The 141349-nt window shown below is 46.5% G+C and overlaps 1 protein-coding gene and 2 long non-coding RNA genes across 6 annotated transcripts; all 3 read left to right on the top strand.

The window, feature by feature from the left end:
• The first annotated feature begins 34081 nt into the window (after positions 1 to 34081).
• Positions 34082 to 37498, top strand: LOC147571924 (uncharacterized). The gene is made up of 3 exons (XR_015246642.1): positions 34082 to 34206; positions 34635 to 34798; positions 35150 to 37498. It is a non-coding gene; the product is annotated as an uncharacterized LOC147571924 (long non-coding RNA).
• Positions 37499 to 47445: 9947 nt separating this feature from the next.
• LOC147571923 (uncharacterized) lies at positions 47446 to 48701 on the top strand. The gene is made up of 2 exons (XR_015246585.1): positions 47446 to 48291; positions 48430 to 48701. It is a non-coding gene; the product is annotated as an uncharacterized LOC147571923 (long non-coding RNA).
• Positions 48702 to 51476: 2775 nt separating this feature from the next.
• BAALC (BAALC binder of MAP3K1 and KLF4) lies at positions 51477 to 141121 on the top strand. 4 transcript variants are annotated; one of them, XM_086695743.1, is made up of 3 exons: positions 51477 to 51745; positions 123695 to 123861; positions 140148 to 141121. In XM_086695743.1, exons 1-3 carry the CDS (start codon positions 51586 to 51588, stop codon positions 140154 to 140156), a joined length of 336 nt encoding a protein of 111 aa, XP_086551869.1. In that variant the 5' UTR covers positions 51477 to 51585; the 3' UTR covers positions 140157 to 141121. The 4 variants fall into 4 exon arrangements, with proteins under 4 accessions (XP_086551869.1, XP_086551870.1, XP_086551868.1 ...); XM_086695744.1 differs by lacking the exon at positions 140148 to 141121 and adding an exon at positions 132739 to 133651; XM_086695742.1 differs by lacking the exon at positions 140148 to 141121 and adding an exon at positions 129972 to 130448.
• The last annotated feature ends 228 nt before the right edge of the window (positions 141122 to 141349 follow it).

The raw sequence follows: 141349 nt of genomic DNA, 5'->3' as shown, positions 1-141349 counted from the left end.
CTCTACTGGGTCCTGTAGGAGTGAGCCAGACATATTTCTTCACCTTCACCCCAAAAGGTCACGATATAGAAAAGGCAATTAAGTGTAGTTCATGAGATAGTAAACTGCGCTGGTGTTTGGCAGGAACTTGGGAGCCCAGACGTTTTCGTTGGTGACGGGTCATGATGTGTCTAGCTGTTGTATGCTAATTTCAGCAGCTCAGGTAATTCGACCTGGAAGGTTTTCCTACCTGCTAAAGTTGTTCTTAGGCAGACACCATGTGGTCTGGATGGAACAAACTCCCATGCAGCTTTTTAAATAAGGACATACCAAGTAATACCTTTCAAGTAATACTTTGTGCATCACAAATACTCAGCAAATGTAAACTTTCCTTTGTTCTCACTTCAAAATTAAATAGTCCCAGATGTTGGAAATAAGATAAGAAATTGATCTAGATAGGAGGTTATTCTCCTTTATTCTCTTTAGGCACCCTCCCCCCCCCTTTTTTTTAAAGAAATAACAAATGCACTAGGTTAAAAACCATACATACACATATTATAGAATAGCCTATAATGAAAGCCTTGCTCTGTAGAAAAAAAAAATGGTTGTTTTTATCTATTAGCATCAGTAAAAGATGGTTTCTACTAGAAGATCTGTAACAATATTAAGTACATTGAAAACTGTGGTAACTTAGTTGTCTGTAAATTGAAGTTTAACCGTTTCAGTAAAGTAAACTTGTTTAGGGTCTTTATTTTTCTAGCCTAGATAGCTTTAGATTAATATGAATGTAATTCTGGCCTTTTTAGAAAATATAACCCACCAGAACTATTTTATTTACCAGCAGATTCACCCTTAGAACAGATTTTCATCCGGGCCCCGTGACTTGGAGAAAAAGGGAACAAGGTAACGCCATGGAACTGATCGGCAGTAGGGGATAGCTCGTGGGATGGTTAGCTAGAGAAGAAAGTGAAACTGGTGAGAAACGACAACGTACTTCGCACCAAGAATGGTCAAGATAATGCAAGAAGATGAAAGTTTAAAATGAAGCAGTAGTGAGCAAACACAAACAGATTTCCTGACAGTTTGCCTAATAGTGAAATTGATTAGCTCCGCAATGGTTGTTACTTGGGGAATTTAATAAGAATGCAGATTCGTTGCCATACTCCACAGAGATGTGGTAAGTCTTGCATAGGTCCGAAGAATAATCTACATTTTTTAAAATTTTTTTAATTTTTATTTATTTATTTACTTTAATGTTTATTTATTTTTGAGACAGAGAGAGACAGAGCATGAACGGGGGAGGGTCAGAGAGAGGGAGACACAGAATCTGAAACTGGCTCCAGGCTCTGAGCTGGCAGCACAGAGCCCGACATGGGGCTCGAGCTCATGGACCGTGAGATCATGACCTGAGCCGAAGTCGGCCGCTTAACCGACTGAGCCACCCAGGCGCCCCGAATAATCTACATTTTTAACAAACACCCAAGAGACTCGGATGCTGGTGATCAGCCAGCTAAGTGAGACCACCTTTGGAAGACCTTTCCTCTGAACCCCCAGATAGGGTTGTTGATTTAGGATTTGGGAGCATGTTGGAGTCTCGTTCAAATAGTGATTCTTCTCTCTTTCTCACAGACAATACTCAATAGGATCATTAAGGATAAATCAGCTTTGCTACTCTGCCACCTAAAGAAGCATTCTACATTATTATTAATCAGCAGAACCAGAAAGTTCTGCCTCCACAGAAACTGATGAATGCAGGTGTCTTCTACCCTGGCAAGGCCATAGAATATCAAATTGAAATTGCAAAAATAACCTAAAGTGACCAGAATCACATTTCTATCCTTTATATGAAAACCCACTTTGGGAATGATTTATCACTGCTTATAAGAGTGTAAAAGAACAACCAAAACAGATTTTCAGAGAGTGGTTTGTATGAGGAAACAAGAGGATATTAAGAAAAAAGTGAAAACAGTTGGGTGCAGCAAAGATAATTGTTGATTTCAGACTGAAAAAGGAAAAACTGTATATATTTGAACTTCAAAATATTTTTTTTTAACCAGAGGGTGAACAGAAACTATCCAGAATATCAAATCCAGAGAGCAGCTTTGATGTATTTTGCTGTTTCCTAGGTATGTGGATGACCTCTTTGGATGGTTCTGTGACAAATCATTCTTAAATTACCTTTTATCACCACCACAACTTGCCAGATCTTAACTATCTTGGTACATAGTTGGGTTGATTCTCAGAGTAGGTACAGGTCAGTCCAGTTTTTAATGTGAGAAGCAGAAAGTCACTTTTTTTTGTTTTTTGTTTTAAAGAAATTGTGACTACACAGGTACTATATTTCACCACAAGAGGGCGCTCTGGTGCCATCTAGAAGCAAACAGGTAGTTTAACCCCCAACTCCCCTTCATGGTTTGTTTACGAAACATACAGTCAATTTAGAGAAGCCCGCAAAAACTAGGTAATGTTCTGATTTGGAATATTTTGTTACAAGCATTTATTCATATAAAGGTCTCAGAAAATTCTAGACAACTTGTATTCATTTTGTGACTTAATCCAACCTGTGTGTGTGTGTGTGTGTGTGTATGAGGCGCTTTGTGTATAGAACCAGTGTTTAGAACCCAAATACCTTGAGGTGACTAGTGCCAGCCAGTGACAGTTTTCACCAAAGATAAAATGCAAAAAGTAAGGATATATACAACCTGTCTGTCCACCTGTGTGCACATATGTTCATTTATTCAGCAGACAGCTTTCTAGCACATACCGTCAATCAGGTATTGTTTTAGGTACCAGGGATGTGATGCTGGGCAGGAAAAAGGCACTGAGACTGACAACCCCAGATTAGAAAAAGTATTGTAATTTCTGATCTGTGAAATCAAAAGTCTGAAAACATACTTGAGGATATCTATCCATAAAAGTCAACCTATCAACCTATATAATATCAGTCAGTGAGTGAAGAATAGACTTTTTTTTTTTTTTTTTTTTTTTTGCCTCCAAATATGACCACACAGTTAATCTGGTTTAGCACTGTCCACAAAAAATTTCTATGATGAATGACATTCTGTGTCTGTACCACCCAGGCTGGTAGCCTCCCCCATATGAGCTGTAGTCCACTTGAAATGTGGCTGGTGTGAGTGAGGAAGTGTATTTTTTTTTTAATTTTTTTTTTTAACATTTATTTATTTTTGAGACAGAGAGAGACAGAGCATAAACAGGGGAGGGGCAGAGAGAGAGGGAGACACAGAATCCGAAACAGGCTCCAGGCTCTGAGCTGTCAGCACAGAGCCCGACGCGGGGCTCGAACTCACGGACCGTGAGATCGTGACCTGAGCCGACGTCGGACACTTAACCGACCAAGCCACCCAGGTGCCCCGAGGAAGTGTATTTTTAATCTTACTTGGTTAATGTAAATAGCTACCTGTGGCTAGTGGCTCCTGCATCAGCCAGCACAGGCCCAGTTAGTCAGGCTCAGGTAGTGAGCCATTTTGCCTTTTAGTTTCCAGTGTGTCCCATGTCCTTTGGCTTTTCTTTTTTTGTTCCAATAACTGGCAGAGCCAGCCTAGCTTCTATTCACTCTTATTTCCAGACTTAATTTCCCTGCCAGCTTGAGAAACAAGGAAGGGATTGCTTTCTGAGTCATTGTTGATGTGCCTCAGATGGCTACACACACAGCTTTCACTTTGATCACAAAAGACAACTACGTGTACTTTGTGCCTGTGTGTGCATGAGGGTAAACGGTTGCAATATTGAAAGACCAAAAGCTGTTTCTGATGGGAAATATTGAATCAGCAGAATTGGAAACACAGCTGTGTGGTTCTAATGGGGACCTACTTTCTTCTGTCAGTCAGTGCTCACTTAGCACTCATTGTGTGCAGGGCATGCGCTATGCCAGGCTCTGTAGGGAGACCTCAAGGAGATGCTCAGCATAGGTTCTTGAAACCTGTCTCTTATTTGTCTCTGTTGATTGTCTTTAGGAATTTAAGAAGTTCGTAAAACAGTGAAGCGGTCCAGGTCTCTAGCAAGAAGAGGGACAGTGTACAGGGAAAGAGGTGAGTTATATACGAGAGGACAGTACCTGTCTGCGGGTTGTTTTCATCAGCGGTATGGTGGCCTGGGTCTTGCCTGGTTCCTGAGCCCAGTGGCACTATTTGCAGGACAGCTGGCCAAGGGAGGACAGAGTGCAGTCGGAAAGCAAGCCCCTCCCTCCAGCCCCGTGCTCCCACCTCTGCGGCCAGGCACTCAGGCATTCTGGAGGTTCTCTCCCCATGCCCCCTAGTCTCCAGCCCTTCCTTCCCCCAGTCTGTTTTGACAGCCTCCTAACTGGCTTTTTTGTCCCCTCTCCGCTCACCTTCACATCACCCTAGAGGACTGTCCGGTCACTGCTCACAAATCCTGATCACAACGGGACTCACAAAGCCCCCTTTTGCATATTGGATTCTTTTCCTTCTTTTTAATTTAGCCTTTCTGTGTGTTTTTGAAAGCGGGGTATTGCTTTAGGTTTGTCTTGAATTTTGTCTGGAGTTTCTTTGACGAGGGAATTTAGACCATGGGTGTTTGTTACGAATACTCTGGTGGTATATTCTCTCCTGGCCACATCTGCCGGGGCTGGGTCCGGGTGTGGTCCTGGGCAGCCTGCCACCCTGGGGCTGACTCCATTTCTTCATCTGTAGAAGAGGGATAATTATGATAACACTGTAGGATTATTGTGAGCATTTAAACCTCATGGTATGTTCAGAGTTTTGGCAAAGTACATGGATAGAGGAGGGGGTTCAACGTGCTAACAGCCATTTGGTTGTTAGTATTCTTTTTTATACTAGTTGGTTTTCGTTTCTTTTTTGGTCCTCCTCCAGCTTACGCGAATTGAAATTCGTTTCCCTTTAGGTACATCTATTTAGAAGGCAAATTCCTTCATTAAAAACCCACCAGGATCATGTGACTGGCAATTCCAAGGTTTATATACCCAGGAGAATTGAAAACCTGGATCCACACAGAGGCTTGTACACAAAAGTTTAGAGCAGCATTATTTATTGTAGCCAAAAAGTGGAAACAACCCAGGTGGCCATGATGAATGAATGGATAAACAAAATATGATATGTCCACACTAGGGAATATTATACTCAGCCATAAAAAGGAACAAAGTCCCGATCAATGCCACAAACACATTGGCTGAACCTTGAGGACATTGCGCTGAGTGAAAGGAGCCAGACCCCGAAGGTCACATACTGTCTGATTCCTGTACATGAAATGTAGTGAGTCAAGCACACTTCCTGGTTCATCCAGGGGATGGGCAAATGGAGTGTACCCTATGCCAGGAAGTGTGTCCGACTCTGCAGCCAAGAGCTCTGCACCTTGTCACTCTTTTGAAAAGTGTTTTGCAAACATACTTCATGCTGTCCTGCAAATGTCCGTGAAGATCCAGGCAGAATTTAACCATTCATAAGCTTATTGATGTTTTTTTGTTTTTGTTTTTTTTTTGCAACTGCCCTGATTTCTTCAAGATCATGGTTATCACGTGTTTGTAAAGTAAGTTGGCATTTTCAGTCACATTCGATACATAACTGGCTAACGCTGTATCTGATTTAGTCACAGAGTAGTCCTTTGATAAGAGCCAACATACGACAACGGGACTTTTGGGGGATGGAAGGGACACTCTGGTTTCTTCCTCATTTTTCTGATATGTCTGAATTTCTCGCTTCCACACTCCTTAGAGGGGAAAGTTGTCTTTTTGCTTCAGACTGCCAGCCTTCTGCTGGGAGACAAGAGGCCATGATCCCCACTCACTAACTTAATACAGGAAGTGAAAAGTATCACGCAAATTGCTGCCGCTCTAATTTCTGTCTTGCCTCTGCCTCTTAAGTCATTGGAGGCATCCATTTGGCTCTGCTGTAACGGACCCCTAACGTTCTTTCAGGAGAAATACTAGAGCTTTGGAGAGACACGAACCCTGGGGTGTATGAATGGACTGCTTGAGAAGTGTTAGTGTCGGTTCTGGAATGGGGCCTGTGTCATAGGTACTTATGCTGAAAGGAAGTGTCAAATTTTCCATAGTCCGAGCTTTCCAGAATCTAGTTGGCTGCTTGCCTCTGAGTCAGAAATTCTTTTCTAAAATAAATGATTTGGAACGCTCTTATCTTTACACGCAGACATAGCGCTTCAGTTCCTCCTGCCTGGGAAAGTTAGATCTGCAGCTGAAATCCGGTACATGGTGTTGTCCTGGTTTAATCAGCCTCCAGAAACTCATTAAATCCCACACTAACTTTGTAAGGAAACAGCAGCGTGTATTAGACTCCTCTTTTGTTCTCCGCTTCGATGCCATTGTTTATTTTTTTTGCCTTTTTTTGTTTCATAGTCTTACCTCCTATTCTTCTTAATTTTGTTTGGTCAAAGGCTTTCTTTTAACATTCGGGTTCCATTTTGACTGTTTCACCTTGGTAGTAATTCTGCTTATTCTTTCTTCCTTTTTTCTTTTTTTTTTTTTTTTTTTAATTTTAATGTTATTATTTATTTTTGAGACAGAGAGAACGAGCATGAGCAGGGGAGGGACAGAGACAGAAAGGGAGACACAGAATCTGGAGCAGGCACCAGGTTCTGAGCTTTTAGCACAGAGACCGATGTGGTGCTTGAACTCACAAACTGCAAGATCATGACCTGAGCCGAAGTTGGACGCTTAACGGACTGAACCACCAAAGTGCCCCTCTTCCTTTTTTCTTTCTTCATTTAAGAACCCCTTTCCAGTGAGCGTGCTTTTCTCCTGTGGGGATTGCAGTTGAAAAGAAAACCTAGTTGCCTGGAAATTCATGTCACTAGCCATTGCATGACCTTTCTTAAGTTGAGTGAATGAATGATAAAATCATAAAATACTTAGTGTATTCATCAGGGTCTCCAGAGAAACACAACCAGTATGATACACATGTGATCCTTGAACAACGTGGGAGTTAGAGGCCCCCCCTTCACCCCGTCCCATGCCGTCGAAAATCCGGGTATAACTTCTGATTCTCCAAGCACATAACTAAATTAAATCCCATAACTTAACTTCTGGTCTACTGCTGACCAGAAGCCTTGCTGATAATATCAACAGTTGATTAACACTTATGTTGTATGTCATATGTATTATATACTGTATTCTTTACAATGAAGCAAGTTAGAGAAAGTGGTACTAAGAAAATTGTAAGGAAGAGAAAATGCATTTATAATACTGTACTATAAAAAAATCTGTGTGTAAGTAGACCCATACGGTTCAAATCTGTGTTGTTCAAGGGTCAGCTGTGTGTGTGTGTGTGTGTGTGCGCGCGCGCGAGCGAGCACAAAAAGGACTTCTTATAATGAATTGGCTCATAGGATTATGGAGGCTGGAAAGTACAAAATCTCCAGAGTCAGTGCCCCAGTTTGAGTCCAGAGGCCAATACTGCTGTAGAACCAGTAAGAGCTGATGTCCTAGCTTGAAGGCCATGAGGCAGGAGAATTGGCTCACGTGGGGGAGGTCAGCCTTTTGTTCCATTCAGGCCTTCAACTGATTAGGTGAGACCCATCCACATTAGGGAGAGCTATCTGCTTTACTCAAGTCCACCAATTTAAAAATTTTTTTAATGTTTATTTTTGAGACAGAGGGAGACAGAGTGCGAGTGGTGGAGGGACAGAGAGAAAGGGAAACACAGAATCCGAAGCAGGCTCCAGGCTCTGAGCTCTCGGCACAGAACCCATCACAGGGCTCGAACCCACGAACCGCGAGGTCATGACCTGAGCCGAAGTTGGACGCTTAAGCAACTGAGCCACCCAGGCGCCCCCAAGTCCACCAATTTAAATGCTAATCTCATCCAGAAACACCCTCACAGAAACACCCAGAATAATGTTAGACCACCTACCTGGGCACCTGGTGGCCCCATCAAATTGACACTAAAATTAACCATCACAGGCAGCTGTTGCTTTCTCAGTAGCCTGGAGTTGGAGTTGTGTGCTGTTTGATTTGAACAGGAGCTGAACCCAGAGAAAAGGGACTGAAACCTCAGTTCGGAGCTATGACATTATTTTGCAGGTTTTACGCCCCTCTGCTCTGCTCTTCTGGTCATGGACCCTCTTACCACGTTTTGTATGTGCTCTTTTCCTTGATCATTGGTCAATGGCTTCTCATTCACCATAGGAATTGCTCCAGATGTCCTAATTTTTTAAGATCTTTCCCTAACTCCTGACCCTTTGCTTTCTGCTTGAGATCTGGCCTCTTCTTTCGTAGACGGGAGAAACTGAGACTTGAACAGGTCTGTTACCTGGCCTGAGGTCACACGGCTATTGGATGGTCAAACTGGGATTTAATTTGGAGCAATTGGGCTTGTCAGTCCTGGGAGCCTCTTGGGAGCCAGGCACCAAGCCAAGCGCTAAATGCTCTCGTTTTCCCGATGTCTCTAACCTTGATGCCTGTGTCCTTCCCATTTCTGGAAGGGCTGCAACCAGTATTTCCCTGACCCTCCACACGCAACACTGCACTGATCTTAGCATCCAGTACCTGCCCTTGGTGCACAGGCCTCTGGCACTTGGCTCCTATAATTTTCTTTCCTGCTTATTTTCCCCATTTATATTTGTGGTATGTAAACCTAATTCTGTTCTTTCATCCTAAAAGCTCTCCCTTGACCCTGTGTCCCTCTTGAGCTGCTCCTGATCCCTTCTTTTCCTTTTATTCCCCAGTCTTTATTTTTAACTCCAAATAACTAACTCCTTAGCCTGCTGAGACCCAAGCTGCTGCTATCTGCCCATCCACTGAAACTATTCTTGGCAAAGCCACGGAGAGCATCCTGTTCAGTCACATGTAGCGGCCGCCCTGCTTGACTCCGTCGCATCTGTCACTGCTGACCATTCCTTCCCCCAGGAACTCTCGTTCCTCCTGGTTCTTGCATGGCACTCTCCGTCTTCTGTGCAGCTGTTCCACTGTGGTCCTCACACTGTGCGGACTGTGCGACTGTGCGTGAACATCGCCCCGAGGGCTTGCTGGCCCCACCCTAGGACTGCCGATTCAGCAGGTCCAGGGTGGGCCCAAGGGTTTTGCCTCTAACTGGACTCCGTTGATGCCGCTGCCACTCCAGAGACCACACTCTTGATGCTGACATTGCAGTTTTTCCAGAATGTTCTCTCATTGTGAGTTCTCCTTAGTGTCATCCTGTCTATCTCATGGATTCTGGTGTCATTTATTTTCTGAAACTCAGTCTCTCATTTCCACATCTCTCTAGTCTGGCAGGGAGATGTCCTTGGGGATTATCTTCAGTGGCATTTGGGCTGTGACAGTTCTGTGCTGAGTGGGGCAGTCCTGTGTCTTGCAGGATATTTGGTCCCACCCAAGCACTGGAACAACCAAGACACCCCCCACTTCCCCATCCCCCCGCTCCCGCACATTTCCAAATGCCCCCGGGGGTGTGGTGCCATCCCAGCTGAGAAGCACTGGACTCCCCCATCCTGCACCTCCTGTATCCTAGCACACACCCCATCAATCAAGCAGAGAACTCTCCCTTCTCCCTCAACCTCCCTCCCTTTTAATTAGTCACCAATTCCATCCATTTAGTTCTAAAACAGCTCTTAATCCTTGATTTTAAGTACTTCTGTAGTTAAAAGCGCAGGTTTTAACATCCGGCTGCTTGGCAGGAGTTCAATTAAAATCCTCATTGGGCCATTTAGTAGCTGTGTGACGTTAGGCAAGCTAACTAACCTCTCTGAGTCTCAGCGTCTTCATAAAGAGAAGATAAGAATTCCTTCACAGGGTTATTGCGAGGATTAGCAGTGAGGTCCAAGCACTTTTCCCTGACACAGACGGGCACTCAGCAAATAACGGCCGTCCCTAGGGGCCTGATGGTTTCTGCCTTAGATCACTGCAGCTGCCCCCTGCCAGCCTCCAATCTCTGTGCCCCAATCCTTGCCCCTTGCTTTTTAAAACACAGCCTGGCCCAGCCACTCTCTGCTTAGGAATCTTCATGGATCCCTGTCGCACATACAGTTAAACTCCTTAGTGTGGCCTATAAGGCTCTTTTGATTCCAACCCAGTTTTCCAGCCTTAACTCTTGTCTTCCTGTCAACCTGCTTCCTCTGCTCACCACCAACCCCCAGCTTGCCCTCTCTCTCTCTCTCTCTCTCTCAAAGATTCACTGTCCCTACCCCCTCACATCTCCATGTTTCTCCTTTGCTCAGAAAGTGCCTGCTCCTTCCAGGCCAGCTCAAATGCCTTTCTCTTTCTCTTTCTCTTTCTCTTTCTCTTTCTCTTTCTCTTTCTCTTTCTCTTTCTCTTTCTCCTTCTCCTTCTCCTCCTCCTCCTCCTCCTCCTCCTCCTCCTCCTCCTCCTCCTCCTTCTTCTCCTTCTCTCTGGAATCTTTCCCCTGCACCTCCTTCCGTCTTTGTTCCCACTGTGAGATGCGTGTCTCTCTTCTGGTGTGTGTTTTGTCTACCTGATTTCCAGTTTCTCCTTCACTTGCTGAGCGTGATGTGGTGGAAAGGGCACGGGCTTTTTCCCATGACACCTTTTCCCTCGGGCTGCATGGTGACTCAGCCACCCCCGAGGGGGAGCACGTTGGCACACGCCCCGCTGTGGATGAGTAGTGTTTGGGTTCCCCTATGTGCCTCACGGACTCGGATGAGATCATATCATTAAGGCACCTGATAGAGTTCTCAGTGGGGAACAGTTGGGCAGAATGCCACTGGGGGCTCTCCACTTCCCTTCCCCTTCCCCTCTGAGCATTACTCGCCAGCACCATTCCGATTGTTCCAGTGTTCTGTTGCTGCCTCAACCAGTTACCACAAACTCAGTAGCTTGGATGACACGTTTCCTATCCTACGGTCTGATAGGTCAGCACTTTGCCCCTGATCTCACTTGGTAAAATCAACGTGTTGGCAGGTTCCTTCCTAGAGCCTCCAGGGGAAGACCCGTCTCGTCACTCAGTTTGTGTTGTTGGCAGAATTCACTTCATAAGGTTGTAAGACTGAGGTTCCCGTTTTCTTACTGGCTTATTGGCTGGAGGCCATGCTTAGCGAGTAGCCATCTGTCGCTGGTCCTTGCGCGGAGCTCCCTAGAGCTTAGAGCCAGCCACAGGGCATCAAATCTTCTCACTTGGCCACCTCTCAACACCCGTTTCTGCTCCTTCCGTGTGATTGTAACGGGCTCACCTGGATAATCCAGGATAATTTCCCCATCTCCAGGTCCATAACCTTAATCACATCCATAAAGTCCCTTTTGCCATGTGAGGTAATACATTCACAGGTTCCAGGGACCACAGCGTAGACATCTTGAGGGGCCCTTATTCTGTATGCTGCACCTATCCTCTCTCTGAACTCTGAAATATCACAAATGTTTTTCCCTTTCTTGATGATCCTGTGGTCATTTTCTTCCAAAGAATCCTTTGTCTCTGCAATAGCAGGCACCTCTTCTTGGGCATGGTGAGCAACGTGGTTATTGGTTGTTTTTGGCAGCCCAGAACTGGTCCTCCTCCCCTGAGTGATGGTACCCTGATCCTCCAGCCCCTGTTCTCAGGGTAAGTGGGGTGGTGCTGAATCAGTCGGCCAGCTCGGTGATGGGCCATGACCACACAGCTTAAGAGTGATTGGGCCAGGAATGGGGACCCGACAGACATCAGGCTACTGAGACATTGACCGGGGACTTTTCCTGGAACTGTTGGACAAGAGGCCTTTCTCCTTTCAGTGGGACAGACTGCTGGATAGAATGGCAGCCCGGAGATGGAGGTGGCTTTCTTGACCTCACCAGGCTAAGAAAGAGCCTGCCAGAGAATGAGGCCAACCTGAAAAATCAAAGCAGACCTAAAAAATGGAGACCAATAGATTTGTGCTGACCTAGTTTGAGCCCCTGGATTTAGAATTTTCTGAAGCCTGATGTGCACCTGAACTTTTAAGTTATAATGTAGCAATAAATTCCCTTCCTTGCCTTAGCGGGGTCAGGTTGGGTTTGTGATGACCGTGTGTCGTGACTGGGGCAGTGAGTGAAGGTGGAATCACAGGGTTTATATGTTCCGATAATGTAGCTCTGTCTTCTGGGTCTTCATGGAGATTTTGTTGAAAGACCTTATACTACTTGTGGGACCTGTTATTGTTTCTCTGGAATTTATGTGAAGGTCAACTGCTCCCACAAATTCGTGGAAGAAGCTCTCTTTAGTTACACATCTAGTGTCAGTGGCTGCTTATTCGTTTAAAAAATTGTAAGTAGTCCTGTGCCTATATAGCTGCAGTAGGAAGGCATGTCTGCTTCTAGGGAGATGTTGGCAAGACCCTGAATACTTGCACCCATGAGGCCAGCCAGGCTTTGAGGGGCTATAACACCCAGCCAGGGAAGGAAGGAGCCCTGTCTGCTCTGCTCCCCTCTGGCCTGTCCCTGAGGCAGTCTGCTCAACAGACGCAGCGCTCACAGCCAGACCTAGAAGGCCACTCAAGCACTAACACATGCGTACGTCCAGGAATCCCCCAGTATTTGAGGAAAACCCAACATGCTGAACGGGGAGGCACTAAACCCAGCAAATGAAAAAAATAACATGGAAGAAAACATGAATCTGACAAGTGGAGTAAGGCTTTTTGAAAAAATAATACGAAGATTCATGTTTATAGACAAAAAGCTAGGTATCTTGGGTATGGTTAAACACTAAAAGGTGTTGGTTGGTTTCTAAGAAATGATTTACCTCAATCTAATTTAGCATTTTAATAAATCCTCCAAGGGGAAGGAAAAAAAAATGAGGTTAGAGTGGGAGAGAGCCAAAGCATAAGAGACTCTTAAAAACTGAGAACAAACTGAGGGGTGATGGGGGGTGGGGGGGGTTAGGTGATGGGTATTGAAGAGGGCATCTTTTGGGATGAGCGCTGGGTGTTGTATGGAAACCAATTTGACAATAAATTTCATATATTAAAAAAATAAATAAAAATAAAATAAATCCTCCAAAAGCATGTTAATATAATGTGCCTAGCATAGTAGTTTGCACACACATGAAATAGATATTAGCTATTCTAATGAGAAAAAAAGCAAGTTGAAGAACAGTATTATAATATGTGACTATATTATTAAAACAGAAAGCAAAACTCCACCTTTTTATATAGACCTATATAGTAAATGCTTAGGAAAGGCCTGGAAAGAGTTACTGCTGGAGAGGCTCAGGGTGGGGAGTGAGGAATGGTCTGCAAAGATTTTTACTTTATTTTTTATTATTTTTAAAAACTATTTTTGAGAGAGAGAGAGCGTGCGAGCCAGGAAGCGGGGGAGAAAGAAGGAAACACAGAATCTGAAACAGGCTCCAGGCTCCAAGCTGTCAGCAGAGGGCCCGACGCGGGGCTCGAACCCACAAACCACGAGATCATGACCTGAGCCAAAGTTGGATGCTTAAACCGATTGAGCCACCCAGGGGCCCCACAAAGATTTTTACTTTAGCTGTATGTTGTGCAAATTTTACAGTGAGACTGTATTCAAGCCCAGTATTATTTTAATTAACACAGATTTTTTTTCTTTTCTGGAGGGAGGGGGCTTAAGTAGAGGAAGAAGTAATAAAATCCCACAAAAGCCTGCTATTATAGTCTGGTCTGTAACATGGGGATTTGTTTTATTCCCTCAGCCCTGGTATTATACGTGACTTTTAAAATATCCTTTGTATTAATCCTTGTTAATTTAAAATCACCATTTAATCCAGTGTTTTTAAGCTGTGGGCCAGGATTCATCCAAGGGTGGTGAACCCCAGGTAGAGGGTTTCCATCAGCACTTTCTTAAAAAAAAAAAAAAAAAAAAAAAAAAAAAAAAAGGGAAAGAAAGAAAATAGGAGACAACAGAGCAGAACAGAATCGAATAAAATAAAACTGTGTGCTTCAGAAGCTTTAAGGTTAAATACTGTTTTGTGAAGCTTTGTCACGTGAAATGTATTTCTCGCTGTGGCCTGTGGCCTCAAACGTTTGAAAAATCACTAATCTAACCCATTTTCTTCCTGGGAGGCTGCTAAACAAACCTGAATATTTTTTTTCCCCTTTGGTGTGTTTGCGGAGTATGTTGTCGTGAATTATTAAACACTAAAGAAAAAGAGAAGCAGGCACGGCAGATTCATTCTTGCCATTTTCTCACTAAGTTCAGTTTTTGGAAGAGCAGAACCGAGAGCAGTTGTAAGTGACAGAGAAACGCAGTCTGCTCCTTCTAAGTGCTCATTAGCACTGGTAAAGAGCCTTTCCAAGTGAGGTTCAAGAGGCTTCTGGGTTCCAAATCGCAGCATTCCTTTGTAACTTAACGAGGAAACTGACCAGCAGCTAAAGAACTGCTCTGTCAGCCTGGATTTCCTGTTACCAAACATCAAAAAGAGACATTTAGAATCATGAGTATTTCAGATTTGTCAATAAAGGATCAAGAAGTCCTATCACACACGGAAGAATTTGGAAGGTGAATTTTCTGAAGTCACGGGTCTAGGATAGATACACAATTTGTCTTTGCTGTGCAACAGTATAGTTATATTTGTTCTTATAAACCTAACACATGGTATTAAGCACACACACAGAATATGTTTAATAAGAGAAATTTCTGAACTCAACGCACATGACCTACATTTATACATGGAGACTTAACTATCCCCTCTCGCTTCTTTCCCTGATCCCAACCAGCTCATTTTACTCATTCTCTTTTGGAGCTAAGGTAGCTCTTTTTTTTTTTTTTTTTTTTTAAGTTTTATTTATTTATTTGTTTTTTTGAGAGAGGGAGTGCATGTGGGTGAGGGGCAGGGAGAGAGAGGGAGGGAGAGAGAATCCCAAGCAGGTTCTGCACCATCAGTGCAGAGCCTATATGAGTTCATGGGGCTCGAACCCATGAACTGTGAGATCATGACCTGAGCCAAAGTCACACTTAACCGACTGAGCCACCCGGGCACCCCGAGGTAGCCTTTGATGCATCCACTGCACTGTGTGACTTATAACTGGGGTGTGGGAGAGCCTCAGTGTGAGGGAGGGAACAAGATCTTGCTCCAATCTGTCGAAAGCCAAATTAATTCAGTTATCTTTCCTATCTGTTTTCTAAAAAGAGAAGATCTTAAATAATTCATGATCCCACATAACTGTGTTATTTTTATAACACATTACTCTGCGTGTGTGTGTGTGTGTGTGTGCACGTGTGTGCATGTGTGTGCACCCACATGTGGTGTAATACAATAATTTTTAATGTCCTGTTTGGTATTCTGTTTTCACTTACCTATTGCATTCTTACTTAGTGTGCCTAATTATCTACTATTGATTTTGCTGCAAATGTTTGGGGTATTTCCCTTTAATAGAAAAGGAAATAGGGGCGCCTGGGTGGCGCAGTCGGTTAAGCGTCCGACTTCAGCCAGGTCACGATCTCGCGGTCCGTGAGTTCGAGCCCCGCGTCGGGCTCTGGGCTGATGGCTCAGAGCCTGGAGCCTGTTTCCGATTCTGTGTCTCCCTCTCTCTCTGCCCCTCCCCCGTTCATGCTCTGTCTCTCCCTGTCCCAAAAATAAATAAACATGGAAAAAAAAAAAAATTAAAAAAAAAAAAAAAAAAAAAAGAAAAGGAAATAGAGCTAGATATAGATGATCATGTTATTTGTTTCTATTTTTACTCAACGAAGCAGTGCTTCTGCTGTTTGGCTTTAAGAAGCGGTGAGTCCTAAATAGAAAAACAGCAGCCAGTCTTGCCTTATTTACTACTGAAAGAAGTCCCACCTGCCAGCATGCTCAGACCCAAGTTCTGTTTCCAATCCATATTATTCCTTGGAATATTCCACTTAGACTGGTGATTGGAAAAACTGTGGGTTTGAATTCACACTTCTCATGGTATTTTGCTAGTGACCATTCTGAGAGCAGGGCCTGGCGTGGCTAAAAGCCTTCGTGTTCTAATATAATGGGGGGGGGGTGGCTAGGGAGTGCCCTTGTGTCTTGGCTTGAAGGGGTAGCAAGGAGTCGAATCCCAAGCAAACCCTCCAGTTAGCCCTGCCTATGTACAATGTCAAATATTTCCTTCCCCCAATGTCATCACCTCGAGGTGTCTAGGGACCTCCTCTCCTTGAAGAGGCTTTATGTGTGTTTGGAACATTAAAATGTAAGTCGGGAACAGACTGACTCCCGGGCACAGGCAGGTGCCCCCTGTCTAATGGTGGGTGGAAGATGGTTAATGGATGATGGGCATCCTGGTATTAGAGAGACAGGGTTGTGGATACACTGTTGGTTGTCTCTCAGCGTAGTCCAGATTCCTTTTCCTTTCATACCCTGTTAGAAGGGCTCACCACCCACAGTAGAGACTAAATATGTCAGATATTTCTGGCCTCCACTATAGCTAGGGGATGGTATATGACCCAGTCTAACCAATGAGACGTAAAGGAAATCTGCTGAAGAGCATGTAGGAAAGATTTTCCTCCCTACTAAAAAGAAATATGCACAAGAGCTCTTCTTCCCTGTCTCCTTTCATTATGTGTTTGGATGCAGTTGCATGAGGGTGTGATGCTTGGAGCTGTGGCAGCCATCTTGCATCAATGAGATGAGAAGCCCAGAAAAAACCCAGTCCTCTGAGATAGCAGAAGAGAGAGCCTGGGTTCTTAATGACAAATTTGCATTTTAAAAACTTGGGAAAATAATATTTCATCAAAACCATACATTTATTATTAGGGGTGCCTGGGTGGCTTAGTCGGTGAACGTCTGACTCTTGATTTCAGCTTGGGTCATGATCTCACGGTGTATGAGATCAGGCCCCTTGTTGGGCTCTGCGCCGACAGAGTAGTAGGACCTGCTTGGGATTCTCTCTCTCCCTCTGTCTCTCTGCCCCCTTCCCCATGCACGTGCTCTCTCTCTCTCAAAATAAATAACTTTAAAAGTAAAAACTTAAAAAAACTACCCATCGATCATCAGTTATTTTAAAAGTGCACCACATTCACTTGACATCTCCAGCACCTTCCACTCTCTGGGCAGTGATATGGCTGCTCTGTTACCCACAGGAGTTTCCCTTTGGGTGAGTCTCCCCCCTCCCTCTCAGAGGAGCAGATTTAACGGAGCCCTGGTGCTTTTCTCCCTTGGCATTTGTCTCCTTGGGCCTTTCTCTTGGGCATGTGGGCGGCAGCTGCGGGCTCCGACTGAGGAGACGGGCGCTTATCCTGGGGAATCACTTCGGTTTTATAGCACCCAGAGCGGCTCGAGCATTTCTTTACCCGTTAGCTGTTATTGACCCATCGTGGAGTCTCTGAAGTTTTGACCTGGTGTGAAATCCTCGAACTGACAGGGCCTCTGAAGCACAGCTCGTTTCTGCCCTTATCATGAAACACTTCTGCCTTCAAACTGTGTTGGCAGATGGACAAAGGGTTTTATGATTCCGCCACACTCTCTCAGCTTGGTTACTGGTATGGTGCTCTGGTTAGAAGTGCCCACCGGTTGCTCACCAACTACATGCTGAATCTGGATATTCCTGAAGGGAGGTCTGAGTGTGCCGAGCAAGTATATCATTCATTCTTTTCCTAAGTGGACATTTATTGAGTGCCTGCCGTGTGTAGTCGCAGGATATGCAGGAGATACAAAGCAAAAGAAAAAATTCCAGCCCTGGAGAAGTTCATGGGTTTGTTTCTTTAGCAGTAGTGGAAGGATTCAAAATGTCATTTGCTCTCCAGCTCAGGGGTCCCTCTTGGACCTTTCTTGTGGACCGAGGATCTTTATGTCCTGCTGGGGCCAGAGGATGTGAAGGCAGCTGCCTAGGCTAGAGATGCTGGTGATGATCTAGAAACCTGAGTGGGGCCCAGAGAAGGTAAGTGCAGCCCCAGAGCCACCTGGTGGGTGGTCTGCTGATGGTGTTGGGGAAGGAGACCAGCCATTGCAGGGGTGGGGAGCGTTTGGGGATGCCCGAATTCCAAAACAGAAGAAAGGCTGAATTTCTGTGAAACAGGAACATCTCAGAGGAGATGGGGAGGGAGGGGTTCCAAGTTGGCAGACTTTCCAGAGAAGAGAAAGCTCTCTTTTTTCCTCCACCTCTCACCTGGCATTCTTCCTCACCCCAGGACCTGGAGGGAGTTCAGACTCTTTCCATTCTGGGGCCTAAGGACAGAACTGAAGAGTTAATATAAGTAGCGTGCTGAGAACGATGCCTGGCACAGAGCGAGGGCTATTTAAGTGTCTGTCTTTTGTTGTTATGCTGCTATTTTCGTTCCCAAATGATCAGACAGATGGACCTGGACCTTCCATTGGAAAAGCCATTCACTAGCGGTGGTCTGAATTCTGTGCAGACAACTTGTGGGCAGAGGGCCCATCTCTACACCCCGCCCCCCAGCCCTTACTGATGTCATGTGGCTAAATCCCTCTGCTGCCTGTTTTAGGAGGCTGGGGGAAGCTCCCAGACCCCATCCCTTCCTCAGAGCTGGGCCAAGTGGGGGCAATGAGGTGTCTGCCATGAGCAGTTCTGGTTGGCATCCATGTAGCAAAGAACCCCAAAGACACCTCAAGGTCCAGAGGTGCAGTGAAAGGAGGCTTGACTGTGCGAGGAGGTGAGGAGGGTGGAGAGGGGCTCTGGAGTATTCGAGAAGCATCGAGGGGTGCCTGGGTGGCTCGGTCGGTTAAGTGTCTGACTTTGGCTCAGGTTGTGATCTCGCAATTGGCGAGTTCGAGCCCCACATTGGGCTCGCTGCTGTCAGCGCAGAGCCCTCTTTGGATCCTCTGTCCCCCTCCCTCTACCCTTGCCCTGCTTGTGCTCTCTCTCTCTCTCTCTCTCAAAAATAAATAAACATTAAAAAAAAAGAAGCAGCAGCATTGAGAAGTCCCAGCTCGCCTCACTCTTGGAGAGCGTGCCCTGTTACTATGCAGAGGGAAGCTTTCTTTTCTCACCTGCTTAGTGGTGTGGGACCTGTTCTCATGGGTTAGCCAATCCTCCTGAGCCTTAACCAGGACTTCTCGAAAGGCTCCCAAGAGTTTGGAAATTGGATGGAAAATCCTCTAAACCAAGTACTTGAGGGCTCCCCTGACAGTAGGGGGCTCCAGTCACCCACATGACAAATGAAAAGTAAATGTTTTCATTAGAGGAGCTTTGTGTTGGTAGCATGTGGAACGTAGAGCTTAGGACACATGCTTAAACCTCTTTTACTGAGGAAATCTTAAGGGACTGTCATTATAGAAAGTGCTTAAAAAGTAAAACGAGCGATTAGAGTGTCCAGATAGGTAGCATGAGATAATTATTGAACATTTTATAATTTTATCTTCAGCATTTATAGGGGGCTTAATAAGTGTCAGACTCTGTGCTTAGTGTTTGGCATCTGTTATCTCTTTTAACCTTCATAGTAACCCTGTGATGAAAAAATCATGAGTGAATAACTAGATGCAGGGTCACGGTCGCTTGCCCAAAGTCACCAAAGTTTGCCTCGGCTCCAAAGCTGTGTTCGTAGAACCGTTAGAACTCACTGCTTGCGGGGCGCCTGGGTGGCGCAGTCGGTTAAGCGTCCGACTTAAGCCAGGTCACGATCTCGCGGTCCGTGAGTTCGAGCCCCGCGTCAGGCTCTGGGCTGATGGCTCGGAGCCTGGAGCCTGTTTCCGATTCTGTGTCTCCCTCTCTCTCTGCCCCCTCCCCCGTTCATGCTCTGTCTCTCTCTGTCCCAAAAATAAATAAACGTTGAAAAAGAAAATTAAAAAAAAAAAAAGAACTCACTGCTTGGGAAATCCTTGGTTTCCCTGTGAATAGTCACAAGTGTTCTGGAAACCAGTCAAGGCTTTTATAGGAAGCCGCTTGTTTGGGACTTTGAGGGGCAGGGAGAGCATATTGACCATAGTCTGAAGAATAAGGAAAAAAAAAAAAAGAAAGAAAAGAGAAATGGTCTCATTTCTTCTGAAATCTGATGTCAGGGGGTCGGGTCATTTCAGCCAAAGTGGATTTTTGTCTCTGTTGACTTGGCCGGCCACAGGTGCACTTTTGGGGTCCATGTTTTCTGACTGGTTTGGGATTAGGCCAGGAGGAAGGGAATGCCACTTCTGGGCCAGGCTGCTCTCCGGCTGCCTCGGGGCAGCGCCCCCGCCTCATCCACTCTCAGCCTGTGGGCCAAGTGGGGGAACGAGCTCTGCCTCCCTCCAAGCTCCGATCAGAGACAAACGTGCCGCGTCACTGCTGCCGGGGTGCGCGGGGGACCCCAGGCCCTGAGCAGAGAGGTAGCTGTGTGCAGGACTGCAGACCCACTCAGCCTTCCTTTTAAGGAGGCCTTGCAAGAGGCACATTTTTGAGACTGACGCAAAATCCCAGGCAGCGACGTTCCTTCCAGTGACCCGGCCCGGTAGGTGGAAGTGACTTTAAATAATGACGGTATCGACCATCTTCCCCCTCCCGCAGCGTCACACGGCAGCAAACACAGACTCTCAGCCCCGCACCTGCTGTGTCAGCTGCTCTACGCGAGAGCAGAGTGGCTGGGGTAAAGTAACGCATCTGGTGGACGATGTCCTTCTCCTCCCCAGAAACAAGCCCAGATAAACAAGAGTGACAAAAGGGTCACTCTGTACACCCCCCTCTCAGAGTGAAGCTCGCCATAATTCCAGCTGCCACCATCAGGGAAGAGGCCACCTGAGTTCATTAGGAAGGGAAGCCACCCAGTCTCCGTTCAAAACATTTACAAACTGGTAACGTCTTAGAAAGAGACTGCGGTAATTGGATCGGCAGCGTCACACGTCTCTGTAGACAGAACAAAAGGGACGTTGGCTCAGGAAAGGGGGCACAGGTCATGCTGGGTTTGGATCTAACAAGTTTCTCTGTGTTCTGCGGAGACGTTGATTCACTGAGCCCAAACAGTGCCCAGCCACGGCCCCTGCCTTGAGGTGTCCTTGACCCTAGGTGCCTCCAGAGGTGAGGGGTCAACTGGGGACTTTACTGGGGCCTCCGGAGGATTGCAAGGACCAAATAAGAGTCAAGGTCCTCAAGCTGGCAGTGGGAGCAGAGGAGGATGGTTTCTTAGCAGCCATGAGATGGGAAGGGTCCGAGGGAAGACTCCAGAATAGCGTCCTGCATCAAAGCCCCTTGCTCCATATCCCTCAACCTTACTCACTCCAAAGCCGGAGGCCCCGGATTGGGCGCTGGGCCAAAACGGATTTATTTTGTGTGCATCATTTTAAGGAATATCCAGTGTGTACTGTCAGAACAAATACAAACTAAAAGCAGATTCAATTCCTCCTGCTGAAAGTAAAGGAAGAGATTTCCCTTCTCTCTCTCTCTCTCTCTTTTTTTTTCCAAGCATTGATTTTAGGAAACTTGCCATTATAAGTGCCTTCTCCCATCTTTGAAAGATGCACGTATCATTTAAGAAAAAAATTTTTTTAAATATTTATTTTTGATAGAGACAGAGCGCAAGTGGGGGAGAGCCAGAGAGAGAGGGAGACACAGAATCCAAAGCAGGCTCCAGGCTCTGAGCTGTCAGCACAGAGCCCAATGCGAGGCTCGAACTTGTGAGCCACAAGATCATGACCTGAGCCGAAACCAAGAGTCAGATGCTTCACCGACTGAGCCACCCAGGTGCCCCGAAAGATACACAAATCGTTTTGAAGACTAGATTGGCATTTTGCCAACGCTGTGGCCCAGGAGTGTCTCTGTCGGGGACCTAGGCCCCATGTCTTTGAAATGTGAACATCAAGGGAGACAGTGCTCTGTCTTAGGCGGGAGGGTAGGAGCCTAACTTTGGTGAGCACCTCCCTCTAAGCCTCAAGATAACCTCCTATCATGAAGTTGGAAGGTCGTTTCTCCTCTGGATAAAGCCAGTTAGCTAGCACACAATGTCCTCAACTACCAGGTAGAGTTAGAATGCACTACGTGTGACCAATGGTGCCATCACTTCCCCATACTTGAGAACTAGTGATGGTTTGTCTTCAGAACACGTATGGAACGGGTCGTGTCTGCCTGGCTCTATAAAAGAGTGAGACTTTGTTTTTTCTCTGCAATTCGCAGCACATTGTGCTGCACATCACATTCTGGCTTAATGCTTATTCAGTAATAAAACTGATCTTATTCTGTACTACCTTTTGGAGAGAATTTCTGGGTTAAATACCTTATGCCTGTTCTGTGTCTGGCCTCCCGCACTCAGTCCATATTTATAAGTACAGCATACATCACCTTGGCCTTTTATAGCTAACGTTCTCCTAAAGGACCCAAACATTTGCTGAGAGATGACCTTAGAGCTCTGTGAAGTAAGGATCAGATATATCTACTTTCATTTTGTGGTGGTTCCGGAAGGTGTGGGGCTAGTCTGAGACTGGAGAAAGGTCAGGGAACTGTTTTACGAGGGAACTGTTAAATCCCTCAACTCCAGGACATTCCATATTTGCTGCAGTCCTACCCATCCCACAGGAACCCACACCATTTGATTTTCATTGTATTATAATCTTACAATTTTCTTTTTCTTTTTCTTTTTTTTTAGAGGAGGGCTCTTTATTTTTCTTTGAAGTTCTTAAATTCTATTTATAATTTTCTTATCTAATCACCTGCAGTATTCACATTTCTCCCCGATTCCTGGTCACGATCTGCACCATCACCTTTGACGAATTCTTAACAATGCAGCTTGCTCTCCTTCTAGACATATGTGCAAGAGAAAGACTTGTACAGTAATGCTCATAGCAGTTTTGTTCATGGTAGCCAAAACCTGGAAACAACCGAACGCGTCTCAACAGGGGAATGGGTAAACTAGCTGTGATGTATCCATACTGCGGAATACCACTCAGCCACTGAAATAGACTATGGATACATGCAGTCACATCAGCGAATTTCAAAAACATGACACTGGGCTAAAGAAACCAGACGGAACAAGAGAAATCACACATACTGTGTGATTCCACTTACATAATGTTCTATAATAAGCAAAACCAATCCGTTGTGACAGAAAGCAGCTCAGTGCTTGCCTAAGGTGGGAGAGGGGGAGGTTGATGTTAAATGGGCGCGGGGAACTTTTTGGGACAGCGGAAATGTTCTTTATCTTGATTGGGGTGGAGGTTGCACAGATCTATCCATTTGTCAAAACTCTCTCTCTCTCTCTCTCTCTCTATATATATGAAATGGGTGCAGTCAGCTGTATGTAAATTTTCAGGAAGGTTTATTGAAATAATAATAGGGGCGCCTGGTGTCTCAGTTGGTTAAGCGTCCGACTCTTGATTTCTGCTCAGGTCATGATCTGATGGTTCGTGGGTTCAAGCCCCGAGTTGAGCTCTGCACTGACAGGGAGGAGCCTACTTGGGATTCTTTCTCTCTGCCTCTCTCTCTCTCTCTCTCTCTCTCTCTCTCTCTCTCAATAAATAAATAATTAATGAAAAATGTTTTTAATTAAAAAAATCTAAAACATAATAAATGTTTCTTTATGCACAAGATCTGAAATTAACAGAAGACACACAAACTGTGGCTCACTTTCTCGGCCACGGCGGCCTGGTTTGCACGGTGCTGGGAGCACAGCCCGTCCGCAGACTCTGGGAACGTGTCACAAGCTCAGAGCTGGTGTCGAGGTTACCCTGGCCCATCTCCGGTCTCTGAAAGGACGCGAACAGAGGCTGGCTGACAGTAACACGCAGCTGGGAGTGGCGGGTCCCCAGAGCTCTTCCTCGGGGAAAGTCTGCCCTGTCAGAAGAATAACACGCAACCCACAGCTGGCAGGCAGGGTTCGCGATGAATCATGCCGCTTCTGTAAGAACGAAAGGGGTGTGATTCACACCTGTCACGGTTGATGGGAATATTAAGGGCTCCTTTCCCCAAGCGAGGGGGAAGCGGAAAACTCTCTTTAAATATTACACTTCTTTTCTTAAACAACTGCCATTTCAGCTCCTCCCCACTGACTCATTTGGGAGAAGAAATACGTGGCAGGTTTTGTATCGGTGAAATCAAATCCTTCCTCGGAACAGGACAGTGTAGGGTGCAGGGAAATCACCCAGATCTGGTCCCCGTTCACCAAAGGTGGGGGGGGGGAACCCGCTCTCTCTTTGTGACGTGAGCCATGCCAGGTGAGGGCGGCGACATTGTACTTCTCTGACTGGTCTTCCCACCCTCAAGGGTCGGGGTGGGGGTGGGGGGGAAGATGGGCCTCAGTTGTAACTTGGTGTTTTAACGTAGACATCATGAGCCAGCAGATGCCAGAATGGGATCCTAGGGAGATTGTTAAAAAGGCTTTTGCAGATCCGTCAGAGATGTCCACCCACCTTAGGAAAGCTTGGGAGAAGAAAGAGATGAAGCAGGGATGGGAGTGATGTGTGTGCAAGCCACGGGACACCCAGACTCCTGGCCCCCGGAACTGTGGGAGAACACGTCCCAGTGGCTGGAGCCCCCAGCGGGTGCTACCTCGTTCTGGAAGCCCCAGCAAGCTGGCGGGAGAAAGAGCCCGTGTGTGTGAAGAAGGGTGGTGAGTCCCACGTAGCTGGAGGTGATGTGTGAGGAGAGGGCCTCCACGATCCCTCCGGCTGGGCTGTGGGCGGCTGTGACCAGCAGGCTGTGGGGGGTGGGGGGACTTCCATGGGGGAGCCTCCCAGCCCCGGGCTGGCCTTTCGCCACGGAAAGAGCATTCAAGAGTCAACCAAGAGATGAAGTGAGAGCACCGGGTCCCTCTCCTCTGTCTGCCTGGAGCTCCGGAGCTTCCATTTCCACTTTCCTGGTAACATGGAGGACGAGCGTGACCACGCCTGGCCTGTGCGTCTCTCGGGGTGCCGGTAGGGAACAGAGGAAACTGTGTTCGAAAACTGTATCTTGGGGCACCCGGGTGGTCCAGTGGGTGAGCGTCCGACTTCGACTGTGGTCATGATCTCACGGTTTGGGAGTTGGAGCCCCGTGTCGGACGGGCTGCTGTCTGCACAGAGCGCACTTCAGATTCTCTGTCTCGCTCTCTCTCACTGCCCTCCCCCGCTTGTGCTCTTTCTCTTTCAAAAATAAACAATTAAAAAAAAAAAAGCCATCTTGTGGGGGTACCTGGCTGGCTCAGTCAGAAGAGCACTTGACTCCTGATCTCGGGCTTGTGAGTTCGAGCCCTACATTGGGTGTAGAGATTACTTAAATGAATAGAACTTAAAAAAAAAAAAAAAAATCTTGTGAATCACACGCACCAGGGTGTTAGACGCACCTGCTGTTGTCTCAGAGTTTCAGCAGAGACCCCCCCAAAGGGAAAGAGAAATAATGCTTATGTGTGCAGGACTCTCTAAGCCATTATGAAATCAGCTTGTCACAGCCCCGGAGACCCCAGAAGAAGAGGCTCGGGGTGCAGCGTGAGATGGCGGAGAGCAGCTCTCTAGGTCGGGAGCCGTTGCACTGTGAGGTGCCGCTTCTGCCCCTTTGCCTGTGACGGTCCCCAGCCCCTTCCCCACGGTGAGCCTGGTGAGACTCTGAGGCTTGAGAGCGCCCACAGAAACCAGTCAGGTGCCCTCTGGAGTTGGAGGGACAAAGGGACTGACCCTGAGCCCCATTTCAAACCATGAATGCAGAGCCTGGATGGAATGGCCCATGGTGGCAGGACGAGGAGAGAGCTCAGAGGGGGGGGGGGGGGGGGCTTCTCATAGCTGCATGAGGACCCCATGGAAGGGAGCTGGCGCTAAGGTACCTTTATTTTTTTAATGTCTATTTATTTTCAAAAGAGCGAGAGAGAGGCAGAGTGCTAGCAGGGAGAGGGGCAGAGAGAGAGAGGGAGACACAGAATCCAAAGCGGGCTCCAGGCTCCAGCACAGAGCCCGATGCGGGGCTCGAACTCACAAACCGCGAGATCACGACCTGAGCCGAAGGCCGACGCTTAACCGAAAGATCCCCCCAGGAGCTCCCTGAGTTACCTTTAAAGGGACTCTGCCTTGAAGGACCATCTGCAAGGCAAAGTGACCCCAGCAGAGTGACTCAGGATGGGGCAGAAGTCAGGGGCCAGGGGGGTAGTTATGAGTGGTCAGGTCAAGGAGCAAGCCCTGTGTCTAGTATTCCCTCACAGAGAGACCTCCGAGGAATCTGCAAAAGCTCCAGGTGGGAGAGAGTCAGCCTTGGGGCAGGTTGCACCCCTGAGTCCTGATTCCTGACACGGCCTGTACTGGTCAAGTACCGTCCTGGGGCTTGCCGCCCTTACCGCTCTCCCCTCCCTGCTCCGAGTCTGGGGGAGGGGCAGGACAGTATTTGATGGAGGTGAGGAGTGGGGGAGAAGCCCACCATGCTCTTCCTCTTCTGTTTTGAGTTTTTGTTTTTTTTTTTTAATTTTTGTTTTTAATGTTTGTTTATTTTTTGAGACAGAGGGAGACAGAGCGTGTTTTGGGGAGGGGCAGAGAGAGAGGGAGACACAGAATCTGAAACAGGCTCCAGACTCTGAGCTGTCAGCACAGAGCCCGACTTGGGGCTCGAACCCACGAACCGTGAGATCATGATCTAAGCCGAAGTCGGACACTCAACCGACTGAGCCACGCACGCGCCCCTGTTTTGAGTCTCTTAGCCTGAGTCGGTCCTGAACTTTAAATTGGTTGTGGGATTATAGCTTTGATAGTAGACTGAACTGGACTTTGCAATAGCTGAAGAAGGAGCCTATTCAGTAATCAACAGAATGACTGGAAAAGCTGTGGGACTTTGCTTAGAATTCATCCAGGGACAGGGAGGAACAACTGGTCAGCAGTTGCTTAAAGAAGCAGTGGTCAGGAAGAATCGAGATCTTTTTCTGTTTGTACCATATTCCCTCTTACTCTTTTAACAGAAGTTGTAGTTAGATAAATGTTAACCTTGGAACCTCCTCTCCTGGAAATAAAACAGTAGCTCTCCTTATTGTAGCTAAGGGGCTATCTACATAAAGGGCATGTCATTAACTTTATTTAGGTTGAATCTCAAGTTAGCAATAAAAACATAGATTTCCGTTAAGGATTTCTTTTTGTTGTTTTTTTTTTTTAATTTTTTTTTAACGTTTTATTTATTTTTGAGACAGGGAGAGACAGAGCATGAACAGGGGAGGGTCAGAGAGAGAGGGAGACAGAATCCAAAGCAGGCTCCAGGCTCTGAGCTATCAGCACAGAGCCCAACAGGGCACTCAAACTCAGGAACCGTGAGATCATGACCTGAGCTGAAGTCAGACGCTTAACTGACTGAGCCACCCAGGCGCCCCGAGGATTTCTTTTTGCATTGAAAGAAGAAAAGATGACTGTTCCTTCAACTGTACTTTGCATGATGTTTGTGAGATGACTGGATAAGATTACAATTACATGAGATAAGTTTTTAGGATCTTGAAATGGGTAGGAATGCATTAAACCACAAAATAGCGTTACAACAGCCGTATAGTTTACAAAGAATCTGTTGTATCTTGAGTACCACAAATGCTGGAATCTGATGATGTTTTACTGCTGGTGTTAGTCAAGACTTCTTTGGTGGGGAGTGACAGAAACCCAACTCCGACGAGCTTAGCTGAAGGAGAATGCCTTGGTTCATATAGCTGGGCAGTCCAGGGGTGGATCTGGCGTCACACATAGCTGGTGTAGGGCTGCTTCTCTCTCCCAGCTCTGCTAGTGACTCTTCACTTCATTCAACAAACTCTCCCCCGTACGACGGGCACAATGTCTCCCGGCCCCCTCCATCTCTCATGCTCAGCAACCACAGTAGAAAGTGCACTCGTGTCAGCCGTGTCCGCATAGCCATAAGCCCCAGAGACAACCCAGGTCACATCCTCCCGTGAATCGACCTCTTTGGCTAAAAGACGGGAAGCTCTGATTGGCCGGCTTGGGTCATGTGGCCATCTCTATAGAGAGAGGCTGCTGTATAGAAAGAGGTGGACAGTCCATTAGGACCTCCCAGAAAGGTCAAGAAAGTACCAGCGGAAGGGGATGGAATAGCATGCTGTCTTGGCATACGGCAAGCTCCATTTTCTTCCTTATCCACAGAGACTATTCAGTTGGCATTTTCTAGGTCTGGAGTTGAAGTGACATCCCTTCACCCTGTGCCCCTATTCTCTGACTCCACTCGGAGTCAGCCGACCCATCTGAGCCCAAGTCCTGCAAGTACTGGCCTGGGGACAGGACCTATTTGGAATACATATCAGACTTTCTCCTTCAAGTATCAGACTTTATTTTTTAAAGCCACCTATCATTTATTTATACATTATTTGTACTCGTTTTGAGCTTTCTGCTAGAGCAACTCATGTAGTTTCTGTTTTCCTCATTGACGCCCAGTTGGTTGATACACGTCCCTTTGGGGCTGATTTCCATGTGTAGGGCTGGCTGTGAATGATGAGGTTTGTTCTTGGATCCGGGACACCTCCTTTCGGGGCTCTGACTCCCAGATGCTCCCTGCGACTATGCAATACCCCAGGCTGCACACCACCCTGCCAGCCTTCCATTCTTTCCTCTCGATCGCCCACACCCTTGGGGTTGCATTCCGATAGGTAGCAGGACCTGGTCACGGGTGTTGGGAAGATGACCCAATCCCCTACTATACTAGCTAGTTGAAGTGTTTCCCTCCCAGATAACCTGCTTCCTTGGTTTATATAAATATGCTTCTTAAGGTCTTTGGTGGGGGTGCCTGGGTGGCTCAGGAGGTTAAATGTCAGACTCATGGCTCGTGGGAGCTGACAGCGTGGAGCCTACTTGGGATTCGGTCTCTCGCTTTCTCCTCCCCGCCCCCACTCTCATGCGCGTGCGCTCTCTCTCTCTCTCTCTCTCAAAAAAACGTAAAAAAATAAAAAAAAGAAGCCCTTTAGGGGATGTCAGAAGTGGAGGAAATCACAGTCCCAGGGGCTCACCAGTCATTTCCATGCACACAGGCACAGACATCTCCTCTGCCCATGCGTGAGGCAACATGAGGGTGCTTGTGCGTCCCTTCCTCCTTCGACACCTTCCCATTTAGGCCCGTGGGAAGGCTGGAGCACAATCAGGCTAATGCATTCTAGCATTGGTTACTATGACAAAGCAAGGCTGCCAGAGCCTCACAGACATTATGTGTTAGAAATAGAACAAATCATTTTTAGCGGGTGCAGATAAATTAGTTTAATTTTCTCCAGCAGTTTAAACAAAATTTGGTAAGCTTTGTTTTGAGTAATTGAATGCAATTTGAGCTGTGAGTTGTGTGTAACTGTTGTACATTTGATAATGAGCAACTATCCCCATGTCCCCTTTCTGCGGAAAAGGATTTTATGTTCTGTGATTCTTGCAGATCCCCCATATCATGTCTATTTTCAGGCTCAGCTCCTAAATCTACAATTTATTCAACCAATCCAGTGCTTTAAAATATTTCTAGAGGGGCGCCTGGCTGGCTCAGTCAGTTAAGCGTCCGACTTTTGATTTCTTAGGCTCATGTCATGATCTCACAGTTCATGAGTTTGAGCCCCACATTGGACTCTACGTTAGCAGTGTGGACCCTGCTTCGGATTCCCTCTCTCTCCCTCCCTCTCTGTCCCTCACCTGCTCACACACTCTCTCTCTCTCTCAAAATAAATAAATAAACTTTAAAAAAAATCTTTCAAGAGGGTGCCTGGTGGTTCAGTCAGTTGAGCATATGACTTCTGCTTGGGTCATGATCTCATGATTCATGAGTTCAAGCCACATGCTGGGCTCTGTGCTGACAGCTCTGAGTCTGTAGCCTGCTTTGGAATCTGTGATAATACTGTGTCAGACTGTATTTCCCAAAAATGGTCATAACAATCTTTCCCGCACCACATATTCTTTTAGAACCTTGCTACCCCCCTATCAAAAGGTGAAGACTGTGCTCCCTCCCCTTGAACCTGGATGGGCTTGTGTGACTGCCTTGACCAAAAAAGTATGGAGGAAGTGATGCCTTGAGACTTCTGATGCTAGGTCAGGAAAGGTCAGGTCTCTGTGTCTGTGTCTGTGTCTGTGTCCACTTTCCCTGGAGCCCTGAGCCTCCATGTGAGAAGTCTGGCTACTTGAAACCACCATTCTGGAGAGTCCATAGAGCAAACATGTATATATCTCATGCTATAGAGACAGAGTATGACGGTTGGGGAGCCATTCAACCATCAGTTATTTGTGTCTTCTCAGCCACAGGTGCCAGACATATGGGAGAACCTTCGGGGCGGTTCTAGCCCCCTCACCATCTGACTGTTCGTACATGAGGGACCCTAAGGGAGAATCCCCAGATCTGCGAGGAAATAATAAATTATTGTTGTTTTAAGCCCCTAACTTTTGGCGCGCTTTGTCATGTCACAATGACAGGATATTTAACATTTGGCAAGTACTGACTGAGTCGAGTACTGTGCTAGGTGCTTTGCAGGGATTATCTCATTTAATCTTGACTGTCCCTATGAGATGAGCATTTTTTTTTTTTTTTTAACGTTTATTTATTTTTGGGACAGAGAGAGACAGAGCATGAATGGGGGAGGGGCAGAGAGAGAGGGAGACACAGAATCGGAAACAGGCTCCAGGCTATGAGCCATCAGCCCAGAGCCTGATGCGGGGCTCGAACTCACGGACCGCGAGATCGTGACCTGGCTGAAGTCGGACGCTTAACCGACTGCGCCACCCAGGCGCCCTGAGATGAGCATTTTCTACTCACCCTCAGAGAAGTTGAGTGACCAAGGTCACACAACAGTGGATGACAGTCTGTTCTAGGGTCCAAACGCCCAACCACTAAGAACTGCACATTCCCTTTACTCACGACTTTTCTGCTGGGTAGCAGCATCTCCTCTGACCTCGCACACACGTTGCTCTGTCACCCAGTAGCAGAGAAGATGAGTGTTAGCAGAGGAGGGGCCAGTGGGGCCTCACAGACCCGAGATGATCCCTTCCAGCCAATGCCTAAACCCCAGTGTCACAGTTTTATTCCTTTAGCTTTAAGACCGTGCGTGGGGTTTTAAAAAATCCCCACTGGTGGGGCGCCTGGGTGGCACAGTCGGTTAAGCGTCCGACTTCAGCCAGGTCACGATCTCACGGTCCGTGAGTTCGAGCCCCGCATCGGGCTCTGGGCTGATGGCTCAGAGCCTGGAGCCTGCTTCCGATTCTGTGTCTCCCTCTGTCTCTGCCCCTCCCCCGTTCATGCTCTGTCTCTCTCTGTCCCAAAAATAAATAAAAAAACGTTGAAAAAAAAATTAAAAAAAAAAAAAATCCCCACTGGTGGTGGCAGTGGTGGGTGGAGACATAATATGTCCTCTTAGTCATTTATGTTTAGGCTGAGTTTATTGGAAGCTTTCTTGTTGGAAGATTTTAATGGCATCTGGGGGTAAGGGAGGGAAAGCGAAAGAAGGGAGGAAGGGAGAAAGGGAGAGGGGAGAGAAGAAGGAAGGGAAGAAAGGAAGGAAAGAAATAAAACAGTGAAAATGTGGGACAGATACCCAGAAGGGCTATCAGGGGTTTAGGGGCTGGAATGCCAGGGACCAAGGTTCATTCCTGTATGAATGTATTCATTGTCATTAAAAAATTGTGTTGAATATCCACAACATACCAGGCTGTACATTGAATGCGAGGCATCGGTACCTCCTACCCTCATCTCAGAGGAATAGAAATGCTTGCAACGTATTACTGGAAGCTTACAATGATTACAATGCGTACAATGCTTACTTCTCGATAGGCAGAAAGATCAGGGAAGTCTTCCTGGAGGAGGTGACAGCCGAGGCTTAAAAGACAGCGGTTAACCGGGCCAACAGGAGGTGGAAGGCATCAGGTAGAGGGGAAGAGCGTGAGCAAGGGCATGGAATGGTGGATGTGGGGGCCATGTGCGGTTCTGAGGTGCTGGAAGGTCAAGCGCAAGTCAGGTTGTGCTGAGGGATGAGCCTGGCTTGAAGGTCACTTACAGAGTTTGAATTTGGTCCTTGGAAGGTGGGTGTGGAGCCAGTGAAGTGTGTTCAGGGGGCTCCACGAAATCACTCTCGGCCAGCTCTCCCTCCTCACTTCTGACAAGCTCTGCCCAGCAGGATTTGTTGTTCAAATTCTACAAATTGAAGATGTCCCCTTAAAGCCAAACTTGTTCAAATGCTAGTGGCAAAATCAGTGGGGAAAATGACCTAGCAGGGTGAGGAAAATGTCCCCACAGTGCCTGCAAGTCTTCATACGTGGGATCAGCCCTCCTGGCTGGGTGTTCTCCTGGAATAGACGGTGTTTTTACTACCACCAGCATGCGTCTCAGGGCAGGACTTAATTCACTTTCACAGCATTCAAACACTTAGTTAGAAAACCAGCAGCAACAGTGAGATGAGGAAGGAAAAGTTGGCCCATGTCACGCTGGGTCCAGAGAATCAGCCACACACTGACCCTGGGAGGGCTGGGTAGAGGGAGGTAAGGCCCCAGCAGTGGGCCCTATGTGATCGGGGCAGGGTGGGGGGTGGGGGGGGTACCTGAGAGCTTTTCTCCTCCCAACTTCCGAGGTGGCCCCCATGGTCTAGGCCACATTCCTGCAGTGATCAGACATGTGGCCAATGGGATGGGTCTGCTGAAGAGGCAGGTGCTGCCCTCCAGTGAACTTGAACCTGGGAGGGAGTAAGGCAGGAGCTGCTCTAGCAGCAAGCTTCCATTGCCAGAGCCTGTAATTCTATCTCAGCTGTAGTCAGTCCGAGCTGGATTTTCCAGAAAAACCAATAGAAGGGGCACCTGGGTGGCTCAGTCGGTTAAACGTCTGACTCTCGGTTTCGGCTCAGGTCTTGACCTCACGGTTTCATGAGTTTGAGCCCCGCATCGGGCTCCGTGCTGACAGTGTGGAGCCTGCTTGGGATTCTCTCTCTCTCTTTCTCTGCCCCTCTCCCACTCGTGCTGTCTCATTCTCTCTCAAAATAAAATAATTTAAAACAATAGAAAATGTGAGAGAGGGGTGTTATGGGATTATATACAATTTACATGTCACAAACGTGTGTGTGTATGTGTGTGGAAACAAGAGAGAGCGATGGCTTCTGGGAAAAAGTGGTACCTGAACTGAATCTTGAAACACCGGTGGGAATCCACCCAAGCTGTTCAAGGCAGAGTGGCAATCTGCAATTACATCCCGCCTTCAGAGTAGGTGAAATTCCAGAAGGCTTTAGAGACTCTGCCCTGGATTACAGTGCTTCCCCAAACATCTGTGGACAGGAAACATTTCTAGAAGATGTTACTAGATAGATGTGCAGAGAGAAAACTGTGAACAACATCGCTCTACTTTCTGCATTGCTGGATTTCTCTGGGGCTTTAATATGCTAATGAGCATCAAACAGCCAGATCCTCCTTCTGCTGAGCACAAATTATGCTCTCTGCGTTGAATAGTTTTGGAAAATGTATAAAGTGCACTTTTCTATGAGGTGTGGAGCGATAAATCATTCAGTAACACATCCTGCCATCCTGGGTGTAATTGGTGACCCGGTTGTAAAACCAAACTACATTTTGCCGAAGACAATATGAATGTGACCGAGTGGGTAAACGACAGCATGTTAGATTACTGGACACTTGTCAGTAGTTTGTGCACAATTCAGTCTTTCTCTGTGTCACATCTGAACGCCTCTCACCCAGGCTTTATTCTGTGTCACTGGACTGCAGTATAGACGACCTGGCTTAGCAGCATGTGCCATGGACAGAGCATACATATTGGCTCCATTCGTGGAAACCTCCAAGAGCTGAGCCTATTTTTTATTCATTATGCTACGGGCTGTTGCAGAGACCCAGCAAGAGGTGGCATGGAGGGACAGGCAGAGGCAGTCTCGGGGACTTGAGATTTCATCCTCAAGGTAGTAGGAAGCCTTCGGAGACTCTTAACCAGTGGCATGTGATGATCAGGTATATTTCATTTTTACTTTGGTTTCATTTATTTATTTATTTATTTATTTATTTATTTATTTATTTAGAGTGAGAGGGGGAGAGAGAGAGAGAGAGAGCACGAGGGAAGGGCAGAGAGAGGGAGAGAGAGAATCCCAAGCAGGCTCCACACTCGGTGTATAGCCGAACCGTGAGATCATGACCTGAGCCGGAACCAAGAGTCGGACGCTTACCTGACTGAGCCCCCCAGCCCCCCTCCCCGCTCGGGTATATTTTAGAAGGCTCATTCCCAGAGAGAGAGGATCTGAAGTGGGGGCTGATGCCGGAGACAGAGAAACTAGTTAGGAGGCTTTTTCAGTATCAGGGGAAGCCGTCATTTAGGGGCTGAACTGAGTGAGTGGTGATGGGAATGGAGAGAAGGCACGACCTCAGAGACCCTCAGGAGGCAGAATGGACTGATTTGGCTCTGGAGCAGCTGGGGGGCAGGGGCGGGGTGGGGGAGAGGGAAGCACGAGTAAGAGGGCGCCCCACGACTTCTGCCTCATTCGTTCAACAGGATGGACAACCGTGGCCTGTAGTTCCCGGACAGCTTAATGTGGGAGCAATGCGCGACAGCGCTCAGTTTGAATCCCGGCTGTCAATGACTTAGAGCTATGGCCCTGTGCCAGTAAGTTAGCATCTCTGTGCCTTGGCTTCTTCATCTGTAAAATGGGATGACGGTACCCCTGTCTTGCCAACATACAATGGCACATGGTGTGCTTGAGCAAGGGAAGCTACTGCTACTGAGAAAGCACAGAGGAAGAGGGGACGCGGTTTAGGGAGAAAGACCTTGAGGTGACTTGGGCGGCTATGTGGGGGCGTCCAGTAGGATAGTAGATAGACGAGCATGGAACTCGGGAGGAAGGCCTGGGCTGGGCAGAGAAACCGGGGGCCATCGACCTTTCGGAATGAGACTAAGGCAAGGCAGTGAATGAGAACAACCCGCCCGAGCACAGAGAGGGAGGGGAGTGGGGGGCCTCCCAGAGAGCTGGGAGCACCGCCATTGGGGAATGGCAGAAACTCAAGTACAGGAGCCCCCCTTATCCGTGGTTTCAGTTCCCGCAGCCCACCGTGTCCAGCTACAGACCACCCTCCTCACGCATCAACACAAGGTCAATGGTAGCCTAAGGCGGCATCACAACGGTTATGTCATTCCCGTGCCTTCATCTCGTCACGTGCGCGTTTTATCATCTCCCGTCACCACAAGAAGCATACGTACGGTAAGATATTCTGAGAGGGAGGAAGACCGTGACTTTTATTACAGCGTATTGTTTTTTTTTTTTTTTAATTTTTTTTTTTAACGTTTATTTATTTTTGAGACAGGGAGAGACAGAGCATGAACAGGGGAGGGTCAGAGAGAGGGAGACACAGAATCTGAAACAGGCTCCAGGCTCTGAGCGGTCAGCACAGAGCCCGACGCGGGGCTCGAACTCACAGACCGCGAGATCATGACTTGAGCTGAAGTCGGCCGCCTAACCGACTGAGCCACCCAGGCGCCCCTATTACAGCGTATTGTTATAATTGCTCTATTTTACTATTGTTGTTAATCTCTTACTGTGCTTCATTTACAGGTCACATAGGTATGTCCGTCTAGGAAACAACGCGGTGTATGTAGGGGTCGGCACTATCCGTGGTTTCAGGTGGCATTGGGGGTCTTGCAGCGCGGGCCCCACTCATAAGCGAGGGGCTACTGTAGCGACGTGAGGAATCACAAGGAAGCACCAAGTGGAGTCACAGGGGGCCTGGATTTGAGTCTCAGCTCCATTGCTGACTGGCTGTGTGATCCCAGGTAACTCATACAACCTCTCGAGCCTCGGTTTTCCTCATCCATAAAATGGGAACGCTACTGATAATAGGCGCTTCAGGAGACTGTGGTGAACTAAGGTACGTGAGCTTGTTGTTTTAAGCTAGAAAGCCTCACCAGTGGTTGCCTGGGATCATTTTTGCCCCCCAGACTGAAACATCCTAGTTCTAAAACCAAGGTAACATTAAGAGAGCCTCTGACTCTGACTCCGGCCTCACTTGCTTGGCTGGAGTTCAGCTCACTTAAATTCCTCCCCGGCGGTTCTGAAATCGCTGGGCCAGAGGTAGCGGCAGAGAGTCTGTTTTGCTCTGAGCAAGGAACGCCAAGCCTTTTCTGGGGACATGGCCCTTTATGCACAGGCTCTCCCATGTTCACCCTCTTGACCCCACTACCTTTTCTACACCTGGTGGGACTAGGGGTGGACTGTGCTCCCAGGGTATCTGACGGGCCAACAGCTCCCCAGGCCTCCCCAGGCATCCGCGTGCCGGAGACCCTGCCCCTCTCCTGTGCCGAAGTTTGGACTCCGGGGCACAAGATGGGAGAGGGAGGCTTGGGAGCAGAGTGAGGGTAGCTGATGGCCCACCTCACCCCTGCCGGGGGCAGAGGTGCCCGGTGCCTGGGAGAAGCTGTTCTGCCTCCTGCTGTTCTCCAGCTGTGTTCAGTTCCCCCTCTTTCCGGCCTTCCCTGTAAACTCCCACCGGTTAGGGCAACCCGAAGTATTGCTGTGTCTCTCAGCTTAGAGGAGCCTGATTGCCATGGGAGGATCTCAAGGTCCCTCCAGAGGGAGTGGAGTTTGCTCAGAGTAACGTGCATCAGCTACTCTATTTGGAAGATGGAAACACCCGTTAAGTCTACTGACCAGGGACTGGTAAACAGGACCTTGGCATCCACACCACAGTGAAATCCTACAGCTGGAAAATAGCACCAGGAGGCCCGTTAGGTACCGATGCGGGGCGCTTGCTCCACAGGACATTTTCCTCTGCAAAAAAGTGTGAGGTTCAGAACAGTGTGTGTAATCTGCTGTCACTTGTGCAGCAGATCAAAGACTAAAATATCTCTGGAATGCCACACATAATCTAACGGCACTAGCTGTCCGTGAGGAACGGAGCCGGGTGGCGGTGGTGAGGGAAGGAATTTTCACTGAACATCCTGCAGTGACTTTTCTAAATCGAGAACACTGAGATGTAATCACCTGCTTAAACAGTGAAATCAGAAAAAAAAGCTTAGAACTGTGGCTTGTGAGGTTGAGCAGTCCTGAGTTCAACTTTGGCTCCACGATATATTGCCGTGCATTAGCGAACGTGTGGCTCAACCTGTCTGAACTCGGCTTTCTTATCTGTAAAATAATAACAGTAATGCCTGCCTGATAGGACTGTCATAATGCTCTACCCTTGTTGGCCCGTAGTAGCCATTCACCTTTGATTGGATATTGTTGTCATTGCCAATTTCCTCACAAGGCACTTAACATTTCCCCTTGGCTTGTCCCCTGCTCCTTAAGATACACGATTTCAAGGCAGTGTTATGTTTTGTTTGCATTCTTTGTCCTTTTTGTTGGTTCATTTTTGTCCAATACTTACCCCAGGATAAGGGCCTTGGGGGTTGGGCCAAGTAAATTAGAATCAGCTTCTGTTGTACTCAAAATTAGTCCTCTATTTGAAATGAGCTCATTATTTGGACCCAGCCTATGCCTATCTTCCTTTGGAGTGAGTTCTCCCAGTCCCTCCTGTAGTCTCCTGACAGCCCACCGTGGATCTTCTAAGCACTTCTAAATGCCTGGTGAACACAGTCTACGTTAAGCTATGACATCGGTGGTTATTATGGTCCCCAATTCCCATCGTCTTCAATCACAGTATTGTATGCACTACAGTCACGGACATGTGACCAGGATTCCAGCACAGTGACGGCTCCAAGGGCTCAGGGGCTGGATAGACGAGGTCCCTGCTGCTTCTAACAGGGGAGAAACAGCATCCAGGCCAACTTGGTCCCTGTGCTGGCACTAGGGGGTGCTCTTTTGTTTAGCTATTTTCTTAAGTTTCCCTTTAGGTTTTTGAATGGATGGGCCTGCTGTGATCATTTCTTGATGAATGAGTGAACAATAAAAGCTGTAGGAATGTGATTGTGGGAAGGAAAGCCAGGTCTGCGTGTCTGGTTTTCTTTCTGTGGGGAGTGAGGGTTAATGCAGATTCCCAGGCTCAAGTGCCAGAGGCCCGGCTCCGTGAGCCTGGAATGGGGCCCAGGAATGTGCATTGTAGTAAGAACTCAGACGGTTGTGGTATGCGTTCCGAAGGCCAAATGTGGGTAAGCAAGACAGGGTTTTGTTGTTTTTGTTGTTGTTGTTGTTGTTGTTGTTTGTTTTAATCTCCTTTTCCTGTCTTTTCATGAAGATGTGCCTGCTGACTGTCACTCATGCTCATTGTTGCCCCTCCTTGGCCTGCCAATCTCTGCGTGTGTGTGTGTGTGCGCGCGCGCGCGCTCACATTTGTTAGATCTTCATCTGTGGGAATCTTCCAGGTTTAAACAGGGCGGGGGCGGGGGTGCTCTCTTCTGGAAGGATTTGCTTCCGTTTCTGCTGAGCGCTGCTAACTTGGAACCACTCAGACCTCTTCCACAGTTGTGGCCTAATGGAAGAGTCCAAGGTTCGGCTCCCCCGCCAGGCTGCTGGCTCAAGGGTATCTGCATCGCGCCTCGGCTGCCACCATTTGCTCCGAGGACAGTTCTGTTCTTCCCTGCCTGATCCCTGCTTGCAGCATTAAGTTCCACTTATGGTTTGCTCCTTTTTTTTTGCAGGGAGGGGGTCCCTCAGCAATTTCCCCGATTTCCTACAAGCCCAGTGTTGCATCAGTAAGTATGCTTTTATCTGGGATGTAGTCGTTTTGCAGCAGGAGGGTTTCCCCAGCCCCCCCACCCCCCGCCCCAGAAAATTGAATCCAGCACCTTACCAGTGGACATCTTTATTTTCAAAGGTAGACGTGCTTATTCCTGTGAGATGAAAGGTTAATACATCCATTGTGGGAGAATTACTCATCGAGCAGAGGCAGTTTGGCATCCCACACCGTGGGAGGGTTGAAAGAACCAGGAACACGCCTGGAGATGCTGTGTGTGTTACTCCTCGGATAACTGCCAGTGTCTTGCATTGGGTTCCACTCTGGGTATCTTGTTGAGGCCTGACAAGGCAAGAGGCAGGGTCGCAACAAATTCTGTAATGTTATTTGTGTCTGCGTCTATCTTTTTGTTCCCTCTTATTCCAGGGAAGGAGGTGTTCCTCCCATATCAACACCTGTCCCCACCCTGTGGGCTTTGGATCCCATCCCTCTGATCTCCCCAGGGACTTCACTCCTTCTGGAATCCTCCCTCTGCTGCACCACCAGTCTCTCTCTTGGTAGACAAGTCTCATGCCAAATGTGCTCCCTGTCCCATCTTTAAAAAACCCACCCTTGACCCAAGCTACCTCACTTTTCTGTTCCCCTTTAGAACCAAATATCTCAAAACACTTGTCTACACATGCCACCATCACTTCTGCACTTTCTGTTTACCTTCATTTCTCTTTGGTTTCTGTTTTTGGTGAGATGGTCCACACACGTTTTTTTAAAGAATCAAGCAGTTCCATAAGGCTTGTGATGAAAAATAGTCCCCTGGTCTGCTTCCCGCATCAAAGACAGCTACTTATAACTCCTTTTGCTGATTTTCTTTCTTTCTTTCTTTCTTTCTTTCTTTCTTTCTTTCTTTCTTTCTTTCTTTCTTTCTTTCTTTCTTTCTTAAGTTTATTTATTTATTTTGAGAGAGAGAGATGGAGAGAGAGCAAGCACAACTGAGGGAGGGGCAGAGACGGAGAGAATCCCAAGCAGACGCCATGCTGTTGTGGAGCCCAATGCAGGGCTCAGTCCCATGAACCGTGAGATCATGACCTGAGCTGAAATCGGAGTCAGACACTTAACCAGCGGAGCCACCCAGGGGCCCTGCTGATTTTCTTTTTGGCATTTAACTCTCTGTTTTTTAAATAAAATGCTAGTATCATGCTACTTCTTGATCCCTCAATTTTAGGCACTTTTATCTACTGACTTTCCCTTAGAGAGAGTGAAGATTTGACTCTCCTTTTTTCCATCATTCCTTCCTCTTCCCTGCAGCACTCACATATACACTTACATCAGGGTGAGGGCATGGTGACGTTATAGTTTTGCTTCGTTAAAAAATCAGTGTTTATTTTATTATGATATTGAGAGCTGAGGCATGTCACAAATCTAGATGACTTTTTCTTTTTTATACACCCTTTAATTTTCCTGGGAATGCCTTTTTTCATTTACTTAGTTTTCCATGTACTCACCACCAGTTCCACTAAAGGCTGTCACTATTTAACTCCTCTCAAGATGTTTAGATTCAGCTATCAAATTTGTTTATCCTCTTGAGGAAATCTCTTCCACAGCCTTCTGACCACCTTCCTCATGTAGATCGTCTCCAGTCTGTCTTCCTGAGCTGTTGTAGGTGGCACTGTCTCTTAGGAGGTTCCTTCACTATGAGCCTGGGATTCTCTTCATCTTTTTCTTCGATCCCAAGTCCAAACTCTTCTCCTTTCCTATTTTTGTGGGACACATCTTTCAGTCACTTCTTGAGAAAAGTGGATGGGTGGTAAATTGGGGGGGACCTTGCAAGTGAAACTGTCTGTATTCTAAGCTTTTACTTAATAGATGGTTGGGCTAGGTATAAAAAGAATCTAGGTTGAAAATAACTCCTTCAGAATTTTGAAAGCAACATTGCCTTGTGATCTAGCCTCCAGTGTTATGATTGAAAAGTCCAAAGACATTCTTTTTTTTTTTTTATGTCTATGTATTTATTTTGAGAGAGAGAGCAAGCACAAGTGAGGGAGAGGCAGAGAGAGAGGGAGAATCCCAAGCAGGCTCCATACTGTTAGTGTAGAGCCCGATGCAGGGCTTGATCCCATGAGCTGTGAGACCGTGACCTGATTCAAAATCAAGAGCCAGGCGCTCAACTGACTGAGCCACCCAGGTGCCGATTCTTAATCCTCTGAATGTCATCTATTTTCTCTAGGGAAGCCTGCAGTCTCCCCTCTTTGTCCCTAGTGTTCTGAAATTTTACAATGATGTGCTTGGGGATAGGTTTACCTTCATCCATTTTGACAGTTCAACTCTAGAAAATTTTCTTAAATTATTTCATTGACGATTTCCTCCCCTCTGTGTTTTCATATCTCTTTCTGGCACTCCTATTATTTGGGTACTGGAACTCCTAGACAGATCCTCTAATTTCCATATTTTTTTTTCCTATACTCCATTTTATTGTTTTTTTGTTTTTGTTTTTGGTTTTTCTGTGTTTTTTTTTGTTTTTTTTTTTTGTTGTTTTTTTTTTTTTGCCAAATCTTTATTTTTGTAGCCCTTCTACTGAGGCTTTCATTTCTTCCATCATAAATTTAATTTCCAAGGTCTTTAGGTTGTTGTTTGTTCTCTGAGGGTCCTATTTTTACTTGCAATCTGTTCTTCTTTCCTGGTTGCACTATCTCTTCTAAAAGCTGTGAGGATACTAAATATATCATTTTCTGGAAGTTTTCTTCCTCTTGTATAGTCTTTATTTTCTCCAAGTGGCTTTCTTCAGATATCTTTTAATAGCTGCCTGCTTATGCTTGGTAGTGGGGGCAAAAAAGCTGATTTGAAGCTTTGTTCACATGAATGGCGCTTGTCAACTGTGAGCTTCAGAGGAGGGCAGTCTGCCCTGGCTATTTCCTTGGGTAACCCTGATGCAGGTATCTTGCCTCTGGGCTGGGCAGTTTCCCAAGAGAATCTTCCCTGTCTGAGTTCTGGAAGGTGAGGAGGGGAGGAGTCTTGAGGAGTCTCAGCACACAAGAGCATACAGTCTCTTAATCTTCCTGCTTGGTACCCCAGTCTGGGGACTCATGGTCATATCTTTCCAGAGAATGAACCTGTCTTCTGCCAGGCCTGGAGAGAGCAGTAAAAAAGACCATTCAGGACATGGTTGGGGGGGGGGGGGGGCGGTGGTTGCAAATATGATTACTTTTCAGACTGCTTTCAACCAGTTTCCATTGCTCAAATGCCAATTCCCAGGCCTCTGACCTTACCTCTACTTTTAAAGTTTCCTGGTGCCACCATTCCCTGAGACTTTGAAAATGTAAATTGTGTTAGTTTGCGGCTTCCTCACTACTGACTCAGGATCTGGCTTCCTTCAGTCTGCTTAATCAGTTACAGCTCATCTGTGTGATTTTTCGCTTGCAAAACATTGTGGTTGTTGTGTGTTCGTCCCTTCTCACCATCCTTTTGGGTTTATGGTAAAGACAGTCACATTATTGTTGTTTTTGTGGCGTTTCAAGAGGCAGTAAAGTTAAATGCGCATGTTCACTTGCTCATTAACCCACCCACTCTGGCTCCGCCTCCACTGACATCTCTCTCACCAAGGTCACCAGTGACTCCATGTTCTGAAACCCAACGCAACGTTCTTCATCCTTGACCTGCGCCACTTCTCAGCAGCTTTTGTCAAAACTGACTGCTCTCTTGGCTGGTCCTCTTCTCTTGGCTTCTGGGATGCCACCTCCCACTTCTCTGATTTCCCCTTCTCCGTCCTCTTCTCAAGTTCATTTTCCTTTACCTGTCCTCTGAAGAGTGGTTTCTTCAGGGTGGATCCCAGGCCACCCCTTCCCCTCTCCCTCTGCACTCACTTCTCTCTCCTTGCGGAATCCCACACTTTTGTTCGTGGCTGCAGCACTGACCTTCCTTTGATGTTCTGTCTTCTCTTAACTCCCAGACATGCTTAACTTCCAAGTGTCTAAAACAGAACTCCTGATTTTTTCCCTCTAAATTAATTTCTCAGCAAGTCTTCCTTACCCACCCTGCTAAGCAAGCAGAAATCAGAGTCATTCTTGTTTTCTCCCTCTTCCTTACCCTTGACATCCAAAACATCAGCCAGCCTTCCTGACTCTGCCTCCGTAATGTGCCTCCAGTCTATCCGTTTTTCCTCATCCTCCCTGCCACCTTCCTTTGGCTGTAAGCTGCTGTCATCTGTCTCTTGCCTTGATCATTGCAACAGGCTCAAAACTGGTCTCCCTACTTTTTCTCTTGGCTCCCCAAAGTCAGTTCTCTACACAAGTGCTCTTTAAAAAAAAAACAACCCCAAAAGCAGATTAGTGTCTCTTCTGAGAAAAATACTTTGTGTTGCTCTTATAACAAAGTCCCACTTGTTACCATGTCTCCACCAGATGTCTGGCTTTTCTACTGGGCGCCCTTGTTATCTCCCTGGGGGTCTCCACGTCTCTTCTGGGTGCTGCAGTCTCCTGATAGACATGCCAGAGCACATATCTCTCCTATTTTTCTATATGTTTCATTGCTGAGGGGAGTGCCAAAGGGGTGACATCTATGCCCTAATATCAGGCAGCTTTAAAAATTTTTTAATCTTATTTATTGAGGTATAACTGACACGTAATATCACATTAGCTTCAGATGGACAGCACAGTGATTCTGTAATTGTACGCATCGTGAAATGCTCACCACAATAAGTCCACTTCACATCCATCTACTCTCTTAGCAATGTCCAAATATGCAATACAGTGTCGTTACCTGTAGTCACCATGCTGTCCCTGACACCCCCAGGACTTATTTATATTCTAACTGCAAGTTATACCTTTTGACCATCTTCACTCATTTCGCCTACGCTCCACCCCAACCTCTGGCAAGCACCACAAACAGCTCTGAGTGGGAGTATTTTCTAGTTTTGTTTACAGCCTCCTCCTTTCTACAGGCTTTGGGTCCAACAGGTTCATAGAGGGGGAGGGTTTGGAGGACCAGGGGCATCAGCAGGGCAGGCGGTGAACTGAATAACCGCCATGAGACTGCACTAAGAACCTTCTTTCTTTCTGACCGCTCAGACCTTGCTTTTTGAGCAAGCTTGATTTCCCCAAATCTTCTTCCCAGGAGGTTTCTCAGTCTCCGAGGCAAGTAGAGCTCCCCGGAGCTTTGACCAGAGAGGTTTAGATATTTAGCTTTAACTCGTTCCTCACCATGACCACTGACTTTTCTTTCGTTCTCTAAGCACCCCCCACACCTTGTCCCCCTAAAATGTCCCCATACATTTTTGAGGACCCAAAAGAGATTCACTGTTCTTTCTGTATAGGGCTTATCCAGTAAGGTGGGGTTTGTCCTCTTTTCTTCCCCCCCCACAGTCCTAATGCTATTCTTATTAGAGATGCCTTGATAAGAATGAAACTTGCCTGCTCTCTGGCCTGTGGTGGCAGCAATTCCCTGAGATTCCTCAGTGCGTTGTTTGCTGTTAGCTGAGAACTTGAAAGGCGCATCAGTTAATTCAACCTAATGAAAGAATCCGTCAGGAGGTAAAATCAACAATGCGGATAATCAAAACATTCCACCGGCCCACACATAATTTTTACTAGTTCATTTCCTCCCAGCGCTGCCGGGGTAACACCCTATGCAATGTAGATAATAAACATAAAAATCAAATCATTGTTCTTATATTCCTGGCTTGTTCCTGGATTTGGTCACATGACTGTTTATGAGGGAGTTCTCAAGTGTGGATGGAGTAATTTTTCACCCTATTTCCAGTAACTGTTCTATTTTTCTTAATTCCGAATAGGATTACTGACAGCATACACACGGCGTGGACCTGGAACATTTCTCCAGGCCCTTAATCTTCCCTTTTCCCCTTGTGAATAGTAGGAACACAGTGTAGCTTTTCCACGATGGGGTTGCCCTCGGAGAAGACCCCTCCCTAGATGCTTGCCCGGCCCCATGTGAACAGCTCTCAAACGGAAGACGGGCAACGTGACCAATGTGTGCACTTTGGTGTCACGTGAACCTGCATTGAAATCTTGGCTTTGGTGTCACGGTTGACATCGGACGAGTCGCTTAACCTCTGTAAGTCTTAGTGTCTCATTAGGAAAATGGGGCTTTTAATAGCACCTACCTCCTCACGCTGCTGAGGACTAAATGAGCTAATCCATATGCAAAGTGCTTATTACACAGAGTCTGGGGCATAAAAGAGCTCCATAAAGTTAGCTACAATTAGTCATAGGAGCTGGGTGGAGGACCGCTGCCTCCCCCGTGCCCCCCCCCCCACCCAGCCGCCGAGTGGACCTGTTCCAGTCTGGGAGGCCTGTCTGTGTGCACCGAAGGTCCATCTGATCCCCTGTTTATCAGAAAGGGCGTCTTGCAGGGATGGCCACCCTCCAGAGTCCCCAGTGGTTTCCATGGTCGCCTCTGGGTACAAAACTCAGCTGCACCTTTGCAGAAAGCTCGTCCTGCCTGTGAGCTCAGTCTCTCTGGCCAGAGGTGGAGACCCAAAGGGAGAAGGGCCTCCACACTTTTGGAGCCCCATTAGGGTTAACATAGCTTGTTCTCACTCTGCCTTGTTCTGAGGATTCCAGGGCTTTAAGGATACGGTAGGAGAACATGTAAAGTCAGCCCAGCAATGTCAAAAGCAGGATAGAAAGATGGGGCGCCTAGGTGGCTCAGTCAGATGAGTGTCCAACTTCGGCTCAGGTCATGATCTCACAGTTTGTGAGTTCGAGCCCCGTGTTGGGCTCTGTGCGGACAGCTTGGAGCCTGGAGCCTGCTTCCGATTCTGTGTCTCTTTCTTTCTCTGCTTCTCCCTTGCTTGTGCTCTTTCCCTCTGTCTCTCAAAAATAAATAAACATTAAAAAAAATTAAAAAAAAAAAAAAAAAAGCAGGATAGAAAGAAGTCCCGGCTGTCCCAGTCAGTCAAGGAATAACAATAACAAGAATAAAGCATTTCTATTTTTTTATTTTGTAAATGTTTATTTTTATTTTTGAGAGAGCGTGAGTGGGAGAGGATCGGTTTCGGGGGGTGTGGTGGGGGACAGAGGATCTGAAGTGGGCTCTGTGTTGACAGAGGCCGGGACTCGAACTCATGAACCCTGAGATCATGACCTGAGCCGCAGTTGGACGCTCAATCCACTGAGCCACCCAGGTGCCCCAAGAATAAACATTTTTAAAGCTTGAAACAATAGCCTCTGTTGAACACTAGCCTCTATTGTTAAGACTTGTGTTCAGAACCTTCCATGCACTGTCCCCTCTTCTTGACAACCCTGTGAAGCAGGTACTGTGTTTTTACTTCCAACAGTGCCTCTGGTCTCACAATGAGTAAGCATCGGAGTCTGAATTTGAACACAGGTTTATTGGGGGGGGAGGAATGCGACGAACATTCTAAATCCTTGATTTCATGACCCTCGAATTCAGGCAGAGTCAGATCAACCCCCTCGAATGGGTGGTGTATTGGGAGCTTCATGCATACGGACAACTTCTGTCTTCAAAATGCCCCACGGGCATTTTCCTTTTCCACCAGCTTCTGAGCTGCCGGCTCTCTCAGGAGGCAACATTTTCACCCAGTTTTTACAAATGAAAGGCCTGTGTCTGCCCTGCTCTTTTTTTCCCTTTCCTCTCTTTACTATAATCAGGAAGTCACGTTTTTCAGTTAGGATAAGGCAATTACTTTTCTGCTGACTGAAGACTAAGCAGAAGGTAAACCAAACCTCCTTTTCACGTTAATTTTACGGGGACAGGATTGGGAGATGGCCTGACTACCCTGCGTCTCACCCCTCTCTTATATCTACACCTCATCTGATGAAGGCATCAGTCACAACAGCGACAACCAAAGTGGCATCGACAGTGTAACTGACTGTGGTCCTTTTCGCTCTCCTCTGGGAAAGGATGAATAAAAGTCACCGTCTGTTTCCCAGAGCTTTGCTGTGCTGGGGTCTAACTTTATACATAAGTACAGTTAACAGCCTGCCCCACCCTAAGGAACAATAGAATAAACATGAAAATTAATTTGTAATTTTTCACTTGCCTGGGACTCATTTTTATTGACTCTGACTGGAGCGCCTGGGTGGCTCAGTCAGTTGAGCGTCCGACTTTGGCTCAGGTCATGATCTCTCGGTTTGTGAGTTTGAGCCCCGCATCGGGCTGTGTGCTGACAGCTCGGAGCCTGGAGGCTGATTCGGATTCTGTGTCTCCCTCTCTCTCTGACCCTCCTCCACTCACACCCTGTCTCTCTCTCCTTCAAAAATAAATAAACATTAAAAAAAAATTTTTATTGGCTCTAAGTAGGCAATGCACCTTTGGTAAAGGGAATTGAGTAAGATACCCCACGTTTCTTTAATGATTGGAGGTCCAGATTAACTGTTGCCGTCAAGCAAATAGCAAACAAAAAATTGTCTGTACGTGCCTTCTTTTCTTTCAGAGAAAGAATCTCAATTATCTGGGCTACTCTGAGCTACGTGAACATTGCTGAGAACAGTCAAGAGCCCCAAGAAACAGTTTGCCCCCCTCCTCCAGCCCACAGTCAGGGGTGAGGAGAACATTCTGTTCTTGTCTGTGAGCTTTGCCCTAAAAACCCGAACCCTGCACTCCTGGACTCCTGGCCTTGTGAACTAGCCATCCTCTGCCAGCAGCATCGGGCACAATCTATTCCATCTAGTTGAGTCCTCTTTTCGTCCAATTATATTCTGACAGGTGCCAGCTGATTCTCAAACTACTTTTCAGATTCACATGCTGTCAAAACCTTCCTGGGTTCAAGGTGAAGTTTCGATCAGGGAGAGCTGATGCTCAGATTTGGGACCATTGGTCTTAGTAAACACTGTAGATGGCACCATGCAAACCCATAGAAAATGCTCATTCTCCAAACTCTGCCCTTCCTTTGCTGTAGAGAGAAGTAAGACTCCGTGTGTAGGGACTAAGATCTAGGCTCCAATCTTCCTCTTCCTGACATTTAGACCAACCTTTGGCAAATGTCTCAACCTTTCTTTGTTTCAGGTGAAGAGGAATTACAGAAACATTATTAATTCATCCAGTGTGACGTTAAAGGACATGGAGGGCTCTAAACGGCCTTAAGAACACACAGTGCTGGGGCGCCTGGGTGGCTCAGTAGATTAGGCGTCTGACTTCGGCTCAGGTCAGGATCTTACAGTTGGTGGGTTTGAGCCCCGCATCAGGCTCTGTGCTGGCAGCTCAGAGCCTGGAGCCTGCTTCGGATTCTGTGTCTCCCTCTCTCTCTGCTCCTCCCCCTCTCATGCTCTGTTTCTGTCTCTGCCTCTCTCTCTCTCTCTCTCAAAGGAAAAAGGAAAAGAATATGTAGTACTCTGTGGGTGTTTTACCAAAACCTTCTCTGGGTTTTTGGAATTCTCTTTGGAATTAGTCCTGTGGGAATATGCCTCTGTGGATCTCTTCTCGCCTCTAATTCAGTCCCCTTTTCTTCAAGCCGTTACAGTCTACAATCTGAAGTTCTGCCATTTTAAAAAATCACACAGCAGCCACCTCATCATCACCAGACTTTCCTCTCCAGGCCGTTTTCTGGAGAATGTGGCTCATATTCCCTGGTGAGAGAACAAATCGGTTATTCATTACATCTTATCAATGAGCTAGGGCTACACAGAAAGGAAGTCTAATGAAATCAGAAACTTGGAAATACCAGCAACTGCTTTGTCCCGGGTTTTCATCTGGGGTGTAACAAAGTCCCACAGGACATTCCTCCAGGCTCTGAGATGAATGCTGAAGGCATTGACAGCATTTGCTGAATCTCTTTAGAATTAACTCCGAGGAGCTGACCTGTCTTCTCCTGAGAATTATTTGGTTTAAATATTAATGGGGGAGAATTTACAACGTTTAGTTTCACACTTCTATATAAATGTTTTGTGGTAACATATGCAATTAATTATTTTCTTTTTTCCATATGTGCAAAATTTTCTCTTTCACTCTTTCTAACCTCTTAATCCAAGTCAAAAACTCATTTATCTTCTTGCTGTTTTAATATTTCAGTTTCTCTTTCTTGTTTTCACTCTGGTTGTCATGTTTACCTGGCGTCTGTGTATCACCTCAACGCCAGGACCACAGATCTCCCCTGGGATGCATTCTTCAAAGGTGAGAGGTGAGTGAATGGGCCCATGTTCAATGACACCTGCTGACTTTCCCCCCCGCCCCCATCTGTGAAGGATGGAATTAGATTTTGTGCTTTGGGGTGCTAACTTTGAGCTCTTGTCCTTTACAACAAAATTACAATTTGTAGGTCAATGAGGATGTGTCAGCTAGTCAAGATTGGGGAACCGGAGGGATGCTCAGTGGAAACTACTTTAGAATCTTCCAGATGGAGGGCATGGGGGAGCCTACAGCTCTGGTTTGCTCGCTGAATCTGGACTCAGGGGATCCTTGCTGAAGTTTGGCATTCAGGACTAAAGAGATTTAGCTGGAATCTGCATCCTGTTGGCCAGAATTATTGCTTCTTTCGTTCATTTGTATGACTTTTTCACTTGGCAAATTCAAAACGTATAAAGCAGTGAATCTGTCTGTATTCTTCTTTCAGATGACTGATCCTGAAGGCTTAGGGTCCTGCACAGCTTCTGTTCTGTCCTAGACTGTGACTGTCTCACTCAAGGTCTCCTTTCTTCAGCTCACTACACTTGGGCAGAGCCCTGTGATGCTTGGCCAGATAAATAAGATCTGTAGGTAGAAGGGCTTTGGTCCCTAAAGCCCTCTGCTCCAGTTTCCATAGAAACAAGGCAAGGGTGATACCCACCACAAGGGCTCTTAAAGCCACACATACTTTATTCTGAGAATCCCATCGCATTACAAATACCACTCAGCAATAGTTTTTATTTTTTATTTTTTTTTTTTTCAGCAATAGTTTTTAAAGGCATAATCTACTTCATTGCTCTGGATGGCTTTGACTAAGGCTTTCAATTCCCTGTTGCAACCCTCCCTCCTTTAAAATAATTATTTTTTGTTGTTGCTTTTAAACTTGATGGAAAAAAAAATGACCAATTCATGCCAGTTGAGTTATAGATCCTGAACAGATGGTTTAAGATAATTTATTACATGTTACATATTTACATTTAATTTATTAGATTTATTCCTAAAGTTTGGGGAGAAAATTTAGTACCAACTAAAGAGTTATAATTAAAAGAGCACAGAGACAGGGTGCCTGGGTGGCTCGGTTGGTTAAGCATCCGACTCTTGATCTCAGTTCAGATCTTGATCTTAGGGTCTTGATCTCAGGGTCGTGAGTTCAAGCCCTATGTTAAAAGAGCACAGAGACAGCAGTCAGAGACCCCAAGCACTGATTGAAACTTTAGCTCTCTCAGAGATAACACTTTACTTTGTGACTTTGGGTGATACCACAAACCTCTCTGGCCATGATTTCCAGTTGGTAAAATCAAAGGACTGGATCAGCTGATCTCTAACTTTTTCTGGGTTCAAGAATTCTTTGAATTTGTGGTGTTATATAGTAGCAGAAGAGATTCCATGAAAAAAATAGAATGTTGCTCTGTTGACAATTATGTCAGAGTAATAAGCACTTTGTAGGAAGGTTGCTACTAACATCATAAAGGAAGGAAAAGGGAAGGAGGGAAAAGAAAAAATACCACTTACCAAACTTCTGCTGTGTGCTAAGAAATTTAGAGACATTATCTCATGTGAAAACACATCATTTCAGAGATTTCCTCCTTAAGGGACAGAGATGCCATTTCTGCTTCTGGCCCCAAATGTGCATGATAGCTAACACTGAGTGAATGCTTTCCGTGTGCCAGGCACTTTTCCAGGCACTTCGTGCATACTTACACAATTTATTATCCCCACTCACAGATGAGGAAATCGAGGCACAGAGAGGTTAGGTAACTTGCTCAAGGTCATGGTTGGTAAATGGCAGAGCCAAGCTCCAAAGTCAGAGAGTAGGGCTCTAAATCTGTGCTTGTAACCATATCCCCATATTGTCTCTTTTCTTCATTCATTGAAGAAATATTTGATGAACACTGACTATTGGAAGGTAATGCCCTACACATGGTCTTACCTACTGGATGCTACATATTATAGACAATGGAGTCTACATTCTATACGTTATGTAGGATATGATGAATAACATGCCTATATTCTATATACTTTATAAGATGCATTAAGCTGTATACCCTACTGTCTATATACAATGGGTAATAGACGCGATTTATTATATGTACCAGCAGTGTTTTGCCATAATAGGTATTTAATAAATATATGTTGAATTAATGAATACAATACTCATTCAACATCATGTTCTATTCTGGCAGAGCTGGGTCACTGAGGGTTTATTCTTCCAGTTCTTCCCCTATCCTAGCCCTCTCCTTTAAGGGCAGGTGTTCTGACACCTGGTGTTCTGACTTTTTACCAGGTGTTCTGACTTTTTGGGGACAGGTAAATTCATTGGTCCACCCAAGTCTGAGCTCTAGTTTGCAACAAGGAGTCGAGAGTACAATAGGAAATGAAGGGCTGACAGCTGGGCGATGGACAAAGGAATGGCAGGGCTGCAGGTGGGCTTGGAGGGAAGCCAGGCATGCCTCCCAGCCCCATCCAGAGAGGGTTTCCCTCATGCTCTGAGGTTCCTGGCCCTCTTTTGCTTTCTTGAAAACAAAGTTCAAAGTCGCAGAACTGGGAAGGTGTTAGTGATAAGCCTAGCCCAACTCTCTCAGAAATCATAGGCCCCACTCGCTACTCCCCAAACAAGGTAACAACCAGGCAAGGCCTCTGACTGCCACTAATTTTTAGTTGCAGTACTTTCTTTCTCCCCATTTTGGGGGTGGGGGGAGCGGGTTGCCCTCAGCTCTGCTGCTTTTGAAACAAGCGGACAGACCGCTTGGGATCCCTTCCAAGTGCTTCAGTTCTCCCCAGGATGGATGGATGGATGGATGGATGGATGGATGGATGGAAGGGAGGGAGGGAGGGAGGGAAAGCATGGTGAACGGATAAATGCATGAATAGATGAATGGATGAACAGAGGAGTGTGGCATAGATGGATGCGCAGGACCCTGAGAGCTATAACGCCAGCCGGCCGGGCCGAAGCCCTCCTGAGACCCCCGCCCTCCTCCATTACTCTGGCCGCGGCTCCTGAGACCCCGGCCGGCCCCGGCCCTCCGAGGGAGGGAGTGGAGGACCGGGGCGAGGGGAGGGGAGCGGGGGAGGGGAGGGCCTTGGAGACCGAGAGGAGGGGCGCACGGGGAGAGGGCGCGGCGCGGGGGGCGGCGGGCGCCGCGGGGGCCGGGCGCCTGGCTGCGGCGCTGGCGGGCGCGGGCGAGCCCGGGGACGCGATGTCGCTGCCGCCGCCGCCGCCTCCTCGCCGGCCGGGGCTGCGCCGCCGGGGCTGAGCCACCGCCGGAGCCGCGAGCCGAGCGGCCGCCGGGCGCGCCCGCAGCGCGGGAGGATGGGCTGTGGCGGGAGCCGGGCCGATGCCATCGAGCCGCGCTACTACGAGAGCTGGACCCGGGAGACCGAGTCCACCTGGCTCACCTACACCGACTCGGACGTGCCGCCCAGCGCCGCCGCCACCGACAGCGGCCCCGAGGCGGGAGGCCTGCACGCGGGTGAGCGAGCCGGAGCGCGCCGGCCCCAGGCGCCGGGAGGCCGGGGCCGACAGGGAAGCGGGAGGGATGCGGGGCGCCGGGGGAGGGGGGACGGGCGGGCAGCCAGCCAGAGATTTCTGTGCGGCAGGTGGGGGGCTGGGAGGTGGTGGTGAGGAGGACAGACCGACAGGACCTGCGTGCTGACAGACCCACGGACCCAGGCCCAGGGAGCGGGGGGAGGGGGGCAGCGCGAGCCCCTTGGAGAGGCTGAGCCCAGTCCCCGGTGCCACGGAGAACCCCGCGCTCTGCCTCCGCCCGCGCACACTCGGTGCGGGGACCGAAGCGTGGGGCTGGGAGGACACCCACCCGGCACGCACACCTGCGCGTCAGCCCACCCGCGCGCGGCGCGCCCTTCAGCCCCGCTCCCCGTGGACCCTCTCGGGCCGCGTCTGCCACCGCGGGCCGCCTGCCCCTCTCTGCCGTAATTTATAGACGAGGCTCCTGACCCAGATTGCCTGGGTGGAGTCTTCCTCGTCGCTTCCCCTTCGCTCCCGCAGGGCTTCGAAAACCAGAATCCCAGAACCACCCCCCTCCCCTCGCCCCCCCTCCCCTCGCCCCATCACTAGTTATGCACTTAAGCTGACTTCTCAAGCAGCTGTTCCAGAGCGAGGACTTCCTTCCCTACCCCAAGGTGCCTCGGTGCTTTATGTGGATTAGAACTATAAATTAAATACGCCTACCATTTCCCCTCCGGCAGAAATCTAATAGAAGGATCTGCAAAGAAGTTTCTGGTCCAGTCGCAGATCAGATTTTTTTTTTTTTTTTAAAGCAGACACTAATAATTGTAGAGTAGAGATGAACATTGACTCTTGCCAGAGACCGAACCTTTAGTCATCAATGTGTTGGTGTAAAAGGAAGAAAACCTCACTACTTATTAAATGAATGTTGTCAAAAGCCAGATCGTTAGTGGCATAAAAATGTTTTAACTATTTACTGACTCCTTTAGGTTGTTGGCATTTTTGAATAATGAACTCTAAGATAGAAAATGAGGTTAATTTGAAGCATAATATCTATTGTAAGGAGGAAAAAATGTGAAATGCTCTTAAAAATTCAATAATACTAGGGGCGCCTGGGTGGCGCAGTCGGTTAAGCGTCCGACTTCAGCCAGGTCACGATCTCGCGGTCCGTGAGTTCGAGCCCCGCGTCGGGCTCTGGGCTGATGGCTCAGAGCCTGGAGCCTGTTTCCGATTCTGTGTCTCCCTCTCTCTCTGCCCCTCCCCCGTTCATGCTCTGTCTCTCTCTGTCCCAAAAATAAATAAAAAACGTTTGAAAAAAAAAAATTTAAAAAAAAAAAAAAAAAAAATTCAATAATACTAAACTCCTGCTTCCTACATAAGAGCTGCCACTTTAATCTTAAGAATCAGTGTCTCCATCTTTTAGGACCAGAACTGTCTCATTTTTCACATGAACTTTGTGATTCCCTTTTTTTTTTTAATTTTACTTTTTAATGTTTATTTATTTTTGAGAGAGGTGGGGGGAAGGGCAGAGAGAAAGGGGAGAGGACAGAGGATCTGAAGCAGGATCCAAGAGCAGAGAGCCCGATGGGGGGATGGGGGGATGGGGGGGTGGGATGGGGGGGGGGGGCTTGAACTCATGAACTATGAGATCATGACCTGAGCTGAAGTCAGACACTTAACCAACTGAGCCACCCAGGCACCCCAGTGATTCCCTTCTTTAAAAGGTAAGAACTGTGGGTACAAGACTTAAGGGCAGTATTTGTCTCTAATGTTTCTGACTCATTGTAGCAATCATAATGGTTACTTTGTGTTGCTGGTGCTTTCAGCAAGTTTCCAAATGATGTGTTGGCTAAATTCAGGGTCAGAATGAGGATAAACTTTCAGAGGGACCTGGTAAATGTTGGATTTAATAGCATTTCTCAAGGAGGAGTGGTACTTCTCAGCAGAGTCAAAGGCCAGAGTTGCACTCCAAGGAAGAATGGTTTTCAAAGATGTAGTGTGAAAAAGAACAAAGTACAGTTTCAGGGAATGGTTGCCTTGGTGACTGGGAGTATGTGGTGCATGTGTGTGCATGCATATGGGTATGAGATGGTTATTATGGGATGGCTAAATATTCATTTCCAGTGCTTATTCCTTTATTAGTCTGCCATCCTGACTCATATCCCATTGTGCCTCATGAGATCAGGTCCCTGCAACAGGTGGGACCTAGGACAAACAAGTTTATTTATGATGCCTTGCCGAATGTCAGACAGCCTTGCCCGATGGTGGTCCTGAAGACCTTCATCATTCCAGGACAGGACCCTAAAATTGGCAAGACTCTTAAATGGGAAGGATCACTTCGATTCACTAGAAATTTCCATCAGCCTCAGGGGAAAGGGACGTTTCTGAAGATCAAGATGAAATCAAGGCTTCCTTTGCAGTGCATTGGCATTCCCCAGGGCCTTTAGAAAAGTGGCTTGTTTCCTGTGAATTTTTCAGACTGGAAACTGGGCATCTGTAGTCAGAGTGGGTCATCCAAGGAAGCTACAAATCTCCTAAGTTTCAGCCACCCTGGGAGATTAGCCAGGACCCTTTATTCTTTTCATCCTCTCTGCTCCCCCTGCCTCACCCACCCCCTGCCGGTGTTCCACCCGTGAATTCAGTCCTAGGCTTCTGGACGGCACCTTAATGCCCCACGGCGACTGTATTGTGATAGGAAGCCAGAGGGTACCGTTTCCTGTTTCCATCAATCTTTGTCTGATGGGGGACAAAAGGAAAGACTGGATTTAAGACAGTCCAGATTGTAAAATCAGAAAAATGTCTTCATTACTAGCATTCCGGAGCTGAAAAGGGTCTCTGGAGGCTGGCTACCTATTCATGGTAGGATTCAATTAAATTGCCCCAGTTTGGACATTCTCTCAACGACTTCACAGCAATTATTTATCCCTTAGTCCTCAAGAGTCTTTTCTTTCTGTGCCCCTGGTCACTCTCCTTTAGCGTCAAGTTGAAGCCACCTTTCTTCTGGCCACCCCAACCTCAGGAGCCATGCGGGTGGAGAGTAGACTAATTCATCTTTATACCTTCGTGTTAGCACACTGTGGAGCACATGTGTGACCTCAGGTTGGGATATCACGCAGGTTTTCTGAATGAATAGGCACTTTGTCTAAAGGTACCCTGCATTCCTATCAGCTCTTTCTAGATGCCCTCCCTCCTCCTTCTCTCTTCTTTCGGCCCTTGCTACTGAAGTTTGCCCACTTGGATCCATTTAACCTAGATTCTTCAAAGTGTCTTTGTCATCCCACAGCTGCTCTTTAAAACAGCACCCTATTGCATGGAAACACCCAGCCCAGTTCAAAGATTCCATTTCTTCCGTAGCACCCCTCCCCCCCCAACTCTACACCCGTGTCTACTGAAAAGTCCCATTTAAGCATGTCTGCTTGTACATCTCACTTCAGTTTCTCTTAGTCTAATCCAGACTGAGGCCATATCACATGATAGTGTTCAATAAATATTTGTTGGATCGATTCTGCATTTTACTGCAGGAAGCGGTGGGGGGGGGCGGGGGGGGGGGTGTTTTTCTGCCAGTCCTACGAAGGAAAGTTTCTTGCCTCCTCATTACTCAAAAAGTGGATCCGGAGCCTCTGGTTCCTATTTTTGGAGATCATCTCCAACAGCCAGCAAATTCAGTTAGGTTTTTAGATTCTGCTATTAAGTAGCCTGGAATCGAAGACTTAGCCAAAACCACAGTATCTGATACCCATTGCTTCCCTGTGTCGCAGAAGCCCGTCTGTCTGTCACAGGAGGAAATTAAGTTTATCTGACATGATTTAGTCTTCATAAAATCAGTTTGCTGGATTGATTTTTACTTCTGTTGTCTGAGAGGGTCTGTCAGAAAGGGAGTCTCTGAGGTTGCCTTGCCCCAGCCTGCTCAGCCATTCCATACATAACGTCCTAGATTTACCTCCATCTGATCGTAAGTCCCTTAATTGCCCCTTTTTGTACTGTTAGGTATTTTCCTGGTTTCTCTAGGGAGTAAAACATTTCAAATGTCTCAAAAGCCCTTCTACTTTCCAGTTTTAAATTACTTTCCAGTTTTAAATTACTATAGCACTATAATAATTTAAATTACTATAATAATTACTTTAGTAAATGCAAGTAAATGGAGGATTACAAAATTAGAGACTCACAGCAAAACGGTTTACCTAAGTAAATTGATATGCGTAAAATAAAGTGAAGAGCACTTAATGCTACTATCCGCTAATGTATATTGATGACTCACCAAGGGCCAGGTGCTGTACTCAGCAGCACTTAATGTAAATCATCTCACTTAATCCTAACGGCCGGCCGAGAAGAGGTAGGAACTGTGACCCTGTTTCTTTTACTAGCAAAGGCAAGTGGCATAGAGCGTGTGAATGACCTTTCCCGGTCCAGTACTGGGATCCAGCTCTGCTGCATACACAGCCCGTGCTCCTAAATACCGCTTTCTTGATTAATGGGAGATTCACTGCAGAGTCGTTGCTTTTCCAGTTGATGGGACTCAAAGTCTAGTGTGATCTCTGGATATTCTAGTCTGGTCTCAGCACGGTTTTCTTCTGCAGCGTCCTTGAGGATGGGGTATGTCTTCCCTGGGCAAGGAGGCCTCCCCATACTTTTGTGGAGCAGTTCCCTTTGCAAGAAACTCTTCCTGCTGCCTTGTAAGTTCTACCTGGTGAGCTCCAGGCCCTTGTAACCAAGTCTTGTACAGGCGACTCGCAATATTTGAAGAAACCTGTTGCATCTCCTGTGGCCACTGATTCTGCGGCCCCCGAACACATGCATATCTGTCAGTCATTTCTCAGACTTGTGGGGACCTGACCACATACCTCCAAAGACGTTGTCTGGCTTGTCAAAGTCCCTCCTGATATAAGAGACCCATTGTTAGCTCCAAGCTTGTGGTGTTAGCTGAGCAGCGTGGGGCAACATGTGGACACTGAACCTCTCCTGATGCAGGTAAAATCAGGTTAGGATTTGTTTTCCTGCGGCTGTTGTTGCCTATTACCTTGATGACTCACATTAAACGTGTGATGAGTTAAAACCCTTAGGGCTTTCTTTCTAGTTAAATTTAAGTCCTGTGGCATCAGAGATGTCTGTGCTATATATCCAGCACCAACACCTGGAACAGCGACTGGAACATAGGTGGCACTCAGTAAATGCTTGCTGAATGAATGGTTTATTTCTCCCATAAATCCTGCATTCATACTATTGATTTCAGGAACCCAAAGTTGGGATTTTTAAATTTATTCCTATTAAAGTATATCTCGTTAGTTTCAGTTTAATGCTTAAATGAGGTGACCTTGATTCATCTTGATAGTGCCATTAAGACAATATTCTAGGGGCACGGGGTGGCTCAGTCAGTTGAGTGACTCTTGATTTCGGCTTAGGTCATGATTTTAGGGTTGTGGGATCGAGGCCCACATGGGGCTCTGTCCTGACAGCGGAGTCTTCTTAAGATTCTGTTTCTTTCTCCTTCTGCCCCTCCCCCACCCCGCTTGTGCACGCTCCCTCTCCGCCCCCCGCCCACTTCTCTCTCTCTCTCTCTCTCCCTCTCAAATAAATTTTTTTTAATTTTTTAATGTTTTATTATTTATTTTTGAGAGTGAGAGAGACAGAACACAAGTGGGAAAGGGACAGAGAGAGAGAGGGAGACACAGAATCCAAAGCAGGCTCCAGGCTCTGAGTTGTCAGCACAGAGCCCGACGTGGGACTCAAACTCACCAACTGTGAGATCGTAACCTGAGCCGAAGTCAGACTCCCAACCGACTGAGCCACCCAGGCACCCCTCTCTCAAATAAATTTTAAAAAGAAGACAGTATCTTAGGTCTTTGTTTCCCTGTGTTGACAGATGAAAGATAAAAGACATTTATTTGCTCTCTCATTCGTTCAATATATATTAGGCACAAAGTTGATTAAGATTTGTTCCTTGAACCATAAGAAATAATATAGTGGAGACAGACACAGAGGTCACACACTTCAGGGCAGCATGGTCCATACTGGAATAGCATGGGGGAAGGATGCTGGAGGAGTACAGGGGGCTGAGTAGTTCGATCTGGGTGTGTGGTGGGGGGTACACAGTGTGTGGACAGAGCCCTAAGGGAGTGTGCGTGGCAGACGAGGCAGGACTGTCCCTGCAGGACTTCACCACCAGGGAGGTGAAGGGAGCTTGCCCTGCTTCCTCTGTCCAGAGCAGTACCAGTGGAGAGCCCATCTGGGGCTTTCTGATGGCTACGGCCCCTCCTTGCCCCCCAGCTCCCTCTGTCTACCTGTTACACCTGTGGTTATATTATTAATTAAAATAAATTTTTTTTAATGTTCATTTATTTTTAAGAAAAAGAGACAGAGTGCAAGCAGGGGAGGGACAGAGAGAGAGGGGGAGACACAGAATCCGAAGCAGGTTCCAGGGTCTGAGCTGTCAGCACAGAGCCCCAATGCGGGGCTCGAACCCAGGAACCACGAGATCATGACCTGAGCTGAAGTCGGATACTTATCAACTGAGCCATTTAGACGCCCCACTTGTGGTTATATTTTTGAATAATTTATTGATAAATGTCTGCCCCCTCAAGCATGACGAGCTTTACTAGTTAGGTAAGGGGTCTTTTTGCTGACCCCTGGATCCCTGTGCCTAACACCGTGCCTGGCTATAGTAGGGCCTCAAGTGATCTCTCTTTAATGACTAAATCTCCTAAAATGACTATGTGTTCATTTCTTTCTTCCGGTAGTACCCACAGATGATGTTTTCATTCCTCAGAAGTTCCATCCGCTCATCCTTCTTGGGTTCTCATCTACCTGATGAGTTGTATAGTAGGAAAACACGCCCACCCTTTTCTGCCCCCTTTGCCAACCACCAGCCTCTTTGTTACAAGGGTTGTTTTGCAACAATCGCTACGAAAACAGGTGGGAGCAAACTCAGGCGGTTCATAAAGTTTAGGAAGTCTCACGTGCCCTGTCTCTTGGGCAGAGTTATATACATCCTGCCACAGGCTCTCCAGGGACCTTGTCCGGCCCCGTGATGGCACCAGCCACACTGCATTGCTGGAGCTTACTCATGCCTCTGTCGCTCCAGTCAGCCTGTGAGCTCTGCCAGGTTGGGCACTGCGTGATTGGTGGTTGCATGCCTGGCTCTAACAGTGAATAAAATGAATAGTTGGATGAATGATCCAGCTAAGCAAATGAAGTTTTGTCTTCCATCCTCTTTCCTGAGTCTGACCTTAGATGATTTTGTCTTAGAAATCAGTTACTGAACTGTGTCTGTGTTAGATACTAGACAGTCAATTCTGACTCTAACCCGAGATGAATTTAAGGTTCCAGACATGGGCCCCGCTTGGAGGAAGATAGTCCCCTCTCAGCTGGCAAGGAGTCTTTTCCTGGCTTATCCTGTAACTCAGCAGTCGACTCCTCAGGCTTAGACCACTAGTGGTCCTGCCTTTGCCTTGGGATCTATGTACCTGCAACACCTTCCTGCTGATGAGGCCGTTCTGTCCTTTAGTGCTGTTGGATGTCTGAGCCTGTTCGTGGCTGACGGTACCTGGACTTGCATCCCAGGAGCCTTTCTATATCAGCTTCTACCACTCTCAGAAGACCACTGACTTCTACTGCAAAATCCTATCCCTGCAGGGACTCCTACCGAGATTCTCTGGCTAGTCCGAACACCTCCTTGGCTTCCGTCTGGAGAGGAGACTAGATGGGTGTATCCCCAGCCTACATTATGATCTAGTCCCTTCCAGCTTAGCTGCCGCCAACATTCACCTCCTTACATGCTCTCCTCCCTCTTTGCCCCCCAACCACCTCCATCTCTCTGTTACGGGCTCAACTATCTGTCCCCCAAATTTCTATGCTGAAGTCTGAACCCCCGGTATATCAAATGTGACCTTATATGGAGATAAGGTCTTTACAGAGGTTAAAGTGAGGTCATTAGGGGAGCCTGGGTGGCTCAGTTGGTTAAGCATCCAACTTTGGCTCAGGTCATGATCTCATGGTTTGTGAGTTCGAGCCTCGCGTTGGGCTCTGTGCTGGCAGCTCAGAGCCTGGAGCCCACTTTGGATTCTGTGTCTCCCTTTCTTTCTGCTCCTCCCCTGTTCACACTCTGTCTCCCTCTCCTTCAAAAGTAAATAAACATTAAAAAAAATTAAAAATGAGATCGTTAATATGGGCCCTAATCCAATGTGATTGATGTCCTTATACAAAGGGAAATTTGGACACACTGACACACAGGGAGAATACCATGTGAAGATAAAGGCAGAGGTTAGGGTGATGCTTCTATAAACCAAGGAACACCCAAAATTGCCAGCAAGCCACCAGGAGCTAGGAGAGAGGCACGGAACAGATTCTCCCTCCCAGAAGGAGAAGGAAGCTTCCTGATCTCAGATTTCTAGTCTCAGACTTGTGAGACAATAAATTCCTGCTGCTTAAGCCACAAGTTTGTGGTACTTTCTTACAGCAGCCCTAGAAGACTAACATAAATGTATTGATGAGCTCTACCATTGTGAACACTTGGAAATAAGGAGAGAGAGGGTTTTCTATTGTCACTACCTCACTCTCCCTTCGGCGATTGGTCAATTGGTTGATTGGGTCAATTACCTGGTCATTTAAATTCAAATAATTCCTGAGCATCTAACACACGTGAGAATTTTTCTTTGGGACGTTCGTTTACATAACTCTCTAAAATAACCTCCTAAACCATTGTCATCCCCATTTACCAGATGAGGAACCTGGGGGTTCAGTGAGGTTGAGCAAGGTCACCCACCGGGAAGGAGGAAAGCCCACATCGGAATTCAGGGGTCCTGTTTTTAAATCCAGGGCCGCGTCTGTTATGCCATAGCTGCTCAGCATGGATTTAGTGTCCTCCTCCACCCCCTCTGCCTTGAGCTGTTTTGAAAAACTTCTTGGAGTGCCAGCCTCCTGCCAGCATTTACAAGGCTGAGGACACAAGTCCTTGAGGAGGGCTCCATTGCCCCCTCCCTGGGCTGAGCTCCCTGAGCAGGGCTGCAGAGAGGGCTCAGAAAAGCATCAGTCATCTGATGGGCTCCTTAAAGATGAACGGTCTTTGGGCAGAATAATATACATGTTTTCAGCTTTCAAATGCAATGGATATTCCTTAAGAAACTTTAGGAAGTACAGAGAAGCACACAAGGAAATAGTGCCTCCGTCAGCATCTGGGTTTCACCCTCAGGTCCTGTATCTGGGTTATGCAGGGCATCTTTGATCTTCTGTGCGGACCATGTTTAAAGTTTGGGGGTATAGGAACAATTCCTCAAATTTCTTGAAAGCTCAGAGGCCAAGAAAAAAAAAAGTTGTTTTGTTTTTCTTTGTGTTCAGGAAAATATTTGGAGGTAGTGGCAGCCAAAGTCTAGTTTGAATGGAGGAAGAGGTGAGGGTGGGGAAGGCCATGGGTAAGTGAGGGGATTTTTCTCCCTTTTTTTCTTTTTTTTTTTTTTTCAACGTTTTCATTTATTTTTGGGACAGAGAGAGACAGAGCATGAACGGGGGAGGGGCAGAGAGAGAGGGAGACACAGAATCGGAAACAGGCTCCAGGCTCCGAGCCATCAGCCCAGAGCCCGACGCGGGGCTCGAACTCACGGACCGCGAGATCGTGACCTGGCTGAAGTCGGACGCTTAACCGACTGCGCCACCCAGGTGCCCCTCCCTTTTTTTCTTTTAATACTAAGCAAATACAGTTGAATTCAGGTAAATTACATACGAAGCAAATGCATACTGTGACTCCACTGTTTGCCATTTTCTTACATCCCTCTGCCATCCCCCACAATTGGCTCGGGCAGAGTTTTATTTTTTTTTTAATGTTTTATGATTTGCTTTTGAGAGTGAGAGAGACAGAGCACACGTGGGGGAGGAGCAGAGAGAAAGGGAGACACAGAATCGGAAGCAGGCTCCAGGCTCTGAGCTATCAACACAGAGCTCGATGTGGAGCTTGAACTCATGAACCGCGAGATCATGAGTCAGATGCTTAACCAACTGAGCCACCCATGCGCCCCCCCTTAGATTTTTTTTTTTTTAATTTAGCTCCATCTTGTTTACAAATAGTACCAATTTCTCCAAGATTCTGGGATTAGGTTGTCTGTTAGTCTTAATTTTGGGTGATTGTAAGTCTTGGTCTTTTTCTGTCTTCATAGGCATTTCAGTGGGCAGTTGGGCAAGATGGAGTGGGTAGCTTGTAGCCAGATGCCCTTCAGCCCCAAAGTCCAACCCAGAGCCTGTTGGCCTTCTCCTCTATGCCACTGCTCCAGCCTGTGATCCATTCTCACCCACGGGACTACCCAGCCTGATCTGCTGTCCATTGACCATTGCACATGCTTCCTCCTCTTCAGTGAGCCCACTTCTGACACCCATCATGACCTCCAGTCCCTGGACCTTTCTGGGCTCTCTTCTCTATCATCATCTTCCTTCTTATTTTGCTTGAAGGTTATAGTTCACTGGTTAAGGAATTCGACTTTGACAGCAGATATTTACCAGCTTTGTGACCTTGAGCAAGTTTCTTAGCTTGTCCAGATTGCAGTTTCCACGTTAGGGTGGGAATCATTGTTGAATGAATGTGTTCACAAACGTGAAGTGTGAAATCTTTCAGTGCCGCCATTCTCGTACCCATGTTCTCCCACCTCTTCAGTATTGCCCTGGGCTCGCCATGCCAGTTTCAAACCTGGGGTTTGCTCTTCCCCTGTGCTCCTTACATGCCTGTCTCTGAGATGCCTGGCATCGCTGGAGCAAGTCATGGGTACTGGTGATCGCACCCAAGGGCCATTCTCTAGAGCCTCAGTGTTCTTACCACTTGTTTACAATTCTGTTAATTCCTTATTAACATGCTATGACAGTCCCCGTGTGATAGCTCCTGACACAATCCTCTTCTTTCCCTCTGAACACTAAAAGAAAAAAAAAATCAAACACTTGCTACGAATTCTCCCGTCTTTCCCTCGAATCACCTGCTGTATGTCCTTCCGGGCCCCTCAGTATTTTAAAACCGTCTTTAGCCCCCTGTCCTCATCTCTGCCTGTTTGGATTCTAAAGTGCACTGACGAGGTTGTTCCTTGTCACCGTAGGTGCGGACATTACAGGCCATCCTGTTCTGCAGGGTGAAGGTCTACTGTGTGGTCCATCGGCCGTCCCTGAGTCCAGGCCACTGTCCTGTTTTACTTGCACCTCAGCAATGGCCTGCTTCTGTTCTCACCCTGGGCAAGTCATTATTCATGTTAGAGGGAGAAAAATCTTCCAAAAACATGTATCAGGTCTTGTCACTCACTTGTGAGTGACCGCTCTGGTAGCTTCCCAATCTGTCATATGTAGAATAAAACCCCACTCCTTTCCTCAGCTTCCATGCCCCCGTCCCAAACAGCTTCTCCAGCTTTGCCTACCCTGCTCTCTCTCTCCCTCTCTCTCTCTCTCTCTCTCTGTGTGTCTCACCGTGTTCCAGCCATGCTGGCTTCCTCTTTGTTCTTTGAACACCCTCACCGCTTTCCTGGGGTGCTTGCTGGAATGTGCCCCCCCCACCCCCTCTTTCCCCGGTTGACTCCACCTCACCCTTCAGCTCTCAGTTCAGATGTCACCTCCTCAGAGACACCAGCCTTCCTCAGTTACATCTGATTATTTGTTTCTTTTGATCACCAAGCCTGCCATTGTCTTGTTCATTTACTGTCTGTTTCTTCTTTACTCCGTCACTCCAGGAGGTAAAGGGACTGTAGATCACATTCACTGCTGTAGCCCAAGTACTTAGCACCCTGCCCAGCACAGAGTGGGCACTTAATGAGTATTTGTTGAAGGGAGCCCTCCTCATCTTTTGTGTCAGGAAGGAATTGCATGTGGTGGCGCAAATAGAATCCAGTTTAGCAAGGAGAGGCTTTATTTTTTGCCCTCCACAGAAGTCGTGGGCAGCTGCACTGCTCAGGAGTGCCATCAAGGACCTGGGCTCTGTAAGTTTACTGCTTTGCCATCTGCGGTGTGTGTGGATTTCTTTCTCATAGTTGCCAGGGGTTGTAGCATCTTACTTTAGATAGGAAGAAGGGGGAAAACCAGAAAGGCATGCTCTACCTGAGTCTACTTCTTTTTATCTGAAAAATGACAGCTTTCCCAGAACCCAGTAAGTTTTGCTTGAGTCTCATTGGCTGGAACTGTGTTATTACCTGGCTGTCCCTGGCTGTAAGACAGTCTAGGAGATCGGGACTTTCAGTTGGGCACGTACACCCTAAAGATATATCATGATCCTTTTGGCAAAGAAAAAAACGGGGAGGGGGGGAATGGATGTTGGGTAGGCTGCCTGCAGGGCAACTATGCCTTTCATCCTAAGGCTATGTGAGAGAGGAGAGAAGATTAGAAGGAGAAAGGGGAGGAGGAAAGAAAGGAAGGGGAAGTGAGGAGGGGGAGGTCAGCTAGAAACCAAAGCAGCATAATACTGGTATTAAGATTTTGCCATACTGTTACTACAACTAAATGGTGTTTTTAGCATGTTTTACCATGTGCCAGGTGAGTTCACAAAGGTTGATACTTGCTGAGAAAATCACATGTGCTAATAATGAACTAATTCTAGAACTAATACAAGAACTTAAACTTAAAGCTTCCAGAATAGTCTTTTAACATCAAACTCTGTGTGGTGTACCTGAGATGTGCATTGGGCTTTCCTTTGTTTTCTGCTTCATTTTCCAGCGAAGTTAATGCCAGCCGGAAACTGATGTGCCAGCTGATGTTCTGTGGCACCAATTTCCAATCAGCGGGAACATTTGTGGAGGCTCGCTGTGCAGGGTCACACTGATGCTCAGGCTGGGGGCTTCTGTTAGAGAAGCAACAGATGGCCGGTTGGCTAATATAAAGACTTGGCGGTAAATCCTGCAGAAATCTAGAAAACCCACCCCACTATTGTCTCCAGGGCTTGTGGACTTTAGGGCTTGAGGAAACTGAAAGGATTTGAAGAAAACAGCAGGGCTGTTTGGGAAATTGGTTGTCATAACAACAGGGCACAGGCTACAGTGAAAGCGGCAATTGCCCGCACGCCCTTCATAAGGGGGAGATTCAAGTTGAAGCACGAAACCAACGCCTCATTAAATGACTACATGCAAGGATTGCTTTTCAGGGACAGTCTTCGGAGCAGCCAGGCTCAGATTTGCTTGGCTGTGGTGATAAGTGATGTGTGTGCAAACACAAATGAACACAGCCACTGCCTCATGAGCATGGCTCCCATTAAGCGCGTGCCCAGCATGTGCCAGGCACTGCATATTTATTACCCAATTCTCTTACCCCTATTTCACAGATGGGAGAAGTCAGATTGGCGAGGGGACTTGCCCAAGGGCTTGAAGACTGTAAGTGGCCGAGTGAGGTTTGGAACCCAGCTCTGTCTCATTCTGAGCCCCGCGCTCTTCCTCTGGGCTAACCCCCTAACTGATCACTAGCTCTGGTCCTCATTGCCTTTCAGCTGGACATTTGCAACAGCCTTCTGACCTGTCCCCCGAGCCCCAGTCACTGCCACTCCAGTATCTTTCACATCATTGCCGGGTGAATATTCCCGAAGCATAACTGGGATCATTATGGGGTTATTCTCCTGCTCAGAGCCTTTCATGATTTTTCTTTGCCAAATGAGACTGCAAATGTCTTAGCCTCGCAGTTAAGGCTTTCTCTCCAGCCTGCTCTTCCACCAGCTGTTTGCAGGTCCTCTACACTTATCACGACTCAGGGCTGCCTTTTGTCTGCAGCACCTTATCCTGTTGCCCCCCCACCACCCCTGTGTGCCTGCCTCACAGCCCCACAGCCCCTGTGTGCCTGCCTCAGTCGTGTGTTCCCTTCTAGTGCACACGCAGTGCACTTATTCTGTTTTGCATCTTCTTATTTATGGCTATGACCCCTGTCTGATGTCATACCGCGTACTCTTACCGACTGTCGGGAAATAGACCGAGATGGACTTTTACTGGGGAGAGCTTTAGGGAGGAACACCTGTGAGGGGTGAGGGAGGCGGGACTGGGCTAAGGGCAAACTTGAATTGCTGGGGGCTCTGGAGATATTGTAAGGAAAGGTGCTGTCACCCTATACCAGCCGAGTATCAGCTGCAGTCTGCCCCCAGCAAGGGGAAGTGACCTTGGGTGGGGCCACTTCCTTCCACAGAGGGCAATTCCTCCAGAGGCGCTCAGCTGTGAGCCTTCAGTGGTCGCCTCTCCCTGCCGGCCGCTTGAGGATCTGGTGTCAGTCCTGCAGGGAGATCCTGGGAGGGACCACACTCCTTATTTTTCAGTTGGCTTCCCTGGTGGCTACACATCACATTTACTTGGGGAACATAAACAAAACGCCCCACCCTGAGACTTGTGCTGAAAGCCAGCCGGTTTGACAAGTTCTCAGGGCAGAGTGAAATTCCCTTGGTCAACGTGGGGCCTACGACTCTGCATTTCTAACAGGGGCCCAAGTGATGCTGATGCTGCTGGCCCATGGACCTCTCAGAGAAGCGCGTCCTAGATCACAGGTTGGCAAACCTTAGCTGTAAAGGGCCGAGTGGTAAACACTTTAGGCTTTGTGGGCCACGTGATCTTTGTTGCAGCTATTCGGCTTTGCTGGTGTTAGCACCAAAGCAGCCACGGGCAACACAGAAATGAATGACCGTGGCTCTGTGGCAATGCCCATTCCTGTCCTAGGTGATTCCGAGGCTCAGCCAGCTTCAAGAGCCAGTGTCTTTAACCCTCAAGGCAGCATGGAAGAGAGAAAAGGACTGGGCTTGCAGTAACTAGTTCCAGCCCTCAAATGCACCTCTAACTAGCTTAGCACATTCTGAGCCCTTAAACAATGTTGGTGGAATGAACAGATAAATGGGACTAAGTGCACTTCTTACCTTGAAGGCAATGTTTTAAGTATTTTATTTTTGAGAGAAAGGGTGTGAGTGGGGGGAGGGGCAGAGAGAGAGAGGAGAGAGAGAATCCCAAGCAGGCTCTGTGCTGTCTGCCCGCACAGAGCCCGAAGCGGGGCTCGCACTCACAAATCATGAGATCATGACCTGAGCCGAAACCAAGAGTTGGACACTTACCTCACTGAGCCATGCAGGCTCCTCTTACCTTGAAGGTAGTTTTTGAGGGTTGTTAAATTATCTCCGGTAACATTAGATCATTAAGATACTAGATATTTTGGGGCGCCTGGGTGGCGCAGTCGGTTAAGCGTCCGACTTCAGCCAGGTCACGATCTCGCGGTCCGTGAGTTCGAGCCCCGCGTTGGGCTCTGGGCTGACAGCTCAGAGCCTGGAGCCTGTTTCGGATTCTGTGTCTCCCTCTCTCTCTGCCCCTCCCCGTTCATGCTCTGTCTCTCTCTGTCCCAAAAATAAATAAATGTTAAAAAAAAAAAAAAAAGATACTAGATACTTTATTATGCAAATCATGCTCTTGAGTTGAGTGGGGTCTGGGAAGCAGACCGTATCCTGGGGGAGTAAGGTGCCCGTTCTCTGGGGAGTTGCCCCTGCCTTGGGCTTCCAGGAACTGGGACTCTTCCATCCCTTCAGCACAGGTCACTGTTGGTTCAGTGTCGTGAGATGCCACCTCCAGGGATGCCTTTCCCAGCTGGCAATTCTTCTAAGAGAGTAGTGCTGCTTCCAGGAGGTGTGAGGAATAATCATCTCCCTGGGGTCTCTCTGAGCTTTACCTTCCTGTAGCTCTCCTTTTCCCTCACAGGCTGTGACGCAGGAGCTGGGAGTGTTTAAAAAGTCGCCACACGTCTGGTTGGTTGTGAGTCTGGGCAGCTGATGAATGGGTTGTTTTTCTGAATCAGGTGCTCCCTTGTAGAGACATGGGCTTTTAGACATTACATAAGGCTGCAGAAAACATCCAGTGAACTTAGAGAAAAAGGATCATTTAAATAGAAGCTGCCAAAAATGTTAACAAAGAGACCCAGGGAGAGTGTGTCCAACCCGGTTAGTTTTATTTTTTTCTTTTGCACAGGAATTCAAAATTCAAACACCGACTATTGTTGGAACCCCCGAATCCCACAGCCACAAGCAAAAAATCAGTGGGAAATGTAATAAAAATTTAAATAAGAAGGCGATTTAAAGATATGTGCCGTCTCACGCACACACACACACACATACATAACACACAGACACACACAGACACACACACGCCTGCAATTATATCTTCAACTGAGCATTGTTCTCCCCAGTCATTGGTGTCCCCAGTGACACCAGAGGCTTACAATTGCTCAGAACAATTCTGGAATCCCTTTGTTGTAGCCTCAGGCATTTTTTAAACACAATATTCAAACATATACAAAAGTTTAAGACCTTAACATGGAACACACATATTTCAAACATATATATACTTGAGAGAATGATATAACAAGCTCCCACGTACCCATTACCCAGCTTCAACAATTCTTGGTGCCTGGCAGATCTTGTTTCCTCTGTACTTCCATGCCCCTTCACCAGCTGGATTAGTGTGAAGCAGATTCCAGAAGTCATGTCACTTCGTTCATAAATACTTTCATATGGATCTCCAAAATATAAGGACTCTTTTAAAAAAGATATGTAAGTTTGGACCGTAGGAAATGGTCATTTCTTTAAGTCGAAATGGTGGAATATCGGCAATTTTATAGGCTTCGACCTTATAACCACAATACCATTATCACACCTAAAAATTAATGAAAATTCCTTAATTCTCTAATTTAACCAAAATTTATTCATATTCAAATTTTGCCAATGGTCTCGTAAATGTTTTTTTTTCTACAACTGGTTTGTTTGAATCAGGGTACAAAAAATGCCCACCCATTCTTTTTTTTTTTTTTTTTTAATTTTTTTTTAATGTTTTTATTTTATTTTTGAGAGAGAGAGACACACACACAGTGATAGTGGGGGAGGGGCAGAGAGACGGAGACAGAATCTGAAGCAGGCTCTAGGCTCTGAGCTGTCAGCGCAGAGCCCGACATGGGGCTTGAACTCACAGACTGTGAGATCATGACCTGAGCCGAAGTCAGATGCCCAACCAACTGAGCTACCCAGGTACCCCAATGCCCACCCATTCTATTTCACTCATCTTTTTCTCAAATTTCCATCAATTTATAGGTTTCCCATTTCCTCCTTCCCCCTTTCAGTTTTTATTTGTTGAGGAAACCTATTTTTTTGTTCTGTAGAGTCCCCCCCCCCACCTTTTTCTTTTGGATTTTACTGATTGCACGCCTATGGTGTTAAAATGTATCCCCATATTCCCTGTAAAATAGTAATTAGAACTGCAGGCTTGGGGCGCCTGGGTGGCTCAGTCAGTTGGGCGTCCGACTTCGGCTCAGGTCATGATCTCACGGTCCGTGAGTTTGAGCCCCGCGTCTGGCTCTGTGCTGTCAGTTCAGAGCCTGGAGCCTGCTTCGGATTCTGTGTCTCCCTCTCTCTCTGCTCCTCCTCTGCTCATGCTCTGTCTCTATCAAAAAATGAATAAACGTTAAAAAAAATTAAAAAAAAAAAGGACTGCAGGCTTGATGGGGTTCAGGGCCAGTTTTGGGGGGACAAGAATGCCTCCTAAGTGATGGTGTACTCTTCCCGCTGTAACGCATCAGGAACGGCACAGCATCTGGTGAACTCTCATTGCTGTGAAGTCAAGACTAGCTGTGCCAACCTGATCCATCTATTATAAAGTATCTCATCAGCTTCCTGTTGCTGATAATCATTCCCTACATCTGTTATTTTACTAGGAATCACAAAAACGGTAATATTTGAACATTTCTTCAACATTTATTAGCTGGAATCCTTGGAATAAAGGAGAACTTTTCCTTATTGCCCATTCGGTTTCCCTGAAAAGGTGGTGTAAGTGCCTGTTTCTTTCCTTCAATGATTGGTTTTCAGGGTGTTCCCTAGTTTCTTCAAAGGTAATCAACGAGTATTTTAAAAAATAGGGGCGCCTGGGTGGCGCAGTCGGTTAAGCGTCCGACTTCAGCTCAGGTCACGATCTCGCGGTCCGTGAGTTCGAGCCCCGCGTCGGGCTCTGGGCTGATGGCTCAGAGCCTGGAGCCTGTTTCCGATTCTGTGTCTCCCTCTCTCTCTGCCCCTCCCCCGTTCATGCTCTGTCTCTCTCTGTCCCAAAAATAAATAAACGTTGAAAAAAAAATTTAAAAAACATAAATAAAAAATATCATTATGGATTTATGGGTTTTAGCATACGTGATGAGTTTTACTTCATAATATATGTTATTATTTTGTGTGTGTGCTCAAATTGTCCTATCTTTGACTAGTGGGAGCCCCTCAGTTTGGTTCCTGACTTCTGCACTAGTCTTTAATGGTCCTTGCTCTGTAGCATGACTCCTTTTCCTAGGCTTAGCTTGTAGTTTGCCTATGCTAGCCTTACGATTAGCCATTTTTCTGAAGCCCTGGTTTCTTTCATTAAAATAGGATATTTAGAGACTCCAGCCTGGGTACCTGGGATGCTCATTGCTACCGGGTTGTTTGTTTATAAACTTTTTTTGTAGCCATAATTAGGAGGTGGTTTTTGTTTGTTTGTTTGTTTTAGTAGTTTCACGCCCAGCACAGAGCCCAGTATGGGTCTTTGAACTCATGACGTTGAGATCAAGGAGTTGGATGCTTAACCTGAGCCACCCAGGCACCCCGGAGCTAGGAGTTGCTTTCTTTTTTAAAGAGACCGTACAGAGGCACGTGGGTAGCTCAGTTGGCTAGGTGTACAATTGTCGATTTAGGCTCAGGTCTTCATCTCAGGGTCATGAGATTAAGCCCCATGCTGGGCACTGACTGTGCTGGGCGTGGAGCCTGCTTGGGATTCTCTCCCTCTCCCTCTGCCCCTCAGCCACCCACCTCTGTGACCACATGCTCTCGCTCTCTCTCTCTCTCTAAAAAAAAAAAAAGAGAGAGAGAGAGAGACAGACAGTATATTTATATTTATATTATTAATTCAAAATTTTTAATTGTAGTATTGTCCCTTAATTTTTATTTAGATGCTGAAAATTTTGGTTTCTAACAACATTATAAGTCCTTATTTACTTTGTCTTATAATGCATCTAACAATGTGGTTACTGAAAATATTGTAATATTTTTGTGGGAGTTTTTTTGTCCTTAAAATATATCCCAACGGGATGTACAGTTAGATTGCTATATTTTAAAGTCACTTGAAATAATTTCTTCTGTGTGGTTAAGCCATCACCTCGCTGTATAGGGTATGTTTATTTGTTTTATTTTGCTTTTGCAGTAGAGTTGCTTTTTTTCATTTCAGTTAAATTTTATGTTATATTTAGGTAGAGAACTTACATGATTCCAATAACAAATCTACAAAACAAGTTACAATTAAGAAGCCTAAGCTAACTTTCATCTCTGCCCTCTTTACTCTGTTCCCTTTGTCTTCCTGTAGATACTCATTTTATTAGTTTTTTGGTTTATCCTCTCATTAAAAAAAAAAAAGTATATACACACATATATTCACATACTCTCCCTTTTAAGGGTGGGGGGTAGCATACAGTACCCTTCGTTCTGTACCTTGGCCTTTTAACATATTCCAGAGATCACTTCAAAGCAGTATATAGATAAATTCCTCATTCTTTTTTAAATTTTTTTTTTCAACGTTTATTTATTTTTGGGACAGAGAGAGACAGAACATGAACGGGCGAGGGGCAGAGAGAGAGGGAGACACAGAATCAGAAACAGGCTCCAGGCTCTGAGCCATCAGCCCAGAGCCTGACGCGGGGCTCGAACTCACGGACCGTGAGATCGTGACCTGGTTGAAGTCGGACACTTAACCGACTGCGCCACCCAGGCGCCCCCCTCATTCTTTTTTATAACTACAATTGGGTAGTGTTCAATTGTGTGGATATGCCACAGTTTATTAAACCAGTCTCCTATTGATGGCCATTGGGATTGTTTCTAGGCTTTTGCTATACAAATAGTCCTATCCATGTGTGTTTTCATTTTGCCAGTGTCCTCTTTGGGTGGATTCTTTTTTTTTTAATTTTTTTTTTTTCAACATTTATTTATTTTTGGGACAGAGAGAGACAGAGCATGAACGGGGGAGGGGCAGAGAGAGAGGGAGACACAGAATCGGAAACAGGCTCCAGGCTCTGAGCCATCAGCCCAGAGCCTGACGCGGGGCTCGAACTCACAGACCGCGAGATCGTGACCTGGCTGAAGTCGGACGCTCAACCGACTGCGCCACCCAGGCGCCCCTGGGTGGATTCTTAAAAGTGGGATGGCTAGGGCAAAGACTGAATGCAAGTGGAATTTTGCTCGATATTGCCAAATTTCCCTCCTCAGGCCTTGTACATTTTGCATTTTCACCATCAATGTATGAGAGTCCCAGCTTTTCCACACCCTTGCCAACACAGTATATTGTCAAGCTTAGGGGGCTCTGTCGCTTTAATAGGTAAGATATTGTAGCTCAGTTTTGCTGTGTATCTGTATGAATGAGGTTGCTTTTTACCTGATTATGGCCATGTTGCCTTTTTCCTCCTGTATACAATCTGTTCGTATCTCTAGCCCTGTTCTTTTGATCATATTTAGTAGTTGCAAATCTTGGTTCTTTGAAGATGACTGAGGGGTGCCTGGTGGCTCAGTCAGTTGAGCATCCACCTTCGTTTCAGGTCATGATTTCGCAGTTCGTGAGTTCAAGCCCCACGTCGGGCTCTGTGCTGACAGCACAGCACCTGGAGCCTGCTTCAGATTGTGTCTCCCTGTCTCTCTGCCCCTCCCTGCTCACTCTCTCCCTCTCTCAAAAATAAATAAACTTAAAAAAATTTTAAATGAAGATGACCAAGATATTTTGAAAAGCAAAAAAGTCCCTAATGTTACTTGGTAAATAAAACTGTTGGGTTTTTGCCATCAGATGGAGCAACTGGGGACTGACTGGGCATCTCTCTCTCCTAGTACAGTCCCAGAGCTTCTCCATATGGTCTTTCTGCATGGGCTGGTTTGAGCTTCCTCACAGCATGGTGGCCTCAGGGCAGCTGGACTGTTTACATAACTGCTCTGAGCTCCAGCACAGTCCCAGCTAAACAGCAGAAGCTGCATTGCCTCTGATGACCTAGCCTTGGAATTGCACAGTATCACTTCTTCATTCTTTTGATTATGAGTGATTCACAAGCCTGCCTAGATTAAAAAGGAGGGAAGTAGATGAAAGGATGGCAAGGTTCTCGAAAAAGCATGGCAGTTTTAAGAACTGTAAAGGGTCTGAGATTTTACATGACCGGTTAGCCTGTGACAGTTTCTTGGAAGCAAGTGAGACACGAGATTCCTGAGTCAGAAACAGAGGCACAGCACGGCTCACAAGTGTCAGCATGTTTGCATCAGATCCCCTTTCCCCAAGTCTCCCAGGGGCCATGCAGATGGGTCCAGGTGGATGCCTGCACACGCAGGAGACTGTATTACAGATTTCTGTGCCTGCAAATCTGCTGAAGCTCTTACTGCAAGGAACTGTCCTACAAATGCAGTCGGTTCTTCCTGCGAGCTCTCGGCAGCTTTCAGCACCGTTGATCTGGCTCATCTCCTCTGCCCACACCCTCCCCCTCAGTTTGGAAATTGGCTTTTCCCCTCAGTTTTACCACCTGCCACCACTGGTGACTTTCTCTTCTGCCTCTGATTATGTCTTCTCTGCCTCCTCCTCCTTTCTTGGCCCCCTCCTTTCTGGTTCCCCCTCACCTCACATGGGGTCATGACTCTTCACACCTTCAGTCAGCATGGTCTCATCCACTCCTCTGACTTCCGTTTTCCCCTGGTGGTGGCTCCATGATTCTCTCTCCTGACTTCAGATCCTCATTTCCAGCTGCTCATAAGACATCTGGCTACAGTCAGCCAGGGACATCAACTTCAACTTGCCCCAGGCCTGATTGGCCTCTTCTGCCACACATCTGCCCCTGCTACTGTGTATTCTCTTCTGAGTTCACCATGGGCCTCCTCCACCTGGCCAGGCGCAAGACTTCAGAGTTATTTCACGTTCACCCCCAACTCTCTCTCCCTCTCTCTCTTTCTCTCACATCTGACATGGCATCAAATCCCATAGACTGTCTCTGAAATGTGTCTTCTTGTGGTGAATCATTTCCATCTTTCTGGCCCCAGGAATACTACCCTAGTTCAAGCCCTCAGTAATACTCACCTTCTGTTGTCTCCTGTTGACATTTCTGGGTGTGGAACGTCTTGATGGCTAGGCAGGCATCCCCTCCTCTCTCATCACTCCTGCTTTCTCTCCCCAAACCCTAAGCTCAGTTTAATTTTATGCATTCCTCAGATAGAGAATCTCCTTCCCTTCCTTTCTTTCTTCAAATATTCTTCAGCATTGCAGTGTAGGGTGGACACTGTTTTAAATATTGTCGCAGTACAGGGTGCCTGGGTGGCTCAGTTGGTTAAGCATCTGACTTCGGCTCAGGTCACGATCTCATGGTTCATGAGTTTGAACCCCACGTCAGGCTCCATGCTGACAGCTCGGCGCCTGGAGCCTGCTTCAGATTCTGTGTCTCCCTCTCTCTGCCTCTCTGCTTCTCTTACTCTGTCTCTCAAAAATAAATAAACATAAAAAAAAAAAATTAAATACCGTAGCAGTAAAGAAGACAGCCAAGACTCTGCTCTTGGAGCTTACGTTCAGGTTGGGGGTAATGGTGATGGGCAGAGAAGTAAATAAGCTAGGTAATTTTAGATTTTGGTAAGTCCTATGGACACAAACCAAGATAATTAAATAGAGAGTAAAAAGGGTGGAGGAATTAACAGATTGAGTGGTTAAGGAAGGCCTCTATGAGAAGTGGTATTTGGGCTAAACTGTGAGTGAAAAGCAGGGGTGGCCTTGTGACCATTAGGAGCCACAGTGCTTCAGGAGGAGCCACCAACAGTGCAAAGGCCCTGAGGCTGCAATGAGTTTGATGTGACTGAGGCACAGAATGAAGCCAAAGTGATTGGAGGGAACTGAGAGGGAGTGTGTGGTAGGAGAGGATCTATGTAAGGGATGGAATATGTGGGGCCCGTGGATGATGGGCAGGAGTATGGGCTTCATTCCGGTGGTGGTGGAAAGCAGAGCTAGGATTAGGTGCCCTTGCTGGAACTCGAAACCTCTTATTTAGTTCTGACCTTTCCTCTCGCTGGTTATTCCTCACACTCCTGCCTGACCACAGATGTGATCCTGCCACTGTCCTGCCCAAAAATGTTTTATGACCCCTGTTTCTTCCTGAGCACGTGATGAAATTTTCAGCATGGCCTTCTAGGCCCTTGGCCATCTGGCCTGAACCTTCTGTCCCTACCAGTTCCATGCTCTTGAGTCCTTAACGTTTCCGAGGCCTGCCCTTCCCTTTCTGTTCTGTTGTTAGTCTTAGAGGTTCTCCAGAGGGAACATTTTGCCTCATACTTGCTCATTGTACAAGTCCAACCCAAAGACCACCCCTTCTGTAAAACCTCCATAGTTTCTCCCCAGGTAGAATTAATCTGTTTCCCCATATCCCCATTCTATCTTTTTTGTCCTTTTTATCGTTATTTCCACTGCCTTCTGTGCATGTGCACAGGCCCACCCTGCCATAGGAATGAGGGCTTCCTGGGAGCAAAATATCATCTGTCCCCTATGAAGCCTTGCATGAAATAAGAGCTCCATTAATGTTTTCTGAGATTGACAAGATAGGCACACACCTACTTTGTTCTTCTGTCTTGCATTTGAAGATGATGATGGGCTGTTGCTTGGCTGTAAAACCGTGAGATCTCAGGCCTGGCTCCATGGACGTAAAGCCGGGTGGTTGCACAGCTATGCAACTACATGCTCCGATGGCCACACCGTTGCTTTGCTGCACGGCTGCATAGTTGTGTGGCTGTTCAGCTGCCCTAATGGATAGAAACACAGCTGTCTGGCCATAGTTCACGTGGCCACGTGGCGGGGCGGCCACGTTATCGTGAGGCCGTGTGGCTGTGTGGCTGTGTAGCCATGTGGCTCCGTTGCTTTGACAGAAAACCTTCCTTTTGCTTTTCTGTGAGTTATGTCATGATTTCCACCAACATCCTGTGGCTGGTTGTGTTTTTCCCGTTGGCATTTGGGGTGGGACTGCTGCATGCATTGCTGGACATTTAGGATCCCTTGACCCTGCCACCAAATGGCAGCATGGCTCCCTTGTCACCAGGACAACCAAAATGCCCTTGTACTTTTTTAAAATAAATTTTGTAATGTTTATTTATTTTTGAGAGAGAGAGAGACAGACAGACAGACAGACAGAGTACAAGCAGGGGAGGAGCAGAGAGAGAGAGGGAGAACAGAATCCGAAGCAGGCTCCAGGCTCTGAGCTGTCAGCACAGAGCCAGACGCAGGGCTCGAACCCACACTGGTGAGATCATGACCTGAGCCGAAGTCGGACGTTCAACTGACTGAGCCACCCAGGCGCCCCTCCTTGGACCTTTCTAAACTACCCTCTCTCCACCTAAGACCCGAAATCATGAGCACGAGGGGAATAAAGTGAAGGAAAAGTTACAAAGAAATTGTGTTTAGCAGCAAAAGTTTATAGCTGAAATGGGTCCAAACAAATGCTGAAATTTTTATGAGAGAGTCAAGACCTGGGAGCCTAGGGCCTTCCTGACAACCCCAGCTTGTCAGCGGGATGTGGACTAGAATGTATTTTCTTACCTGTGATCTGCAAATTGGGGATCTACTTGTTTTTATATAATAAGTAGTTACATATTTTACTTACTTTGGGCCAGACACTGTTATAACACATAACAAAACTCGTTGCATACTTACAGCAACCCTGTGAGGTCGTACCACCCACCCCTTGCAGATGAGGCCACACAGCACTTTATTTATTTATTTATTTATTTATTTATTTATTTATTTTTCAACGTTTTATTTATTTTTGGGACAGAGAGAGACAGAGCATGAACGGGGGAGGGGCAGAGAGAGAGGGAGACACAGATCGGAAACAGGCTCCAGGCTCTGAGCCATCAGCCCAGAGCCCGACGCGGGGCTCGAACTCACGGAACGCGAGATCGTGACCTGGCTGAAGTCGGACGCTTAACCGACTGCGCCACCCAGGCGCCCCATTTATTTATTTTTTTAATAAATTTTTTAACGCTTATTTATTTTTGAGAGACAGAGACAGAGCAGGAGAGGGAAGGAGCAAAGAGAGAGAGGCAGACACCGAATCCAAAACAGGCTCCAGGCTCCAAGCTGTCAGCACAGAGCCCAGCGTGGGGCTCGAACCCACGAACCGCAGAGATCGTGACCTGAGCCGAAGTCGGATGCTTAACTGACTGGGCCACCCAGGCGCCCCCACACAGCACTTTCTTTATGACATGGTTGTCTCACAATAGAACACACCCCTAGAATGTTGTGGGCAGATTGAATGGTGTAATGTACATCGAGGACTCAGCTCCCAGTACGTGCTCCATGCATGCGTGCCATCATTTGCTATGGCTGTGACTCTGTCTCCCTGTGCTCTTTCCAGTGTACTTCCCCCCTCTAGGCTATACAAGTGCAGCTCCTTCTAGATGCTTTAGGCCCAGCTGTCGTCCAAGTAGGGCCTCTGTTGTTTGATTTCCCTGAAACGACCACACATTATGGGTACAGGACACAGATCTGTCTTGGGGAAAGGTCATCTGCACGCAAGGTTTTTTAGGGACCCTGAATTTAAACTTCTGCCTTTGTGTCATGCTTGATTCTTAGCATCCACTTGCTTCTGTAAGCACAGAAGCACTTGTTCCTGCCACTCTCTGCTCCTGAAATGCTGCAGGGCTATCCTTTGGTTGTTTTTGTTCCAGAGAGTGTGAGAACAAGAGGGAAGGGAGGCACATAAAAAAGGAGTTGCAGAAGCAGAATATTCATCATTGAAAAGTGAGCAGGAGAGAGCCCTGCTTTCCCAGACTTCTTTCTGCAGGCCTCGGGAATACTTTCTATGTTGCCGGGGACCTTCTTAGATCACGGCTTGAAATGGAGATGTGTGCATGGGAAGGGGTGGATACATTTTTTGGAATGGGCAGGAATGCTGGTAAGGAGACTGTCCTACAGCCGGCATGTTGGGGAGAAGCAGAGAGTGATTTACTGTTATCTAGAAATACCTGGTTTTATTTAAAAAAAAAAAAAAAATCTCCAGAGTGCTTAAATAAATATATTTGAATATCCCTGAGCTGTTGAATTTGTTCGAACCAATGAACACATTAACCATTAATGAGATGCTTGTGCCTTTTTGAAAGCCTGGTAATAATCCTCTTAAAGGGAAATCATACCCACTTAATCTCTCTCTTTGTGTGTAATGCTAAATACAGCATCTAAACTGGATTTTTACTCCATGATGCCCCAAGTGACTTAGCTGGCCACATTCACAAGGCACATTAGGATGCCTTAAATCTAAATGAACTCTGAAAATACATGTCTTAACAGTTAATTCTAATGATTAGTTCATAAAACTCACCAAGAACATAATTCTAGGAGTGGTAATCCTTTTGAAGTGTAATCTTTTTGCCTTCATAAGTCACTTACCTCCACTATTCTGCCTCAAATGGTGCCCAGAGTACTTATTTAGTTACCTAGGTTTTAATTTTCTTTGGTACAGGTTTTGCTGTTGGGATGGTACAGAAATAGATGTTATTGAAGAGTTGGAGACTAAGATAGATCAAATATCTGTATCTTTCCAGTTAGAGAAATGACTTTACTTTTTATTCTATATTAATGAATGACTTTATTTATTCGACAGTTACTTAGGGAGCACTTTCAAAGTCCTAGGCACTCAGGATAGATCCATGAAGAGCCCTGGGTGGCGTTTACAGTCTAGAGTAGTACTGTCCAATAGAACTTTCTGTGATAATGGAATGTTCTGTATCTGCACTGTCCAATACCCTAGCTGCAGCTATGGATCGTTTGAAATGAGGCTAGTGCAGCTGAATTTCTCATAGTGTTTCATGCCAATTTATTTATTTATTTATTTATTTATTTATTTATTTATTTATTTATTTTTCATGCTAATTTATTATTTTTTTAAAATATATGAAATTTGTTGTCAAATTGGTTTCCATACAACACCCAGTGCTCATCCCAAAAGATGCCCTCTTCAATACCCATCACCCACACTCCCCTCCCTCCCACCCCCCATCAGCCTTCAGTTTATTCTCGGTTTTTAAGAGTCTCTTATTCTTTGGCTCTCTCCCACTCTAACCTCCCTTTTTTTTTTTTTTCCTTCCCCTCCCCCATGGGTTCCTGTTAAGTTTCTCAGGATCCACATCAGAGTGAAAACATATGGTATCTGTCTTTCTCTGTATGGCTTACTTCACTTAGCATAACACTCTCCAGTTCCATCCACGTTGCTACAAAGGGCCATATCTCATTCTTTCTCATTGCCATGTAGTATTCCATTGTGTATATAAACCACAATTTCCTTGTCCATTCATCAGTTGATGGACATTTAGGCTCTTTCCATAATTTGGCTATTGTTGAGAGTGCTTTTCGTGCTAATTTAAATCTGCATAGCTCAGGCGTGCCTGGGTGGCTCAGTTGGTTAAGTGTCTGACTTCAGCTCAGGTGATAATCTCACGGTTTGCAAGTTCGAGCCCTGCATCAGGATCCACACTGCCAGTGCGGAGCCTACTTGAGAGTCTCACTCTCTCCTCTCTCTCTCTGCCCCTCCTCCACTTGTGCTTTCTTTCTCTCAAAAATAAATAAATAAATTTTTAAAAAGGTAAAGAAAATGCTCTTCCCTTAAAAATAAATAAATAAATAGGGGCGCCTGGGTGGCGCAGTCGGTTAAGCGTCTGACTTCAGCCAGGTCACGATCTCGCGGTCTGTGAGTTCGAGCCCCGCGTCGGGCTCTGGGCTGATGGCTCAGAGCCTGGAGCCTGTTTCCGATTCTGTGTCTCCCTCTCTCTCTGCCCCTCCCCCGTTCATGCTCTGTCTCTCTCTGTCCCAAAAATAAATAAACGTTGAAAAAAAAAAATTAAAAATAAATAAATAAATAAATAAATAAATAAATAAATAAATAAATATACATAGCTCAAATGTAGCTAGTGGCTACCATATTGGACAAGGCAGGTAGAAGAGATAGACGACCCTATTCACACAATTAATTACAACTGTTGTAAGCACTACCGAAGAGAAGACAGGTGTTATGACAAGATGAAACTGGGAAATGTGACCTAATCCAAGGATCACCCGAGACTGCTCTGAGGTATTGATGTTTGCGTTAAACACTGAAGGTTGGAGTTGGTGTGGGCGACATTTTTAGCAAAAGGAAGAGTACGTGTAAAACCTTGGGGCTGGAAAAGCTTGGCAGTCTGCAGCCAGTGTGATTGAGCCACTGGTACCCGAGAGGAGGCAGGAAGAGGGCTGGGGAGTGGAGAACAGGTGGGGCTGGATCACATTAGGACCCCATAGGTCCTAGGAAGGATCTTGGATGTTGTCCTCACAGCAGCGAGAAACCCTGGAAGGGTTTTGAGCAGGAAAGTAACTTGATCCAATCCTATATTTGTTAATGTTTCATATTTTCCAGTTGTACACGCACAGACTTCAGAGTCAAATAGTTTCTACAAGGCTTGCTACGAAAATCAGCAAGTCCCCTGCTGTGCTTCCCAGTTTTCAGTTCCCTCAAGGTAACCATTTCCAGTTCTTTGGGCCCATTCTCTTGGTTTTTACTTCTATGTCTCTAAATAATAGGCAAGTGTTTTTCTTTGTCGACGTTTCAGTTTAAGACCTGGTCTACTGATTACCCACAAGGGAAGGTGAAGATGTCACTCTTTCACCCCCATCCCCCCACCGCTCCCAATAGAGTTGTAACATCATTTGGTTAGATGGATGGCCAATGTTCGTATTATTATGACTTTGTGAACACGGTTCACGGCTGACCCATATGATATACTGTGATTTCTCCTCCTTTCACACAATACTTTATTTCTGCACTGAAAAAAATTTTTTTAATTTGAACTCATCATGAATTCACATTAAACTATCCTCTGGTTGTGCTGATTTACTTTCAACATGTTAAGCACATTAGGACTTCTATCAAATTTTTTTGTTTTTGAAGAAATTGCCCTTGGAACTAACTTTCTGACCTGCTTTAGGCTGGGCTGCTTGCTTTCCAGGCTCGCTGCACAGCCCTTGGCTGGGAATCTATCTTCACCATTAACCTGAGGATCCTCTTGATCTCTCTCTTATGTTGGGTTGATACTGTATTTCCTGGATCCTGGATCCTCTTTCTTGGTTGGTTCTTTTACTTGGCCAAGAACACGCTCAAGTAGCTTTCTGTGTAGGAGGTAACATTTTTGAGACCGTGCATTTAAAAAATTTCTTTATGCTTTCTTTCTTTTCTTTAAAATTAAAAAAAAAAATTTTATGTTTATTTTGGGGGGGGGTAGGGGAAGGGCAGAGAGAGGAGACCCAAAATCTGAAGCAGGCTCCAGGCTCTGAGCTGTTAGCACAGAGCCCGACGTGGGGCTCAAACTTGGGAACCACAAGATCATGACCTGAGCCGAAGTTGGACGCTTAACCTATTGAGCCACCCAGGCACCCCTGCTTTCTCTCCTTAATTGACAACTTGGCTAGATGTAAAAGTCTAGTATGGAAAATCACATTCCTTAGAGGTCTGAAGGCATTACTCCATCCATGTCTTTTAAGTTCCAGTGTTGCTGTTGAGAAAATGTTGTAGTATATCTTCTTCTCCTTCTCTTTTTCCTTGTGGGTTTTTACCTTTAAAAGATCCCTTACATTTGTTTTCTTGGGATTTGGGAGTGGGACAGCGTTAAATGCAGTTGCAATGGTAAAATTCTTCATTTAAAAATTGGAATTCAATGAACCTGTTTTGGTGGCATTTTGTTTAAAACAAACAATAAACCAAAAACCTCAGTAATAGTACAGAAAATGGATGTGGTGGTTCCTTATGGTTTTGTATCACATGTAATACTGGGGAGAATTTGTCCCCCAGAAAGATACGTTCAAGTCCTAATTTCCAGTGCCTGTGAATGCCGCCTGATTTGGATATAGGTTCTTCGCAAGTGTTATCAAGTTCAGATAAGGCTATACTGGATTAATCCAGTGACTGATGTCCTTATAAGAGAAGGAGCTTTGGACACAGACACAGAGAGGAGAACATTATGTGAAGACAGAGGCAGAGAATGGAGTGATGCATCTGTGAGCCAAGAAACGCCAAGGACTGCCAGCCACCCAAGCGAGGAGAGAGGCATGGAACAGATTTTCTCTCAGGGTCCCCAGAAGGAAGCAATGCTGCCAGCATTTTGATTTCAGACTTCCAGCCCCCAGAACTATGAGGGAATAAATTCCTGTTGGGTTCAGCCACCCAGTTCGTGGTATTTTGTTATGGCAGCCCTATGAAACTAATACGGTTGGGTATTAAATCATGCAATTTGGTGTTCTTAGAAATGGAAGGTGCTTGGAGAAACGTTCCGTTTTCCTAGAAATTGAATGTGCCTTTGGAAATGGAAGGTGATTTTCCCTGAAATAGGAATTTGTTCTCTGTATCATTTATCTGGTAGTTTCATTAAGTAGATGTCTCAGGGCTCCCGAGTGGCTCAGTTGGTCGAGCATCCATCCGACTTTGGGTCAGGTCATGATCTCAAGGTTCATGAGTTCGAGCCCCACGTTGGGCTTGTTGCTGCGTGCTGCTGTCTGCACAGAGCCCACTTCGGATCCTCTGTCCCCCTCTTTCTCTGCCCTTTCCCTGCTCGTGCTCCGTCTCTCAAAAATACATAAACAGTTTTTACAAGTATATGTCTTAACTTTTCTTGAACACTATAAAAATTGTCACAGTGTAGCACATATCTGTATGTATGTTATTTTTCTGGCTAGCTTTAATTTTTTTTTTTTAACGTTTATTTATTTTTGAGACAGAGAGAGACAGAGCATGAACGGGGGAGGGTCAGAGAGAGAGGGAGACACAGAATCTGAAACAGGCTCCAGGCTCTGAGCTGTCAGCACAGAGCCCGACGCGGGGCTCTAAATCACGCAGCTCGAGATCATGACCTGAGCCGAGGTCGGCCACTTAACTGACTGAGCCACCCAGGCGCCCCATGGCTAGCTTTATAAATGCCTACCTGATTTCTTTGGAAAACCACCAAGCCAAACAGAGCCAGCTAAAGTTTAGGAAAGCCAATCAGAAAGAAGAAAAAGAGTCCGACTGTATCTCCATTCATCTTGATCCAAGCACTGGATCTTCCTGCAACAAGGAACCCAGTAGAACTTTCTCCTTTACCTTCTGCTGCCTCTTCCCCCCTGAGATTACTGGGGACCCCGGAATCTTAAGTTAGGACCCCAACTCTTTCATGTAATCTAGATTCTAGATCCCCCCACATGGATTTTTTTTAAGGACCTGCTATTACTGACGTCAGCTAACAATGCCACCATGACGAAGTCCTTTACGTGGGCTGGGGGCCATCACCGACTGGGATTTTTCAGTTGTATTGGGAGCACTCATTTTATTTTTGTAAATTTTAATTCCAATACAGTTAACATATAGTATTATGTTAGTTTCAGGGGTACAATACGGTGATTCAGCACTTCCAGACAGCACTGGGTGCTCCTCAGAAGTGCATTCCTTAATCCCCACCACTGTTTAACCCCCCCCCCCCCCCCCCAATAACCATCAGTTTGTTCTCTCCAGTTGAGAGTCTCGTTTTTGGTTTGTCTCTTTTTTTCTTTGTCTGTTTGTTTTGTTTCTTGAATTCCACATATGAGTGAAATCATATGGTATTTGCCTTTCTCTTATGGACTTACTCACTTAAGCATCATACTCTCTAGGTCCATCCACATATTCATTACAAATGGCAACGTTTCATTTTTTTTTTTATGGCTGAATTATATTCTAATGTATATGTATGCCATATCTTCTTTATCTACTCATCAATAGATGGACACTTGGGCCGCTTCCATGATTTGGCTGTTGCAAATAATAGGGGTGCATGTATTCCTTTGAACTAGTGTTTTTGTATTTTGTGGGTAAATACCCAGTGGTGTGCCAAGTGGATCATAGGGGAGTTCAATTTTTAAGGAACTTCCACACTGTTTTCCACAGTGCTCGTATAGCTTTCATTCCCACCAACAGTGGGAGCTCTCATTTTGAAGGACACCTTAGTGAATGCTGGGCAACCACAGGGACCCGTGGAGAGCAGAGAGGAGCACCAAGGAGAGAGGAGGAAAGATCTCACCAGAAATTTTGAGTGTCCCCCACCTCTGTTTACCTCCCAGGTCCAAGTGAGGATCTGGCTGAACTCAGGAGATCTGGGCAAGAGACGCTTCCCATCCCAAATCGAGATTTCACACGAGAGAGGAATTGACTACCAGTCCAAAGGCCAATTCTCCACAAATCAATTTGCCAGTTAGGAAGTCCACTGAATACCTGAGGGCTTTCACCCCATTGTGGTCCCACCTCAACTTTGCTGCAGCTGCTTTGTCTTGGACTGGTTAGTGCAGGATTATTTTAGCTACCAATAACTAGGCTTTTCCTTAAATCATTTTTGCTGTCTGCACTCCCTCTTTGAATTTCTGCTCTGATCCTGTATCCAGTCCAACTCCTGCCCTTGCCCTAGTCTGCTCTCCTTCTGTGTAGGACCATATATAGTTCCAGAAAACTTTACTAGACTGCATTTAAAATTGTTGCCCGACAGGGGCATCTGGGTGGCTCAGTTGTTAAGCATCCGACTCTTGGTTTCGGCTCAGGTCATGATCTCACAGGAGTTCATGGCTTTGAGCCCCATGTTGAGCTCCACATTAAGCATGGAGCCTACTTGGGATTCTCTCTCTCCTTCTCTCTCTCTGCCTCTCTCCTCAGCTCGCTCTCTCTCTCTCTCTCAAAATAAATAAATAAACTTAACATTATAAAATTGTTGTCTGATGGTGCTTGGGGTATTGATCATTTGGCTTTTCTTTTTCCCAGTGAAAAGAGTATCTGATCAGTTAGCTTTTGGCAAATTGGTCTTTCAGTGAATTGGCTTTGGGTGAATTATTTTTTGACAAAATGACCCAGGGTCTGTCTTTTGCTTTAGGAAGTCGGTAGAAGGCGTTGAAGATGAGGTATCCGGATTCTGTTCTGGCTTGCTGCTGCTGCTTGTTCTTCTTCTTTAATACTTTGAAAATAATGAATTTTAAATTTTAAATTAGTTAATTAATTTTAGAGAGAGCATGTGTGTGAGCTGGGGAGAGGGGCAGAGGGAGAGAGAGAATCTTAGGCAGGCTCCACGCTTCGTGTGGAGCCCAACTCGGGGCTCTGTCTCACGACCCTGGGATCATGACCTGAGCTGAAATCAGGAGTAGGACGCTCAACTGACTGCACCATCCAGGCGCGCCCCCCCGGCTTCCTTCTTGTTCCTGAGGCAAATTTCTACATCACCTGAGCTCCAGTTTCCCTATAAAATGGGGATAATAATGCCAACTCCCCAGGTGTAAAGATTAATTGACCCCAGAGATAATCTAAACAGATTTTTAAAAATTATAATCTACTTAAAAATGTACATATTGAATTAGGTAAAGCTACTCCTTACCACTCACAGTGGTAAAACAAAAAACAATTTACAAAAGCAAGACCTACAAACTGGAAAGACAGTAACATTCTAATTTTTTTTTTTTATGTTTATTCATTTTTGAAAGAGAGAGACAGCACAAGCAGGGGTGGGGCAGAGAGAGAGCGAGACCCAGAATCGGAAGCAGGCTCCAGGCTCTGAGCTGCCAGCACAGAGCCCGATGTGGGGCTCGAACTCACGAACGGTGAGATCATGACCTGAGCTGAAGTCGGATGCTCAACCGACTGAGCCACCCAGGCACTCCTACAGTAACATTCTAAATAACAGCATTAATTTAGCAGATATTTTTGTAGAAAATGAATTATGCTGTTGATTTTAGTGGTAGGAAGATATGTTTGCTTATTTTCTATTTCACTTCTGTCCATGTGATGCTTTTCATTTGGGAGCACAGCAGACCATCAGTTGAGTCATTATCATTATTGCGATTATTTTCCTTTTTAAAAGTGATGCCAGTTTCCATCAGCTGCTACCCTCACTGCAAGTTGGCACCTCTAGGGAGGGGAACTGTGGCCCACATCTGCCTACAATGGATGCCATCATGTCCAGCCCAGCACCCTGTGTTTCCTCCTGCTGCATGATTATTCAACTCTCCCACTCTCTTCTCTATTTAAGTGACTCAGAAGTCTTCATCTATGATGTCATTTCCCTTTTACGTATGTAGTACAGAGGTCTCATTTATATATTTTCTTCACACCCCAAGACTGTTATAGGAGTGGGTGCCAAGACAGCCTTAAAAACAATACCAATGGGCGCACCAGAATCATGGAATTCTACCACATCCATCTGGATGATGTTAAATATCGGTATTCTAATTTTTTCCACAATTAGCACTCAAATGGAAGCACAAGAATATATCCTCAGCTCCTCTCAGAAGTTTGCCGATCCCCACATTTTTAGGCACACTGGCCAAAATGTAGGAAAGCATCCGGCGTGTAGAAGGCACTTGGTAAAGGAAAATTTTTATGCAATTTACATCAGAACCACCTACCAGAGATTTCCGACCTGTATATTTCCAACCAGCATAAATCAAGTGGGATTTCAACGATTCCATGCCCCCAAACATTAACAAGATATCAGGAAGAATATTATTCAACTTAAGCCTTGACAAAGTTGAATCTGAATCTAAAGTAACTGGTAATAGTTGTGCCAGAAGTGAGTAAAGTGACCTGAGGAACGCAAACTTATGGTCCTTGCCCCCGCGGTCCTGCAGTTCTCAAAGGGACCAGGAGACCCTTGAGAAATTTCTTTTAAAAACCTAACACAGAAAGAAGGAACAGGCTGTGAAGAGGAGCATGGACTGTCCTTGTAGAGAACGCTTGATCCACGAGCAATCCAGAGAATGAAAAATACTCTGTGAGGACACAGCACGGCTTTCACAGGATTGAAAGTCCAGAAGCTGCTGGCTAATTAGACTCTGAAAAGGGGGCTGGATCCTAATCTAGTCCTCCAGCCTTATCCCCCGGCTGGACTTTTCTGTTAGAAAGACTCGGTTCAGTCTACCTTTTGTGTCTCCTTTACTACTCGCACAGAACACTTCAATCCTGACACTTCTGGTTACCAAATGTATGGGCATTGATAACAGTGTTGGAGATGAAGGCCTAGCTCTTCCGTGAGTTAAAAAGACAGCTCACTCTTTTTATTTCTCTCTCTCTCTCTTTTTAATTTAAATTTTAGCTAGTTGACATACAGTGCAATATTGGTTTCAGGGGCAGAATCAGTGATTCATCCCTTACATACAACACCCAGTGCTCATCACAAGTACCACCCACCTAGCCTATCCCCCCCCCCCCACCTCCCTCTGTCAACCCATAGTTTGTTCTCTGTCATTAAGAATCTCTTGTAGGGGCGCCTGGGTGGCTCAGTGGGTTAAGTGTCTGACTTCGGCTCAGGTCATGATCTTGCACTTCATGAGTTCCAGCCCCGTGTTGGGCTCTGTGCTGACAGCTCAGAGCCTGGAGCCTGCTTCGGATTCTGTGTCTCCCTCTTTCTCTGCCCCTCCCCCACTGGTGCTCTGTCTCTCACTAAAATAAATAAACATTGATTTCTTAAATTTTAAAATTCTTTTTAAAGTCCCTTGTGGTTTGTTTCCCTCTCTGCTCTACCTCCCCCTTCCCACATGTTCATCTGTTTTGTTTTGTAAATTCCACATATGAGTGAAATCATATAGTATTTGTCTTTCTCTGATTGACTTATTTTGCTTAGCACAGTACATTCTAGCTCCATCTATGTCATTGCAAATGGCAAGACTTCATTTTTTTGATGACTGAGTAATATTCCATTGTATATATACACCACAGCTCCTTTATCCATTTATCAGTCGATGGACATTTGGGCTCCTTCCATAGTTTGGCTATTGTTGATAGTGCTGCTCTAAATTGGGGTACACGTACCCCTTCAAATCTGTATTTTTGTATCCTTTGGGTAAATACCTAATAGTGCAATTGCTGGGTCGTAGGGTAGTTCTATTTTTAGGTTCTTGAGGAAAGACGGCCCATTCTTGGTGGCTTGGTCTTTCTACCATGGCTAGACCCCTTGAGGCTTCAGAAAAGCCCCACCCAGGAAAAGAACATTGTTGGATTAGGTTCCTGGCATCCCATCTCCATGAAATCATGGCCAACTGGTTGAGAGAGACTGAGACGCTTCTTTTTTTTTTTTTTTTTTTTTAATTTTTTTTTTTTTTTCAACGTTTATTTATTTTTGGGACAGAGAGAGACAGAGCATGAACAGGGGAGGGGCAGAGAGAGAGGGAGACACAGAATCGGAAACAGGCTCCAGGCTCCGAGCCATCAGCCCAGAGCCTGACGCGGGGCTCGAACTCCCGGACCGCGAGATCGTGACCTGGCTGAAGTCGGACGCTTAACCGACTGCGCCACCCAGGCGCCCCGAGACTGAGACGCTTCTAATCGGAAAAATATTAGGTCACTTTTGTCATAAACTGTGTTCGTCCCAGCACACTTTTCACCATTTGGAGTACGAGGATCATTTTGTAATCTCAAAAATGTCAGTATTCAGTAGAATGTCCCAAACTTTCAGTATCTGACGTTTGAGGAAAATGGACCCAAAAATTTGGCAAAAAGCTGTTCTGGGTTCAGTAGTGTTTTTAAGCAAATTTTCTTCTTTGAGTCTGTATGTATTTGGAAAGTAGCAGTTAACATGTGAGACATAGCATTTATTCAACCTGGAGACAATGCTTAATGTATTTGAGTTTGCAGACGGTGTCCCTAACTCTACCTAAGCATTGGTCCCCAAACATGGCATGTGGGCCAGCACTCCAACCAAATGATCACTGGCTTGCCATAAAGTGAGAAACAGAGCCAAGGTATGGACATCTTCACAGAGTCACTGCCGTGTTAGTCCCACAAGGGCAGGGCCCATGCCTTCTGTATGTGTTTACTGCTATCTCCTCGGCCCTGGTACTGTGCCTGCCACTTTGGAAGTGCTCAATGGCTCCTGAGTAGATGAAAAAAACTGGTTCAACTTAAAAGGCAATTCTTTCTTTTGATATTGCTTTCTTAGTCTGATAGTATATAGTAGTTTGATTTTTTGTGAAGCTTTATGTGACAAAAAGTCCACAACCCTGTGTTGTTTTCTGTGTCCGTTAGGGTGGGGTTTAGGTGTGAAGAAGAAACCTCAAAAGCTGTGGTTTAAAATAAGATAGATGTCATTTTCCCTCCAGAGATGGGAGGGTGGCTCCAAAAGTTGTCAGGGACTCAGCCTTCTACCCCCGCTGCTCTGCCCCCCCCCCCCCCCCCTTGAGCTTACTGGTCTCCTCTGCTCCAGGGTGGGGGTGGGGGTGGGGGGGTGGGGCTTTGAACTTACTGTCAGGTGTGAGATTACATTCCAGGATAGAGGAAGAGAATGATCTGCCTCCTGCCTTTAAGGAAACTTCCTGGTGTTGAATCACTATATTGTATTCCTGAAACGAATATCACACTGTATCCCAACTCACTGGAATTAAACACTTACAAAAAACCACCAAACTTTCTGGTAGCATCCAATATCACTTGCATCTCACTGGCCAGAATGTAGTCACATGAGCAGCCCTAGCTGCAAGGGAAGATGGGAGATGACTTTTAGCTAATGGACAACACGCAAGCTAAAACCAAGATTCTATGGCTAAGGCAAAGGCTTAACATCAGACGGCCGCTAGCAGCGTGAACACAGTCCCCCACACTTTTCTGAATCATTTAGAAAATATGGGAACCACAGCTGAAGGAGGCTTTCCCCCCATCCCTATTGCCTGGAATTCTGCTGGTTGATACCTACTCAGCATAACGCCGGGACAGAGGCCATCAGTGTGGCAGAACTGCTTCACCCCCTTCAGTCATTCACCGTGCCCTCCCTCCCCTGAACACTGGAAAACCCAGAGACTTCTCTCTCTCTCTCTCTCTCTCTCTCTGCTTTGACTCAGTTCTTTTTCAAGCCTAAGTGGTTCTTTCTCACCTCTGCCTCCACCTTCCCTCTGTTCCCACAACCCATGGTTTACTCATTTTCTTTTATTAACCTAATTCTCCAATAACATGAACTCCAACAAAAGGCAAGGTTATGCTTGAATGGAAGCAAAACATAAAAAATGAAAAATGTGTGCAAATCAAATTGCTGTGAAATAATTCCTCTTTTCTTGCTTACTTCTGGTCTAATTTCAGGATTGTTTTGTCATCGCTTCTGAAAAATATCCTTGTGGCAGTGGTTCCTGACCCGATTCCTCTGTTTCCTTGTGATACTGAGGAAAGGAATTCATGTATTAATCTATTAATTTATAAAGGTCGCAGAAGTCCCCACCCCATGCAAATAGATTCCAGCAATTTGGAAATGGTACCTTAAAGCCTTTTGATTTTTTCATTCATATTTATAGCAAAGGGACTGAATACTAAGTTAAGATTAGCTCCTTTAAATGCCAAGAAACTGCCTTTGGGTGGCCTTTGTCTGGCGTCGTCCCAGGGGCCAGTCTGCGTACCTGGAGCACAGAGTGCAAACCCCCGGAGGGCTTCTGAGAAGGCCTGCTTCAGCTGACCACAGTGCTGAGCGTCATTTATTCATTGAACTAAACTTACTCTTACTAGTCTCTGCTTTATGTGTATCATCCTCTCCACTACTAGTCCCGTTTTGTAGGCGATGAAATGGAGGCTTAAAGATAGAAAGGAATTTGCCCAAGATCATGCAGCTGGTGGAGCCAATTCAAACCAAGCCTTCCTTCCTCCAGAACCCTGCCCTGAGGCCATACGAGTCTCAGACTTTTAGGGGCACCTGAGTGGCTCAGTCAGTTAGGCATCCAACTCTTGATTTCTGTTCAGGTCATGATCTCACAGTTCTTGAGATCGAGCCCCATGTTGGGCTCTACCCTGGCAGCATGGAGCCTGCTTGGGATTCTCTCTCTCCCTCCCTCTCTACCCCTCCCCGGCTCACACACTCTCTCTCTCAAAATAAGTAAAAACAAAAAAATAAAGAGTCTCAGACTTTTAGAATTCATGGGCCAGTAAAGTAAAAAAAAAAAAAAAAAAAATTAAAAAAAAGATGTGTGCGTATACATGCTAAGATAGAGTAGCTAATTTTTTATTTTGCCATCAGGGCATGGAAAGTGCCTGTCATTTATTATTATTACCATTTTATTGGAAAGAATCTCTCTGTCTGTCTGTCTTTCTCTCTGTCTCTCACACACATACACACACACGCACACGAGAAAACATTACTAAATTAATTCAACGAGTACTTATTGGGCATCCGTTATATGCCAGGCACTGTTCTAGGCACTGACGAATATGGTGGTGACAAAAATAAACATTTCCCCCTCGTGCTTAAGTTCTAAGTAAGGCATGATGCAATTTTTAAAAAAGGCAGAAAGCACATAGTCTGTCAGAAATGAGTGCCATAGGGGAAAAATAAGGCAGAGAAGCAGGATATGAGTGTGTCGGGGAGGAAGGCCTTGCTTGCTGAAGGTGAGGGAGCATCCCACTCTTGCTGAGAGAGGACGTGCACAGTCCTGGCTCACACACATACCCACTACGTTATGTCATCTCTCTACCACACGCTGGAGAACGTCCCTCCAGTACCTGATATTTGGAACCCCCTACCCTGTCCCGTCCTAGCTCCGCAGAACTGGAGGGGGATGGGAGGCCCTGCTGAGGGTGGTTCAGGCTTGACTTCCGGTTCATGCGTCCCCAGACTTCTCTGACTGTGGGCTTTCGACTCCTAGGCTGTTGATTGGCTGGGGTTTTGTCTTGCCTCAGGCACGATCCAGGAAGTTTTTCATTATGCCTCAGAGCAAATCAATATTACCAAGAAAGAACTATGAGTCAAAGACTTTTGCTTCTGGAGGACAGAGATTCTGGGGCCCCCTCCTGCCCTTCCGCTGTGCTACCTTCCCTTTGCTAGACTTGCTAAGTGAGTTTGAGCTGTTGAGTGCTGGTGTTTTCTCCCCATGTGTTTCCAGCTTCCTGTGGGAAGACAGTTTAGGAAGATATCCTTTCACTCATGTTAGGAAGGCTTTCCTTTGGGTTTTGCCGTTGGAGTTTTTGTTCAAAGGGATATTTCCCAAACTCTAGAAATGAAATGGTAGAGGCATTTGGATCTGAGAAGTTCAGTTTCTCTTTGTAGCCACCCATCCCATGCAATGTTTCCCCACCTTCTCAGTGGCCTGTGTTCCTCTAGAACATGAGTTTCTATTTTTTTGCTCTGAGTAGAGTTGCACCAGATTCTCATGAAGTGCATAGGGCAACATGGCACTTAGAATCCTAGAGCCCAGTGTTCTAATCCTAGCTCTGCCTCTGACTAGGTTGAGACCTTGGGGAAGTGACTTGAACTTTCTGAACCCTGGTTTTCTTATCTGTTGTACTGAGATATAAGAGTATCTACCTCATAGGGTTGTTGTGGGCGTTCGGTGAGAGCACATACAGTAACTAAAGTTTATCGAGAATATGCTATGTGCCGCACACTGTTCTAGGCGCTTTGTATGTGTTAACTAGTTGAATGCTCCACGAACTCCTTCAAATAGGAGCCATTATTGTCCCCATTTTACAGAAGATGGAGCTGAATCACAGAGAAGTTAAGTAGCTCTCTCAAGGTCACTCTGTGTTCCTCACACAAAGAGTGATGGTTTTCATTAATATCGTCTCTGGTGAAGAAATTAGGAACCATCTGGTCTGTGCTTGTCTTCAGAGCTCAGCCTGGAGCTGCTACTTAATAGGGTAATTTCATTAATGGTGAAGAAATATATCAAGGCATGTTTCTCAAAATGTTAAAAACTTAATTCTGATACAGCTAGTGAGCAGGTATCACTATCTATTTAACTCATTAATGAGGGTCACGGCAGGATGATAAAGCCAGGTCCAAAGGGAGGGTGAGGGTGTGGTTATTAAAAAGGCAAGATGGGAGCTTCTTGTAGTGCTTGTAGCGACGGAACTGTTCTTTTTTAAATTTATTTTATTATTTTTTTAAGTTTATTTATTTATTTTGAGAGGGAGAGAGAGAGCACGAGCAAACAAGGGAGGGGCAGAGAGAGAGGTAGAATCCCAAGCAAGCCCCATGCTGTCAGCGCCGAGCCAGACACGGGGCTCGAACTCACGAACCGTGCGATCAAGACCTGAGACAAAATTGACAGTCGATTGCTTAACCGACAGAGTCACCCGGGCGCCCTGATGGAACTGTTCTGTATCTTGAAGTGATGAAATAGTATAGGACTAAATACAAATACACAAAGGAGTCCAAGTAAAGTTTGGGAAATCTGAGAAGATGGGTGGATTGTATGTCAACGTCCTGGATGTCGTCTTATACAGTAGTTCTGGGGGAAACTGGTAGAGGGCATACAGATCTCTGTGAGTTATTTCTTACAACTAATCTCAAACAAAAGGTTAATTTAAAAACAAAACAAAATAAATAGCTCGGAAAAAAGAGAATATGAGAAACTGTGTTTTGGTTTGTTTTAAAAAAATTTTTTTTAATGTTTATTTTATTTTTGAGACAGAGAGAGACAGAGCATGGACAGGGGAGGGTCAGAGAGAGAGGGAGACACAGAATCCAAAGCAGGCTCCAGGCTCTGAGCTGTCAGCACAGAGCCCGATGCGGGGCTCAAACTCACGGACCGAGCTGAAGTCGGACGCTTAACCGACCAAGTCACCCAGGCGCCCCATTGGTTCGTTTTTTAAATAGACTACGGAAAGAAGGAAAGCTGAGATAAGATGGCTGAATTAAATGCAAAACTTGTAATATTTTATGGGGCAAAAAAGACAGGCCAGGGTCTTTGGGTTTATCATCTCTAGCGGGTGGAAAAGAAACTCATCACACACTATCAGTTCATGGAATTGTAGCACACGTGGGTCACGATCAAATGTGCAAACAAAGTTGCACACTCTAGAGCAGGGTTTGTCCACCTCAGCACTGTTACATTTTGGGTCTGGAAAATTCTGTGTTGTGGGAGGCTGTCCCACGCATTGTAGGATGTTTAGTGGCATCCACTAGATGCCAGTAGCTGCTTCCCAGTCAGTGACCAAAATGTGTCCGGATGTCTCCTGGGGGTGATGCCATCCTGGTTGTGAACCACCATGCCAGGCTCTTAGGGCCCACAGAGCCAGAAGACCTTGGGTGAGCTCGTTAGGAAGTGCTCCTGGCATGCCATGAATCATCTTTTGGCATCATTCCCAAGTTTTGGATAAATGTTCGCAAATAAAACCACCAGTTACGGGGTCGCTGTGCTGGACAGAAACACAACGCACTGTGTCGGGAGTCACAGACATTTAGCACAACAGGAGCCTTAGAGATTCCCTAGGCTTGGTCCAACCTCCTCATTTTACAGCTAAGGGATGTGAGTGGAGATGGCTTCCCGAAAGGCAAATAACTCTTCCCTCGTGGCAGAGCGTGTTCAGTTAAACCCTCTCTTGTTCCAAAATGGATTTGAGGCAGTTACAGAGTCACTAAAGCTTTGTGAGCGGTTATGTGCCAGCTGCTGTACTAGGCTCGGTGCTTGGAGGATGACTAACACTGGGTCTTGGGAGCAAGGTGCTGGTGGTCTTACTGGGGACGGGGGGCTGTGGGCAAATCATTACTGTGTGAGTTGGAAATGGTATTGAGAGCCCCAACGGGGACTGGTAGAGCGTCATGATGGCCTTAGGGCGTCAGGGCTTAGGGAAGTCTAATGAGGCCTAGAATTCCCAGATCCTGATCAAGGAGGGATGGTGGTATCCACCGCAGGAGCCCAAAGCTGTCACTCCCGGCCCCTGGGGGGGAATGTGAGGCCTGAGAGTGTCCTGCCCACAGGGCAGTCCTGGGCTGGGTTCTGGGGTGACTGGGAGCCTGGGGAAGAATGCTAAGAGAGGGGGTGCAGAAGTAGGAGCTGTGAAGAACAAGGGGGCGAAAGGAGCAGATTTACAGCCAGGACATAAGGTCAAAGATGGGACAGGGCGGGCTGGTGGGAGGGGCGCGATCTCCAGACGGAGACGGAAGGCAGATGGAGTCAAGGAAGAAGGAAAACGGCGTCAAACCACACGGCGTTTAGAGTATGGTGGTGCCCGTGGCGGGCAGTTACTGGCCATGATGGATTCGCCTCTGCCCACCCTGCGTCTGGGGCTTCCATGCCGGCTGCACCCGGCGGGGCTCACGCGGTGACCACAGGTGGAAGCAGCCTCTGGAACTGGGACTCGGATGCTGACCTCGGAACAAAGACCTGGCGAAGCGGGAGTCCAGGCCTCAAGCTCTCACACTGTAGCGGTTGAAGGAAGGAGGCTACCACCTTCGAACCTTTGCCTCCTTCCTCGTGATTCGCTGCAGGGTCAGGGAGAGGTGAACTGGAAAATAGGTACCTGTGGGATTTCGGGAGGGGGGCCAGACACAATCAAGGGGCGGGAGAGGCGCCGGGTGGGGTGCTGCCCGGGAGTTCTCTGGAGTGCGGTGAGCCTTCCTGGGGGAAAACCCTTTCCGGAAAGGAGGCAAATATGCTGCCGGTAACTGCAGTGATTATAGGAAGATAAAGGTAGCCCTGAAAACCAACTGAGACCGAGATTCTTCCAGTCCCCAGATTTTATCAATCCACCTTCTTTAAGGCTCTGGCTGACCAAACATCTACGTGATGACCTTTCTACTTTCTTTTCCTTTCTGGATAATTAGATTAGAAAACCCTGCTAAATGTCAGTCACAGCAAACCCCCCAAACAAAGCATGGTAGGGGAAAAGGGAAGAGGGTTGATTTTCCTCTCCTTGGGCTAGAAGGCGTGGCGTTTAGGCTGTCCTGTCAGGGTCCCTCCCTGCCACTCCCCTTGTCTTACGGAGGTGGGATGGTGATGCTGTGGGGGTGGAAGAGGCAGGAAATGGCTGGGGGGAGGTTGTAATTTTAGAGCATTAATCCTTGCAAAATTTCCCTGGGCAGGTCAGGCCGTGACTGGGGGAGTCGTGTGAGTGGTTTGTGATACCTCTGTGCTGCTAACTAATAAAATTCCCCATACGCCGTAGCTAAATGGTATCTGTCTTCGTGTGTATCGATTTCCCAGGACCTAGGAGTCACAGTTACAGTGGACTTGGACCTCATAGCCTTAACAGAGTACATGAGGATTTGGTTGCTGGTTGCTGGTACAAATACTAACATTTCTGGCACTTTCTGTGGGCCAGGCATGCTGCATGCATTATTTCATTGGATTCTCACAGCCATACGATGAGGGAGGTGCTCTCATATACTCATTTTATAGATGAGAAAACTAAGGGTTAGCAAGAATAAGCAAGTTGCCAAATGGTCCCACAGAGTAGCTGAAGGAGCCCAAATTCAGACCCTTTAGGAATGGTGCTTTTAGGAATGGGAGAGGTCATGTTTATCTCTTGCTTTGTCCCACTGCCGTGTGGCTTGGCCCACCAGGCCAGGAGGAACCTGTTCAGACATGGCTCTGTGCTGCTGCCCACTGTCACAGGTCCCCGCTGTGGTGTCAGGTTGGAAGTTGCATTCCTCTGACCTGGGACTTTGCAACCAAGGAAGCTGAGAACCTCCAAACCTGCTTATAAAATAAACGTTGTTTGCTAGATGTGAATACATGTAACCGTACTTTATACACTGGCCGGATTTTGCAGTGTCATTCTGGGGCCGACTCCTGATCCCCCCCGCACAAAGATTTGGGCTGAAGCACTTAGCTGGAAGTGAAACATGAAGTTTTCTTTTTGCTTTGCCCAGAGCCTTTTGTCCCTTCATCCTCTTCTGCATCCTTTGCGATCTCAAATCCTATCCCTGGCTTGCCGCAGAATTAGTTAACGTTCAAACTCCCCATTCCTTCATCTGCAATCGTGCAACATCCACACTCCAAGCATATTTTCCGAGGGTATCTTGTGAGGCTCCAGTCGGCTCCCTCCCCGATATGCTATTGTTTAGATCCACGAAATGCTAGAACATCTGACGGTTTATACTCCCCTTTGAGGCGAACTAGGCAAAGTGCCTGTGCCTGCTTCAGCCACTGTTTTGCGCGTGTGGCTTTTCTCATCCTCTACCTCATTCTGTGGTGTAAAGAGGAATACAGAGGCTCAGCTGGTGATCATGATATGGGCCTCCTGGGCTTCTAAGAGCACACACTTGCCATCAGAAAATCAGTGTTCTCTAGTTGGACTGAAATGTGAATCTGGGGAGGAGGCACTGGACAGTGATACAAGGACCAGGTGATCCGTACCTTGGGAGAGCCGCCCTGGCCCACGGGTCACCAGGCATGTGGTGGACATGTAGGCTTCAGTATGGCTGCCACAGAATTACTAGCTGTTCTTTTCCAACACAGAGGTTGGGATGAGCAACCATACAGCCTCACTACCCCGACTCCATATTGCCCAACTATGGAGGCATCTAATCACCCAGAATGGTCCCAGGCACAGAAGTCATGGTTGTCATTGGAATACCTAGGTTTGCAAAGCAGGTCGGGAAAACTCCCATGATGCCGGGTGTATTAGTTTCCTGTTACTGTGGTAACAACTCACCACAAATGTAGCGGACTAAACAACACCCTTTATTCTCTTCCAGTTGCATGGTTGAGAAGCCTGACTCCTCCCTGGGCTAAGGTGTGGGCAGGGCTGTGCTCCTCCCTGGATGCTCTGGGGAGAATTAATTCCTTGTCCTGCCCAACTTCCAGAGGCTGCCCACATTTCTTGGTTTATGGCCTTTTCCTCCATCCTCAAAGCCTGTGACATTGCACCTCTCTGTGTCTCTCTTTCATAGCCACATTGCCCTTTACTTCTCACTCTTCTGCCTTCCTCTTCCACCCTTAGGGACTCTTCGGATTACCCTGGACCCACCTGGATATTTGAGGATAGTCTATTTAATTTTTTAAATTTTATTTATTAAAATTTTTTTAACGGTTATTTATTTATTTATTTATTTATTTTGAGAGAGAGAGACAGAGAACGAGCAGGGGAGGGGCAGAGAGAGAGAGGGAGACACAGAATACGAAGCAGACTCCAGGATCTGAGCTGTCAGCACAGACCCGATGCAGGGCTCGAACTCATGAGCTATGAGATCACGACCTGAGCTGAAGGCGGACGCTTACCTGACTGAGCCACCCAGGGGTCAGTTTAAAATAACTCCCTTAATTGGATTATCAACCTTAATTCCACATGCAATCTTAATTCCCCTTTGCCAAGTAACCTAATATATTCACGGGTTCTGGGGATTAAGAGTAGACTTTGGTGCAGGGTGGGAAGAGGGGATTGCAGCAGTAGGGGCATTATTCTGCATATCACGCCATGTCCCTAGTCAGAGCTGTGGTCAAACAGACCTGTGGAGGAAGAGGTCGCCATTTATGAAGTGCCTACTACGTGTCAGACAGTAACCTGGGTGCTTTATAGATTCTCATTTAATCTCCCAACATTCAGTCCCTCATTTACAAGTGAGAAAATGCTGGCTCAGAGAGGTTTAGTGACTTATCCAAAGTCCATGGCTGGCTACTGTGGAATTCTGTCTGTATGTACTCCAATCCATGCTGCCCTCTGTTACCCTTGGCTCCCCGCCCCCCCCTCCCCCCAGTAGGCCCAGAGGCTTCCGAACGTACGTGAACACATGCGTGTGTGTGTGTGTGTGTGTGTGTGTGTGTGTGTGTGTGTGTGTGAGGCAGATGGGCAAAAACAGTAAGAAGTCACCTTCTGCACTTGAAGCTAAGGAGAATCAACTTAAAATAGGTGAGGACAGCAACCAGATGCAGTGACTCATCCGACAGAAACTGTTGGCTCTTCAGCTGCTGACAACAGAGGGCCATCAGGGTGCAGGCTCAGGAGACCCATCTGGACTAAAGCCCAGAGAGCGGTCATTTACTCAGCGGGTTTATAACTTGCCTGATGCAGGGGTATCTGTGGAGTACGATCAGGGCAAGATCTGAGTTACAAGAATGTCTCATTCAGTCCTCTGTAAAGGGAGGTCACAGGTGTCAGGGAGTAGAACTGTTTTTCTGTCCTTGGCTTCACCATGCCCAAGCCCGAGTGGAACAGTCTCAAAACCTCTGTATCTGTTCTCGGATTCTGTACTCACCGCCCAGCCGTGGGCCTGATTTACTGTTCTAGCTGATCAGCTCTCCCACAAAACCAGGATTTTAAACCTCGCCGGCTCTGGTGACTGCAAGTCAATCATGTAACTCTGTCTCTGCTGGCCTCTTCTCTCGTTCCTTCCCCTTAACCACTGTGAGGCCTCAGTGCCTGTGCCTGCGGGCCTCCGCTCCCAGCACTCAGGGGGCCCTGCATCTCTGCGCTTCTGCTGAGAGATGCAAGGATGGAATTCTCTGAGCTTTCTCCTCCCAGCTTTTCTATTGCTTTCCCTGTTTTCTGTTTTTTTCCTCATTTCTGACGTTTTCTCCCAGATTTAGTTTGGAAATTTCACATTCTCTTTCTCTTCTTGTGGTTACCCTAAAGTTTTCACACACATACCTCATTTATCACGGTCTAATGTTTATCCATACTTTCCTACTCTGATGTTGGCTTCCTCCCTCCCTAGAATAAAAGACACTGATGCTTGGGGCGCCTGGGTGGCTCAGTCCATTGAGCTTCTGACTTTGGCTCAGGTCGTGATCTCACACTTTGTGAGTTCGAGCCCCGCATCGGGCTCTGTGCTGACAGCTCAGAGCTTGGAGCCTGCTTCCGATTCTGGGTCACGCTCTCTCTGTCCACCCCCCCACCCCCCCCATGCTCTGTCTGTCTGTCTCTCTTAAAAATAAACATTTAAAAAAATAATAAAAAGACACTGGTGTTGGAGAGCAACACATGGGGCTGTGCTCCAGGCCTCAGAGGGATATGATGCCAATAGGCCGTGGCCAGAGACGCCTCAGTGTGTGATCTGGGGGGATCGGAGGGATGGACCAAGAAAGGATTCAGTCACCGCCACCACTGCTGATTCCTGCTAGTCTGTTGCCTTTGGCTACTAAGTGCATTAGTTTCTGGGGCTGCTCTAATGAAGTGCCACGGAGTGGGGAGCTTAAAGCAACAGGAATTTGTTCCCTCCCAGTTCTGGAGGCTGGATGTCCGAGATCACGGTATCGACAGGGTTGATTCCTTCCATGGGCTGTGAGGGAGAGCCTGTTCCATGCCTCTCTCCTAGCTCTGGTGGTTTGCTGACAATCTTCAGGGCTTTTTAGTTTGTAGCGGCATCACCCCAATCTCTGCCTTCATATCGTTTCTCCCTATGTGCGTGCGTCTGGGTCCAGACCCTTTTTTAATAAAGGACACCAGTTGTCCTGAAATAGGGCTCACCCTAATGATCTCGTCTTAACCGAGTTAACTGCTTTCGTCTGCAATGGTCTCCACATCAGGTCACATTCTGAGATCCTGGGAATTAGTTCTAAAACATTCGGATTTTGAGGAGACATAATCCATTATACTAGTATATTAAGTGCAATAAGTATATTGATATGTTCTAATGCATTTATGAAAAAGATTAACAGTGTGTCTGAAAGACACTTTTGAACCTAAGGGTTGGACCTCAGTGTTACTAATAAAACATTATAATTTATTTTTTCCCCAGCTTTATTGAGATAGAATTCATACACCACTGTGTAAGTTTAAGGTGTAAAACATTATGTTTAACATACATATCTATTGCAGAATGATTACCACAGTAAGATTAGTTCACACCTCCAGCACCTCATATAGTTATCCTCTTTGTGTTGAGAACTTTTATGATCTACTCTTTTAGTAAATTTCAAGTGTTCAAGATAGTATCTATCGTGATGTGTAGTCACCAAGCTGTACATTAGGTCCTCAGAACTTACTCATCTTATACTGGAAGTTTGACCACATTCACCCCCACCCCCCTGGTTCTGTGAGTTCCTTTTTTTTTTTTTTTTTTTTTTTTTTTAGATTCCACATATAGGTGAGATCATACAGTATTTGTCTTTATGTAACTTATTTAACATAATGCTCCCAGGATTCATCCATGTTATTGAAAATGGTAAGATTTCTTTCTTTTTGTGGCTACTATTCCATTGTGTGTATATGTACCATATCTTCTTTATCCATTCATCCATCGATGGACACTTAGGTTGTTTCTGTGTCTGGCTATTGTAAATAATGCTATAATGAACAAGGGGTGCAGATAACTCTTCAAGATCGTGATTTCCATTCCTTCAAATACCTACCCAGAAGTGGAATTGCTGGATCCTATGGTAGCTCTGGTTTTAATTAAAGAAAAAAAATTTTTTAATGTGTATCTTTGGGAGAGAGAGCAAGTGAGCAGGGGAGAGGCAGAGAGAGACAGAGACCGGGAGTTTGAAGCAGGCCCCAGGCTCCATGCTATCAACACAGAGCCCGACTCTGGCTCAAACTCAAGAGCCCTGAGATCATGACCTGAGCCAAAATCGGTTGCTTAATGACTGAGCCACCCAGGCGCCCCTGATTGTTTGAGGAACCTCCATACCATTCTCCATAGTGGCTGCACCAATTTACATTCCCACTGAGAGGGCCCCAGGGTTCCCTTGTTTCCACATCATTGCCAATACTTGTTGTCTCTTACCTTTCTGATGATAGCCATTCCAAAAGGTGTGAAGTGATATCTCTTTGTGGTTTTGATTTGCATTTCCCTGATAATGAGTGATGTTGAACATCCTTTCCCGTACCTGTCGGCCATCTGTATGTCTTCTTTGGGAAAATGTCTATTTGGGTCCTTTGCCTATTTAAAAAAAATTTTTTTTACTGCTATTGAATTGTAGGAGTTCCTTATATACTTCGGATATTAGCCCCTTATCAGATACATGATTAGCAAGTGTTTTTTCTCACTTTCCATAGTATGCCTTCTCATTGTGTTGATGTCTTCCTTTGCTGCGCAGAAGCCTTTTAGCATGATGTAGTCTCAGTTACTTGTTTTTGCTTTTATTGCTTGTGCTTTGGGTGACAAGTCTAAAAATCCATTGCCAAGATTCACGGCAAGGAGCTTCTCCCTTATGTTTTCTCGCAGGAGTTCATGGTTTCAGGTCTTACACTGAAGTCCTCGATCCATTTCGAGTTAATGTGTGTGAGTGGTGGTAGACAGGGGTCCAAGTGTCATTCTTTAGCATGTGAATTTCCAGCTTTACCAAAACCATTTATCGAAGACTGTCTTTTCCCCTAAAGCATTACACTTTATGCCAACCTCTTCCCACCCAGCTGGCCTGCATTGTGGTCTCCTAGGTGGCTTGGGAGGACAGACCAGCACACCCTCCGTCAAGGGCCAGGTGTACACCCTACCCCTGCTGGGGTTCTGTTCTGGAAGGGTCAGCTGCATTTATATGGAAGATGTCTTACCTCCAGGGAGTGCTTAGGTGCTGCAATTCCATAGGTTTCATATGTGCTCACTGAGAGGTCTCTTTTAGGTGCACCTGCCTTGAATTTGTGTTTGTTTCTTTTGCCTTCCCAAATACATCTATGGCAGTATCTTTCTTAGAAATGGCTGAATGACGGGGCATTTCAATCCATGAGTTTTCTTGTTCACTACAACTAGAATGGAAACCCATCCCTCATCTCTAAGGGGAGGAGAGGAGACCAGGGGTAGTTTAAACATCACTCCATGCCTGCATTGTTTAGTTAGCTAGAAAACACCCTTCCGCAATTCTAAGAACTCTGTTGGTTGTGAGATCATTTCAATAACGGCTTTTAAAGAGGGAAAAACACTAAGACTAAATATGCACATCAATTTTTAAATATACCATAATTTCAGAAACAAAAATGTGTTATTTGGAATTTAAGATACACGCTGTTTCAGAGTATCTTCTAAGTGCTAGTGCTAAGCGCAATGCAATGGAGAAGAAAGTCAGACACAGTCCTTACCGTCACAGGGCTTATCCTGTTACACTGGAGACAAACATTAACCAAAGTCATTAATAAAATAGTCACAAATGTGCTAAGGGCTTTGAACTTGAAATACAAAGCACTGGGGCAGTGGACGCCATGGGAACCTTGGATTCACTAATTCACCTCCTTACCCATTTAGTACATGCCTGCAGAATGGGGCCCATTTTCCATTTCTTTTTTTTTTTTCCTGCCTTTTTTTTTTTCTTTTTTTTGTATAAGACCTCTTTTCTTTACTGCATTTGTCTTCACTGTAGCCCACACGCCCAGTTCTATATTTGCACACAATTTAAATGTTTGTTCAATGAGATTGAAGAAGGAGATGTCAAGCTCCCTCAGCCCAGGGGCCGAGACTCATTCATCTGTGATTCCCCACCCCCACCCCAGGGCCCACCAAATAACAGTACCCATGATCTCTGTCCACTGAGCGAATGTCCCAGAGTCACTTCCTGCTTCCCTTTATGGAAGGGCACCTACTAGATGTCACAAATAAGACCAGCCAGCTGCTGTTCTGCTACCAGGGGGTTCTCTCTCTTTGCTTTTTGTTTTTTGACTTTCTGCTTTAGAGACTGCCTCCTTCCTCACTGTCCCTCCTCCCTCCCCTTCCCCACACCCACACTGGCATATCTTTGAGGCACATTTATCTTTGTGGCTGGACATCACTGCCACTTCCAGTGGGCACTGAAGTCCCCTCTTAGTGCCACAACCACTAATATGCTAAAGCAGTCCCTCTCAACGGGGCAGCTTTGCTCCCTACGGGACATTTGGCAAGGTGGGGAGACATTTTGGGTTATCACAACTGGGGGGCAGGTGCTATTGGCATCTAGTGGGTCGAGATCACGGGCTCTGCCAAACACCCCCCAATGCTCAGGACAGTCCCCTACGGCAAAGAATGATCCGTCCCTCCCAAATCCGTAGTGCTGAGTTGAGAAACCCTGTTCCAGGGTTGGGATATTCAGAATAAGTAGTTATAAAGAAGAAAAGAAAACTTTGCTTCCCATTTTGTGTTATGCTATAATTCCAGAAGGTGCCCCAAGTAGCGTTGCTTGTACCCTGTGTCTTAGATAATTTTTTTGAAAAGCAGCTTTCTGAATTTTTGCTCATGGCCCACATTCTCTCCCTGGGGTGGGTTGTGGCCAGCAGACAGTCCCAGAGACAAGCATTGATTCTCTTTAACATTGTTCCTCCCTTCCAACCTTGAATCTTGGCCCTTTTTACAGGGGAAGGCCTGCTGGGCCTGGCTCCTCTTGCCTTAGGGCAAGTTATTTTCCGGAGGCTCCTTGGGCCCTAATGCAAATATGCTGCAAGTTCCCACCAGTTGGTCCTGCTGTGACAGAACTCCAGTGCGGATTCCAGCTTAAGCTCAAAGGAGAGGATTTTTTGCGAGTTGATGCCCAGGTGCTGCAGAACTTGCATGAGCATGGCTGAGGGATAGCTTGTGGTTTACTCTCTTTGTCAGTTAGGACTCTTGCTGGCAAGTAATAAATCAACATCCACCAAAACAAAACCCTAAACAAAAACAAGGGACCGTATTGGTTTGGGGTGAGGCTGGGTTCAAGGCTCACCTGGTGCCTGGAACCCCATGTCTCCCTCTCCTTCTCTCAAACCCCTTCTTCTGTGTGGGCTCCATTCTTGGAAAGGGCCTCTCCTTGCAGCGGTCAGACCACTGCCACAGACCCACCACACAGCGTCTAGACCCAAGTCCACTGGGAAAGAGACAGACTGTCTACAAGAACACCTGCAAAGGTCTTGAGAGTTAGTGACTGGGGTCATGCGATGTCCCCGAACAATCACAGTGTGGTGATTGGTTTTGCTGTTGGTCACATGCTTCAACCCAGACCACCAGGTCCGAAAGTGGGAAGATGGAGTTACTGAAAAAAAGATACCCAATGGTGTGGAGCAAGCCCACTACATGGGGTTTAGCATCTTAGGGTCTATCAAACGAGCTGTGGGATTGATTATTAGAGAGATCAGGAAAAGACTCTCTCTCTCTCTCTCTCTTTTTTTTTTTTTTTAATATTTTATTTATTTTTGAGACAGAAAGAGCACGAGCAAGGGAGGGGCAGAGAGAGAGGGAGACACAGAATTCAAGGGAGGCTCCAGGCTTAGAGCTGTCCAGGCACAGAGCCTGACTTGGGGCTTGAACTCACAAACTGCGAGGTCACGACCTGAGCCGAAGTTTAATGCTTAACCGCTTCACTGACTAAGCCACCCAGGTGCCCCAGGAAAAGACTCTTTAAGAAAGAACAGAGCCTCTTAAAATGAGAAAGGATTGATAATGTTATGTTTAAGCAAATTGGAATGCGCAGCAGAGGGAGCTGGGGCTAGCAAGGTGTAGGGAGCTCTAAAGGAACCTTATGTTACCTGTATGTTCCTCCAGTTATGGTTTTTAAAGCCCCATAATTTGGTGTATTTTTCCCTTCTTCAACCTTCAGTACATGAAATTTATAAACACTTTGATTTTTTCTTGATACTATGCCAAGATACATTCAACTGTGATGAGTATTTATATTTCTCTATTTCTTGATTTATTCATGTTTTAGATTTTTCCTAAAACTGCTTGTGAAATCTCACAGCTTTATTTCATAGGCAACTTTCTAAAACAATGTTTCGTTATTTTCTTTGTAAAGTCAAAAATGTGGCAATTAAGTACTTTTAATTTCCATTAGACTTCAAAGTGCATTTCTTCAACTTCAAATCCAAGTACTATTTTTAAGCATAATTTTTAAATAAAAACCAACTTTTAAGAAAAAAAAGTCTTTGTACCCAACTCAGGAGAGTAGAGTGAGGCACCTAATTCAGTGCCTGACATATGGTGGGGTCTCCATAAGTAGAAACTCCCTTTTGTCCGTTTTTAGTAACATTAAGATCTCTGATGAAAAAGAAAAGGAATGTATTCACTACAGTTTGTAGAGATGGTGATGTTCATGTTTACCAAGAGGTTGTAAGACTTGAATGTGCATTATAGTTTCACTTTAAATATACCATTTAATCGGGGCACCTGGATGGCTCAGTCGGTTAATAAGCGTTTGACTTCGGCTCAGGTCAGGATCTCACGGTTGGTGGGTTGGAGCCCTTCGTCAGGCTCTGTGCTGACAGCTCAGAGCCTGGAGCCTGCTTCAGATTCTGCGTCTCCCTCTTTCTCTCTGCCCCTCCCCCACACACGCTGTCTCTCTCTCTCTCTCTCTCTCTCTCTCTCTCTCTCTCAAAAATGAATAAATGTTTAAAAGTAAGTATATCATGTAATAATCAAAAATGAATTAGAGAGCAAATTATAAGAATTGATCAAAAATTACTGTTATATTTCTCACACTCCATTTGAGAATAATATAATGTAAATAAGAGCAGAAACCAAAATGCCAAACTCCCTGGAGATCTTTCTCCTTCCCAGGTTAGTAGAAGCAGCTAGGCAGAGTAATAGATTTTTGTTTCTGAATAAATGAATAGCCTTGCTGGGGAGAGAAAACCGGGGCACTTGGAACAAGCAAGGAATCATTTAGTGCCACATTGTGTGATGTTGACTGCAGATGACTAGGTCGTAGAGCCAACACTGATCAGTGTTGCCCCTCACCAGGTTGGAAAGGTAAAGGAAGGAGGAAGAACACTGTGGGTAGGAGGTCATCCTGAGCAGTAACACAAGGTGGGTTTGAGCCTGGCACTTGTGGGGCACAAAGAACACCATCTGCCTGGAGGATAAGGTATGTGATTAGAACGAAGCCCAGATCATTACAGTGAGCCCATTCGGTGAATCTCTTGAGCGCTGGGCAGAGGTTGTCTGGATCTGATGCAGTGAGGAAGAAGGCCATGCTTTGGGAAAATTCATCTTCCTGTCATGACATGGATGTGCCAGACAGTGGAGAGACACTGGGATCAAGGAGGCCATCCATATGTTACTGTAATAAGCTAGCGGTGCGCTGGATCTCTCCAGTGGGAACGTAAGTGGAGAGCAAGGAGCTATGGGAAGGTGTGTCAAAGGAAGAGATGACAGGGCTTAGTGCTAGACTTGACTGTAGGGATGGAGAGGAGAAAGGAAATAACTTACGTGTTTTTAAAGCCAGAGGCTAGAAAATTGGTGGCATGACCGACCTAGATGAGAGAGTCACGAAGGGGCGCGGGATCGAAGGTGATACGTCCAGTTTGGACATATTGAGTCTAAAGTGACTGGAGGGACTTCCAAGTGGAAAAAATGAGACCACAGCTGGGTCTGCAGGACTGTCCGCATCTCTGCCTGAATCGATTCCTCTCTTCTCCCTGTCTCTTGAACACACCCTGTCCTCCCTACCCCCACCCCATCGTTCAAGTTGAGGCCCTCATCACCTCTTGCCTCCAGATAGTGTGGTAGTCCTCCCCAATTTTCTTCTTCCAGTCTCATCCTCTTTAATCCATCATCTTCCACGTCTTTTAAGTTTTTATCTTATTTCCATTATGCCCATAATTTCGTTTTCCAGATTGCGCATTTGGTATTTATCTAGGGATATTAGAAATTGTTGTAGTGAATTGTGAATGGAACTCCCTTAGCTCATCTCTAAGAAGAGCAAGTAGTAAGTAAAACAGTTTACTTTCCAATAACTTACCGGTGTTGAACATTGTTTTCTTCAGCATAATGCCGTTTTGAGACTGGATTACCCCAAGGATAAATCGATTTGTAAGGACTGCGTTGATCTCTGTTTCTGACTCTTACCAGATGTGAGTGCCTGCAGGGTGAAGACCGTAACTTAGGCCTCTGTCACCAGAGCCTAGTGAAACGTCTGGCGTGTGTTGGGGTTCAGCAAATACTGGTTGAGATGAACTGAAGGGAGCAGAGAGCTGGGTATGTGGACATTTAACCGACTGAGCCACCCAGGCGCCCTGGATTCATGAACTTTGCCACAGGGCCAGCTACCTTCTTGTACACCCCTGAAGTCTGATTCAGATGTTTTGACTGGGAAAGCTGAAGAAAAATCAGTTTTGCTGTTGTTTTACACTGAAAGAAAACTGCCTTAGAAGAAAATCCTGGAAGGCGTTTTGATTTGTCTCAGGTTTCACATCCCCTGGCTCTAGGATGCTAAACTAAGCAAAACTGTTTCAGAATGGAATGTGTGCATTTAGGGTGGCATCAGCTCGCACAAACAGGTGACCGACTCTGTACGTGATGTGGTCCAAACATTTTCGTTGGAAAAACTGCCTCCTTCTGTAAATACCAAGAATGGTAATAGGATTTAAAGCAAAGCCAACTGCACCTACTCCTAGAACCTTGCAGGAACTTGTCAAAGGTGGGGAGCTTGAACTTGACTTCTTAGGAGAAAAAAGTAACCTCAAACCTGCTTTTATCCCGGGAGAATTGCAGAGACAGGAACCAGGGATTTAAGAGCCAGTAATTGCATTTCAGAAATACAAGATCAAATTGGCCCATTTAGGGTTTTTATTTAAAAAAAATTTTTTTTAATGTTTTTATTTATTTTTGAGACAGAGAGAGACAGAGCATGAGCAGGGGAGGGGCAGAGAGAGAGGGAGACACAGAATCCGAAGCAGGCTCCAGGCTCTGAGCCGTCAGCACAGAGCCCGACGTGGGGCTCGAACTCACAGACTGTGAGATCATGACCTGAGCCGAGGCCGGACGCTCAACCGACTGAGCCACCCAGGCGCCCCCCCCCCCCAATTTGGGGTTTTTAAATGTATGCTTCCTATAGAAAACCCGCAACATCTCTGTCTTATGTGGCTGCTACAGAAGAGATTTTGGATATTACTGACATCTTAAACATTAATACAGTGAGCTACATAGTAAATAAGTTGTCGCACTTAATCCTATTCCTTCTGGCTGTGTCCTTTAGAAATTGTTACAGAAAACCTTTTTATCAAGATTGTGGTTACAGATGATTATCCTAATTAATTTACTATTGTTTTTCTCTTTTTTCTCTCTTTCTTTCCAAATACTCCATTGCACTTGTCAGATGTGTATTTTGGCAAAAGTCATCTTTCTGAACTGGCATTATTACCAGTCACAGCCTTCTGAGAGTGGTTTCCAGTTTGGTGAGTCCAGCTGGGAAGATAATCATCCCCCCAAAATGCATTCAGATGGCCAAGGGAAGCTCTAGAAAGAGGCAGGCCCCCAAAGGCAAGGCTCTTCTCACCATACTCCCTGCCTCTAGGCTTGAGCCCTTCACACAGACCACCCACACTGTTCCTAGGTTGCCATTGCCCACACATTGTTCAAAGCCATTGCCATTGGACACCATCCGAACTCCTTAACGAGGTGCACAGAGCCACTCGTGATTTGGCCTCTGCTTCTCTTTGGCCTGTTTTATACTTTGCCACTAGCAGTACCCCTTGGACATTTCTCTTCCCCACATCCCAAATATCACTCGAAGGACAAAGACAAAAGTGTCTCTCCTTCACTGCTGCATTCCCAGCCCTAGAACAGGGCCTGGCATGTGGAAAAGGTACAGGAAATATGTATGGCTGCCCAGACCGCTCCCCTATGGTCTGTTTTCCACCTGGCTCTGTCCATTTCTGTTCAGCCCAAAAGATCTATCCTTCTGCGAAGGTGAGGCACAGTGAGGGCTTGCGAATAGTATGCTTTATCTTTTATCTCTGTCACACGTGTCACATAGGAGCCCTCCGACAGTATGCAGTGAACAGAGCCCGAGGTGACAGCAGTCTGCTCTGCAACACAAGACTTCCACTTTAGTGCCACCTCTGTCCTCTTGACTGGCTTCGGAGGGGGACCCCTGAGCTCCGGGTCTTGGACCCATTAGGGGTTGCTACGCTTCGACGAGATCTGGGACAATATTGTTAATGTGACAAGTTGATCTTTGATGATGTTCTCTTGTCCCTATGCCTTTTCTCCATTTTCTTTCACCCACCCTGTGCCCGGCCTCACCCTCCAGGAAGGATCTGAAATCAGCCTCTGCACTTCACTGTGCTTGGGGGTGGTAAGTTGTAAAATCAACCTGACCGTATGCCAGGCTCACCTACTCCGTTCTTTGCTCACCGCTCTTTGATGCAGGTATCAGAATTCTCATTCTATACCCAAGGAAAGTGAGGCTTAGTGATGCTAAGTAGTGGGGCAATGACAGAGGCAGCAGATGAGAACATGGTGTCTTTAGCGTCCTGTAGATCTGAGTATTTGAGTCCTGGCTCCACCAGTGGCTACATGTTCCTCTTTGAGCAAGTTAGTTGGCCTCTCTCTAAGGCAATATCCCAGTCTGCGAAATGGGAGTGACCAGAGTAGAGAGTTTGCTGCTTAGTAGCCACAAACAAATGGTAAAAGTTATGATTTTGTCACTTCAACCAAGGTCCCACGTCTTGCAAGGGGCACAGCTGACATTTGAACCCAGGCCTGCCTGGCTCCAAAGGCAGTGCCTGCCCTCACTGTAGCACACTCCTGGACATCCAGCCAGCAGCCACCAGGGATACGTGTTAAATGAACACGAATAAGTCATTCAACTCACAGATTCTCAGGGCCCCAAGAGGTTCAGTGTCAAAAGGGAGTCAGGTTCAGAGATGTAGAGATGTAGATGAAGAAAGAAAAGTTCAAATCTTGTGTCTCACAAAAAAAAAGTATCACAAGGGAAAGGGTTTATTTTTTCAGCTTTATTGAATTGTTAAGATATTCAGTGGACAGAATTGTAGGATATTTAAACTGTTCAATGTGATCTGACATACCCTGTGAAAGGATTCCTGCCGTTGAATTAATGAACATCCATGAGCTCAAAGATTTACCTTTTGTCTGTGTGCGAGAGACGGGACTCTTAGGTTCTGCTGTCTTAGCTGATTGCAATTAATTATACAACACAGTGTTATTAACTACAGTCACCACATTATACATTAGATCCTCAGACCTTACCTTACAGCTGAAAGTCTGTGTCCTTTACCAACCACATCCTATTTCTCCCACTCCACAGGCCCTGGCAACCTCTTTTCTCTCCTTTTTCTTTCTTTCTTTCTTTCTTTCTTTCTTTCTTTCTTTCTTTCTTTCTTTCTTTCTTTTGGCAGCCACTTTTCTAGTCTCTATGGATCCAACTTTTTCTTTTCTTTTCTTTCCTTTTCTTTCTCTGTCTGGTGTATTTCATTTAGCATAATGCCCTCCAATTTCATCCATGTTGTCACAAATGGCACGATTTTGGAAAGGGTTTATTTATTTTTTAATGTTTATTTATTTTTGAGAGAGAGAGAGCGCACACAGGAGAGGGGCAGAAGGAGAGGGGGGCAGAGGATCTGAAGGGGGCTCTGACAGCAGAGAGCCCAATGAGGGGCTTGAACTCACAGACCATGAGACCATGACCTGAGCCGATGTCAGAAGCTTCACCCACTGAGACACTCAGGCGCCCAGAGAAGAGTTTACTTTTGATGTACAGCAAAACCTCTTTGAAATCTTCTAACTCTTAGACATTTTTGTTTTTTACAAACCAGGCACCGGCTCCTCTCACTCCAAATCTCTCTCCTTTCCCCTTCTGTTCCTGATACCACCCTTCTGCTTCCTGTTCCTTCTCCATCTAAACCCTGTGGAATCCACAGGCCACTATCCCATCTCTGTTTCACAGCCTCTCTCATCCCCTTAATTGGATCATTGAATGTCTGCAGCGCTCTGGTTTTTTGGGCAGGTAGTCGTGACCCTGCCTGGAATAGAGGTTGCCCAAGGCCAACAGGCGGCACCCTTGAAATGGGAGGTGTTGAATGCAGAGAACGAGCCCGGCAGTGGCTTCTGAGTATTGGAGGAGGAGGTGATGAATCTTCAGTGGGTGACCCAGAGGGCTGAGCACCTGGCAGAACAACAATTTCAGGGTTCTGAGGGGTAGAAAATGCACCCAGGTAGTTTCATTAAATACGCTCACCTTCCCACTATTTGTACTTCCGTGGGACCCACTCGATTCTCCCGGCAAGTTCGTTGGATTCTCAGTATTCTCAAGCCCGGCTGCTCCCTGAGGAGTAAGACCTCTGAGCTGTGGATTATCTTTAAAACAACAAACAGAAAGTCTTCCATTTGTTTTGATGATATCATACTTCTCCTCCTTAACCTCCTTAATGCCCAGCCCTAAAGAGGGAGAACATGATTCATTGTAGTTTTCTTTTCTTTTTTTTTTTTTTTTTTTAATTATGTGAGTAAACCCAAATGCATTGAAAGTAAAGGTTTTAGAGTCTGACAGACCTGGGGTGACAGCCTGGCTCAGACCCCCACTGCAGGACCTCAGGCAGATTACTTCACCTCCATGAGCCTCAGTGCCCTCTTCTGAAAAAATAAGGGATCATGACCCTGACTTACACAGTTGGCGTGACAATGAAGTAGAGTCGGGAGCCAAATTCCAGTGCCTCGCTCTTAGCAACCAGTCATTTCAGGAGTCTTCCTGTCTTTATTTCCTCAGCTCTGAGCACGGGCTGGTGCTCAACGGGAGCCTAGAAATGTGAGTCTCATTTCATTTCTTCTATTATCTTCGTGTCAACAACACCCTGTCTTTCCTTTTAAACACTGCCCAAGAATCCTCTCCTCCGTGAGGACTAACCGTGCCTGATTTCAGTCATGTGAGTAATCCCCAGGTTCTAGCCAACCAGTATAATTAGTTCCATCCACACTCACTGTTAGGATGCCCCGGTGAGTTGTCGGACTGCCCTACAGAGAGTCAGACATCTCATCCTTTGATTTCAAAATGGCTGAGCTTTCTTTGTAGAATGGGCCCATAGCGATGGGTTCATGCTTGTGTGCCATTCTTGTTCTTGAGTGCCGATATATTTGATGACTATTTTTGATAGCATATTTGATGATGAAATGTAATCTAATAACTAAGAAATAAATAGCTAGGGGCGCCTGGGTGGCGCAGTCGGTTAAGCGTCCGACTTCAGCCAGGTCACGATCTCGCGGTCTGTGAGTTCGAGCCCCGCGTCGGGCTCTGGGCTGATGGCTCAGAGCCTGGAGCCTGTTTCCGATTCTGTGTCTCCCTCTCTCTGCCCCTCCCCCGCTCATGCTCTGTCTCTCTCTGTCCCAAAAATAAATAAACATTGAAAAAAAAATTTTTTTTTTTAAAAAATAAAAAAAAATAAAAAATAAAGAAATAAATAGCTAAATAAATATTCTAGGTGGGTCCAATGCCATTATGAATGAGAAAAGGCAGAATATGACGTAGCTCTGTATTTGAATAAATATATCACTTATTTCAGAAGTGATACTGAAATATCATTTGGGAATTACTCACATGACTGAAATCAGGCACGGTTAGTCCTCACGGAGGAGAGGATTCTTAAAAGGAAAGATTGGGTGTTGTTGACACGAAGATAATAGAAGAAATGAAATGAGACTCACATTTCTAGGCTCCCGTTGAGCACCAGCCTGTGCTCATTCCTGTGCAAAAAATATAACTTATATAACAGAGTTTTTTCCTATATAAAAGCTGTCATTTTTACATATTTACCCTCTGTTTGCTTTATTCCACTTGTTATATATTGGATTTTTATCTAAGTCTTCATACTTTTAAACTGTATGGAATTGTGTCGTATAGGTAAAACACAGTTTATTCAGTAATTACCCATCTGATGAATGGCTACGTCGGCTACAGTTTTCACTGTTCCAGTGATATGAAGAATGTCTTCAACAGGCCTCTTCATGCAGTGGTAAGAGGTTTCCTACAGTAGACACTGAGGAGTAAAATTGTGGAGTCATAATGGTGTGCACATTTTCGACTTGAATAGACTCTGCTCATTGTCCTCCAAAATAGCTTTATTTGCACTCCTGCCAGCAACATACGAGAGAACCCATTAAACCACACCCTTTAAACATCGAATATTATCAGACTTTTGACATTCCGATAGGTAAGAAATGATATTTTGTTTTTTAAATTTTGCATGGCTCTACTTCTTAGTAATTTAAAAAAACAATTTTTTTAAAGGTTTATTCATTTTTCAGAGACAGAGAGAGACAGAGCGTGAGGGGGGAAGGGGCAGCGAGAGAGGGAGACACAGACTCTGAAGCAGGCTCCAGGCTCTGAGCTGTCAGCACAGAGGCCGACGCGGGGCTCGAACTCACAGACTGTGAGATCATGGCCTTGGGTGAAGTTGGATGCTTAACCAACTGAGCCCCCCAGGCGCCCCTCTCAGTAATTTTTAAATGAACTGCTAAGTTTCCAATTAAATTATAGAAGCATAAAGAATTCAGATAGGGCAAGTGTTTTATATCCGCTAATAACAGCCCTGTGCTACACAGTGTAGGCACTCATAGATGCTAGAGGATTGATTGATTGCTTTGGATGACTTTAAAATTTCAAGAATTAAAATAATGCAATTGACTTAAATCCCCTAAGTCTGATTGACCCAGATATACTTCTTATATCCGTTAAGGATATATCACCTCATTTCTAATGTCTACCTAACGGGACAGTTTAGTGCCAGCTACCGCCAGCCTGGAAGAGAGCCTGCTAAAGAAGCTGGTTGTACTAAACCAGAAAGTGTTAAGCAGTTAAAAAAAAAACAACAACCAGGAAGTAAGCTGACACTTCCTTAAAGGGCTAACCATCCCAAAGGTGAATGAACCAAGGAGTAAAAGAAAACAGGGAGGAAAATTTCACTGGAAGACTGTTTCTCTAATGAAACATTTCACTACGTAAAAGGGTCTAAAGGGCAGGCCATGAATTCTAGCGTGGGGCCAGGCACCTTGGGAGCGATGTGAGGGTGCAACCCTGGGGTGTTTTCAAGTGTCTGACTGATTAGATCTGCTGACTGTGGAAAGCAGCCAGGCCACAAGCAAGGTGCTTTGCCTGCACACATAAGGAAGTGGGGTAGAAATAAAAGATCAAAGTAAGCCTCCCCATTCAAACAGAAACGGGGCCATGATGGGCAGGGCCTTGGCCAAGGATTGCACCAGACACCGGAGGGGCCTCCTGGGACTCCACCCTACTCCTAGGACTTTCTTTCCTGCCATCAGTTGGTCACCCTAGGAGAGTGTTCCATGGCAAGGGCACCACTTTTCAGGTTGGCTGGGGTTGCTCAGGTAAACGGTTCCCTGGACAGGCAGTTTCAGCCTGACTAAGAAGGTGGCATCCGGACTGGGCCGCATGGGAGAGGAAGAGGAAGTTAGACACGTGGATGGATATGATACATCGTCTTCTAAATGTTTGCTTGTCTTGCCCTCCATCTGCCACGGATAATTTTGTCAACACCAGTTCAGATTCTCGTCTTCCCTTCTCCCCCTTCCAGTGGAAATTCAGCCTTTACCATCCATCTCCCGTTATCCTCTCTGGTGAGGAACTGGAGGACTTGGTACAGACTGACAGAGGCAGGAAGAGAGGGAAGGTGGGTGGAGGGAAGATGGAGCTGAGAGACGGCAGTCCTACTACGCTGTTAACCTCCGGTGTAACCCCGGCCTCCGGCAGAGTGCCTGGCACTTAGTAGGCATGGAACAAATGTTTTTCAAATGACTGGCTTATTCAAAGTCACAGGATAAAGGAAAAAACAAGTGATCTATGATAAGGAAGAAGCGGATGGAGGAGGGGATCAAAGGGAGAGAAGGGAAGGTTAGACTGACAGATTCTGACAGTACCAGCAGAGAAGGAAAGTGAGATTTTGAGCTTTCCTTTTGGCTGCCTCCTAGCGCATTAGCTTGTTTGTTGTCCTTGGGCGTCTCTTTGGGGAGAGAATTCAGGCCTGAATTCACCAAGGACAGACGGGCTCCCCTTGCTTCTTCTCAGGATCCTTTCAGTTCCAGCTGATGCTCTCAGCAGGCGTCCTTCTTGCATGCTGCTGGGACTGGGGAAAGCCGTTTCCACCATCAATCCCCATGGCCAAGGGCAGATGTGACAGGCTGGCAGCCCATCTCAGGGAACAGGAGCCGTCCGACACCCTCCTAGTCAGGACCCGTGGCCTTTGGCAACTGTTAGGCTAGTACTGCCATTATCCCTGTAGACTGCAAGTTTACCGTCAGGCTCTCCCTGGCCACTGCTGCTCATATCCAAATGTGCTTCTTTATTTTCTTTAGTCAGTATAACGTCCCCAAATGTGCTGCTCACAGTTTTTCAAGTTACAGCTTTATCGAGCTAAAATGCACATATTATACAACTGACCTATTTAAAACGTACAGTTAAATGGTTTTGAGTCTATTCTCAGAGTTGTGCACAATTTTAGAACATTTTCATCACCTGAAAAAGAAACCCTTTGTCTGTTAATAGTCACTCCTCATTTCCCCCCAACAACCCCAGCCCCAGGCAAGCACTCATCTATTTTTCCCTAGAGATTTACCTATTGGTGGACATTCATATAAATGGAGTAGGACACTGTGTGACTTATGACTGGCTTCTTTCACTTAGCGTAATGTTTTCAAGGTTTATCAGTGTTGTAGCATTTACTAGTATTTCCTTTTGTTTATTGACAAATAATATTCCATTGTGTGTCTATACCATATTTTATTCTTCCGTCTGTCATTGTTGGATATTTGGGGTGTTTCTACCTTGGGGCTACTATGAATAATGCTGTTTTGAATACTCTTCTACAAGTCTTTGTGTAAATGTGGGTTCTCATTTCTCTTGGGTATATACCTCGGAGTGGAATTTCTGGATCATATGTCTGGCCTTTGGAGGAGCTACCAGACTGATTTCTAAAGTGGCTGCACTCTTTTACCAGCAGTGTTTAAAGGTTCCAAATTCTCCACATCTTCGCCAACACTTGTTATTATCTGCCTTTTTCTTTTTCTTTTCTTCTTTTTATCTGCCTTTTTCTGTGATAGCCATTCCAGTGGGTATGAGGAGGTAGCTCATGGTTTTGATTTGTATTTCCCTGATAGCTAGTGATGTTGAACATCTTTTCATGTGCTTATTGGCCATTTGCATATCTTTTTTGGAGAAATATCTATTCACATCCTTTACATGTGTTTTTATTTGGTTATTTGTCCCTTATCAGATATAAATTTGCAAAACTTTCCTCCAGTTTTGTGAACTGTCTTTTCACTTTCTTTATGATGTGCTTTGAAGCACAGATGTTTTAAATTTTATGACGTCCAATTTATCTTTTTTTTTTTTTTTTTTGTTATTGTTGCTTGTGCTTCTGGGATCATTTTTAAGAGACCATTGCTTAATCCAAAGTCATGAAGATTTATGCCTATGTTTTCTTTTAAGAGTTTTATAGTTTTAGCAATTACATTTAGATTTTTTATTCATTTTGGGATAACTTCTGTACATGGTATGAAGTAGGTGTCCAATTTCATTCTTTCAAATGTAGATATCCAGATGTCACCACACACTAGTTGATAAAACTGTTTCCCCATTAAATAGTCTTGACAGCCTTGTTCAAAATCAGTTGACAATAAATGTAACAGTCGCTCATCATTTTAAAGGATTTCCTTGTATTAGCCTTACAAAAAGCCACATGTCAATGTCTTACACGCAGCATGTACCCAAAAATTACTCATCAGATTGAAGAAATGACAAACACCTCTCCATTTTGGTTCATTTCGAAGAATAAGGAGACAAATTCTGAGTGGCTGGATAGTTGCAGTTTATTTAATACATACCTCAGTTCAGACAAAATTATCATCAGCCATGCGTTCACAGCCTGAGCCCAGGCGGTGTTTGACGAGCCAGAATTTCATCTGATGTGACTTTAGGAGATTCTTCCCAAATAGACTAGGAGTGTCTTGCTTTGGTTTTTAGTCATCGAGGAGATGACTCGCAGGTGATTCCAATGACTTTGGACCCTGTGATCACCTTCACCAAAGAAAGCCAGGTGCTTGGGTTAAAGAGGAGTTGCCCCTTGTCCTGTTCTCCGCATGGCTTCCAGCTATCATTTTAATTTCTATGTGCCACCTCCCTCCCAGATTCACTTCTCAAATAGCATGAAACTGGCAGGAAGTCCTTGGTTGGAATTTGTCAGCAAGCTTTGGACACAGCTGTTTCCCATCTTTTGGCAAAATTGGTGATTTGGCTTGTCTTCTGGATGGCATGAAAATTTTGTGAAGGATGTGAAAAAAAAGACATACCCTAGGGGCACACAGATGTCCCTCAATTTACTACTGTAGAGCTCACAGGGGAAATATAGATGGGCATTTTGCTTGTAACCCTCAAGACTGGCATGAGCATCAATCTCCACGTCAGGAGGCTAAAAGTGCAGTCTTAGAACTCCAGGTCTCAGCATCACTGGCAATGGGCAGAGTGGAGGGAACTTGTTAAAATGCATATGCCTGGGCCCCTACTGAATCAGAACTTCTGGAGGTTAGACGTAGGGATCTGCATTTTAACAGACGCCTCGGGTGGGTCTCATGCCCACTAAAATTTGAGAACTGCTTACTTGGGGGGTTTTCTTTGAAGGATATGTGAATACTTGCTCAGGTCACAAGCTTTGGAAATATACAGAACCTGTGTTAAGCTTCAGTTTCCTTTGCCGTAAAATAAGAGTCACTCTCCCATCTTTCAGGCTTGAGAGGGCTGGCGTGGAGTAGGGCAGCTCAGGCTCTACGACAGTAGCAGCTTTCACAACAACGTCCCCCTGCTTGGGACACTTGGCACCCAGTAGGGTTGCCAGATAAAACTCAGGACACCCAAATAAACTTGAATTTCAGAAAAACAACAGTAATTTTTTTTAGTATAAGTTTGGCAGCAATGCTGAGGCCAGTTTCCAGGGTATAGGGCTTGGTAGGACAAGCTCCGTGGAGAGATGTGGGACATTGTGCCTGGATAGATAGCCTCTGGGCCTCAACCTCCAACCCTCCCGAAAAGTCTGAGAGCCTCTCAGATCATTTACATGGATCACTTTCCTACTTTGATTCACTGGAGTCCATTTCTGTTGCTTGTAGCTGAGAACCCCGACTGAGGCAGCATCTGTAACTTCCTACTCAACAACTTGCCATCTGTCCTCTGTTCCCACCACTCTTAGCCTTCCCTGAAGTCATCAAGAACCTCCTGCTGGCACAGTCTCTCTGGCTTTTTTTGGTTCTGTACCTTTTCCTGGTGGAGGAGTGTAATAAAGGACACAGTGCACCCATGGCTACCCTACGTAGGGATTCTAGGGGAACAGACACCCGACCTCAGTGTGTTGCTGCAGACCCCCTCCACTCAGTAGCTAGCGGTGCCCATTGGCAAACCCCACTAGAAGCCAGTGGACAAGGGAGCCTGTTGATGTGGTTCATTCAGGATCGTGTCCTGGGACATGGAACAGGGAGGGGAGGAGGGGAGAGTGAGGGTGGAAGGGCAGAAGGAATGTATCCAGCATGCAGGGCATGACCACTGTCCTAGGTTCTCTAGAAGCAGAGCCTGAGATGGAAATTTTATGCAAGGGACTCCTGGAGACACTGCTCGAGGGAGAACCGTGTGAGGGAGAGAACAAGAGAAGAAGGATGGGCCAGGGGAAGGAGCTGGGCAGAGATGTGGTTTCAGGATTAGTCGAGCTGATCCAATGGGTTGCTTTGGAGCAAAGGGACAGAAATTGTCCAGCTCAGAGGCAAGGGGGCTGGACTGTTGTACCCACACACACACTGACGAACACTTTTAGTTGATTATTGGCCGTGGAATTTACCTGATATAACTGGCCAGGCCTCTCCTGGTAAGGGGGCTTGGTCAAGGGGGCTTGGTCCTTCGGTCAAGGACAAGCCTTAGGAGAAGAGGGCAGCCATGAGCCGTTAGCCACCAACATCCACCACAGCTAGGGGATGGATGCAGGGACCGGGTGGGTGGACCTGGGTGGGCACCAATAGCATCTGCCAGAAGGATATGTATCACCTTGTTAACAGGGGATATAGCTCTGGGTGATGGGGTAAAAATCATTCTTCCTTTGTGCTTTTCTGTAGTTTACAAATTTTCCAACATTGATTCTGTTATTTTTGGAACTAGAAAATACACGTTAAAGTAAATTCGTGCAGCAAAATCACCTGGTTTATTGCAGGCAAAAGTAACAGTAAATGGCCCCATATTCCTGCGGTGACATCTCGACCACACCAGGCAGATGATCCCTGCTCACTATTAGCAATGCAGTCCTAAAGCCTCGCCCTGTTTTTCTACTTGTCATCAGAGCTTCTCTGCTTAGTTACCAGGCTCAGTGGGCCAGTCCTTTAGCACTTAACAGGTGCCAATTGTAGGGCTCATAATCAAGTATGTAATTAATGTGGCTAACGGAGAGGGGCACCAGGAGGAGACAAGACAGCTGGGGTTGGACCGTGAATAATAATAAGTACAATGTATGTGCCAAACATGTGGGAACCTTTGTATATGTTATCTTATTTCATCCTTACAACAGCCTATGAAGTAGGAATTGTTATTCCTATTTAATCAATGAGGAAGTCCTTGGATTGGGGATTAAGAAACCGGAGTTCTGATTTTTGGTCAGCCGTCAATAAAAACTGCAAACACTGGACCAAATGAATGGTTTTCGAGCCTCTGCTGAGAGGCCCAGGGAGTGGAGGAGCTGCTGAGAGGGAAGGAGTGGCCGTTTGTATCTCAGCCACAGCAGCTCTGCCTTGATCTTTAAGTATTGGCAGGACCGGCCTCAGGGTCTGCCGAGCTCAGAAGGGCTTCTGTGCTTAGGACTTAATGCTCTTCAGCGTTCTGGAAACTTGTAATAATTTTATCTTTTATTCTGTGGTTTGTAAGTGAAATCCTATAGAACAGTGGAGCTCGTGCCAGGGGCTTGGAGCTCTGACTCATGCTTGGGTCCACTTCCTGTCGCCTATCTGCCTCCCTGGGATGTGTTCTCCACCACCTGCTCTTGGCCCCTGGTGCCCTCAGCCTCCTTTTTCTGCCTCAACCTCCTCCTCCTGGGTTAGCAACTGGGTTGCATTGTCGGGGGGAGAAGGAAGGGAGCCATGTTCCAGGGCCTCTAAGTCCCACAGGGGCCTGACCAGGCATATGGGGTCAGAAACATGTCCTGAAGGTGTTAGATAAGAGGGTGGCCATCCCCACACAGGCTGGAAGCACCATACTGCATTCAATGGATGCTCTTATGTACCCTCAACCCAGATACCAGGTCATGAACAACATAGAAAATGGTAACATTTTTAAAAATTTTTTTAAGTTTACTTATTTTTGAGAGAGAGAAACAGAGAGAGAGAGAGAGACAGAGACAGAACATGAGCAGGGGTATGGCAGAAAGAGGGAGACACAGAATCGGAAGCAGGCTTCAGGCTCTGAGCTATCAGCACAGAGCCTGATGCTGGGCTCGAGCCCACAGACCATGAGATCATGACCTGAGTCGAAGTCGGATGCTTGACTGAGCCACCCAGGCCCCTCGAAAATGGTAACATTTGTATATCCCACTGTCGTAAACAGTCAAGGTAGTACTGGCTAGCCTTGAGTCCCACTCAGGAGCCTCAAGAGCTGAAGGCAGTTCCACCCTAGACTTAGGTAGATGGGGTCTCTGCCTTGGTCTTGTGTTCCCTTTTCTGCCCCATCCCACTTGGCCCCACTCTTTCCTAGATAACAGGGTAAGTTATCCAGGGGCCAAGGGAACATACCTGCCAAAGCCCGCAGCCCTTCTTCAGCATCCGTTGCTTCTCCCCCCACCCCCAGTCCAATACAAACAAATGTGTGGTCTCACTGTGCGTGACTAATACATAGCTCACACCACTTGGGACTCACCGTGTGAATCTGACAGCCCTAGAACTGGTCCATCCGCCATTAAGTCAGAGAAGTTCAGTCACCGTCAGATGTTCCCAGCAACAGAAATTTCTAAATGCTTGCATTCAGTTTATATACTTAAGGCACAGCAGACCAGTAACAACAGTTTGGTCCCTGGATCACACGAAGAAGCTCTGTTCTAGATTATTCTATGGGTGCTGAGACTCTGGGATTACCAGCCCAAATCACACCAAGCCTGCTTCCAGGTTTTCATGGGCCTCTTCTCCCGATTCATTCACTCCCCTGGGCCAAGGGGCAACTGTTCACAGAGAGCAGTAGGGATGGAGATTGAATACGTGTGCTGGGGTGTCCATACGCATGCGTCTGAGGCCCTTTTGGTATGGGACGGAAGGGGGTATGGAAAGAGAAGGGGAATAGGCTGCCAGCTGATGGAGGAAGGGGCCACAAGGATTTGGGGCAAGAATCCATTTCTCTGCACGTCTGGAACACTTCCACAGGGCCCCCTCATTCTACAGCCTGCCAGTCAGGAAACTCTAGCAACCATTTTCTATTGTGACTTTCAGTGTTTCGAATTCTGATTTCTATCCCATGGCCACAGCTGAGGGCCTCTTAGGTTTTTGTAGAGCAAGTGGGTGACCTGTGGATGTACGTATGTGTTCTTTGGATCACTGCTTCCTCAGGTTTGATGGGACTGTGGCCTCATCAGCTCTGCCTAGTCAACCAGCCCTCCCTCTCATTGTGTACCAAATAAACTGTGCTTCTGACGTGTGCTTCTTGGCAAATAATTTCTCAACAACCTAGGAAAGGATTTTTTTTCTGTTTTCCTTAAGTGTGATTAAAAGCGAACCCAGGCTAACACCCCAAAAGAAAGATAGGCAAATGACTTGACAACTAAAACACACACACACACACACACACACACAATTAGCCAATAGGCACACAAATAAATATGGTGTCTCTACTAAATCAAGAAGTGTGGATCCAAGCAATGAGATACTTTATTTTGCCTCTTAAGTTGGAAAAGATGAGAAAAAAAAAAAGAATGAAAATATTCAGTGTTTTGTGAGGGTTTGAGTAATATTGCCGTTTCATATACTGTTGGCGGAGGGCAGTAGGGTAATTAGAGAAAAATTCATAGAGGTAAATCTGGCAATGCATCACAAAAGACTTTAAAATGTGCAAATCCTTTGAAGTCTTGAAGACACCGGTTATATTTTCTTACATCCACTGGTAGTTGATAGTAAGTCTAATGTTGGGGCGCCTGGGTGGCTCAGTTGGTTAAGCATCCAACTTTTGATTTCTACTTGGGTCGTAATCTCGCGGTTTGTGGGTTCGAGCCCCACACCAGGCCCCACACTAACAGGCTTTCTCTCCCTCTTTCTCTGCCCCTCCCCTCCCAAAATAAATAAATAAACTTCCAAAAAAAAAAAAAAAGCGTAATGTTAATCTCATTCTTGTTTCGTTTTTTTTCATTTTTTTCCCCCTCTTCTGAAGCTTTTCTCATTAATAATGGTGTTTGAAGTTTCACTCAGCTCTGTCTGGGTTGGGTTTTTCTTTGTATTTGTCTTGCCAAATGTTTGGTAGGCTGTTTCAATTTGGAGTTCCGAGCACCTAGTCAAGATTAGATCTTTCTGGCAAGCAGCCCCTATCCTGAAGCTGTCAAGGGGACCTCCAAGAGTTGCTTCATTAGAACAGATGGTGCTCCTATCTCCTGTCACTCACAGAATTCCAAGGGATCTAGGAGCTCTGTGTCATGAACTGGGGCAAAGACCCAATGTTGTGACAAAAGATCCTCCTATCACCCCTGGCACACAGGAGATTACCAGGGTTTTAGGAGCTCAATGCCAGGAACTGGGGAAAAAGACCACATATGTATTTCTTATTATATCCCAATATCCCACCTCACGGCCTGCTCCGTCATCGCTGACTGGCCTCGGCTGGTTGCCGCTGGCCTTTCTGTGGCTGTTACAGAACCTCTCCTGGCCTCTTGTCTCCCACCTGGTATCTCTCCCTTGTGCTTCCTGGACCACCTTTTCTCTTTTCAATCAGATACTCTCCATCCATGAATTCCTCGATGTAGCCCTCTTGCTTTTCGGTGAGGCTATTTATTTAAACCTCGCTCTATCATTTCTTGGCATTTGTCACGGAAGGAACACATGCTCAGTCCAATGTCTTGAGATGGAATTAAGTTAAAAAAAAAAAAAACTCTGTATAACCAGTAATTCCACTTGTAGGATTTATACTAAGGAAATAATTAAGAATAAAGCTTTAACCCCAAGGAATTTCAACCACAGTAACATTTATTGTGAAAACAAATAACCAAACTAGAGGGGATTGAATAAATGGTGATACAGGGGCACCTGGCTGGCTCAGTTGGTTGATCGTCCGGACTCTTGATCTTGGGGTCATGAGTTCAAGCCCCATGTTGGGCATAGAGCTTTCTTAAAATAAATAAATAAGTGCATACATACATACATACATACATACATGAAAACACATCCACACGATGGCAGACTAAGTGTGTGAAAACTACTATGGTGGAATACTTAATTGCATGGAAGAATGTGATTGATGGATTGTTAAGTAAACGTTTCAGGTTACAAAATTATTTTAAAGTCTCGTTTTTGCTAAAACACACACACATATTCTTTCAGAAAAGGGTAGCTCTGCATGGTGGGATTCTGAGGACTTATTTTCTTCTTTGTGGCTTTCTTCCCCCCATGCTCTTGGGGCCTGTTTACAGCACCTGTCACGGGTCATCCTCTGCTTCTCTCCCCAAGGTGTGCTGGAAGATGGACTGTCCTCCAACGGTGTGCCCCGATCGACAGCCCCAGGTGGAATATCCAACCCAGAGAAGAGGATGAGCTGTGGGACCCAGTGCCCGAATCCCCAGAGCCTCACCTCAGGCCCTCTGACCCAGAAACAGAATGGCCTGCGGACCACGGAGGTAGGTGACAGCCACAGAACCCACTTGGGACCGGAGAAAGGGGAGAAGCTTGCTTCAGGCCTGGGCCACACTGAGATGGTACCCAGGGAAGGAGCAGTGACGGCTCGCCTTGCTAGTGGAAATTCTCCATGCCCCCCTGTGTGAATATTGTTGCAAAGAAAATAGCAGGACCCACTCCACCCCACTCCCTGCCTTGAGGGTTGCTGTGTTTTTTTTTGAATCAGGGGAAATGGGCCCTTGCTAGCTGCACTCTCAAGAAAAAAACGTGTGTTTAGGGGCGCCTGGGTGGCCCAGTCGGTTAAGCGTCCGACTTCAGCCAGGTCACGATCTCGCGGTCCGGGAGTTTGAGCCCCGCGTCGGGCTCTGGGCTGATGGCTCAGAGCCTGGAGCCTGTTTCCGATTCTGTGTCTCCCTGTCTCTCTGCCCCTCCCCCGTTCATGCTCTGTCTCTCTCTGTCCCAAAAATAAATAAACGTTGAAAAAAAAAATTTAAAAAAAAAAAAAGAAAAAAACGTGTGTTTAAATACAGCTTTGCTCGGGATCTCCTCTTCACCACAGCTCTCACCGTGTTGACACTGGGGGCTGTACTGGTTCCTGTAACCAGTCTTAGGCCAGGCAGTTGGCAGGGCTCAGGGTAGACAGGGAAGGAGAGAGAAAACCGGTGTGGTAGGAGGCGAGCCAGACATCTTACCGCACACCCTTTCACCAGGCAGGCAGTGGGAGCGTCCCCAAGGGGGTCTGTCACTGCAGAATGTGGTGGCGGCATTACCCGCAGACTATTAGTGTCTGACTATGGCATCCCTGAGCCAGCTGGCATCCTTTGGATTCTTCCCTTGCCTCCAGAGCTCTTGTTGGGACGTGCTCCCCCTGCTGGCACTAGCTCCTCCCAGGGGAAAGAATGCCCTTTGAAGGCCCACAGCAGCCTCCAGGGTGGGGGAGCGGGGTAGAGGGAATGGGGTGGAGGGAGTGGGGGGGGGGGGCTTCTCCTCTTACTCCCTTCCTCCCTCACCCCCTCCTCTTCCCCATGCCCCACCCTCCTCAGAGTCCACTGCTCACCGGATGCTGATTTTCCAAACCCAATCCCACCTCCCCCCTCCACCTCCCCTGTCAAAACGTACTGGTCCTAGCCCTCAGACTGGTGCCACCTGTTTTCTGAGGCTGCAGCCGGTCCTCTGATGATAGAATTCTTGCTCACACGAGTGAGTTACCTCTTTAACCCTTGGTTAGAAAACCGGTTGCAAATTCAGCTCTGATGCTCATTAACTAAGTGGCCTGGCAGGAACCACTTAATCTCTCAGAGTCTCGGGTTCCTTATCCACACAACAGAAAGAATTCCAAAACGAGAGAACAGCGGGGCCTGCTCTTTGTAAACTGAGAAGTGCCATAAGGAAGGCAGCAAGGCTTAGCAGGAGATGGCTAGGCACACAGCACTGCAACCTGGTGGAATGAAACACCAATGGTGGCTCTTCAGACACCGTAGAAAGACACGGGTGGGGGAGGTAGACTTGAGGTTGGCCTTCCTGTGTTCCTGTTTTGCCTACTTGGCCTGTGCATGAGCTGGCCTTCTAATAGCAATTTTTTTTAAGTTTATTTATTTTGAGAGAGAGCAAGAGAGCGCACTCAAGTGTGGGAGGGGCAGAGAGAGAGAGAGAGAGAGAGAGAGACAGGATCCCAAGCAGGCTCCACACTGTCAGCACAGAGTCCCATGTGGGGCTTGGATCTCATGAACAGTGAGATCATGACCTGAGCTGAAATCCAGAGTCAGATGCTTAACCAACTGAGCAACCCAGGCGCCCTCTGAGCTGGTCTGCCAGAGACCTAATAACCAGTGCCTCCCCCAAGGGGAGGCCCCACAGAAGCTCGGTGACTGCTCTGGTGCTGGCCCTGACTTTGGTTCCCTAGCTTCCTCCCAACGCATGTGCCCTTGCCCTTTGAGTCCAGACGGTCGCGGCAGGCGGGAAGCAGCTTTGCCTGGTGTGTGGCGTGATCCACACGCTTGGTTCCTGGCCCCAGAATTCGTCACTTTAAAATTGTGCTCTGCAGTTTGCAAAGTGCTTTTAGGTCTGCAGGTGCATTAAATCCTCCCAAAAGCACCGTAAAGTAAGCATCATCCCCAGTTTACAGAAAAGGAAACAGCTCATTTGACTTAGGACATAAATAGTTCATATACGTGCTGGAGGTGGGTGCCAGGGACTTTAAATTAAAACAGGTGACTATTATAAAGATGGAGCATAGAGATGGCAAAGGACTTTTTTATTGAAGAATAAGGTGTCAGTCAGCTATTGCCACAGTAATGCTGCACACCACAGCATATCAGTGTCCAGGAGCTTCAGACGATAATTTTTTTCCTCTTGCATGCATCTTGAATGGCTAGGCCTCACTTCAGGCTCCAGGCTCTGGGTATAGCTTAATCTGTTCCATGTATATATAATTTTGGGAATCAGGCCACAAATGCAGCAGCTCTCTGAGCTATATCTTCTCATGACTATGGGAGGAAACCGAGAGGGCAAAACCAAACTTCTGGAACACTTTTCCTGTCTCTGCTCATATCACGCCACCTAATCTCCTATTGGCCCAAACAGGTCACATGGACAAGCCCAACATCAATAGGGCAAGGAAGTATACACTGTCCCTAGGGGAGAGACAGCAAAGGATTAAGGAAAATAATGCTATCTACCACGTGTCACATACATCAGAAAAACGCCCAAGTCAGTCATAAGCGCAATGAACTTTTATAAGATGCCACACCCGTGTACCATCATCCATATGAAAACATAGAACATTATCGCTACCCCAGAAGTCTCCCTTGCACTCCTCACCATGGTGACTGGGATGTGCCAATCACTCTTCACCCCTGCAACCTAACCACTCTTCTGACATCTAGCATTATAGACCAGTTTTGTTTATTTTTTAGACTTTCATAAATGGAATCATACGGTCCCTGCTCTTTTGGGTCTGGCTTCTTTTGTTCAACACTATGCTAGTGAGTGTCATCTATGGTATTGTGAGTTGCAAAGATTTCCTCATTTTCACGGTTATGTCTATTCCATTCTATGAATGTAACCACTGTGCTTGAAGGACATCAGAGTTGTTTCCGGTTTGGCCCTATTGTGAACAATACAGCTACTAACATTCTCGTGCATGCCTTTGGGTGGACATTCCTTTCTTTTCAGTATATACCTAGGAGTAGAATTGCTGGCTCATAGGATGGGGATATATTCAACTTTTATTGATACTGACAAATAGTTTTCCAAAGTGGTCATACCATTTTGCATGCTAACCAGCAGCGGTGAATTCCGGTTACGGAACCTAAGAATTTAAAGCCGTTATGTTGTGCTTAGTCTTCCTTAGGCCTGTGATAGCAACCTTGCAGGCAGGCATAGGATACTAAGCACTTTGTTATACTATTTCACTTAATCCTCACAATGACTCTAAAATCTTGACACTGTCTCCAGTTTACAGATGAGAACGGAGACTCTGAGATAGCCAAGGGAAACAGTTCCCATACCGCACACACACACACACACACACACACACACACACCCCGTGGAGCCCACCCTGGGTGTGGAGGGAGTGAGGACCTATACACACACCTGACCAGCACAGCTCCGGGGACAGGTGGCACCCATGGCTAAGCCATCCGCGGGGGATTGTTGTCACAATTCAATGAGCAATGGCTATGTTGTAACTACTTCCCAAGTGAGATCAGGGAGCAGACAGCTTCAGTTCTGAGTGTTCGGACAGTTGTTGAAGTGCATCAGTGGTCTCTGTGTCCCAAGGCCTCACCAGCCACCGGACATCTTGAGTTCCTCAAAAGCCGGGGCAAAGGTTTTCTATCTGCAATGTGAGTTTACAAGTTTACCTCTGGTTGAAGTTTCTGTCCACAGAGCTATCTCATACCAACACAGCTCTCAGCTGTGAATCTGCTCAATGATCTTCGTTTCTTCCTAAACCCTCCACGGCCTTCGACATACTACCTCTTCTAGCTGGTCTTACTCTGGGCTGAACTTCCTGCATTTTCAGTATCTTGCTCAGGCAGTATCCACTCTCCTCTTCCCTCTTCCTCTACGCTCCCGGCTGCCACAGGGATGACCTATTATCATTTCACAGCATTCCCCTGTATATCATCAGGCCACCTGGCTAATGGTTTTTTGGCGCTTTTTAAAAACTTTCTTTCTCCAGAAGAACCTGTTAATGAAGCGTGCGTCTCTATGCACCTGCTTACCGCAGTATCCCCATTCAGATTTACAAAACAAGTTTGAGTGTTAAAAGCAATCCTTGCTAGGCCTGGAAAATGTCCTCCTCAGTTCCTAAAAGCATTCTTTCGATTCATTCATGTAGTGTTCTTCCACTGAGTGCCATCTGTGTGCCAGGTGGTGTTCTGATGCCAAGGGTCCGGGAGTGGAAAGGGCACAGGTGCCCTTTGCTCTGAAGCAGTTGCCAGTTCTAATGGGCTGAGGCTGGGGAGTCAGACAATACAGAATAAACGAACAAAGGCTTTATCGATTTGAAATAGTGCTATTTATTTCAAGCAAATAGAAGGCCACTAGGAGGGGATAGCAACCCCTCTGTTTAACACAGATGCCACCCCACGGTTCAGATTGCTTTCCGAAGGGTGATGGGAACAGCTAGTGGTGCTAATGGCTGTGAGCAACGGCATCTCATGTTCCGGGCCGCTCTCCACTTCTGTCCCAGAAACAAAGCCATAGCTTTCATATTTCCATTCCTTCCGGTCCCTGTCTTGTGCCTGGTGTTAACAGGTGCTAACTTGCAAAAAAGAATGTGACAAAAACGGTCTTTTGCAAATGAGAACAGTCTCCATAGAGAGCTCTTTCTCTTTCTCTATTGCACCTTGACTTCCTCCAGTCCCTTGGGACCTTTGTGACATCTCAGCATCTTAGTAACCATCGCCTGGGTCTCCTTCCCCCAGCTCCTTCCCTGAGCTCAATAAGAACATCAGAGGAAGTTCTTAGGTGCTGTTCTCTCCTGCTAATTAATTGTTCGGGAACTCTGGGCTGCCTCCAAACCTTTGCTCTCGAATGTGCCATTTCCTCAGGCTTAGGATTCTTCTTTTGCTCCCCCAGAACTATCTCCTCAAGTATTTAGCTAAGGTAGAAATGTGTATGTGGATACAGCTCTGAGCAGATGAAGCTTGGGTGTGTGGCTGGCCTCCCAATGAGCCTTCGAGTCTTCAGAAGCTGCGTCGTTTTGAGTTGCTTTATCGTTCTTGGCAAAGTGGCCAGACTGTGCTGAAGAACTTCGCCGGCGTCCGGACTGATTCTCAGCTGAGGAGCTCCCTCCTCGAGCCCTCTCCTTCTGCTCCCCCCGCCCCTACACCCAGTGACTGACTGTTGGCAAGGCTCGGTCCAGTCCAGGGACGATGGGTGAAGCCTCGCAGAAATGGCTGTGGCCAGAGAGGGAAGCCTGACCCAGAAAGGAGGGTGGGACAAGCCCAGAATTCCTCCTGCATGGCGGCAATATGAAATACAGGAGAAGAGTTTGGAAAGCAAACAGGAGTTTCTCTTAGGAAAACAAAAACGTGTCATCAAGAGGAAGGAGGGGACAAGAGAAACATTGCGGGAAACCAGGGAGGGAGAGCTGTGAGAGGGGCACTTTGATGCACATTCTAGTTGAAGCCTGGGTAAAGGAGATAATTTAGCAGTATAGGGATATTGAGGGTGTGTGTGTGTATGTGTAGGTGTGCATGCCCCTGCTTGTGTGTGTCTGTGTCCGTGTGTGTGTGTGTGTGTGTGTGTGTGTGTGTGTAGTGACTTCCACTACCTCTATATATGCATCCATATACTGGCTACTACCTTACATAGATGAAGAATTACAAGACTAACTGTTCACCTAAGGGTCTGCCGAAGAACCAATTCGATTAGAAGACTCTCAGGGCAGAGACCGCCTTATTCTTTGCCCCCCTGAGCCTACTTCAGGGTTATGCACCTAGTATGTGCTTCCTGAGTACCTGTTGATGGAATGAGACTGGCCTAGTACTTCACGAGAATCAGAAAGGTTTCCCACAGCCCCACTCCCACCCAGCCGCCCTCCGGCGCCACCGTCCTGTGATTGATGGCTGTTCTGTGGGATCCTGTGCTTTTTCTCAAGCAGGTTCTGCTGCTTTCCTAGTGTTTGATCTACCTGAGGATCAAGTTGAAGAGCAACACCCCTTTTGGCACTCGCTACCTGTTAGATACAATCCCCTACGATGAGTAGCCTAAGTGAGTACCTTGTGTGGGGCTGTGGTCTGCACAGGATTTGCTGCAGGTCTGGAGAGTTCTGAAGAGTTTTGCCTGACCGGTGATCTGACCCCTGCCTTTGGAGGCTAGCGTCCTGGCCCTCGGTGGAGTTGCTGAGATCAAATGTTTCCTGATGGGGGCGCCTGGGTGGCTCAGGTGGTTAAGTGTCTGACTTTCGATTTCAGCTCAGGTCATGATCTCACAGTTTGTGAGTTTGAGCCCCACGTTGGGCTCTGTGCTGACAGTGTGGAGCCTGCTTGGGATCCTCTCTCTCACTCTCTCTGCCCCTCCCCTGCTTGCATGCATGCTCTCTCTCTCAAAAAATAAATAAATAAACTGTTAAAAAAAAGTGTACTGATGACCTCAAATTAATGCCATGAAGCAGCAAATAAAATCCCAGAATTTGGGAACAGCTAGATGTATTGTCTGTCTCCCTTTAATGGAGCTTCACTGAAAAGAAGAAAAATGTCTTGAGTTGTAGCTGACAAGCCTTGGTCTTGTATCTTTTGGGAAGGAGAAGAGGGAGCTGATATTTTCAGAGTGTCTGCAATGGTCCACACACACCGCATATGGCATCATCTTACCCCTCACCCAAGGGGAAGCGGCAGCATTTCCCTCTAGGGAAAACAGGCTCAGAAAGGTTAGGTACTTGGCCAGCATGGCACGGGGAAGAGTGATTTGTCTGTGTTGGACTTCAAACCCCGGTCTGTCTGCCTCCAAATCCCATGTTCCTCATTCCCATTACCAAAAACAAAATGGTGGAGAATCCAGAGTAATTTTTAGCAGAGTTGTAGGAGGCTGGATGCGGGACCCAGGACTATCATCTTCAGTTCAACCCACCCCCTATATTGACATTGGCCTTGGGCAGATCACGTTGGCTTAAGTGACTTCTGCTGCCTCATCGGGAAAGGAAGCACAGTACCATTTCTGGCTGTCTCTCAGGGATGGTGCAAGAAGTAATCAATTGTAAGCATAATGCAAACACTGTAGGAAAGTTCTAGGGCAGGGCAGTACAAACAAGTGCTGTTCCCAGGACATTTTTTCTCTTTCTTTCGGAAGATTTCTTTTCATACGTGTGTTCATCAAGTTATTTGTTGGGTGTCTATTATGTGACAGGCACTAAATTTTATTCTGGGGATACCACGGTGAACACAACAGATTGGGTCCCTACCTTCTTGAAGTTTATAATCTGATGAAGATATAGAAAACACATAAGTAAACAAGCAAATATGTAATCCAAGCCGCGGTTAAAGGCCAGGAGGGAAGTAAAGAACCCTGGGAGAGAGAATAGGAAGGCCCTCAGCTCATATATGCTTCGAAAAGCCCTGAAAGTTTCCACAAGAAATCCTTAGCTGTGGTTACCCCTGGCGAAAGCACAAACATGGCCGGAGGGTGGGAGCGATGTTACTTTTCATTGTACCCTTCTCTACTCTTTGAATTTCTTTTACCATAATTATAGATGGCTTTTATAAATAAAAAATACAGTTATACTGAAAAATTGGTGTCTGAAAAATCATAATCTTGGTTAAGCCTTGCTTTTTTCTTCATTGTGTGTGAGGAAATGCGGAAAGGTTTGTGCAGTATCCTGTGGGGTATGGATATATTTGTGGAGTCAAAGGAAAGTGGAGAACACCTGTATTCCCATTTGGGGGGAAAGTGAGAACAAAGGGCTGAGCAGACTCAGCCGCACCCCTGAGTCCAGGCCTCCCGGAACAACCACGCAGCCCCCGCTTTCACGGGGAATGTCGTTGTCTTCTAAACCCCTAGAGAAACAGTCCATCTGGGTTTGAGGCTGCCAGGAAGTTATCACAGTCAATCTGGTTACCCTTGAGATAATGGCAGCCAATAAATTACTTTTAATTAAAGAGGCAGTACCAAGAGGACTAAAATCCATGATTCACAGAGTTCTACACCTGCAGAAATTAAAATGAGGCACAGGGAAGAACAGAAAAGCTGTAAAACTGAGTGAGAATCAAGAGGTGGCCCATTAACAAGAGTCAGTGGTGATAAAACTCACAAAAAAAGAATTTTAGAAGTGGAGGAAGGATTGCATTAGCAGACAGCCACAAAAGAAAAAGGTGCCAAATAGGTTTCTCTCATCACTGAGTTGGGAACCAGAAGATTTTTTTTTTTTTTAAGTCAGTAATTGCAATTGGGACATGTTTTCTTTTCCTTTAGTTAAATAAAGGGAGTGGGATGTTAAATAAAAAGGTTTGGCTGGCTGAGAACCACATCAGAGAGAAAAATATCTATAATACAAAATGTCAGAGGTTCTTTTTTAAATGCTTGTTTATTTTTGAGAGAGACAGAGGCAGAGTGCGAGTAGGTAGGGACAGAGAGAAAGGGAGACACAGAATCCGAAGCAGGCTCCAGGCTCCGAGCTGTCGGCACAGAGGCTGACACAGGGCTCGAACCAACGAACCACGAGGTCATGACCTGAGCCGAAGTCTGATGCTTAACCGACTGAGCCACCCAGCGCCCCTAAAATGTCAAGAGGTTCTGAGGACCAAAATGGGACAATTGTCCCACGTATCCACATAGCTCTTCTCTTGTAGAAGGGCAAAGTAACTTCTCAGGGCTTCTAGAGAAAATAATCTGGCATTGTAGCCCTCTTTCTCATCTTTCTCCCTCTCCTTCAGGCTTGAAATCTGAGATTTCCAACTTGTAACTAGATCACAGCAACGACCGACCTCCTGAATGTCTGTGCTGCTGTAAAAGGGGTGGACGCCTTTCTGCTGATGCCTCAGACTTGAAAGCTTCTCTTTTATAAAACGCTTCCAAGAGAATGCACTGTTGTTCTAATGTTTAATTACCAATACAGCGTAATTGTTTGAAAGGGACTTGTTTGTGGCTTCGAACCCGTATCCGTCATTGGAGTAAAGAACTCCAGTGCCTTTTATCCAAATGTATAACCTTGCAGAGGTATTGTCCTTGTTGTTTGGACACAGGAGTAGCAAGAGCCATAGTTTAGGTAGAATAAGAAGGCTTTCCATTTAAATTTAGTATGTTCGACATCACCGTTTTGCAAATAGAATTAATGTTAGCTATAACTGGGGTGACTGTTCTGGTTTGCAGCGGCCTGAGCAGGCTCCCAGAATGTAGGACTTTCAGTCAATTTGGGGCAAACCAGGGGAAGTTGGTCACCCTATTAATGCTAAGTGACATGCTTAATTCTCTCAAAAAGCCTCACAGAGTATCAGGCATTATCTCCCCATTTTTCAGGTAAGGGAACTGAGGCTCAGAGGTTAAAGCAACATGTCTTGTGAAACTAACTGGTGACAAAGCCTTGCCCTAAGTCCAGGTCTGTCTGGCCCCAAAGCTTGTGCTCTGAACACCACCGCTAGGGCAGGCTTCTCTGGATATACAGATTTAAGAAGTTGCAAAAAGCAGGGGCACCTGGATGGCTCAGTCGGTTGAGCAGCCAACTTGGGCTTGGGACATGATCTCACAGTTTGTGGGTCCGAGCCCTGTGTCGGGGCTTGCTGCTATCAGCACAGAGCCCGTTATTGCAGATCCCACTTTGGATCCTCTGTCCCTTTCTCTCTCTCTGCCCCTCCCCTGCTCATGCTCTGTCTCTGTTTCTCAATAGTAAATAAACGTTTAAAAAATTTAAAAAGTCATACATAGTCTGTGGCTGTTCTGGGAATGACTATTTTGTAGCCTTGGACTCTCTACTTAACCAGGCTAGGAAATTAAGAATCATCCAGCTATTAAATTTTTGCTTATATTTTTAAGCTTAGAGAAGCAGACTGAAATACAGAGCAGAGCATTTTCTGGGTATAATCTTTAACAACCTTTTGTGAAATCTTGCCAGTAAATCTAGAGGAAAGTAGTTGTACCGTTTGGAAAGTTTACATTTCCGTTCTGGAAAGCTCTCTGACTGCCCACCAGTTTGAGAGGAATGCTGCCGTCACCTTGGCTCCTTTCAAATACAGCCTCTGTGTCTCTATTCCATGCCCCAGTCCTCAAAGCTTGTGTGCAATTGCACCCCAAATGGAAATCAGATGGAATCAGCCTCAGGATTGCCACACTTTTCTTTAGGAGAAACCAAATTGGGGGTGGGACTTTATGGGTTCTCTGCTTTTAGTGAGAAATAAACCCATCAAAGTCATTGCTAGCCCTGGTGCCAGTTCAGGCTTTGGAAGAGCTGAGTTGTAAGACTGATTCCTTAAACAGCATTGACTTCGGGTCGTTAAAGCAAGGGGACATTGACAAATGCAGTGTGTTCATTCATTCATTCACCCACTAATTCAGCCAAACCTAAATTGAGAACCTGTTCCGTCTCAGATGGTAATAGGCACTGGGCACATGAAGAGGAAAACAGTAAAATCCTAGCTCATGAAATCAATGGGTAAGACTCAAATTGCATATGGTCAATATTATCCCTTAAATACCTCTCAAATCACCCATAAAGTATTCTTAGGTCAAGTTCCCTAGAAGCAGAACCTACGATGAGGATTCTTGTGCAAGCAATTGATTGAAAGAGTACTCTCAGGGTGCCTGAGTGGCTCGGTTGGTTAAGCGTCCCAATTCTTGATTTCAGCTCAGGTCATGATCTCACGTTTCACGAGATTGAGCCCATGTCAGGCTCTGCACTGACAGCACAGAGCCTACTTGGGATTCTCTCTCCCTCTCTGTCTACGCCCCCCCCCCACCTCTCTCAAAATAAATAAACATCAAGAAAAAAAAAAGAGTACTGTCAGGTGAAGCCCATTTGGTAATAAGGGAAGCAGGATGGGGCAGGGGACCCAGTTCAGCAAATATGTGAGCTCTGCTGACTCCCTCAGGGAGCCTGGTCCCACAGGGGACTCTGGAGCATGAAGACATCACAGATTTATATCCCCTTGAGGCAACATGGCCAGCCTTTTATATTCCCAACCATCAGACATGGGCTTTGGGCTGTCTCCAGGAATTAGTGTGTGACCTCTGTGGCATTTCTGAGCAAGGTGGCTCTGATCAGATGAGATGTCATCTGATCAGACAATTCTTAAAAACTGGGTGCTGCTGTGGGCAGTTAGACAAAACTCACAGCATCTGGGGGTATGGATGCACCAGGCACGTAAAGAGAATCTGGAGGGGGCGTCTCCAGCAGCTACCACACAGGATGTATGTGACATGGTACAAACCACCTATCATTTGTTAGTAAATTAACCAGGCCAATTTATTTTTCTCCAGTGGTGCACTAGTCCACCATTTCTTTGGACGCCCTACAGCTGAAGTAGTTGGCTTGTATTCGGGGGCCATATTGTATTAAAAACACGCATCTGTCTGCATCCACGCCCAGCGGGGAGACTCTCACGCCCTGGGAGATGCTTCCTCAGATCTGAGGCTGACTGTGTTTTCCAGGAAGCAGATGCTGCGATGTCATTATACAGGATGCTCATTGGGAAGTGCCCTGTCAACCCCTGCGGAGGGGAGGGCCGGAAGCAGGAGTGGGCAGAGGAGAAGGTGAGCCAGAGGCAGGCCTAGCAGTAGCCGCAGCCGAGCCCGCCCCACAGGGAGCTCTGGAGCTAAGTGGCTGCTCAGAGCCAGCCTGCTTTGTACCAAAATGGCCAGGCCTTCATACCCTGCACTGGGCCACCCTGGCAAAGGCATGACCCAGGGTGAGGGGGCTTTCTGCAGCTGAGACACCCCAAGGGGACGGCTGGAAGTGATTCACTGACTGCACTCCCAGCTGCTAGGCAGCAGGGCTCCCTGGAGTGGGATTGGGCAGCACATATCTCTGTCTACTACGGAGACGACTCAACAGGACCCCTCTCGCGCTCGCTGCAAGCATACAGTTGAGCGGAATGGACACAAAATCACTCCCCACTAAGTTAAAGTTTACTCTTGAGGTGGGGCATATAGGGTACAAGAGCCTACAGTTTAGTCAATGTTTTAGTATTTTTTTTTTCAACGTTTATTTATTTTTGGGACAGAGAGAGACAGAGCATGAACGGGGGAGGGGCAGAGAGAGAGGGAGACACAGAATCGGAAACAGGCTCCAGGCTCCGAGCCATCAGCCCAGAGTCCGACGCGGGGCTCGAACTCACGGACCTCAAGATCGTGACCTGGCTGAAATCGGACGCTTAACCGACTGCGCCACCCAGGCGCCCCAATGTTTTAGTTTTTAATATGAATTCTGGACTTTGATCATTTTATCTTCACTTAGAAGCAAATAATTTATCTTCCTTTTTACTTATACTTACTGAATCTTTTTTGTGTGTGTGTCAGTTTTATTTAGCAAAAGGCATTATATTGAGAACCTTAATTCATGACCTTATTTAATCCTTACAATAATCTTGTGAGGTAAGTCCCGTTGTTATCCCCCATTTTACAGGTGAGAAAACTGACGGTTAGGTTAGACAAAACTTGCTCAGGGGCGCCTGGGTGGCTCAGTTGGTTAAGCATCTGACTCTTGGTTTCGGCTCAGGTCATGATCTCACGGCTCTGTGGGTTTGAGCCCCACATCAGGCTCTATGCCGACAGTGCGGAACCTGCTTGGGATTCTCTCTCCCTCCCTCTCTCTCTGCCCCTTCCCCACTTATGCTATCTCTCTCAAACATAAATAAATAAACTTAAAAAAAAAAAGAGAGAGAGAAAAGAAAGATTCTATGATGAAAAATATTTAAAAAAAGAAAAAACTCGCACATAGTGAAATTATCTAGTCGGTCTTTAACTACAAGCCCGTCTGGCTCCAAAGCTCAACTCCTTAACTGCTTTACTAAAGCCGGCTGTGAAACCTTTCACACTACCCCTTGATGGACCTTCGCTAATTAATGCATTCATTCAACAGTGTTTTACTGAGCATGCCTGATGCCAGGCTCTGTGCTAGGTCAACATGAGAGTTTCAACAGAGAAAGCTTTGAAAAGGAGGACATGTGCATGTGTTCCTGTGGGTCGTTCTTCTTGCCTGTGTGTGCGCGCGTGTGTGTAGCAATCTCAGGAGATTAATGCAAACCGGGATGTGTTCTACTAACTCAGTTCATGATGTTAACCTTTCTAACAGGCTAAAAGAGACGCTAAGCGAATGTCTGCAAAAGAAGTCACCATTAATGTTACAGACAGTATCCGACAGGCGGACAGAAGTCGAAGAATCTCGAAGAACTGTGTTAACTAGCAGGAGCGTTCGGCTGGCAGCGCCGGTGGACAACTCTGGTGCCCTCCACCTACTGGAGCCCATCAAGGAGCCTTGAAGAAGCGGGTGGCCCCTGCTGAACGTGAGCGCTGCTGAGTGCCCTGAGGGACCGTCTTACCAGGCGCAGGGACGTTCTCTGCGCCCTCCTCACCACAGAGCTGTACTGACACAGTGCTTGCATATGGTGATACGCTGCAGTGACCGTGCCTGTCTGCAGCCCCTGCGATGCGGTCTGACGTGGCCGTGGTGAGCGAGAGCCACGGGCGGGTTTGTGACACGGAGAAAAGTGGACGGAGTGCGTTTCCTGGGAGAACGACGCGCACGTGGGCTCTCAGCCCCGCCGGCCGTGGCGGTGTGCGCTCTTGCTGGTCGGCCTGTTCCTTCGTTCTGTCTTTCCGAAGGAAGCCCACCGTCGGAAAGCTTACCGTGTTCACTTAACAGTCGTCTTCCGCCCACCTGTAAACCCAGATGTAGGAGAGACCGAGAAACAGGGAAAACCCCTGTGACACCCGTCTCCTGAGCTCAGTCCGAGACAGATTCAGAGATCCAGTGTCACACAAACTAACCCCGCCCGCGCTCACAGCATGTTTGGGGAGGTCTCTGTGATGCAGTCACACCTGTCTCTCATCTGCCTTCAGTGTCCCCCCCCCCCCCCATACAGGTGTCCGTGTCTGCCCACGTACCGCAATATCGTGGTCACCGTGGTCAACACATCCGACCGGGACGGCCCTCAGGGCTCAGCCAGACATTGCATTTCAGAGCGTCCCAGTTCTCTTCGCTTGTGCTCTTTGAGTGTCTGTTCTCTCCAGTTGGGTCAGTTGGGTCATTTGCAGTTGTTAACCAAAGCGTAGACACTGCTCGCAAGAGGCAGATAATCCAGAACATACTGGCAGCACATAGCCTCTCGTTCACAGCACCAGGCCTACGGCTATGTCGTGTGCTGTGAAGGAATCGCTTTATTTTTTTTTTTTTATTTTTTTTTAACGTTTATTTATTTTTGAGACAGAGAGCATGAACGGGGGAGGGGCAGAGAGAGAGGGAGACACAGAATCGGAAACAGGCTCCAGGCTCTGAGCCATCAGCCCAGAGTCCGACGCGGGGCTCGAACCCACGGACCGCGAGATTGTGACCTGAGTTGAAGTCGGACGCTTAACCGACTGAGCCACCCAGGCGCCCAAAGGAATCGCTTTAGAAAGGCAGTGCCGAGTTGATGTGCCATCACATTGACCGACGTGCACTGTGTTAGAAATCAGAGGCAGTAAAAAAAATATTTTGATAGATTAAAATTATCTAACATTCCTTTACACGTGTTAAGGTGGAAGCATCTTCCTCCAAAGTAATGTAGCATAATTTTAAACGATTGTTAACATGCCTGGACTGGGAAAGGTAGGACTAAAGTTGTACCAAATGATACCAATAAACTCCATGTTTAGCAGAAATGGGCAGCCTGATGGTGTGTGTTTATGTAATACGGTCCAGAGAAGTGACATGTAGGTTAACATTTAGAAACTTGGCCTCATTACTTGTTAATTTTGTTATTCCTCAAACACAAGCACGGCCTCCCTCCCTTCCTCCCTTCCTCCCTCCCTCCCTCCCTCCCTCCCTCCCTTTGGTAGACTGTATATTTATTCGTTAAACATTGAATACCAGCCCTGGATCAGGCACCTTGCAGATGCTAAGAGATTTTGAGTCTGGCCAGTCACCCTTGTATATTCTGAATCTGACAGTGGACTTCATAACTAGGGGACTAACTTAGACCCTAAAGTGTAGGGTATGTTGTGAATTCTCACTTTTACATTCAGGGTAGCTTTCTCTCCTAGACCGGATCTGGGTGTTCTCCTAGTCACTGCACAAGCCTTTTTACCATACACAAAGCTACAGTTTTCCCAAACCTCTATCATTTTGATTCTTTGAGAAAGGGCTTTTAAAGAACTTCATGTTCTGAAAATTAAATAATAATACAATACAAGCAAGATCTGTGGCTCCGATGTCCCCACTGGCGTTACTCAGCAGGAGCCCCCAACTGCCAAAGGTTGACAACAATCCTGCAAGTTCAAGGGCTCGTTCTCCTAGGCACATGTGTCGTGTCTCTGTGTGGGTGTTCCTTCCCCAGCATGCCCCTGTCCGTGGGTCGCGGACTACACCAGTTTCTCTCTACAGCCTCGTTTGTGCTTCATGTAACTGTTGCACCTTGCGGTGGAATGCATTAACTGGAGAGGGTATCTCTGTTTAATAGAAACAATGTCTCACTTCTGGGGGAGAAAGGAATGAGGGGCATATATGATCTGCGCCTCCCTGGCACAATCTGGATTTCACAAAAAGGTAGTGATCAGAAGTTAAACCGTGTTACTGGAAATTCACCTGCAGTTTTTTCCTGTGTGTATGATACAAGAACTGATTCTCACTATTCTCTTAACATAACACTTTCTATTGCAAAGTTTGTGTCAATAAAGTCATCAATTTCAAACATATAGACGATACAGAGAGTCTTTACTGGAACCTTCAATTTATATTTAGAGCTATTTAGATTTTTTCTTCTTTGATACAAAGGCCATATATATATATATATATATATATATATATGATCTCTGTGAACCCTTCATAAAGCTTTATGAAGTAGGTAAGGAGAACTCTATTCTCCAGTTTACAGTTCTTAAAGTATTTATAGTCACTTAACTAGTAAGCCATGCAGAAAGGATTCAAGGGAGGGAAGTCTGCCTGCAAACCCAGTGGTTTTTCCAACACGTGGGGTGGTGTCTTTCCTGCCAACGAGGTCTGATGTGCCTGGGACACCGAGCTATTCTGAGGGGAATCATCACTGAGCCTGAGAGGAAGTGAAGCCCCAGTCTGAGAGGGTAGCAGCAGTGACCGAAGAGGGCTGGAGAGGGCTTGGGGAATTCGGATCTAACTCGGGCTTCCTTATCCCTCCAGAGAGGGTGACCCTGACCTAGTGTGAGAGAGCACTTTCAGTGAAGGTCAGAAAGAAGAGAGACCTCACGATTGAGAGGAGATTGGAATTGCAGCCATCAGAAGAGCTAAGACCTCAAGGTGAGAGAAGCCACGGCAGCCAAGGACCTCCCTGATCTGCCCAGGCCCCACGCACTCCTTGGGAGCACAGGCCAAGGACCGTATCTCCTCACCCTTTCCCGCTGCCACCTCCACAGTGTCCCCCCTCCCCCCAGGCCACCTGAACACACTCCTGTCTGGATTCCCTGTCCAAGCCCTGTTTATGACCCTCACCACCCCCACTCACCGACTAGCCCAGCCTGCCACAGAAATGTATCGCATCCGTATTTGCTCCCCTAAGCAGGGTTCACAAAACCACCGGGGTTCACAAAACCTCTCTGCTGAACCAAATGGCAGACATGCTTCATTTGTCTGTCACGGTGTCAAAACCCGAGGATTTCACAGAAAAGGCCAGCTCTGGCGGAGACTTGTCGTTGAGAACTCCAATATCCATTCTCCCCTTCTTTCTTAGCTGGCCACATGTCCACTCAGAAGAAAGATTATACTTTCCGGCCTCCTTTGCAGCGAGGAGTAGCTGTATGATTTAGTTCTGGCCAATGAAATGAAATAATAGGCCACGAAGCTTCCGGGGAATCTTATAAAAGAATGGTCAGGTTCTTTCTTTTCTCCTTTTCCTTCCTGCTCCCTGGAATGAGGAGTAATGGCTGGAGCCACAGCAGTCCACTGGGTCATGAGGGAACCTTGGAAATGGAAACCATGCTGAGCGGGGCAGTAAATTAGAAGTTTAGGTCCCTCATTCCACTGAGCCTCCGTGAGTCCAGGACTACACGTCCCAGACCTCTTTTGTGTGAGACAGAAATACACGTCTACCTCACTTAGGCTACTCTTTCAGGTCAGTACTCCCAGCCGAACCCAATTCTAGCTGATACAGAAACTTTCCATCTTCTTTTGAAAGCTCGGGAGATGTGACGCCCCTGGGCTCTTGTTGCCACTCAGACACAGCTGGCTGGAGCTGATAAGGCCACATTAGTCGAAGTTATGGGGGTCTCTAGACGGTCATGGCCCCCGCCACTCATTGTGGCTTACACACAGCTTACAGCCTCCAGATTGGTGGTACCTGCCTGAGCCCTTTGGCATTTGCAACCCCTGCGCCAGATTGTGTTCTC

The sequence above is a fragment of the Puma concolor genome, chromosome F2, assembly GCF_028749965.1.
Source record: "Puma concolor isolate L17-30 chromosome F2, mPumCon1.1.hap2, whole genome shotgun sequence".
Taxonomy (NCBI): Eukaryota; Metazoa; Chordata; class Mammalia; order Carnivora; family Felidae; genus Puma; species Puma concolor.
Note: the sequence above shows the minus strand (reverse complement) of the source record. Positions and strands in the feature narration are given on the sequence as shown.

What these genes read in the sequence shown, in the direction of transcription:
- BAALC (XM_086695741.1), top strand. Translation starts at nt 51,586, where the DNA reads ATGGGCTGTGGCGGGAGCCGGGCCGATGCCATCGAGCCGCGCTACTAC. An exon ending in GGCGGGAGGCCTGCACGCGG is followed by an intron (nt 51,746 to 123,694) that starts GTGAGCGAGCCG and finishes TCTCTCCCCAAG; the next exon opens with GTGTGCTGGAAGATGGACTG. An exon ending in ATGGCCTGCGGACCACGGAG is followed by an intron (nt 123,862 to 137,087) that starts GTAGGTGACAGC and finishes CCTTTCTAACAG; the next exon opens with GCTAAAAGAGACGCTAAGCG.